This window comes from Calidris pugnax, unplaced genomic scaffold, assembly GCF_001431845.1.
Source record: "Calidris pugnax isolate Ruff unplaced genomic scaffold, ASM143184v1 scaffold144, whole genome shotgun sequence".
In the NCBI taxonomy this organism is placed as follows: domain Eukaryota; kingdom Metazoa; phylum Chordata; class Aves; order Charadriiformes; family Scolopacidae; genus Calidris; species Calidris pugnax.
Window position 1 is genome coordinate 3,406,744 of NW_015090911.1, and position 144,179 is coordinate 3,550,922.

Genomic DNA, 144,179 nt, shown 5'->3' on the forward strand with positions numbered 1-144,179 from the left:
AATTTACATTTGGCTGCAACCTGCCTCCTTAATGATGGGTCAGCCTTTTGTGCAGGTATGGGCTCTGATTGATGGGGCACGGGGACAGGAGAGGAGAATGGAGAAAACAAGTTTATAAATTTGACATAAGATTTGAATCGCAGCAGGAACTCTGCCAGTCTCCTTAGGCATAAAATTGGACTGGCTGGAGATATGTACTGCATGTGTGATGTTTCAGCACTTACTGCTTTCATTATATCTTTACTTACTCGGTTAACAGACTACTGAACTTGCAAAATCTGGCAGACAGGGGTTTTTTTTTAAACAAAGTCTATGATGGGGGGGAGGGGAAGGAGGAACTGGAAAAACCTGGAAATTACATACCAGATCTTCATCTGGTGTAACCCAACATCATTTAATTGATTTCACTGGAGTTACAGTGGTTCTCTCTAGCCGATGACCCAACTTGGTATTTTTGTTTTGCTTTAGCTTTTGTGTTGTTTTTTTTTTTTTCCTCCTGAATAGGCAGTGTTGACATTTCATGTTTCCTATTATTATTATTATTACTTCCCCTTCTTTGTTTTGGGAATTATATGGCTTATTGACTAAACAGCATTAGAAAACTGAAGTTAATGGGCCAAACTCTTCCCTAGCGCAACTTATATTGAGTTGAAGTTATATAGGGATGAATGAGTTCAGGGACTCCTCCGAAGAGGGTTATTACAGAGGCTGATTCTATAATAAAAGGGAAGTCCACAGCTTTGTTGTCATTTCAATGAAAATTAAATGTTGCAAGAAGCCCAGCGCTTCCATCTTCAGCTGATGTGATAAAACCTGAGGGTACTGAGCACAAAAAGGTAAAGTCATACCTCATTTTAGTGCATTAGAATGAATCATTTAATATTATCAAGGACACATTTAATAATACGCCTGCTTATGTTCACCTGTTCCCTGGAGCACTCTGAGTTGAATGGCCAATCGGAATGGCCATCTTCTCCACCATCTCTCTATTGATGGCAACTGAGGGAGGGGCTTAATGCCTGGTATGATACCTGTCCCAAGAGCAAGGTGGGACTGTGAGGATCTGGCTCCTTGAAATAGCAGAAATGCAACATCAACCTGGATCAGATTCAGAGAAAAAAGACTTTTACGGATGGAACAAGAAAAAGAAGGTGATTCCTAATAAGGAGTGTCTTAGGACAACCTTTCCATGGTCTTAGTGGAGCCAAATCCCTTTTTGCTAGTAAAGTGAAACTCAGTGAGACAGATTGCAACAGTTGGTATTGGTAATAGTAAGAGATGTGACTGAATGTGTGAAGAGATGCCGGCAAGTTCTGGGTTTCCTTGAGCAGAAAGAATGATGGTGTTGTTCTTGGGCAGGAGGCTGGGGAAACAAGAGCCTGGAAAGTTTGTTCGGTAGTTGTGTTACCTAATGAGACAAGGCCTGGCACACACGAGGCAGTTAGAAAATACTCTTACTTCTTACTTCAGTGTTTAGGAGCCAAGTCCTGAAATAGCCAAGCACAGTAGAAATGCAGAAGTGTAGATGGCTTTTTCCTCAGAGAACACTAATATAAATCCAATGGTCGTTAGTTATGAAAAAATACAAAATCAGCTGGAAAGTGAACCTTGTTAGGTAAAACATCATTCCATAAACCTAAGTTATTGGTACTCAGAGTCTTCAAATGGAGCTTTATGCACAGTTTTGTGTTATCTGGATAAGAATCCATGGGGCCACCCTTGTGAGAGCCTCAGCTCTCCACAGGGGTACATGTGGTGTCTGAATGCTCACTTACACTGTGCACGTTTGCTCCCTGCTCCGTATGGTCCAGACATGAAAGTTTTCTAGCACATTGCAGGGAGAGCTTTGTTCCAAGGCCAGAATTGTGAGAAGGATCAGTTTTTGGACTCAAATGATACTACCAGGTTTGAGTTCAACTCCTAATAAATATTTCTTTTTTTTTTTTTTTTTTTTTTTACAGCTAACTACGGTTCTGCAAGGATACTTAAAATTATTCAGTATCTACAGTATATGAATCAATGACCTTTTGATGCACCTATAAATAAATGTGAAACATACATTTGAGGAAAGGTGTCTTCTTTTCTTAAACCCCATTCTTGCCCATTTTTAAAGGAAATACGATAACGACTGTGTTAACCACCTTTCTATTGTGGCTCTGAAAACCTGCCCATCATTGTGTCATCTGAACAGCAGAAGCTCTCCTTGCTGCACATCCAGCACGTAAAGTCTTCCTTGGGATATTACTAGAGGGAATAAGGTGGTTGCCAATTCAGTTCTGTTCCAGTTCATTAGTGACCGAAAAGTCATTACCGCCTGACAGATGTACTAAGGGTTATGTATAGTTTTCAGTTGTCTCAGTCCGGTTTCCAGTGGACAGATGTCCACTAGCTTCAGAAAAGAATCGAAAAAAGCAAGTCTGACAACACAGCAATTTTCAGCAACTTTGTTGAAAGTTCCTTCCCAAGAATGTGGGACCTGACTGAACACCTGAACTCTTGGTTATCACGGTAGTCACACTAGCAGAAAATAGGTGGTGTATGAGGAAGCAATGCCATCCTCTGGAAGACGGTACATATTTCTTAGCAGGATTGAGAGGTTACATATTTCTCTGTGGCTATCAATCAAATATGGACCACAAGTGATACTTTTGCTTCAAAGCAAGAAAAATAGCTCCATTCCCTCCAAAGAGGATCACGTCAGCAGCAGAGCTCTCTGATGCTCCCACTGTTTTCTCCACACTTGACCTCATCAGGCTTCTGGGGCCTGACACACTATCCGGTTGAAAACCAGAAAAGGCTGGGGGAGATATTAATGCATGAGCAAAGCAATGATGAGTGTCAACCTCTTGCTTCTATAGGTTTTCCCGTGACAAGAATGACATAACATCAGTAAGTAACTAAACTGAGGTGTAGCTAGCCAGCCACTTACAGTCTTCATGAGAAAAAACAGATTTTTGTCTACCTTTCTTAAAAAATTTGTAAACTCTTACATGTGTTGGGTTAAATTGGTGTTTCAAGATTGAAACATTCAGGTAAATTCTAGGGCACTACAGGAAGGTGTGTTTGGGCTGTGCTGTGGCAGAAGGCCTGGCCATGTCCCACTGCCCCAGCCAGAGAACCTGGCAGGTTGGGGGAAAGCCAGGGCAGCTCCAGCCCTGGCCATCAGACACCTCCACCAGCATGGGACATCAGAAAAGTGTTGGCTCAGTGGAGCCCACAGATGGTCCAGGCAGGGCTGTAGTGGAGCAGGAGACCGGTATCTATGGAGTTGCTGGGACACAGAACTCCCTGAAATGGAGTCCTGGGCTATGAGCAGGAGAGACTGGTGACCATTAAGATCTATTAGTCCCTCAGATCCCTCTCAGTTTCACCTCAATGCGGGGCAGACACCCTTTTTCTGTTGGCATGATGAAGGTGCATCTCTTCATGTTATGTTCTTTATGTTTCCTTCACAATGTACTTGGAGCATCGGAAATCTTTGCACTCTGGTTTGCTTCCAGAACTTGTTCCTGCTGTCACATACATGTGGTTGCCTGTACAGTGTGTATGCAAATTCATTCCCAGACTGTCTTCTGGAATACACTTATTAGTCTCCTTAAAGAAGAAACCCAAATAGAGCTGTAAGGAGAGTTTCCTTATGGGTGAGCTGCAGATGGGTAACAGGAAAACAACAGATGTGCCTTGTTTGATGTCCATCACTCAGAATAACCCTGCTCTGCCTCAGCAGGGGTGCCAGAAATACTCAACCACCACAACCCGCCTTCCTGCCGTGCCCTGGATGTCCCACTATAAAACCTTCCTGCAGGCTGCAAAACAACCCTTATGTTATTCCAGGCGCTTCCAAGCTGGAAAACACACAGAGGAATAATCATGTCTTTTGGCCATGAGAGCGGTCACTGAAGCTTAGAGAAGAGATGGACCAAATATACCGTTGCAGTTGGGATACAGACAGACCAGTAAAGACAGGGTAGATGTGAGCCACATGCAATTCTCCATTCAGGGGCAAGAGCCTACAGTGGCTGGTTTTAGCAGTACAAACACTGCCATGAATGCCGAGGGCCCTGAAGGACCCATGGAAGCAGCAGCAGAGAGTCAACGGGATAATGCCCCTATGCAGCTCGTCATCTGCTCCGTACGGAATGTCCCTGCTCAGCTCCAGGCCTCTCCCTCAGCTGTGGCTGGGTGGCACGTCCTACAGACACTGCACCGGCCCCGACATCTGTCACCTCCAGCAGCGTGTGGTGGACACCTGTGGCACGTTCACCCTGGTGTTTTCAGAGAACTTCAGAATCCTTCAAGGAGAAAAGTACTCTTTCTCTCTGCTTCTCTGGCAGTACGTAAGAACATAAAAATGTAAGGTTATTAATATGAGAAAGTAGTATAAAGTGACACTTTTGATTGAAATCGCATCTTTCTACAATTTTGTTGTCAGAAATGTCTTTCCTAAACATTTTTCTCCTCTTTTTGCCTCCCACAGACCTAATTTAGTTATTTAGTTAGACACACATGAGTCTGAGGAAGTTGGGAAAAACACCACTTCAAAACCTTTTTTTAATGCCAACTTCAGAGGTCTTCTATATTTTTACTCTTAGTTTCTTTCATAACTAAACAAAACTTGAATAACAACCTAAAAATGCCTCTGCAATGGTGAAATCAATGGTGAGATTATTTAAATGGCACTGCTAATTCCATTAATCGAAAGAGGAACCAACTTTCCCTGAGACAAAATAACACCCAGGAATATACTTGTTGTTTCTGTACACTTTGCTTAGCTTTAAAATTGTGGGATTTATTTGTCTTTTAATTTTTTACAGTTTTACGTTTTACTTTTTCTCTGCAGCCAAGAAGAGCAATACGTTTGTTTATCTTTGTTATTGAAAGCAGAGATTTTATGTAAAAACTGGGCTGGAACCAAACTAACAAACAAACAGAAGCCATCAAAAATTACAAGGCAGGCAACAAATGAATGGCAGCTGCCAGAGCGTAAAAACTGTAAATGTGATCAAAAAGTGACAAATTAAGATAGAGAAAGCTGGATAAAAGATCATTTTTGCGCGTGTGTCTGTCATTTTAACATCATCTGTGCAAAGAAATTTGTGAATTTAATTATGTTTAGATTGTGTTTTGTACTCATGGCACATGACAGCTTGGCAGTGCTGGAAAGCAAAGGATTTATTTAGTGATACATGGGTTTGGGTCACGGCCTTCTCTAATTTGCTAGTTGTTTTGGAGAAACAGGAAAAAAAGACCTCTGGTTACAGCATCTGAGGGGGAAAAAATAGCGTTGAGGTGAAACAGTCCTTTTTTAGTTAAAGAAGGGCTCCTGTCCCACTTCAGCTTCTTCCCCCATTGCTGCTGAATTGCAAGAGGAAAGGAGCATCTGACGATGTGTCCTTCCACATCCACCAGTTAACGGTTCTTGCTGTGGACATGATGCAGAACGTGCTGGTTCCTAGTGACAATTATCTTTTTTTAACATGAGCAGTGCATGCTGGGAGAGAGCATCTCCATGACTTGGTGCTTCCTCAGAACTAGCGCTGCTGTACATGCAGCGACCTACACCAAAACTGCAATTTTTACACTTACTCTTACTTGCCTAGAAGACCAGTGGCTGTGGTGGACCATAAACCACAAACCTCCTCTTTAGTCAGCCCCAGCTGCTTTGCCTACATAGAATAAGCATAGGGTAGTAATGATATGTGTATTTTTGTTCCTCAAGAGTGCATGTAATCCTTATTAACCCTCAAAACACTCAGGTTTGTTGAAAATCATATGATTATGTACAATATATAAGTCGTGGGTGATTTGGGGTTGCCTGTGTCAGATGCAGAGACATTCTGTGCACGTATTTCATAATTTTGTTTTCTGCTTGGTGATGATCGCTGATCAGCTACTGCTGCTGACAGCTGAGGCTTCAGGAAAAACACAACAAATGAGCAAAAAAAACCACTCCCAAAGTAAGCGTGGTGAGACTTGGGATAAAATCAACATGATGAATTCAGCAATTGACCTGTAGTGTCTATGTCCTACACAGCGTTAGCTGCACAGTGGCAGAAGACCACTGCCATTTCTACGTGCCCTTCTTCAGAGCTGCCAGCAACATCAAGCAAAAATCATTGATTCTAAAATTTTGGAGAGAAGGGATTTGGCTGCAGTGTGAAGAATCCCTGTAGTCATCGAGTCCACTGTTAACCCAGCACTGCCAAGTCCACCATGAAACCACATCCCTCAGCACCGCATCTGCATGAAATACCTCCAGGGGTGGTGATTCCACCACTCCCCTGGGGAGCCTGTTCCAATGCTTGACAACCTTTTCAGTGAAGAAATTTTTCCTAATATCCAATCTGAACCTCCCCTGGCGCAACTTGAGGCTATTTCCTCGTGTCCTATCGCCTGTTCTTTGGAAGAAGACACCAACCCCCCCTCTCGCTCCACCTTCCTGTCAGGGAGTTCTATACAGACAGAAGGTCTCCCCTCAGTCTCCCCTCAACCTCCTTTTCTCCAGGCTGAACACTCCCAGCTCCCTCAGCCGCTTCTCACAAGACTTGGTCTCCAGACCCCTCACCAGCTCTGTTGCCCTTCTCTGGACACACTCCAGCACCTCAATGTCACTCCTGTCCAAAACTGGACACAGGACTCGAGGTGGGGCCTCACCAGTGCCCGGTACAGGGAGACAACAGTGTGAAATAGACCTTTCAGGTGTATCACCATGGGGGCTGCTGCCGCTATGGCACACCCTCCCTGCCTTCAGGTGGCACCGGCAGCCATCTCGCACCCGGCCGGGCTAACCTCCATCTTGCCATGTCTCTTATGGAAGCGGCCATCTTGCGTGCCGTACAGACGGGGGCAGCCATGACGGTGGGAGAGAGCGACACGGGCGCCACCATCTTGGGTCCGCCCACCTCGGCTGACTCAGGCTGGCGGCCATTTTGGTAAAGGGCCGCTACAGTGTGAGGCGGTGTCCTCCCCCCCACACTCCTCTCTCCCTTAAGCGAGATGGCGGCGGCGCATGCTCAGAGCGCAGCGGGGCCCAGGCGGCGGGCGGGCGGGCCGGCCGACCGACCGGCGCTTATGCCCGCGGGCTGTTGTGGTGGAGGGCTCAGGCGCCGCTGAGGCGGCGGACGGGGGCCGGCAGGAGTAGCAGCAACCATGGGGGAGACCGAGAAGCTTTATTATGTTTATAGCTGCGACCTGGACATCAACGTGCAGCTGAAGATGTGAGTGAGGGGGAAGGCGGTGTGGGGGGGGAGGATTGGGATTCGGGTTCGGGGCGTGCCCCTGCTTCCCACTGCTGTGTGGGAAGCGGCCCGGTCCCCTGCGGCTTGGGCCGGTCCGTTCCCCGGAGCTGGAGTGGGTCCCGAGGCCTGGTTTCCCCGGGGGAGCCCGGTTGTGCCGTGGCCAGCACCGGGAGCGGCTGGATGCCGGCGCCGCCGCTTCTCTCGGGGCTGCCGGGCGGGCGGGCGGAGGCGGCGCGGCTGCGTCCCTGTCAGCGCCGGGCGGGACGGGCCGGGAGCCGCGGCGGCGGCAGGGCCAGGGTGGCAGACTCGCTCTAAACCTCTTACAGACCTTCCTAGCTGTCGGTCCTGTAGCGCAGGGCGGTGCTTTGAGGCGAAAACTGGCTGTCAGTTCAGCGCTAATGTCTCTGGTAACCCCTCACCCGCTGGTGCCAACCCTCAGCCTTAGGGGAGGGCAGTGAACTGGCGGCACTCTCTTTCCTACTTGTTTGCATGTTCCCCAGAAGAAAGGCAGTTGCTCTGAGTCGGGTTCTTTATTGTAGGTGTTGAGACATGTAAGTATGTTCCTAACTGGGTGTATGCAAGCACTCCTGATGAAGCTGCTGTTACCATACGCTGATGTACTTCCTAGTTAATTTTTTTATTATTATTATTATTATTGAGGTTTTTCTGCATCACTGCACTAGTATGCTCACATTTATGTAAGAGGAACGTGGCTGGCTCTAAACTGTAGTATACCCCATCTTGCTAGTTCAAAGCATCTTGCACTTTTTGGGAAACTTAACTTGGGAAAGCATGTTTGGAGGTTGTTTAACTTCTGAATGGAAAATGAGACCTTAAGCCTGGTGCCTGTGTCCTCTTCAAGAATTCATTCTGCTTAACAAAAGTATAACTAAGATTTTTTTGTGCATCAGAGTGTATATGGGCCTGGAATGTGCTGTGCTACTTTCTTGCAAGAAACTTATTTATTCACTCTTTTTTGTGGTACTGACAGATTCTTTATTTGCTGGAAGTTTGATCTTACATCACCACCACAATTGCTTTTTTGTTTTCATATATGCATGCACGGTCAGATATTTAATGTGCTGATTGTTTTCATCCTGATGTAGCTGAGGCCTGAGAAATTTCATCAATCTACTAGCCTTCTGCAAATTGTTGCCGTGCTTTAATCAAGTTTGATTTGAACAGCCTGCAAGTTGATGACTGGCATCCAAATCCAGTCATATGTTTCGCGTTTCATACAGCTTAAAAATAAGGCTTTTATCGTTTCCCACCCACCCCACCCCCTGCCCCCAGTAGTATTTGTTTTTTAATAATAGCAGCATATATCATCTCACTGTTGTCCTGCTTAGGGTACCTCATTTGATGCTGCCTGAGAATCTACAGGTTGTACTCAAAGAAGTTATCTCCATTGAAAAGACAAGTAATTCTTCCCTTCTCTGCTCCTCCAGCCCCTCACCTCTAAATCAGTATAGTAGTAAATTCTGTGTTTCTTCATTACTTCATCAAATCACATATCCTGAGTTCCTCTACAACATTTGGATTTCACTACCAACCAATAATGCAGCGTGAGGATAGCCTCAGTACTGGGTAATCCACGTATGTGGTGTAGAAACAGAGGTTTTGCTGTGGATAAAGTAAATTTTGGTTTATTTATTTTTTTCTCCCCCCTTCCCTTTTTTGTGTTCTTTTTCCCTCCCCACAGAGGAAGTCTGGAAGGAAAGAGAGAACAGAAGAGTTACAAAGCTCTCTTAGAAGATCCAATGCTGAAGTTCTCAGGACTGTATCAGGAAACTTGCTCTGACTTGTATGTAACTTGTCAGGTGTTTGCAGAAGGGAAGCCTCTTGCTCTTCCTGTTAGAACTTCCTACAAAGCTTTTAGCACTAGGTGGAAGTAAGTGACTGCCTTTTATTTACTGGGGCATCAAGTTATGTAAATAAATCTGTATGTGTTTTTTTGGGGTGTAAGAAAGAGTTGTTTTCTGTTGTCTTTTTCAAATAACTTGTGTTTCTTCAAGCCTCTGTATGTTTATTAAGTGCTACTCTGACAGCACAAAACCAACATTTTTGTGTAATGGGTGAATAATAGAAAAGTTACTTGTAAATTTGGGCAAGGCTTACTGCTTAATTAAATTCTGGACTAGCACGTTTTCATACTGTTTACTGGACAGAGGTAAAGAGATCGTGAGTATTTTTCCTTAGGTCTCCAGCCTTTTAATCATGACCAGGACAAGTATTTGAATAGTTAAAGCCCACAGGAAAATGGTCTACCTGCCCTTAGAAATTCATATTCTAAGGAGAGAATGAGTTGTATAAACTAGTACAGAGTAACTTGAATTCTAAAGCTTTATGACTAATAAAAGGTGTCTCTCTGCAGCTGGAATGAATGGCTGAAGCTGCCTGTGAAGTATCCAGACTTGCCTCGCAATGCACAGGTGGCTCTGACCATCTGGGATGTGTATGGACCTGGTAAAGCGGTTCCTGTGGGAGGGACAACAGTCTCGCTCTTTGGGAAATATGGGTATACTGTTTTTTCTTCTGTGGTACAGATTTGAAGCTAACCTGTGAATAGTAAGGTAGCCGTGGTGAGGAGAGTTTTGGTTTTTTTTTTATTTAATCTTTTTTTGAACCAGGTTAACAGTTCCGTGCTTGAAAAATCAGATTCTTAGGTGACTTACTCTGTTTCTTCCTGAGTGTAACTTGATACATACTACAGTGTTGTAAAAAAAAAAAAAATATAAAAAAAATCTCATGTATAACACCAAAACATAGGTGCTTTTTTAATTAGATCTGTAAGTTTGGATTTTAAAGTAGCAAATGCTGAAATCACTTGATATTTATACTTTTGTAATGCATGGATGCCAGTACTGATTATTCAACGCAGTTAATTTAATTGGCTTGCAATTGGGCTGTTAATGCAGTATTATTTATAATGAATAAAGTGTAACTCAGTAAATCAGGAGTCTTAAAAATTAATAGTCTGTGATCCAGTAGAGGGTGGGTTTGATAAATTTGTGTGTGATAAATGGCTGGATACTTGTGTGCTTGGCTGGGTTAGGTTCAGTTCTATGTAACTGGCTTTAATCAAGTTGCTGACTACTGGGAGTTTAAGCGAGTCCGTATCATTGAACATCTAGCATTGGGTGTGATGGAGGAGTAAAGACAAGTGAGGATGAAGAAAAGACTATGGGAACAGTGTTCTAGTGTGTATGTAGCTTTGGAAAATGTGGAGCAATAGCCTTCCTGGTTTTTTGTCTTGGCTGTGGATGAGAAGTAATAAGGCTAATCTGAAGTTCAGGAAAAGTTTAGTTGAGGACTAGGAAAGCTGTCCTAGGGATGCTTGAATGGAGAAAATGACTGTAGAGACTCTGTCATCGAAGGTACTGCTTTGACATTGAAATTGTCTTAAGGCAGAAAATTGAACTGGGTCAAGGACTGTGCCCCAAAGACTGCTGGTAGTTTTTAAAGGATTAGAACATAGTTCCTGGAAAAAGACAATTTATAAATGGGATTTACTTATTTTTCCAGCATGTGGGGCCAGAGGAAGTAAATGGACAGAAAGCAAGAAATAATTCTGAAATTATTTGTAGATTACATTTGCTTGTAAATGGAAAGCCTTGTAGTAGTATTCCACAAAATGATGTGTAAATTCAAGGTCAGATGGTCCTTCTAGTCGGTGTTTTTCATTTTTAATGGCTGACTTTTTAAAGCGTTCCTTCCAGTTGTATATACCTGAAGTTTAATTGGAGTGAAGCGATCAGTTCTTGTTGGTAAAAGTGATGCAGTTATTTCTTGGAGCATCCTTTGTAAGTGGATTAGTACAAATATGCAAGAGAAGCAGGGTTTTAGAGAAATGCAAAGTTCTGTTCACTGCAGTGTCAATTACTAATTCAATTTCAAGCATAGATGGAGAAAATGGTGTGTTGAGGGTTGTGGGTCTAGTTTTTTTGTGGTTTTTTTTTCTTTGGCAGCTCAGAAGACTGTTTTTTTATCAGTTGACCTTCAAATTAAACAGGTAGTTTTTTAGTTGAATTCTTTTTGAGACTGGCAGTCCTAAAGCCAGTATTATAATTTGCATGTCAAGAGGAATACTTTCTGCTTCATTACAAATAATAAAACTATGAAGGTCAAGTTCTGTCCTCAGTTTGCGTTTGTTCCACCCCACTGACTTCGGGAATTACCCATTTTTCTTCCACTTGTGAGATAAGTTATCTCAGACTCACTCATTTTCTTCTAAACTCTGTGTGCCAAGAAAAATGAAGGCTGTGGCAGGCATGAGGTGCAAGGTACTTCTGCAGTTCAGTTAAAGTAGGCACGGCAGTGCAAGTTTGTAGGTTTGGCAAAGGAAGCTACATCATTTTCTTGTAGCTGCTGCTATACTTTGATTCCTGACAGCTGTATTACTTTGAATTTACTGAAGCGACTCTGCGTTTCTCCCTACAGTATGTTTCGTCAAGGAATGCACGATCTGAAAGTCTGGCCCAACGTAGAAGCTGACGGCTCGGAGCCCACCAGAACTCCGGGGAGAACCAGCAGTACCGTCTCCGAAGATCAAATGAGCCGCCTGGCAAAGGTAATGGAACAGCAAGTAACCTTTAAGATGTGTGTGGAAAGCTTGCACTTCCACTGGAGTGAAACAAAGACAGGCTTCAATGGAGACAGGCCTCTCACGGGGTTTTCTCATGAGACAGCTATCTTTTGTTTGTTTAGGTATTTCACAGGATTTGTACACAAGAGTGATACTCATTTGCTTCTGAAGTATTTTTTAAAAGGGGACATACGAGTACCTTTTAATACACATAACATTCTTTTGTAAAAACTTAACATCCTAATTCTTTGTGAAGAATGAAAACATGAACTTGCCTTGAAGCTGAAATTCTATCAGGTTCAGTTAACAGCAGTTCCTAACAGTAACTTGTGAGGACACTCTTTTGGTAAATTCTTTCTTTCAGTAAATCCTTTACATGTAACACTGTGTGGTGTAGTGTTCAGGTGTGTATGAGGTACCTCTGTGTTAGAACGGATTTTAGTAGAACTGCAAAAGTTAGCCATTTTCATTCATTTAAGTTCACAAATGTGTGTGTATATTAGTATTTTCTTCTCCCAGCTTGATGGCCCAGTATATTTTTGCCATCAAAACTACTTCTGGAATTGATCAGTAAATGTTAGTTCTTGAACTGTTTGACTAGCTGACTTCCCTCATTCTTCAGCAAAGCTTACCCCAAATGGCTCAACTCACTTACTTGGTGTACTTTCTTCTTAATCTTGGTCTCGTAGTTTTCATAGGTCCAGTGCTCTAAAAATGTCCGTTTTCTCATCTAGGGATTTATCACAGCAATAAACTTAACTTTCATTTAGAGTCTGCGTTTTATTAGCCTAGTTCACCTTGACTTTAAAATGAAAAACTCATTAAAGCTTTCTGCCAGTGGTGGTGCCCCTTTTCTTGATCATGGTAGAATAAATCCCTTCTAGAGTAAGGAAACTGTGTAGATGGGCACTAAATATCAAGGTTTGTTTAGTTGGTCAGATGGTTATGTGATGTAGGTCTCTGAGAAAGGGCTTTGGAGTCTAAGCCTTCCTTTTCGTGTTTGTTCCATTACACAAACGAGACCATACCCTAAAAGTGTCCAGCGTTTTTTTTCTTCCCTTCACTCCCTCTTCTCCCTATCTCAAGAATACAAATAATGTAGAACATCCTGGTGTCAAAATACGTGGGTCTGTTCTAGCCTATTTTTTTGGCATACGGGAAATGAGGCTCAAAGCCTCTGAGGAAGAGAAGGGAATTCTCCTTTCACATCCCAATTGAGAGTTCTAGTTAGTGGCTAGTAAAACCTGATAACATCACTGCCACCATCTTCTGTTACGAAAGCTTGTTTTGGGAGATAGTAGTTTCTGAAAGATGAGAATGTTTTCACTGATACTTTGTGTTAATTTATAAAAACATTTTACCATCAGATCTTAGCGAAGTGAATAGGGTTTCTGGGTAGTGTGTCTATGAGAGCTTTCATTTGCACAGCTGTTTACACAGCAGATGAGGTTCTTGTGATTTATCATTCCTAAATAGCCATTGTTTGAATACAAACAGCTTCAGTTTTTCTATGACTTACTCATCAGTTGCTGAATGCCTTCTGATGCTACTCTATATGAGGGTATACATATAGGTAAGAGGAGAAGGACTAGTTAAATACAAGATGAATTTGTGTGGGCTTAGTTATTCTTGGTTTTGTTTTTTTTCTGTTTGTTTATTGGACAGACTTGCCATTTATAAGTTTTGGGCTATTGATTGATGTCTGATACCACAGGCCAAATTAGAGTCCTCTAGGTAATTCTGAGAATAGCTTGCTGAAGGACCTTTTCTCTATCTGAAAGTTAGCTTTTTATGTTCTTGACATGCTTCTGAGTTTGTGTATATGGATGTAGGTGGTATTTATTATTGTAGGGAATTTGTATAAAAGCAGTGACTGGAGGAGTTGCCGCCTCCTACCTGAAATAATTGATAGTATGGCAAGCCTCTCATTTCAATGTTGAGGTGCCATGTGGTTATGCTCTTACAAAACACATGAATGTTGTTTATGAAATTGCTACTGATGAAAAAGCCATAGCTTTGCATCCTTTGGTCTTCTACTGAGTTTTTCATGAACTGTTTTGTGTCAAAGCATCTGAAAGTACAGGTAGTACGACTCCTGTCTTACTTCTCTTCTACTGTTAGGTAGACCTTTAAACAACTTGACTTCCTTGCTGTTTTTACAGCTGTATATAGATGTAGGTATGAAACTTGAACTGTTTTAGATGACTAAAAAGCAAGGGAGAGCAAGCTCTCTATGACTTGCTGTAAGTCTTCAGCTGACCTTTTGTGATGTATAAATCTTAATCTGAAAACCTTTTTAGGTAAGACTAACAAGGGCAGAAATACTCAATTTGGATAGTTTTTGAAATATCTTCTTTTTGTTTGGCTTGGTAAGTTTTACTGTATGACATGTAGTAGCACAAAAAATAAAGTATCTTTGTTCTGTGGCTTTCCTTAAAAAATAGGGTCTTGTTTTTAATGTGTTAAAGGTGCAAAGGTGATGTGCTTGGAACATGGTGCTATGATTGGTGTTTTAGTAGAATTGTTTTTATGGCATTGCTTAGCTGTTTACAAGAATCTACTGTGTGTGTACCGTACAAGTATTTATTCCAATTCTTTTATTTTTTTCCCCTGATTTCATGGTAGTATCTCTGTTAAATTATAACTTTGATATTTTTTTTCTTGCTCCGAGTAATTTAAATGTTATCATTGTTTTTTCATGCAGCTCACCAAGTCTCATCGGCAAGGTCACATGGTGAAAGTGGACTGGCTGGACAGACTGACCTTTAGAGAAATAGAAATGATCAATGAGGTAGGTCATCGTACATCGGATTTGTAAATTTTTTTTTTTTTTTTTTTATCTTACTAATATGGAACCTTTGCTTGCTTAGGAGACTAACTTTAAACACTTGTCCTATTGTTCTTCAACAACCAGTATATATGATAAAAGGAAAAGTAGTTTTTTAAGCTTCCAAAGTTGATTTTACTTTGGCAGTATTGAAAATCTTAGAATCATAGAATGGCTTGGGTTGGAAGGGACCTCTAAAGGTCATCTAGTCCAATGCCCCCTGCAATAAGCAGGGACATCTTCAACTGTATCTGGTGGCTGAGAGCCCCGTCCAATCTGATCTAGAATGTTTCCAGGAATGGGGCATCTACCACCTCTCTGGGCAACCTGTGCCAGTGTTTCCCCACGCTCATTGTAAGAAATTTCTTCCTTACATGTAGTCATAGTCTCCTCTCTTTTAGTTTAAGACCATTATCCCTGTCCTGTTACAACAGATCTACTGAAAAATCATTCTTATAAGGCTCTTTTAAGTACTGAACAGCTGCAGTAAGGTCTTGCTGGAACCTTCTCTTTTCCAGGCTGAGTAACTCCAGCTCTCTCAGCCTGTCTTCACAGAAGAGGTGCTCCAGCCCTTTGATATTTTTTTTTTTTTTTTTTAATGGCCCTCCTCTGGACCTGCTCCACCAGGTCCATGTTTTCTTATGTTGGGCACCCCAGAGCTGGAGGCAGTACTCCAGGTGGGGTTTCACCAGAGCAGAGGGGCAGAATCACCTCCCTTGACCTGCTGGCCACGCTGCTTTTGATGCACCCTAGGATGCGGTTGAGTTTCTGGAGTGTGAGTGCACATTACCACCTTGTGTCCAGCTTACCATTCGCCAGAATAGGCAGCTGTTTTACAAGTTTTCAGCTTCAAGTGAAACTGATCATGGAAATTAGAATTTATTAATAATTTGAAATAGCCTAGAACAAATACTGTTATGTATTGCTAACTTAACTTTAGGTTTGAGTTTGTGATGGGAAGCATTATGGACATACAGGCTGTTCCTTGGTTTTACAACTGTTCAGCTTTATTGGTTTTGATTTTGAGTGCTGAAGAAAAACACTTGGCAAGATTTGAATGAATATTTAAAAAAAAATAATCGGGTAGTTAAATACCTGAAGGACATGTTAACCCTCATTAAGCAAAATCGCCCCCAACCTGTTACCAGATTATACTCATCCGGCACAACAAAACTGTTTTTTTCCACTTTGTGGTTTGAGATTTTTTTTTCTTCTTTATAGTTATATCTCTGGGAATCAGATTCTTTTTGAACTTCTGTTTGAATTGTATTTTTATAAATCCTTACAAATATTTTTTTTTAATAGTCAGCCTATCCTTTTTTTTCTCTTCCCTTTATGTAAAAATACAGAAAACTACAAATTCCTGATTCTTAAAGCTGTGCCTTAAATTCAGAACTTTTCCTCTGCTGGATAGTTAATCCACTATTAATGCATGAAATAAACTTGAGGTGCTTGTTATTAGAGAGGTTGCTTATTTTTTGCATTAAATGAGTTCGTGGTGGTGGTTATGTATAACTTCTTTCTTGTTTCCCGCATGGATTTTGAAATTCTAAGCACTTTTTCTAGGGAAAGCATTTCAAAAATGCATACATGAGCAAATCTTCCTCTGAAAGTGAATGAGTTACAAATCTAATCTTGTAGTCCAAGTTTAATTTGTCTCTTCCATGGTTCTAGCTAAAATTGTGTTGTTTTTTTTTTTTTTTTTTTTTCACGTCTTCTGGCTTTTGACTTGACATGCATAATTGTGTTTAATAATTTAAAAAAAACACCAAACACAGAAAAGCTCATCTGTCAGCTGGTTATTCTTCATTGCCTTTTTGCAGATCTTTAGTCCGTGATTGCAAGTGACTGATGAGAACAATGTGACTCTTACCTGTTACATATGGATGTTTATTATTAATTGGGAATGTAAGGAAATAAGAATGTCAGCAAGAAGGTGTTATGGTCTCAAGTAGTCCTGTGAAATGATTAACTGAATAATTGCTACAACAACTGATAATCTAATTAATCAGTTACAGCAAAAGGAAGTAGGGTAATTGCTGTTCTGAGAAAGTTGGTGATTGATGCACTTCAATATATGATACACATCTGTGGTGCTTCTCTTCTCAGAGGGAAAAACGAAGTTCTAATTTTATGTACCTGATGATTGAATTCCGCTGTGTCAAGTGTGATGATAAAGAATATGGAATAGTTTACTACGAAAAGGTATGTGCCTTTAAAAAGCAACATGCACCTAAAATGGATAGGTTCTCCTGCTGAGATGAAATATTCTGCTGCAGGATAGCAGCAGACAGCTGTCAGTGGAAACTGTTTATGTACATACAAATCAAATAGTACAGAAGCAACAAGATTGCAGAAGTCAATCATTCATGTAATACAGTTCAAGATTACAGAATTTAATAAGTGTGTGATTAAAAACTTTTTGATTTATGGTTCCTTCAGTCATCTAGCAGTATTTTCAGAGTAGCTGTATGTAAAAATTATGTCTTATATCAGGAAGAACTGTACCTGTATTGATCGGTAACTTTATAAAAGATCAGTTATTAAAACTTTGCACAGGAGTTCTGCTGGTGAACATTTTCTCTAAAATAAGCAAATGCAAAAGTTTAGTCTTTAATGCTGCAAATACTTTGGAAGTCAGTTAAGTAAAAGACTCTGGTTTAGAATGTCTTGCATGTTTTCTTTCTGTTTACAAAACAGGTCTCTAAAGTAGTGCCCTTGGTGGTTTTTATGAGTTCACATTTAATAGAACGAGGGATTAACTGTGAGTTTAACAGACAGCAGTGTGGCTTTGGAAGGCATTATCAGTACTTTTATGGACCTCTGCATTGTGGAAAGACCCACTGGAATAGAAAAAGCAGTGTAGCTATAATCTGGTCTCAAGTTGTCAGTAATTGCCTCTTAAAATTTTCAGCGTGTGCAGATTCATAAGAAGTCAGAAAGTTACTAAATAACGCAGCTTTGTGAGAGACTAACAAAGCATAAGAGACTGGAGTCTTGCTCAGATCAGAGGTACTAACTTCATGCAGCATCTGTTCTGAGAATTTTTAAAAAATCTGTAATTCTGTAGGTATTTCCTTGTATGTGACACCATTACCAGTTGATCTGGGCAGAGGACCTGTGATCTACCTTAAGATTCTGGAAGGTAGTAAAAAATACAGTAATAAATTGCAAAAAGCAGGATTCCACAAAAAATTCTGTCAAGGCATGAATCAGAATCTGCCTCAGCTGTATGCTGTCTTGGAAGTTAAAGCTTGTGAATGTTTGAAAAAAGGATTTTAAATGCTGTTATCTAACCCCTTGAATTAGAGTGTTATTGAATATCTGAAGTTATTAACAACAGTAGTCATAGAACTTACTTTAACAGAGATGCCACTCTAGGAACCTCTTGTTTTTCAAATTGCTGTAGATGTAACAAAAGTGGCTTGTAGATGTAACAAAAGTGGCTCAGATTTCTAAGTGATTTTCTAAGCCTTTTGGAGGAGCTGTGTCTTGGTTTAACCCCAGCCAGCAACTAAGCACCACGCATCTGCTTACTCCCACCCAAAAGGATGGGGGAGAAACAAATCCAAAACATAGCCCTATACCAGCTCCTGTGAGGAAGATTGACTGTAGCCCAACCAAAATCAGCAGAACATGATACAAAAGTAATGTATGTCCATGCTCTATTCACATATAGTGGTGGCTACATATTGATAGCTGCTTTGGTAATGCTTCTGGAAGAAATAGTGCCAGTTAGAACTGCTGTCTCCTCCCACAGTCTGAGGCAAATATTTGGGGTGTGTTCTGTGGGTTTTTTATGTGTGTGTTTGGGGTTTGATTTTTTTCTTTTTTTTTTGCAGGAGGGGGAGAAAGGGGGAATCTCCCAGGGTGGCATATAGTGGTTTGGGGTTTGTGGAGTTTTTTGGGATGTGGGTTGCTTTGAGGTTTTTCTAGGTTTGGGGGCTTTTTTTTTTGTGAATTTTGGTAATTTTGTGAAACTGCCTAAGGCAGATGTCTAGGTTAGTTCTTAAGCATTTCTTTTTGTGAACTGTAGTTGACAATGGGACTGTTCCCCACTTTTCTAAGTCTTCTCCTGGAACTAGCGATTGTAGAGAGACTTCACTTAAAGTTAAAAAAACCTCCCTTTTGTTACAAATCAGAATGAAACCTACAACGTGTCAGATTCCTCCATGAAACAAAATAAAGTTATTTACTTCAGTAGAAATCAAGGAAAAAAATTTCTGGAGAGCATCGTGGAATATGATCAAAAACACTAAAACATTTTAATAATCATTAGCTTTTAACATTAGAAAGTGCTGTGCTTTTCACAGGTGCAAACTGATGAGCGTGGCTACCATGTGGCTTTGTGTTCTTTTGGCTCCTCTATTTTTATAGTTAAATGTGACATTCCTGAAAGCCATTTCTCTCCCTCACCTCCAGAAACCTACCATTATAGATGAATTATTGCTGCTTTACGGACACATTTTTCTGTCATCATTACGGTTTTACAGATGTACAAGATGAGGGGAAAAAAGACTCAGACTCCAAGCATGCATCTATCTCTTTTAGCAGTTGTTCCTGAAACACGTTAAAAGTGCATGGAACAAAATAACTATGCATTGGCTGCTCTTGCATAAATAAGTAATTGGATGTGTAATAGTACATATTAAAGCTCTAACTAACTGCAGTTTGAGGGCTTTGTTGTTATGAAGTAGCTTTTCAACAAGTTCTTGACCCTTTTCTGGCAGCAGTAGGAGACAGTACATAAATTAGTGCCTGTCTTCTCAGTTTTGTCATGCTTCCAATTACAGTGTACAGTATACATATCTGGCATCACCAGCCCGGTATATTGAGTCTAATGAAAGTAGGTTTTGTTGTCACCTGCCTGTGACCGATAGTCCAAGTGGAGATTACTTGTCACAGTTTTGTTGATAAATTTGTTTTCAAATGTTTACGAAAAACTAGCTGGTTAAACAGTGGCTGATAGAATTTGAGATTCTTTGACTCAACATTCAATTACAATGAAGTGAAGGTGCAGTGTCTCTCCCCATGTTCTCTGTTAACTTAATTTTAATACAGCTTTCAAGACATGAAGGATAACAGTCTGCTAGTAACGAGGGCATTGCTTCTGATTCTCCATGTAGGCAAAAATTCCATGTGCAAAAAAATTTCCAACCGCAAATAACACTAGCGTTTATCAGTAAAGTGTTTCTGTGCAGGTTTGAAGTGAAAGCTTTGTTTCAATAAGTAAATAGATTGCACTGCTGCATCCAGTTTTTATAAAAAAAACAGTGTCTCATTATCTGAATCTTTTTCATGGCTTGAGAGAGAAAAAATGTCTACAGCATTGTGTGTCCGTTTAAGTTGGAGGATATTGGGTGTTTCTAAAACCTCCATGACACGAACCAAAGCTTGCTACGTGGGGATGATCAGGAGGGATGCTTCAAAAGCACCCACTTGACCAAATTCAAATATTCATTTAGCGTTCACCCTCAGGCATTGGTATGGTTGAGTAAGTTTGTATGCTCAGGGTCACAGTGACCCATGGGATGCTCTCCAAATATGAGACAGTTATGGCTGTGTGTTAATCTAATTGGAAGGCATTTTAAACAACTGATGTCCTTCACAGGCAACCTAATGTGCATTGAGGATTTCACAAAATAGTGTGTTCTGAAAATGGTGTTAACTCCTGACACAGTTACTTGTCCACGAACGCTTGGCAGAACTTGGCTTCATAACACACTTTGGCTGAAGCTCAAGGCTTTATTGTAAAACACAGTGGAACACTGGGAACAGTTTTCCTATTGCTTGAGCCGAATAACTAGAGCTTTTCAACTTGGCTCTTCATAACAAAACTGCATTTAAGGAGAGGTTTTTAAGGAACAGTCATTAGAATATTTCTTTCGACAGGTTACAAAAAGAAACATCAGCTATGAGTTTAGAAATCATTCTTTTAATACTACCCCTGAAAAAAATATCCAATATTGGGTTTAAAGAATGTTATAAACATTTTGACACTGGTTATTGGAAGGTATTGTGCATTTTTTATTTTATTTTTGTAAGTAAGCGAATTTTGGGCTTTTGTCATTGTTGTCCTAGTAGGTTTTGCGTTGGTAATAGCTGTCATGGGCTTTTGATTGTGGGGCAGACACTCCACTTTTACCAACCTAAACGCTTTGTCAGACCCTTTCATTTTTAAAGCTGTTTTATCTGAATGTTTTTACTGAGAGAAAGATGCTAAGAGTATGGGAGTTATTACTACTTATCCCTAAAGAATCCACATGGGATATGGATGTTACAAATGCCTTGGTAGGAGTTTGAACATTTGTTAGTTGCTAGTGAATCCACTCCTATATCGAGTTTTTCCTACAGTGCTTTTATGTGAAGGGTCTAAAGGGAGTGGAAACTTGTTTGTCACTGGGGCATTGTAATCCTTTGCTGTCAAACAGGTCAAGTCGGATTGCAGCCTTGTTATGGTTTTGATTAGGGACATAACCAATTAGTAGATAGAAATTTGTCTGTCATCTCTTGTGGTGAGATATGTTTATTTTTGGAAGGATTTTCTGTCCAGAACAACTTCGTTGGGTTTAGGTTTTTTTTTTTTCTTTTTATGTAATTTGACTTTGTAAAACATGATATGAAAGTTCTGTCTGAAGATGGCAAAGGTTTTAGTCATTTGGGTGCTAATCTGCCAGTGTGGCTCCTACTCGGTTCAGTGTACAGTTATGTTGACACAGCAGTAGTTTGTTATAATATGAATACCATAGATTTAAAGTTATTTCCATACAAATAGGTTAAAGCTATGTTCATTATTTAGGCAGTATGGTTTTGAAACAGAGAAACTTTAACAAAATGTCCTCTTTCTCCTGCTGATGTTCTGGAACCATTGTCAGCCACAGCCAGACTGCATGTATATTTCGTTTTAACTAGGAAGGAGGCGTGTGTAGTTACTGTCATTATTTTGACTGTAAAAATTGCTACTTCAGAAAGGCATAGGACACTAATAAATGTAATAGAAGTGTCTTCCTGAACATGCATTTTAATAAGAGATCTTTTACTATAGTCAGCAACTCAAAACTTATGTAGCTGGAAAAAAATGTTTTTCCTGAAAGGTTAATGGCAATTTTAACTCCTGTGTCTTTGTGACAAATGATTCTTTCCTTCCCTTTGATACAAGCCCCTTCATTTCAAGTTACATCTGAAAAGCCTAAAAGCAAAGCCATTCCAAGAGACCTATGTGATTGGAAAACCAGGAAGGGAGGGGGAAGCAGGGGCAGAAGCAAACCTGAGCAAGTTATCTCAAAACTTACATTATTGAGTGAAATGTTGATATGTCAAAAAAACTTTATTCTGAGCTGAAATTATAAATATGATATAATAAAATAAACTCTGTAATAAATGAGAACAAACTACATATAGATCGCACATAATATTATAGCATACCACCTATTACGCTGGAGTTTTCTTGTTTTTTTTTTTCTAGTTTACTGGCTTTTAAATGAAATCTCTTCTTCCATAGATAGTGTCAGTTAATGCTGACACTACCTTACCTTAGAAGCATAACTTCTAAGGTAAAAAAAATAATCAAACCCAAACTGCTAGCTGTGACTGGAAAAGGGAAACAGTTGCTGTTTTTTGTCATGTAGTGGCAGGCCTTGTATTTTTTCTTTCTGCTTGGTTCAACAGGAGACTTTTAGCTTCTCCCTTCCCTTATTTATGCAGCAGGAGGTTGGACTCCACTAAGGAAAACTGACAGGCTCCTGTTGTACTGCTGCAGAGCAGCACAGGATGAACTTCTGGAAGAGACTGTCATGCACTATGTGGAACCCATGATAGATAATGACATGTGCATCTTCCTAAATCAGTCTGTGTTGAACTATTGGGAGAGTTATTTTCTGCAACATGGTTGTTATTTCTAGGAAATGGTCTGTTTTGGGTGAAAGTGTGGACTCTGATTTGTCCTTCCAGAGGACAAATGTTAACAATAATGGCAAATTACCTGTGTAAAACTACCTGTGTAGCAGTGCGGTAGTGAGATGCCAAGCTGCGTCTCCTCAGATGAACTTTCATTTGGCTTGCCACCATGTTTATCATCTGGCAAAAGCTAACAAGAAAAATATATAATTTCTTATTGTGTGTTTTCCCCTTTATAACTATCAGAAGTCAGCAAAATGTAGTTGCATCATTGTTGCACTGTAGTATGATTCATAATTCATTAATATGAAATGTTGGGGTTTTTTCCTAACTCTTGAGATACTTAACAAGCCTTTAATCTTTTGTCATTCAGGACGGTGATGAGTCATCTCCAATTTCAACAAGTTCTGAAATTGTTAAGATTCCAGATCCCCAGATGTCTATGGTAAGCATGCTCCATGCAATGCAATCTGTATTATCATATTTTTGCTGAAGTTTTAATAAATGGAGGTGAAAGCTTGTATATATTACTGCCTTCAGTATTTTGAAGTTCCAGTGGAAAGATGAATTTTACCAGTTGAGAAATATATCAGTGGGTTTGACTTTTTTGTAATTCTTTTTTCCCCCTACTGCTTCTAGAATAAAATACAAGAATTGATTTAATGCTTATGTTCATCTCCTCCTTTCCATACCTAACGTGCTTGCTTCTGAGGTGTAGGAAAGCAGAGAAGGGGGATTGTTGGCAAAAGAGATCAGAGGGTGGGAATATAAGGTAAGAGGGAGCTGAAAAGAATAAAGGAAGGTGCAGTAACTCTTGGTCACTTAATCTGTTAAAATATTTTCTCCCTACACTCTCTTGTATGTTGTCTTTCATGTAGACAGTGCCTAAGTACAGTTCTAGAAAAGATTTCCATTATGTTGGATGCCAATTCAGTGGGACTGGTATTGGCAGCTTTGGGAACCTTAATGTAAGTGGGCTTCTACTGGCAACACTGTTTGAGCACTGTGTAATCTAACACTGCAAGAGCAAGTCTGACAATGCTGAAAACTGCCTTGGCTGCTGAGATCTCATTGACACTGTGGCTCCTACTGTGGCTCCTACTGTTGCTAACATGGTATTAACAGTGGGAAAACTTTTTGAGAAGTTTTTCTTGCATTCAGAGCTTTATACTGCAAATGTCCTAAAAGTGTTTACAAAGCGGCTAGCACGTTTGAGTGCTGTCTAAATCACAGATGTGTTGACTCGCTTGCATTTTGCAACAATTCACCAAAAGGCAAGACAGGGTTTGTAAATTGTGTGCAGTAAAAAAAAACAAAACAAAACATAAAACAAACCTCAAAATCCCCAACAACCCTCCACATGTTATTGAAGGAGTTTCTTCTAAAACAACAACAAACAAATGTAAAATCCAGAAGACCTTGTAGTTCTAGATGTGAATTTTAGTTGTCATGCATTATTCAAGACACCGGTGAGTCTTTGCTAGGTGGTTTCATTTCTCTGGAGCTTAAATATTTATAAATACTGACTTACCCTCTGTGTTTAGGAGAACCTAGTAGAAAGCAAACATCACAAGCTTGCTCGAAGCTTAAGAAGTGGACCTTCTGATCATGATCTGAAGCCTAATGCAGCTACACGAGATCAGCTTAATGTAAGTCAGTCATGGGATGGCTAGATTCTTTTTTATTAGGTAAATTGATACTAATATATGGTGACAATTTAAGGAAAAAAACACTTTATTTAAACTGATATTAACTGTAAATGAAGAAATGTCATTGTTTCTTACAAATGCTTAGTTAGGTGGGTCCAACTCAGAAAGGAGGAGAAGGTACTCGCACTTTTTTTTGTAAAACAGTTTTGGGGCATTAAGAATATTGTGCACGCATCATGTAGATGCTAAAGATAGTCTTCAGGTAACTGTGTACATTTGCCTGCACTGCCAGGCAAATGACGTAACTGAGGAGCATCATCATGATAACATGAGAACTTTTGTGTTGTTGGAAAGTTTTGGGTTTTTTTGTTTGTTTATTTGTTTTTTTCCCCTAGCTATTTCTACTTGTTGTCTGTGTTGTGCTCTGTGTACTCTGTGAACTTCTGGATTATGCCTGTTCATGTTTTTAACCTCACTTTCTGACTACATATCTAATAGATCATAGTGAGTTATCCACCAACGAAGCAACTAACCTATGAGGAACAAGATCTAGTTTGGAAATTCAGATACTACCTTACTAATCAGGAGAAGGTAAGTTGAATGATTTGAGAGGACCCATTAATGCAAGAGATGCTTCATCTGGCGCTCATTCTGCAATGTTCTGTCCTTGAAGAGAGACAGAGCTTCAGTGTCTTAGAAGCTGGTCAAGATTATTTTCACTTTTTCTACAATGTTACTCCTTTAAAAATTGGTGACTGTAATTTTTCCTCTTAAATCACGTGAACTGACTCACTACAGCAGTCTTTCTAGAAACACTTACTGTTGGTTTACAATACCAATGTTGCCAATTTCATCTTCAGCAAAGAAAAATTATTAAAGAAGAGCTTCTTTATCCCCTTTAGACAGAGGTTAGCATTACCAGAATAAGCAATAGCACACTAAGAGCCCAAAATAAATTAAATAACGAAACAATTTCCCAGCAGTGGGTATTTTTTATGTAGTGGTAATTGTGGTAGAGCAGTAACCATTAACTTTACATTTTACTCAGGAGATAACCCAGCTATAGTTTTTTAGGACATATTAAAACAATCCAATATCATATTGTCAATTACATCAATAAGGTTCCTCAGGCGTGTGCTTATGTAAATATAGTCTGAATCTAGTTCTACCTTGATGTGAAACATTAATTTCTGAAGTAATCTGTTTAGCGTGGCTTTTCACTGATGAATTGTCCAATCTCTTTCTACTTAGGCCTTGACAAAATTCTTAAAATGTGTCAACTGGGACCTACCACAAGAGGCAAAGCAAGCACTGGAGCTGTTGGGCAAGTGGAAGCCCATGGATGTGGAAGACTCTCTAGAACTTCTGTCATCTCACTTCACCAACCCAACCGTCCGGCGCTACGCTGTCGCCAGGCTTCAGCAGGCTGATGATGAGGTATTCGCTGGTCTGTGGGTACATGTGGAAGTCAGCTGCTCTCAGGATTTTCTTTTAAATGTTTCCTACTTTCTACGGCATTTTAGTGAATAATAGCGGTGGAAAACTAAAAGTTTTTGCATTATTAAGTGGCGCTCTCTGATAATTGTGTTAGTGTGAAGCCAGTGATAGCTGGTTTTGTCAAACAAGGTGAAGTAACCATATGTTCTGCCCAGAAACCAGTGATAAATTTTGGATGTTAACTTGCATAGAAGGGCTCTGAACTTAAATAGTCTGCTAAAAGATTTCCAGCAAATTAGCCAGTAAATTGAAGCAGTATATCATCATACCCTTTTGCTAAAGAAAGTGAGTAGAAAAGCATCTGTGGAAATAAGGTGTATTCTAATTGTATACTGATTAGAATATGATAAGCTATGATTTCTGAGTAGACCCCACTTACTAGATGCTAATATATTAAATTTTAATTATTTATATATTTTATTTTCTTATGACACTTAAAAAAAACTTGGAATATATTATCATAAATCTTGAATCCTTGGCAATCAATAGAGTTTAAAATGGGGAGCATAAATAGATCAGATTTCTGCAAGCCCACTTAAATAGCCAAGGTCATACTGCTTTGACTTCAAAATCATACCTTTTATGAAACATTTGAAGGCAACTAAATAGAACAAGTTGAATAATAAAGAGAACAAATTCATTATAAACAGCAAGTAGTTAAAATTCTGTTCTGCAATCTAAAATAGATAGATATCCAGGTTTGCGGTCTGTTTTTTGGATCCCCAGGTACACAAAGGATTAAAAAAAAAACCTGCATGGGAGAGGAGACAACCTGAACTTCTGGTCCAAATTTTGTGCTTGAATTTTCTTCTTGGGAGCCACAAACTGAAAGGGGCTCTTTTTGTGGTTGCTGAAAGCAAGTAGGGCAGCTTAACTAAAGAGAACTTTAAAGTAGTAATTACACTTAAATGCTTACTTAATTAGCACTTGCTACCTTTTGAGTAAGGAAGAAATTAGTAGTGTGATAACTCAGTATCTTGTGGGAGTCAAGCTCCATGCTATGCGAGATTTTCTATTGCATTTTGCTTGCTTAGGGAGACCTCATTCCAGACAGAATTTTTTCTGTAAATCAGAATTTTAAAAACTTCTGGGGTCCTAGTGAGCTTTGACTGACCCCCTCAACTAATTTTCATCTTCTTCTTCTGTGAGGATTTGCTGATGTACCTACTGCAGTTAGTCCAGGCACTGAAATATGAAAACTTTGATGACATAAAGAATGGACTGGAACCCAGCAAGAGGGACAGTCAAGGTTCAATGTCAGAAAGCGTGACAACATCTGGAACTAATGGTGCAGAAATAGACAGGTAAGGTTAGATTTCCAGTAGAAAAGCAGATACATGTAACATTGTAGGCCCTTAAGTTATTTCTCCTGTTTGGGGACCATTGCATGTTAAAAATCCTGTTTTACAATCTGAAGTGCTGATGTAAAAATAAAATCTCTGTGCTCTCATGGACTTAATTTTCTGACTACAGATAGATTACAGAGCAAACATTCTTAATCTTGAAGTTGTGGCCTTGACTTTACTGTGTGAAAGGAAGACAACTTCTGGAAAAACTTCTTCACAATAAGGGTGACAGAGCCCTGGAAGAGGCTGCCCAGGGAGGTTGTGGAGTCCCCTTCTTTGGAGATTTTCAAGACCCGCCTGGATGCAGTCCTGAGTAACGTGCTCTGACAAGCTCTGGGCAATCCTGCTTCAGCAGGGGAGTTGGACTAGATGATCTCTATGGTCCCTGCCAACTCTAAAAATTCAGTGAAATTCAGTGAAAGCAGGAAAAACCATGGCATTGCTTCCTTCTGTCCTTGCACAATTTAGCATGTCTTCAATGAAGTTGAAGAAGGTGTAGGGAGAGTCCTGTGAATGTAAAGGAGCTGGGGAAGCACACTTTTTTTTTTTAATCTTGTAGGAATTCAAAAGGAAGGCTTAAAAATCTAATTAATACGGTATTAAGCAAGGCGCGAGCAAACTTGCTTAACCTAAGTCTCCTATGAATATTTAATACAAATTTTCATGATTTTCAGTCTTAAGCTTCAATGTCACTAGGGTATACTTTTCATATTACAAGTATACTGCTTTTCATTGATCTTTCTGCTAAGCTGTTGAGTGGGTGTCCTGGAATGTATGGTGTATTTTGAGGCAGCAATAACACTTAGGCATTAGTAGAGCTGTTTGATTACTTCCTTTCAGGTGAATTTACTGTCTGATAATTTTGCCTTGGAAGCACTGGGTTTGTCTACTCTGTTATGTGTAATTGCATTCCAGAGATGAGTGCTTGCAGGTGTTGTGTATTAGCAATTCCATTTTAAGAACATTTGAAAAAAGCTTATCCTGAAAATGCGGATTTGCTATTTCCTATCTATGACTGCTTATTTTTTATGGAAGATGAAACAAAATGCTAAGTTTGATATAAGTGAATGTCCTTCACAGCCACAAACTGTGTAGCTACCCAGGCACAGATTGGTGCTGTTTTCATGAACTGCAGCTGCCAAAGGTGCTGTTCATGCAATTTGTTTTGAATCAGGGATAAGATACTGTCTCCAAAGAAACTTCTCTTCCAGTTTTTTGAATGTATTATGTTGTGGGGTGAAATGAGTTGTTATTTCTGTGCATGCCGCCCGCCCCCCAAACAAGAAGTTTGAGTCATACCAATTATGTGCTTTCCTTTATGTAGTTCCCAGATCATGAGTCCTCTTCCACCTGTTTCCTCGCCACCTCTCACTTCTAAGACAAAGGAGCTTGCAGACAATGAAAACCTTGACGTAAGCCAAATGCTTTACCTTGCATTTTTGATACCTAAAGCTTTTTAGTGACTCAGTACTGTTTTTAATTTGTTTGTGAATATTTGAATCACTCCGCTGTATCTTGCTGAATACTTCAAGTGCTCAAAGAATATAAATGTAGACTAAATGCTAGAAAAATACCAACAGCTTAACTGATTTTTTTTTTTATTTACAGGCCATCTATTTATGTACGTGGTCACACTGTCCAAATTGGGGGAGCGGGCATTAAATTCTTCATAAAATTACTCTCCTTTAAAGGAGAAAATTTCTGCAAAGGCTATCACATGCTGATTAGATACTGACCACTGCATGTATTAGAAGTGTTTTAAAGCAGACTTTTAAAGTGGAAAACAGTTATCCATATACTATAATATCTTCAGTCTGTTCTTCCTGTAGCCATATTCTTTGGTGTGGGTGTCATCTTCTTGGGCCTAAGTAAGAGGTACTGTTGATTTACATCTGCCAAAAATTATACTCAATGTATACCACAAATACAAGACTAATAAAAGTGGGACTGAATGGAAGGAAAGATACAGTCAAAAAACAGTTTGACGGAATCTGGTTTTAATCTGATTTGCAGTTAATTGGTCTTTGAACCAAAGTTCCATTCCCTGTTGCAAATCTTCCTTCCTCGGTCTTAATAGTGTGTAGAAAATAAGCTTCAAATTGTAAAGATATACAGATTTCTTGTTAGTTGGAATATTAAACCTTGAAAAAGCAACTAAAATACTGGCTATCCCCTACAGATTTGTCCTTTACGTTAAAATGTAGAATGTCTTAATGAGTTTCAGATCGGGATGTAGAACAGGGTAGTAAATCCCTTTTGAGGTGGAAACTTACATCAAGGGATAATTGCATAGAACGAAAGTGTAAGGTATTGTAAGTAGTAACTTTACATTAAAGATTTGTTGCTGGACAACATCATGTACTTCTGACGTTGGTAAACACATTACCGTAGTAGCAAACCTGCTTTTACTTCTAGTGTTGTTGCTGGGTCTGCTTGGAGTAATGTTAAAATTAATTATTAAAATATTGGATTCAGATTTAGAAGGGAATGTATCTCTCAAAGCTCCCTGCAATTACTTGGGTCTTTTCCTTAACTTCATCTCTTTCCCAAGTACTAAGACTTCTTAATAACTTAATTTTTCTCTTCTTAAATCTCTTGCAGCAAGACCTTTGCACTTTCTTGATATCACGAGCATGCAAAAATTCCACGTTGGCAAATTACTTATACTGGTATGTTAAAAACTATTTATTCATACTGTATCAACACCTAATTGAAATCAAAGCTATAATGCCCAGAAGGCTGCACAGCAAAAGATGACCTGTCTTAAGAACTTGAGAATCTCAGTTTCTGTCAGAATGAAGTAATAGATTTAAAACAATATGCATTTGAGCAGAATAATTAGTAAAAGGAGGGTGCTGGTTTTTAAAATGCAAAAATGTGCTTTATTGTGAGACAAAGGTGATTTGTAGGGCATTAAGCACAGTGTTAAAAAGAAAAATGAAGAAGAAAAAAACCTAACTAGTTTATAAGTTGTCATTCAGTTTGTTTACAGTGGCGGGAAAGAGCTGAAGTTCATCTGCTCTGCTTTTCTCTTTGGTTTGTGTTTATAGTTTTTGACATTGTTGGCTAGAATATTAAGATTATGCACTGCATTATTATTCAAGAGTATACTCTATGAAGGTTCATAAAGCACTAATTTTCTTGTGCTACCAAATTATTTTTTGGATTCCATTTGTGGTTGTGTTACGAGTGCAGACAAAATGCCATTGCAGATCCATGCTTTCTCAAGGGGAACCTGAGTTGTTAAATAGTTCACCTACTTAGTGGAGAGGGAAGATTAACCTGCTAAGGATCTAGTCTCACTTCAGTGGTTTAATAAGTTAGACACCTAAAGTAGTCATCTGCTAGTCTTTGGAGTAGGCAGATAGAATGAATAAAGATATATTTGTATATAGAGATGAATAAAGTTGTACTCTTTGAAAGTGTGTGTATACATATGTAGATATGTATATGTGTATACACAACAGATACAGCTATTCACTTGTATATACACACACATATTTTAAAAAAGATAGCTTAGATTCCTTTTACCTTGCCGAACTTAAGTCAAATGATTCTCATTTTTATCTTTCGTAGATGTATCTAATAATTAAATATATTAATGCACATTATTGTATGTTAATGTGCTATGAATGTTAACCACAGATAAGCCGTGAATTAGGAAAAGTGTGATACGTGATGTAAACATACCAAACTTAGAAAATTCTTACAAGAACCCTAACCTAGCCTGGGAGTGACATTTGTAAATGTCTTTTAAAGTTTTATTGTTTCATTGCTTTTTCAGTAGCTTGAATTAAAATGTTTAAGTGCATGACTTAACTACAATTCTGTAGTGTACATACTTCTATTGCGGTGGCCAAAGGTAACGTTTGGCTTCAGTGCTATTAAATTTAAATGATTAAAACAATTGCAGGCCTGATTGATGTAGAAGCCAAATGCTTGACCTAATCAAATATTCATCATTTAAGGTAAGTGTTAGTAGATTAGCTTATTTTTATCACACTGATAGAAGCACATACATTTTAGCAACGTCTCAGATATTCAGTCTACAGAAAGTTCAAATGTCCAGAACTCTGAAGTTTTTTTCTTATTACTTTAAAAAAAAAACCAAGAAAAAAAATATGCAAAACCCCCACCAAACAAAAAACCCTAGTCAATTTATTCTTTGTTTTCTTTCCAGACATCTCAATTTCTCAGTGGTAGAATACAAATGTTGTAGCCACTGTTTGAGCTGACGTAGCCATAAATCCTCTTGGCTGCTGATCAATTGTTCGTTTCAACTATCCAGACACAGCATGCACCTAAAATAATCAATGGAAAAAGTACAATAACCCCTGAAAATAAAAGCTCCTGCTCAGTCACTTGTCACTGTAAAGCTGTCCTATCCTTATACTTTAACAGTGGCTACAGAAGTCAGTGCTACTACTTTTTTTCTGTCTACTCTTTGGATGTATGAGACACCTATCCAAGGATGAAGCATTACTCTTACTCCTTGTTTCAAAATAGCTTTGAGAAATTATGTAGGGCTTTTTAACAAATGCACACGAATATGGCATGGTTCAATTTGTTACATCCTATTTTCTGTGAAGTTTTGGAGCACAGACTTTGTAAATACAGGTTATTTTAATGCACGTATTACTGCAGTCTACTTTTGTCATATTAGTGAGGGAACGGTGTAGAACAATATACTAGCAAAGTCTTAGAAGCAATCTTCAGTTATAGACTTCATTGAGATAATATTAATGGAATAAATTACATATGCCTTATTTTAATGTATATAATATTGTCTATTTATAAATACGATTATTCAAATCTAATCAGTGGCAGACCTCTGCTCTTGTCCTGTAATCATTATGTTGCAAAGAGATTCTACGCAAGTGCATAAGGAAGGGCTAATTCTTGCTGTCAGCTTAAAGTCCAAGTGTGTGTTGAGTGTGTAAGGCACTTTTGAATTCAGGTGTAGTATTTGAAAATTGACTGACTTGATAATTGCTTCTTTTTCTTTAATAGTGGCAATATACATTTTTGCTGGGTAATACTGGGAGATACATTGGTCAACAGAAAGAAGGCCGTCTGTGCATACCGACTTTGTGCTTGTCAGTGCTGTGCGTAGAAACAAGCACAAAAGTTTTCCAAACAACTGCTTAACATAACAAATTAAATTTTCAGAATAACTGTTCCAAATTGTATTGTTTAAATTTTGTACTTGTACTCTAAAATTGTAATTTTAGAAATGAAAACTTCTTGTGGAATGTAGACTTGCTGTCTTTTCCACCATTGCTAATGGTACAACAGGGGACACGTAGGGTGAGATTCTTGTTGCTTTTGCAAGTGTACTTGAACAGCAGTTTTGCAGCCACTACATCACGTAGAGGGTAGTAGCACAGTGTAGCTAGTAGCCTGGTAACCCACTTATTCCACATGTACTTCGTGGTTGCAGTGTTCATATGATTTTGACTTCTGACTTGTTCTGTTTGAGTGGTGCCACTTCACTGTAAGTGAAAGACCTCAAACACTTTAAAAGACTCTTGTGATTCAAATGGGTATTTGACTATGCAATTTTGAAGAGCTTGCCTGTTACTGATACCTCGTTTGACTTTATTTTTAGTTCCAGGCCTATAATACGGGGCTGCCATATTTCCCTCAAATTGTATAGTAGCAGAGTACACATTACCTTGGGTTGTTTTTTATGCTGCAGGTATGTAATAGTGGAGTGTGAAGACCAAGACACTCAGCAGAGGGACCCAAAGACTCATGAAATGTACCTAAACGTGATGAGAAGATTTAGTCAGGCTTTGCTGAAGGTAATGTCTCTGTGTAAGGAAATACATAGTGGTTTGGGTTAGTTGTCCTTTAAATAGGCACAGGTGTCTAGAAGGAGGATGGTCTTTCATGTCATATATAATGAAATTTTAAAAAGCTTCCACTTTTGCTTGAATTTTGAGTTTGTGGCAAACCAAAGAAACTACTGAAAAAGAAAAGAACAGTTGTTGAGACATTTTTCCTCTGTTTTATTCCTTGTTCTTGTTAGTGCCATGTTGGTTCTAAAATCCTCTGCGTTGTGTAATAAGTCTGTTCACAATTTCTTTGTCAGAAATGCTTGTCCTTGCAGTGTGAATGGAGGCAAGAGACCTGTCTTTTGCATTCACAAAAAGTGTTGCTGTGTATATCAGCAGCAGAGGGTGCTGGTGTATCAGGGAAAAAAAAGTAAAACCAAAAAAACCCGTACCTTTTGTGAAGTGCAATCTAGAATTTATAGCAAATGTGCAGTCTTTGCTGATTTCAGTTTATCTCTCACTTCATATTCCCATCTTAGGGATGTTACTTAAATATGACTCTTATGCTACATAAGAATATTCCACGTGCTTATCCTTAGCGGCGTATTTTGGCTGCGTTAATAGGTTTGTCATGTATGACTATTCATCACTGAAATTGTTGATGCAAATTGAAGTGCACTGGTAGGTCAGATAATTGATTGCCAGCTACAGTGGTTCTGATTGTGTTTTACCAAAAATACCTTTTGAATTGACAGGAAATTGATCGTTATTCACTTGCCTCTTAAAAGCCCAAAGGTCCAAGAAGAAAAGATTAATTTCTAGATAAAATAATTACAGAACAAAGAACTAATTTTGTTTCTTTTAATTCGCTTAGGGTGATAAGTCTGTCCGAGTTATGCGTTCATTGTTGGCAGCCCAGCAGACGTTTGTAGACCGGCTGGTCCATGTAATGAAAGCAGTGCAGCGTGAAAGTGGGAATCGTAAGAAAAAGGTAACTGAGGGATTGGAAAACTTTATCTCCGGATAGAATTTGACAATAGGAATGTTAGCTCTTCACTAAAAATTCTGTCCTGTAATAATTTTAGCTAACTTTAAACAAACTTAGGAGAGGTTTAGATGGGTCAAGGTTTCAAAGTGTTCTGAAAGTTTGTAGATGAAAAATAGAAGAGGTCCTTGAGAAAAATCTTGGGGTATTTTGGAAAAAAGGAGATATAAGAATAATTGAATAGTTGCTGATATAAGAATGAACTAGTTGTGGGGGCAGGGGAAGGGAGCAGAGGTTACTGTGATGTGAGAATTATGCCAAGATAGCTATTAAAATTTGATTAGCAGCAGGATTTCATTTGTTCCAAGATCTTTTATAAGGTGTGTGTTTTGCAGAACTTTGCCTTCTGTTGCATCTTGAGGAACAGACTTTCTGTCTTAGGTGCATTTTAAGAAGTTTTGTCCTCCTTAGTTAAAAGATTTTAAGCGAACTTGACAGATGAGTATGGGGAGGAAGCAAGAACGCCAAAAGGATTTCTACCCATGTAATTTTCTTTTCTTTGGACATGCATCAGCATTTTTAAACATGGATTTTTCAGTGTAACCTTCTTTCTTTAAATCTGTGGGGTATATTTGTGCAGGAAAATGAATGAGTTAAGCATCATTTGCATCATTTTTATGAAATATGAATGTTCTATGCATCAGTAAAAAAGGTGTAGTCATTTAAAAGAGGAAGAGGGTTTTTCAGTTCCTAAGAATGTATTTCCTGGTTGTGCAATACATTGATAACGTTCTGTCAAATGTTCTTTTATAATTGCCAGGATATTTCTGTAAAACTAAGAAACACAGGGCTTTGATTTTTTGATTAAAATTTAGCTGGCAGCAATTAACCGATACAAATATTCCTAACAGTAGTGGGCTACCTTGCTGTATCTCTGTGTTTATGCCTGTTATATTCAGTAGAGGAAAAGACTAGAGACTTCTATGTATTTGACCTTTATGTAGGATACCAAGTGTAAAGTCGAAAACCAACTGGTATTGTATTTCTGGTAAATACAGATGTAGGAATGTCTAGCAAACCCCAGAATCCAATCTACACAGGCTATTGGCAGTGTGGTTCCTTTGTGGTAGGAGATCTCCTTGAGCTCAGGGATTTAAAGGATCAGAGCTAAGGACTTCAATCAAGTTTCTGAAACAGAGCTAACATTTGATGCTGGTATAGGAAACAAATCATCTCTCTAATTCTGCAGGCAACTTAGAAATAATTTTTTGTAAGACTTACATCTGGCACTTATAAAATTGCTTGGCTACACTCAGACTACATGTAATGTCTGCTTCTTATTGAGATTACTGCAATAGAGAATTTTTATTTCACTGGATTTTTGGAGTGGAACCTTGAATCTTTGGAATAGTAAAGAATTTAATAAATTGGATATTTTAATATATCCTTTGTTAAAGACTTTTTAACTGTTTATATATACACCTAGTATGTGTTTTATGGTTTGATTTCTTATTAAACAATTTTTTGCTTCTTTTATTCTTTTAGAATGAGAGGCTTCAGGCTTTGTTAGCAGATAATGAAAAGATGAATTTAGCAGATATGGAACTTATTCCACTTCCACTGGAACCTCAGGTGAAAATTAAAGGGATAATCCCTGAAAAAGCCACACTCTTCAAGGTAAATGAGATCTTCTGAATAGCTGAAATACAAATAACTTTTGTGAGCACTAAGCTTAAAAGCATCAGTTGGAAGATTTAAGGGGACTGACATAATGAAGGCAAAATGCAACTGTAACATGCCCATAAAGTTAAACAACTCTGTATTTTCTTTGTGAAACTCTGTTTTCAAGTTAATGTGCAGACTTCAAAGTAGCTATTATATGACTCATGTAGGTTTTAAAGTGTATGAAGTCCCCAGGCTGAAGACATGCTTCCTAATTCAGAATTTCTCTGAACCTTAGGCCGTGTTCAACAAGAGTACCACTATGATCAAAATCATACAAATCAAGTGAGATGCATCTATTCCATTGCAAAATAAAACTTAAATTGTTAGAGACTGGAAAATGACAAGTTGGTCTGTTTTATTCTGTTGCAGTGGACTGACAGGGAGATCCTGTATCCTTAAGACTTGTTACTCCTTAAACCAATCCATAGCAGTTGCTTGTGATCATATGGCCTTCCTTTAATCTAGTTACTAAACAGTCAATATGCTGTTGAAAGGGTTTGGGTTATTATGCTGCTTGGAATGTAAGCTACTGCCATTGTCCAATGATTTAGGACCTCTTTTTATATAAATTTCCTTTGAACTCATAGATGACCATGATTTAATTTTAAGATGACCGAAATGTGCTTCACTGGTCAGACCTATATCAAGGAGCCATAGTCTGCCAGTTAAAAAATGTTCAAGCTGCTGTGGCAACCAGTGTTAAACCATCATCTCTCCTAGGTCATAAATTCATTATACCTGGTAGTTTCAAACTTTGACAGGCTGCTTGTTGACTGTGATTTGTTTATAAAATCATTTTTCCATAGTTTTCTACCATATCATCCGTTGGTTCCCCAGTTTTGGCTTGCTTCTTTATATGCCATTTAGTGTTTTTGAAGAGTACACTATAATTCCATATTCTTGCACCACAGGTTGGAGGCAGAACTGGAAAGTTTTTTCAGGAAAACAAGGTTTTGCAAACCTTAGTTGACTTTTATGATAAATAAGGGTCAGGTGAAGTATATTGACAAGAAGACTGCTGAAACAGCAACTAAATATTTCATTTCTAATAGCTTAATTTCAACAGGACAAATTAAGTCAGATAGTCTTCTACCTTTTGGTCTTCTGTAGCAATGTAGAAAACTTAGGACCAAAAATATGAGATGTAACTTGTTTCAAAATCGGACATAGTCTTCATTTTCCTTATTCTGAAAGGTTACAGATTTCCATTTTGTCTCTCATAGTGTATTATGGGATAAAACCCAAAAAGTTCAAAGAGGAAAGAATGATTAATATTCGGTGCTCTTGGACGTGACTTGGCAGGTTTTATAGGACTATTCAAAGAATCGTTTTTTTGTTTATGGAACCTAATTGCAAAACATGAAAATCTAATGTAACTGCTCAAGTATTAAACTCCTGCATCCTTGGTTATTTTCTTGATTTGGTTTTGAGGGAAGTGGCTTGGTCAGTTGCAGTAGGTGAAATCATTCATGTAAGTAATTGATCCCCTTGTACTGTTTTTATGCAGAGTAAATGCAAACACTTAAATTGGCTTTCTCAAACAACAACGTAAAAAGGCATTTTTGCTTTTACTAAATAGATTAAGGAAGCAATTTATTGTTTAAGATGTCTTGCCCCTAGCATTTCTTTGATGTTTATTCTGTAATTGTCTCCTTTTGTTCTGGTCAGTTTAAATTTGTTTTGTTGTGACCTTTTGCGTAGCTGTTCTATGATGATTGGGTTTACATGCATACAAAGTTTGAACCCTTCTGTCCTTTCCCCCTCAGATGCTAGGGGAGAGGGGTGGGGGGAATGTATTCTTCACACTCTTTGCTAAAAAGAAACGGAGAGCCTCAAGGTATTTTTTTAAAAACATGGCTAGATTGCACTTTTGGTAACTGCAAATGGTATTTTCTGTTGAGTCCCGGGCAGTGAGTAACATGAAGAGAGTTCTGCTGCACTGTTGGCATTCAAATAGAACTACTCTAAAACATTTCGTAACTGAATTTGATACTTGAATCCTATGACCTGGTACTTGCTTAATTCACTTCTGATTTACAATTCAGTAAACAAGGGTTTTTGTTTTAGAACTGCACTGTAGCACCATGTTAATATGAACATTGCTGTGAAGCAGCTTAGTAGAATAAGTTTCTTTTTCCAGAGTGCCTTAATGCCTGCTCAGTTATTCTTCAAGACAGAAGATGGAGGCAAATATCCTGTAATTTTTAAGCATGGTGATGATTTACGTCAAGATCAACTTATTCTTCAGATTATTTCACTCATGGATAAGGTGAGAATTATTAATCTGCATCCTCGTCCTTCTGTGTTGAGGGCAAGACTCTCGAAAAACATTAATGTGACGTATGTTGCTAATACATTACAGGGCTCTCAGATCTTAGGTGGCTTTTTTCTTTTCTTTGTAGACAGGCAATGAGCCTGTTTATACTTAAAAATAACTGAATAAAAAGACAAACAGGACCTCACTCATTACTGATTTTAGTGAAGAACAGGAGAGGTCCATGTTCAATACATGTGCCTTTTAGAAATAGAAGCTGCCTTTCTATTGCATTCATCTTTGCTTTTTTGTGTGTTGTTTTTTTTTTCTAGCTGTTAAGAAAAGAGAATCTGGATTTGAAGCTGACACCCTATAAAGTGCTGGCAACTAGTACAAAACATGGTAAGAGTACATTTATTTCCTAAAAATACAGTGTTGGGAGGAGTCTCCTTCTGTTTGTTGAGTGGTGTGACACACTATTATCATTAGAGATGTTTCACTTTGTACAGTATTCTAAAAAGGTGCTCAAATGTGTAAGAAAATCTTATTGCACTGGAAGTCAGGGAAATTAACAACCTGAGTGACCACAGTATTCCATAGGTGACTCAAATATCTTCATAAAAGAAGGCCTGTCTGGATTTTGGAATATGTGGCAATCAGTAGCATTATCTTTGCTGCTCGTTTGCTGTGTGATCTGACAAAGAACTTCTAACACCTCTATTTATAGCTCTTTGCATGAAATGGAGGGGAAAAAAAGGTACAACAAAATCAAACTTGGCTCTACTTTTAGATACATTCTGGATAATATATTTAGAAAGCCATAGATTTGTTCTCTTCTCATGAAAACTTCTAACAAGCTAATTTGGTGTTAATGAAACGTTGGTTTAAAACTACCAAAGGCAGAAAATTGTGACAAAACATGTTTTTTTGCCAATGAAAAGCAGTTGAATGAAATTGCAGATTATTTTTACCCTTTAATAAACACCCATTGCAGAGTAGCTTGAAAGTTCTCTGCATTGGTGACTTTTATTGTTGTTTTCTGCTGCAGGCTTCATGCAGTTCATTCAGTCGGTACCAGTTGCAGAAGTTCTTGCTACTGAGGAAAGTATACAGGTATGTGATGGGGGATCCTTAAGGCATTTTCTGATCAAATAGTATAAATTGCAGGCTTAGATCTCATGCAGAACTCTTTAGTCTCCCGAATGATTTTTTTCTTTTTATCTGCTGTTAGAAGACAAATGTAATTTGTAAACCTGTAAAGTTGAAACATAAAGGTATTTATAGCCGAAATCTTGTTTTAAAAAGAATATAGTTAAATGACCATATGAGTATCTTATGTCCTAAAAGTAAGACCATTTAAATAATTGAAGCATAATTTAATCAATACTGACATTGTAGCTTTGCTGTAATGGTGGATGGTAATTGCATGACACTTTTCTGTGCTGCTTTGTTTTAAAGTGTTTCTGTTGTTCTCTCAGTACTTTTGTCTTGATACTTTGTCAAAGTATGTTCTAGTGATTTTTTTTATTTTTTATTTTTTTATGGAACAGCTAAATGGTTTGTACATATAATTTCTTAAGTTTGTTTCCCTACCATACTGGATGTACAGATACTGCGTGATTTTATTTATTTTTACCTTTTTTGTTTCTTAGCAAACTTTCTGTAACTGTCATGGCATTGAATAGTGGCACAAAAAATTCATGCTAGTTTCAAGCACAACACACAAACTAGGTAGCACAGCTCAGTTGGTTGAGATAAATATAGTTTGTATTTGTTCATAGCTTAGTAACTGGGAGCCAAAGCAAAGAGCTCCCAGGTACTATAAACTACATATATTAAAAATATGGAGATCAAAAAATGCTTATTACTTGCCATCATTTGCTTAACAAACAAGCATATCAAATGTTTACAATTTATTAAAAAATGCTTATCATTAATGAGACAATGAACAGCATCGAGTTGCATAAGTGTTTTTGAACTTTCTGTTCTGTAAATGTTCTGGTAAGCTACATCTACAAATACAACAGTCATCCAGTTTTCTTGGTAATCCTTTTGTAATCTTGGAAATTTAGTATTCATTTTCTAGTGCATGATATATTTCTTAAAAAATAATATATTTCAAAATGCTTTTGAATTGTTGTTTTTGCAATTACTTATAACATCATATTCCAATCGAAAATAGGTGTCCCACTGCTTTAGTTGCTGTGGAGACGTACAGAGCAATTCTTCCTGTGAAGAATTGCTAATCTAAATAGACAAGATGCCAGAAGAATGTGATCTAAGATTACTTCACAGATCAATGGCAAAATACATTATAAAGCCCAGATTTCCTGTGCCAAAGCATGATGAACTAGCTGGGCATGGTAGGTCAATAAAATAAAAACTAAATTACCCTTTTTTTATGTGTTGTGGAAGTTTGGCTTATTCTTTTCCTAGATGTTCATTTTGGGTGTAACAGCTGTTTTAATAAAGATTAGCACTGTATGTAAACACTAAAAAAAATGTTTCACTTCTGAAAAGATGTAAAAGCAAGTAATGTAATAACAGGCTGCTAATGCACATCTGCAGGAAAAAAAAGTGTTCTTTTGAGTGTTACTGGCCTTCCGTCGCCAGTCTTGAAATTACAATTCATGTTTTGGAGGTATGGTTTAGCATTTGGATGTTCTGAAGTCTGTTTGTGGTTCTTTGTTTGGTCTTTTTTGGGTTATTTTTACATACAACATATAAAATTTTGGAGTACAGAAAGTCAATATCTCTAGTACCCTGTTAACTATTAAAAAAATTCCATCCACATTTCACTTAAGGATTTCATTTAACAGAAACTTTCTACTCTGTCAGCTTTTTAAACATCTCATAAGGGCTTATTCCTCTGTAAGCAAAGATAATTAAAGGTGTCCCTAGGCCTTAAAACACTGATACGTGTTGCAACCAGACAGCTTTTCAAGCAAAACTTTTAAAATAGCCTGCAGGTACCTTCCTTCAGTGCCTCATTGTCTTTTTTAAGATTTTCTTCATTCTTTCATTATGATTTTAGTCACTTGTATGCCATGCAGATACCTACAAAGCCCCTCTTCAGTGTTTGCTAACTGGAAGAAACTTGTGCTTAGGCTTGGCTTTAATTTACTTAACTTTTGCTTCAATCAAGAAGAAAAAACGCTTTTCATCTGGGTGGGGTGAAGGACTCTTGTGGCCCTTGTTGACATTTCACAGGCAATGTGAAGCTTCCATTCAATAACTTAGATATTTTTCCTTATAAGCTCAGTAGCGGTTTGTTGTCTTGAGGAATATCGAGACATAATGATCATAAACCTTGTAAGAGTTTGTGTACCAAATGTAATTACTAATCTGGATTTAAGTCCTGTTTTAGTTTTGTTCATCTGGCCTAAACAGTTTAGTGTCAAAGTATTTTGCACTTAATAAGTAACTTCTTGATGCATTGTTAATTCTCTGAAGCTGTATAAAGAAAACTGCTTTTCAGTTTGAACTTCAGATCTGTTTCTGTTGAGTGTAAGACTGTGTAATTCAGACAGGAAATAAATAAAACAATATAAAATTAGATCTTACTCAGGCATTTGGGAGTGATTGTTAGTTTAACAGATTGTAATAAGAGCCATTTGTGGTCTTGATTTAAATCTCTTTTTCTACTAGTTCTAAAAATCCTATTTCACATCGTGTGCAATAACTAAATATGTGGATGACTTCCTCTGCAGAACTTCTTCAGAAAACATGCACCCAGTGAGACTGGACCTCATGGGATAAGTGCAGAGGTAATGGACACGTATGTTAAGAGCTGTGGTAAGTTACACTCCTGCAATTGATTGCTTCATACCTGACGCATAAAGGACAGGGTAGATGAGGTTTTGAGGCATACCAGTTTAGATGACTGCAGATGGGGAACCAGGCATATACTTGCTGTCAGAATCCCCGTGAAAAGAGTAGTTTTGAGCCTGGCATGTCATACCCACTTCCTCTCCTCAGCCCTCTTTTTGTTCTTCTTAAAGGAGACTAGAAATTAGTTACTCTTTGCTGTCTAGCAAGAATCTTACCTCTGCCCTATTCATATAATGCTTTGGGGTCTTTATAATTCAGGGACATGTAATATACTTATATAATAATAAATCATGTGTATTTGAAGTAGAAAAATTTAATTTGTCTTTAGAACATTCGTTTTTTTGGGGGTGAGTTTATGTTGAATTTCTTGTTCCATTGGGATGACAGAAAGAGCACAAGTGTAGTTCTTGTTCAGGAAACTGGCGGCAATGTTAAAGCAATCCATTTGCTGTCCATTAAATTAAAAGCACCTTCAGTCTACAAAAAAAACCAATAAAATAAACCAGAAAAGTAATTCAGTTGTAGCTCCACAGTGTCTTCTCCTTTCCCCTCCTCTTTCTTACATGGCGGTCTTTGGAACTGCTTCAAACTGTTCTGGTTAGTAAGTGAAAGTAATAATTAAACCAGTTTGCATCAGTTCTAATTTACTTATAACTGCCTGGTTTACTGCTTATCTTGTGAATACTGCTGATGTACATACTCAGATTTATATCAATATCTAATGCTGCTTTACAGATGTCTTCATCTTAAGTTCAGAATGTGTATATTCATTTTGCTCAAAATACCTCCTCTTCATATGAAGTATCTTAATGCCAGTATTGAATGAATTTAGGCTTTTAGTGTTAGAGAGATAATTGTGTAGTAAGAAATTAAAATCTAGGCGGTACTGAATAATGTCACCATCTTTATTTATTACGCCAAATGTTCTTCACGGTGTTGATAATCCTGATTATTCTCCATCAGCACCACCCCTGCCCCCGCTCTCTATAGTATATTTATTATTTTTGAACAATAACTAAGATAATGTCGTATGCTGCTGTTAATTGTGTGGAATTTGTTGCTCTCCAGGAAAGGTACTTACATTGTTATTTAAAACTTACTTGTTGCAGCTGGTTATTGTGTAATTACCTACATCCTTGGAGTTGGAGATAGACATCTGGATAATCTTTTGCTAACAAAAACAGGTAATTCTTTTTAGCAGTATAATTTTATAACAACAGTTGTTTAATTTCTTGTGTGTGTTAGTACATTTTTGCTCCATTTTCCTTTTGAGTATAACCCACTGAGTATGGTAGATTAGAATATATTCTTAAACGTAAAGTTTTATTGTCTCATCTAAGGTGATATTTGATCCAGTGAATCAAAGTTTAGGTTTAATCCCTTAGCAGTGTGAACTGGCAGTTGAAGAATAAGAAGGCAACTAGATTAATTGCTCTCTAAACACATTTAGGAGCAAGACATAATGGGTATATATGGTTTTGATGTCATTTTAAGAGCCATTTATACGTATGTAGGTAATGGAAATCTAATTTCACCTAAACACAGGCTTGTTTATAAACAATAGGGGTTTTGCATGGTTTTCAGTTGGCTTATTTTACAGTCCTGTGTTGTACTGTCACGCTTGCACTGAAAGCTGGACCTGTAAGTTGTTTTTTTGTTAAACACAGGCATTTTTTTTAGTAATTCTACCTTTTTTGAAAGTACTAGGGACAAAGCATATGGTGACATTTGACTGCTTTTACCTAAGACCAAGAAACATTTCACTGTAATATTAAACTTGGCTAAAATAATAATTGCAAGATCTTTTTCAGAACCAAAGCTGAAAAAAAGGCTGCATTAAAAAATGTGTAAAGTGACTGCAACCCCAAGTATCCTAATTGTTCTTTACCAATGATTTAATTTTTCATTAAATGGTTACATTCACGTTTAGTAGCTTTTTAGCATGCTATCAGACAGCAAATTCAAGATCTACTAATTGGATGCCGGTTGTATTTTAATAGTTGTCTAATAATTCTAATAATTCTGCTATTTTTATGTATGCTGTTCCAAGTGCAGTAGATGTTTAGACAAGTATTATCAGTAGTTATAGGGAATTAGGTATAATGTTAGTTTCACTGGGATGTCCATGTGAATTCTTGTCTCAGATTTGACTTTCTTTTAAACAACGTGATCCTCTGAGCCTTCCAGGTTTTCTGTATGTTTTTTGAAAAATTTAGTGACATGTCCCAGAAGTGGGAAAGTCACATGAGACCTGTCAGAGCAAGATTCACTTTGGCATTTTCTAGTGACTGTGAGTCTTGTCTTCCTGAGGAAACCAAACCACTGTACAGCAAAAATCCAAGTGTTTCATTATCAGCCAACCTGAGCTGGCTGGACCAGATGAGATGATATGTGTATATATATATTTTTTTTAAGCTTTCTCTAAAAACACAGAAGGATATAGGTTTTTCAGTGTTGCTCGTTACAAATTCACAAACTGAGGGAGAGAAAGTAGTAGAGTTCACTGTTCAATCGACCCTGTCCTTTAGTTTGCAGCAAAACCCGTGTATCTTGAAAAGTTCAAAATAGCAGCTACGCGTTTTGATTCTTCTTAACTTGTTTTAACTTTTTTTTAACATTATTTTTTATTGCCATCTGTATGGATTAATAACAGACCAGATAGAGTGAATAATTCTAGTGATTCTAAAGAAATAGATTTGTCTACTAGAAGAAATGAAAGATTGGAAAATTAAGCTACTCCAACTATTGCAATCAATGCCTTGCGTTGGAGGGAAATTCAGGTGGTTTACTTGAAAAATGAGTTTGTGTGTAGCTGTGTGAACTTCACGGAGTTTTAACAAGTAAAAACATTTCTTGTAAGGGAAAGTTTTTTCGAGGTTTTGTTGTTGTGGTGGTGGTGGTTTTTTTCTTGCTTGCTCATTTATGAGCTGCAGCTGCTCATAGGAGTTCTGATGCCATGAATACCTTCATTGCATTTGAAGAGTTAGGAATTGGAGTTAAGTGTTTATTAATAAAGCAAAAGGTTTATTGAACGAGAAACATATAAATAAAAAATGTCATCGGGGAAAAGATGACACGTCCACGTGGAAGGTTTGTTAGTTTACAAGTAAGGCTGAAGCATAGAGTAGTCGGAATCAGCATGCTGTCTTATGAAGGAGTTTGAAAATCAACCATTGGGCCTTGATTAGAGTGAAATGTCTTGCTCAAAGCACATGGGGGAACACTTAAAGCAAGGGTGTTTTTCATTATCTGTTTGGAAATGTACAGATAGGCATTTAAAAATCTGTCTTGAGAGGCCTGTCATTTTTGTAAGGTCACAGGTATAAATGCTTCCATAACAGCTGCTGCTTGCAGGGTTAGAGTAGTAATATTTTAGTGTTTTGATTTGGGGTAAAGTGCATCTTTCCTGTCTGTGTTAAAAAGTAGCAGCACAATGGCCGTTTGGCTGAGTGGAAGAATTTAGGCAGTACAGCAGAGGGCAGCACACACCCATGGAACATTCTCAGTCTGAGCTTGTTTTCATCTGCTGCCTATTCTCTGTCACATACCCGGAGCTTTTGAGCTTTTGAGCTATCAAGAGAAATTCTTATGCTCCAAATACAAAGGCTTGCCACATAGGCTTGTTTCTTGCTACTGAGAATCTCTTAGACATTAGCTGGAAAAAATCTATCTTTGTTCTTCTGTTAAGAATGGAAGCTTATAAGTGCCTTTCTTCAGAATTGTATGACCATACATGCATCCTTTCTTGATATTTATTCAATAAGTTGAAGCTTTCCAGTAGGATAAAGAATGTTGAGTACCAGCTGTGGGTTTGCATACTTTTCTTGGATTTGTATTTGTTTGTATGTATCGTTACCTTTTTCAGCTCTACCTTTTAATTCAGTGGATGTAGCCACATCTGTGCTGAACTCCTTCCAATAGAATCATTGCGTCATCTTCTAACATACAGATGCCTGTGCTTGTAATAGATGTAATAGATGTGTGATAATTTAAATATTAAGCAATAGATACTGAAGTTCATAAAAACAAGTTGTTCTCAGTGTTAGAAATGGGGCTTTTGGTGCCATAGGGTGAGAATGTCTTTTATCTGGGTGAAATATTTTCTGCTGTCTTTTATGACTGTTTTATGCCTCATTCTAGAAATAGAATTGTCTTAAATAGTGTCTTAAAACAAGAAATCTAGATTTTCACATTTTTAAATGTGAAACTTCAAGGACAGCTGTAGAACTTTGTTTAGAAAGAGATATAGGGAACCTTCAGTCAAAACACCCTCATCTATCAGTAACATTAAAAATTACAAAAATGCTTACCTCAGTTTCACAAATGTGCCTTAGCTTGTAACCTGAAGGTCACATTATATATTCAGTATTGTGTTACAGAAAAATTTATTTTTTCTGAGAACTCTCAACTTCCTACTTCTCCTGGAGATGAGATGTTATCAATTGCTGTATGTTTCAATTTCTTGTTTCCCAATCTATAAGAGCAGATATTACTGTGACTTGTAAATAGCAAAACATTGTTTTGTAGCTGAATACACAGCTTTAAGTAACATCAGTGTCTCATTGTAGGATTGCAGACTGGTTTATATAACGCCAGTATCTGACCTACCAGCTTATGTGCCTTTTGCCTTGAAAGGAAGATCTGGATGGTCATGAAGCTGGATTGTGATATAAGAGATATAGTGTGTTCAGTTAACTTCCACCTCACGTGCCTTATGCTGTTATGTTTCAATTATGATGTGCCATCCCTTGAAAATAGTTTCTTCTGCACTTGTCCCACTCTCCAGCTTTGATTACAGAGCTGGGACCTAGCTGCTGATTTAGGACCCCGATATGGATGTCTTCATGTTTCTAAGCCTTTTTTAAGATGGTCATCGTGAGAGCTTAGATAGTGTTTCAACTGTGATGGAAAAGTGAAGTCTTCTGTCCCATTTGAGATACCATAGTAACTTGCTTTATAGAGGGGCAAAGGTTTCACAAAGGCCCTGCCATATTTGCAGACTATGTGTAGATATTTTAGGATATCCTGAGACACTCAGGATATGACATTCTTGAGTAGCATTGCATATGCTTGTCTGACCAACCATCACCCTAGTGACTGGCCAGCTTAATCTTTCAGTAACCCTTAGGGACCTACATGTAAATTGAAGTTCCTATTATAGGTTTCCTAAATACAGGCACCTTGATCTGAATTCCACATCTGAAATTGCTCTGTAGCAGTAGAGTAAATTGGTATGTGGATAAAATTAGGTTGTTAATATCTGCGGGCAGGTCAAAGAAAGGCTTAGAACTTGAAAACCACGCTTGCTTTTAGTGTAGATAGGTGAAAGAACTGGACTGACTTCTCATTTAATGCTTCAGGGTAGGGCTGTGGTCTGTCTTGAGTGTGAAGTGCACCAGTTGATATTTATTTTATTCTTCTGTCTCAGAATGGGTTGCCATGTAAGACAGCCGAGATCTGAACAGTTCCATGGGTGAGATGACACCACGTGTTTGTACTTTCGGTGCTTTTCAGTTAAGACAATCTATCCCAAAGCAGGTTTGAAGATGATATAAATGGAAAAAGCATAGGATACAAACCCTCCTGTATCACTGCTTACATGAGTACATTGATAAATGCATTTATTTATGTTGCAAGCATAGTATAGTATGTAAAATGCAGTGGAATTTTTAAATTGTTTTTAAATGTACTGGCCTTGATAGAGGAACATCACTTTTTCTTAGAAACAAAACTAACACATACTGTTACCCTTTAGATTTCTCTCTGCAATTCCTGTTTCTGTGATCCCTACTAAAAAGAATATAAACTTTTAGTTGAAAGCTAAACACTTCTCTCTTTTAGCTATCTTCAACAGTATTTCTCATTTAACAAAAAGTATCTGACATCTTTTTTCTTTTTTTTTTTTTTTTTCCTGTTACGCTATGCCTTCATGGAGTGTATTTTGAGAGTGGACAGCTTGAGGTGTCAGGGGGAAGAATTGCAATGCTTAGCACATGCTGAGCCCTTATCCGTTATATGGATGATGATGATAAACTTTACCTCCAGCTGCTGCTGCATACTAAGTTTAAAATCTGTATCCTGGATAAGTCTTTAGCAATTCATACTACTTTCTTCCATTTTTGTGTAGTCGTAGAAAAGTTATAACATGTAGCTGATGAAAATGATGACAAGAAATTAGGAATTCTGATCTTTTTCACCGTGGCAGTGCTCTGTTAGCAAAGAAGAAATTCTGATGGTAGCATCAAAACTTGCTGGGGAAGCCAGGAAACCACCCCATCATCCATTGATTTTTCATCAGAGGAATTTTTATCCCATTGCTTCAAACTCAAAATAGGAATTCACTTAAAATACTCATTAAATTGTACTTTTTCTGTGTAAGCCAGATTAAAATAATAGTGGCAGTTGCAGTTTACAGAAAATATATTGAAATTCAGAGATTGGTTTTGTACTGGTTGGGTTTTTTTGTCCCCTTTTCCCAAAAGTGGGAACAGGTAATTGTGAATTAATTTGTAAAGCTTTCTTACCTGTTAAGAAAATTGCCACCAGACTTATTTTGTTTTAGTAATTGCATCTAGTTTGCTTTGCCTTCTACATTTTGTTTAAGGATTTGAGAGTTCTGTGCAGCTTTTCAGTAGTTTTTCCTAAGAGTCCCCTGGTGAAATAAAGCAATTTCTGTGCTGCTATATGGAACTTTCTCCTGTACTAAAATCTAGGCATTAGCAGTAAAAGTGATGGACAGATCAGCCTTTCCACCTGCAGTTGGATGTTATTAGCTATTGCAAGCACCAGATACCAATTTTTAGACTGCACAAGTCCATGCTTCACTTAATCAAAGATCATTTCACTCTCAAGGCTGAAAGGAATTCAGATGGACTTTCAAATCCCTCATGCCCCAAGTGGTGGTCAGGGAAACTTCCCATATTTGATGCCATTTCCTTGAACTCTCCAAGGGCCTCTGCTCCTTATTCCATGAAAGCCAAGCATTTGGTAGAAAAATGTAGTCAACCTCATAAAATTAAAAAAAAAAAAGCTTAAAAGTACATAACAGTATCAGCTTTTAGGTTTTCAACAAAATAATTTTGTATGTGCATGCTTCCTTATTTTATATTCCTGGAAACCTCTTATCCTCTTCCAGTCAGTAAATGCCTTGTGTCATCCTTTTTATTCAGTAAAATAGCTTAAATGAGGAGTGGAGTGTGATTATTAAGGCACCATTTGTTAAGGTGAGAGACTCTATTTGAAGTCTTCCCAGCTGAGATTTTTCCTGCTTCCTGAAAGACTGCGGGTGTCATCTTTTAACCTTTGGGGGGTGAGCCACTTCCAGCCTCAGAAATGTTTGTCCAAAGGTGTGTATCTTGAACTCTGTGTAGATGCCTACATAAAGTCTTGCATCTACCCTCAAAACAGGGCAGGAAGTTCATGCATACTTGTCTGTGGTCTCAGAGTGTTTCCTGAATTGCCATGTTTTGCTTTTTCAGATGTTTATAGAACATGGAAGTTAAAGGCCTCTAGGAAAAATAATGCTACACAAAGTTCACGGGCAGTCTTAATTTTCTGGGAGAATAGAAAATTGTGTGTAAATACTGTGCCATGAGTATGAATTTTTACTCGGTGAGAGTGACAGAACACTGGCACAGGTTGCCCTGGGGAGGTCATGGAGTCTCCATCCTTGGAGATGCTTGGAAGCCATCTAATTATGGTCCTGGGCAAGGCATCTGGCTGCTCTAGGTGGCCCTCCTTGACCAGGAGGTTGGACCAGATGACCTCCAGAGGTCCCTTCCAACCTCAGCCATTCTGGGATTTTGTGAAGTGAAAGTTTGAATGGGTTATCTTCTAAATTCAGTTGAGAAGGAGGCATGCTTCTTATCAGCCAAATTACATAACTGTCAGGAACTTCCAAATACAAACTGCGTGACATTCCAGAACTAAGCAACTCACTCAGGTCCCACCCAAGTATGAAGCTGATTCTCCTGTAGACTCTTTATAGCTGTGATTACCAGGCAAGGTTATTTTTTTAAGTATTGTCATAGCTGAGGCTGTCAAATTTCCAATTGAGATTTGAGGACGTGTGCTTTTGAAAAAAAAAAACATGTTTAAGTTGACAAAAAAAAAGTCTTAAGTTGTTACTGATTCCTTTTGCCTCCATCCTTACAGATGTGAGTCGAGTGATGGCTAAGTTAGGAGACAATATGCTATTCATGGTGAAAGTATATTCTTACAGAATAAAAATTCTGATTTAAATAGATTTTCTGTGCTCTTAGAATTACATCCTCAGTAATTTGTAGATCAAAGTGTTATTTTGTGTTTGAAGTTCATATATAACACATGCTTTATATAGAGCTGGAGTGTTAAAGTTCCTATTTTTGTCCTGCTCTTTCTGCTACAATTTAGTATTTTCTGGCATTGAATCTTGTCAGACAGGTATGAGACACTTTCTCCAGACTTGCTCTTGTAGTAGACGTTATACTGAGTAGCAGTCTGGTCACATTCATAAATACTGTAGAAGTGGGGTGTTCATTGTTTATATCCTCATAGAAATTTTATTTAGGATGATCACTTGAGATGCTTGCAACCTTTTATTTTAGGATTAAAAGACGTCAAATCATCAAGTTTATTAAGTTGATAAATTTATTATTTATTGACATAATAATATAAACGTCACCTAATTTTCAGTATTAAGTGTACAACCAATTTCATTTGTCCAAAGCAGGCTTGTTCTTCGTTTGTTCCAATTGTAGTTAGGTCCTCAAGGAGAACGTAAATCTGGCTTCTCTATAGAAATCTCTAAAACTGCAGTTGTCTCTCAGACTGGTTGGTGGGTCTTTACTGGTGTAGCGGCTTCAGGCGAGCACCAAGGGGAGCCTTCTGTCCCTATTCTGTAATATGGTATGCTGGCTTAAGATCTTGGAGGAGCTGCTGGAATGAGAATGAGTTCAGTCTGTGTTTAGTACATGGATTTGAAAATTACTAAATATATTCAATGTATTTAAATGAAAGCTTTTAACATACATTTTAAGTCCGCCTAAAAATCTGCTGAACTTTGAAGTACAGCTAGGGAAGCTACAATGCTAATGCAGGGTAGCCTCGTCTTATACTTCCTTTTATGCTTCATTCCTAAAAGCTACTTGGTATCTAATTAATTTATATAGACATGTATCAGTCAGCTCTCAAAAAGGCTTTTAGTGTTTTAGATGCATATTTGTGACCAATTTAAATTAATAATTATCACTTCTTATTTCCTGTTTCCAGAGCAAGGTAAAAAAGGAATTAATTACTGCCACAAGAGTTACTGTTTTATTCAAAATGTTGTCTCTTAACTCTTCAAGGTGATAGGTTTGAATGAGTGAACAGAAAACAGACCCCCTAAACTTTTTAATTAAATATTTTTTTGTAATTTAACGGTGCGTGTGTGTATATATATCAAAGGGCTTGCTTCAAAAACTTAGTGTGCAAAAACTCTAAAAGTAACTCCCGCAACAGCTTGGAAGAACTGTTGGGGGAGATGGGTAAGCACAATTAGATATGCAAAATGTAATGGTTGTGCCATTTGTCAACTGGCAAATATTTTGCCTTGCTTATTAAGCATCCTTGTGATCTCCCTTAGAAGATTGACTGTTCCAGAATTTGTTTCTTGCATATGACAGGTCTCAAGCAACCTTCTCTGATAATAGAGAGTTGTTATTCAATGAAATGGTCAAAGAGGGGTGACTAATTGGGTAATGCTGGCTGTTCCATATTTTTTTTTTTTTTCAGGAGTGCTGAGCACCTAAGCTTATGAAAATACTAAAATGAATACAGATGCTGCAGGTTAAAATACCCCTTGGCAAACAGATCTCTGTCCATAATGCTGTTCAGTTCCCTAATCCTGAAGTGAGACTCTGAGTGTGTATTATGTGCTTTCTGTGACTGTCAAGATAACAGTCATACTAATAATTTTCTACCTTCTTGTTTATAAGGTCTTCTGTCATATATATCTACATTTAATTCTTTTCTGTAGATTAGTGATATATCAGACTTAAATTTTTATGTCACAGGGTAGCTTTGCTTTGGATGCAAAACTTAATTGGCCTCACAGTTCAAACATACCACCTTTTTTTACTTCTTAATTTGCTTCATGATTCCTCATTACTGCAGAGTTCAGGAGGATGGTTCTCTCTCTGTCCTGAGGAAATCACTTAAGAGATTTCTTTTTTTTAATTACTATTTTTTTATATAAATGTTTTCTGACATACCTGAATTTTTGTCTTTTTGATCTGTCTTTTTTTAATGCAGCTCCGGTATAGCCCAAGTCATTGTTGAAATTAGGCATTTCAGACTAAAAATTTGTTTGGACAACACTTTCAGAAACTTTTCTTTGCTTTAAATGATTAATATTTTCCACTTAAGTGAGGCAAAAATGCTCCTAGAAACTGGCTTCATGATAATTGTACTATTTTGATTTTGTTGACAACATTTTTGTTTGTGTATTTATATAATATTTAATCTTCAAACTATCTAAATGTTTTAGTAGGAGTTGCTGGTGTTTCAGTTTTTCATTTTGTCACCTGTTGCATCTGATGTAAGGTTCAGTACTATTGAAAGGGAATATAGGGAGTGCTTCCCAGTAAATGTCTAAGCAATATTATTAACTGTAGTTGTACCCAAGCTCTTGATAGGAAACAAACTTGCCTTGTGTATTTGAAACAAGAGGTGTATATAAGTTTCTGCCAAGTTAATGCTATAGAAACATTTTAAATGTAAAAACATTTTAAATTGGAAGGGAAAGGTAGTGATCAAGTGATATAAGTATTGCATTTTTACTACTGAAAACGTGTAAGACAGACTTTGGCACATTTGAAATACAGTTTCAGGTATGGAACTGTGGTGATGTTTCTTCTGTGTATTTGAAAACTGTTGATAAATTTTAACCTTACTTAGCTATTAAAGAATTCTGAAACAGCTTTGAAATCTTCAATATTTAGTGGTTTGTCAAGGTCTCTCTTAGGATCATGAGTCTTCCTTTTTTGGTAAATTTAATGTACAACTAATATCACACAATTCATGCTGCAGCAACCAAATGGGATACTAAAAGCAATGCCACGTGTGTATTAATATTTTAACTTGCTAACAAATTCTAGAGAAGGCACAAAGAATTTGTAGTATCTTTTATATAATTCTGCATTTAATATCTGATGACCAGATTCAACATCAATTCAGTCTTTGTAAGTATACTAGATATGTTTTTAAAAAGGGGCAAACTCGTCTCATTTGTTAGTACTCCTAATGAATTTGAAGTCAGCTTTATTTTTTAAACCCACAATTTCAAATTGGCAGCTGAAGATATAAAATACACAGCCCTACAGAAAACAGTGAGTTGCATTTTTTTGAGCTGCTTAGCATCTTCTAGAGGTTGCATTTATAAGTGTTCTTTGTTCTACATTTTGCATCAAGAGTTAATGATGATTTGGTCAAGATTTCAGTACGAAGCATTGAAATAAGTAACTGTGTTTTCCTTTCCATCTTCTACAGGCAAACTATTTCACATTGACTTTGGCTATATTCTGGGTCGGGACCCGAAGCCTCTGCCCCCTCCCATGAAGCTGAATAAGGAGATGGTGGAGGGTATGGGGGGCACCCAGAGTGAGCAGTACCAGGAGTTCCGCAAGCAGTGCTACACAGCCTTTCTCCATCTCCGCAGGTAACAGGACTGTTTTCATGCTAAAATATGTTAGAGCCACTGTAATGCAGGGGAGAAGAGGGGTAAATGAATCAGAAAATATTCCTGTTGAAAATTCAAAACTTGTATCAAATCCAAATACACACACACAGTTTTGTACGAAACAAAGGAATCAAAACATCGCAGTATTGGTGTAATGCGGAGCTTCAGTGTAATTATCCTTCAAGTTAAAGGTCCCCAATTTTGCTTGTTTGGTAATCTAAATAGATTTTTTTCATAACTCCTGTAGGATATTATATCTTGCTTTTTGGATATATTTTTGCCCTTAAGCAACAATTTTTGCTCTGATTATTGCTGATCAAGTAACTGTCCTTTTAGCTCCAAGTCATTACTCATTTGCTGTTTTATTGTCCTCCAGTTTAGATTAGATATGATCAAATTCTTTGATTTGTAGGTGGTGGTGCATGCGTAAGGTTCAGGTCCTGCGGGACAAAAACTAGCTGCTTGTAGTGACAGTCAAGTGTGTTAGCAGTTTTTGTAGGTAACCAGAACTGTGACAGCTAAAACCTTTTCAGACCATATTTATTTATGGACTAACATATCTCTTGTTTAGACTTGGAATCAGCTTTGTTACTTTGCAGTGACCTTATCATTTACTGTCAACTTTCTGAGACAAGTAGCTCAGCTTTGTTGTGTTAGAACAGGATGCAGGGAAGCACGCTTGGTCTGTCCAGTGATTCATTTAGTACATCTTCCAGAGAGGTGGAAGAATTTCACTTTGATACCAAGATCACATTATGTAAGCCTCGAAGTATGTGGCAAGAAATTAGAAATATGAAAAGCATATGTAAAAAGTACATGTAGTATGAAAAGTACATGGTCAATTCAAAATAAAATGCTGTATGTTGGTCTCTCTGTTAAAAGGAGAAAGAGTTGGTTTATGACTGACATTATTAATGGGTTAAAAGCTATTCAGCAGCATGAAAAAACAGCAGTATGTTATCAGCAGACAATATTCATGACTTCAGAGAACAATCAGGAAAGCTAATGTATACTCCATGTTCTAAATTTTGCTTAAAGCTGTTTTGTAATATTGCGTTACTTATTTGTGAAATACTTGAGGAGTTTTTATTGTTTAAACTTAGCTGTTTCAATGGAAAGATCTGTGTCAGTGAAGGATTATCCATTACATTAATTTATGTAATGTTTTGCTACAAAGATGATCACTAAGTGTGGAGTATAGCAGTAATTTGGCTATAAAACTAAACTGTAAATGAAGAGGGTTTCATTTTTAATGTCTGGAACTGTAGTTATAATTATAGTCTCTCCAATATTTGTTCAGTTTAATAGGAAAGAATTTTTAAATGGTTCTGGATAAATACCTTTAAGGCTTTCAACAAAGATAGCATAGGATAATATTACTATTTCTGTAACTAGTCCTTTAAGCAGTTAGAACTAAAAATGATTAAGATTACTTGCTTATTGAAAAAAAGAATGATTAGAGGTGGAATGACGTAGTTCTAACACTTATGCGTGTTGACACAAACCCGTTCACAGATACTTCTGGCTAAGTAGTGTGAAATTATAACTTCTGATTGCTAAATCAAAATGCAAACTCTGTTTGTCATCTCCGTCAATTTGTATTTTATTCTATATTTCCTTGGGGTATAAACAGTTCTCTACATCTTTCAAGTGCTGTATCAGTGTTTCAGGATTCCTGGGGGAATGGGTGTTCCATAGTGAAAACAAGCATTTTAAAAACTTGTAAGTGGAAAAATAGTTGTGTTCATTGTTTTAGCTTGGGAGCAGTTTGGTATATAAACATTGATTTATTTATTTATTTATTTTTGTTGGTTTGGTTTGGTTTTTTTTCGGAGGTGGGACAGCCAATTGTGTGTGTTGGCCAGCAGCACTGTAATGAAGGAGTAGCCTCTGCATTCTGAATGTGCTGCAGGGCAGACCGCAGCTCACAGCAGGACTTGCATCCTCGCTCAGGCTGTAGTAGCCATTGTACCTTCATTATACACATTGAACCTATTTTAAAGATGTTCGAGTCCTGTTATGTGTCTGCATTTCCCTCCCTCCCTCCCTCCCTCATCTATTCCCAGTTTACAAATCCTCAGCAGGATCCCTGGAAAAGAATCCACCATCAATGTTTGAGAGTTTTTCCCAGGGTGAGGTTCTAGATTGTATAATTCCTTCCCAAATAAGGGTTTCCTCTGTGTTAGTCGTGAAAAGTTTGGTATTCAGTTTGTGTTAGTCAGCAATAGATAGGGACAATGGAGTAGGAAGTAACTAGAGAGAGAAGCTGTAGTTTGGGGTGAGACTTGCTCTGAAAGGACGGGGATATCCAGCTGACTGGACCAGAGTGTTTTTTTCCTGTCTGTTATCAATGGTCTAGTGGACAGAGGAGGCCATATAGATCTGAATGACCAAACAGTAGCAACAAGTGGGAGGTTGTGATGGCCTTGGGAAGTGCTGAATCTCTGGAAAGGTTGTAGCTGGGCAGTGCAGGATCTAGATATTATTCTAAACAAAGAGCAAAGCTGAAACAGCTTTGGAACAGGTCAGTTGTTGCTTGAGTCTGGACTGTGAGGAAATGCTTTTGGAAGAGTAGGTGCCATAGTTCATTATGGCTGTTTGGGATATGACAGTGATCAAGGAGTATCTCTGTTACAGGAGAAGCTGCTGCCCAAGCATCCACACACCATTCGTGGTGTCGTACACACATGCACTCTGTCGCTTAACATCTGTATGTCTTGAAGAGAAGAAATGAGTTTTGGGGAGACAGAAGCTGCATTGCAGAAAAGGCAATCCCATTTCAAACTTAAGAATTTTAAAATTAGACCAGGTAAACAAGGCTTTAGTTTGGGACTGCAGATACTTTCCTGTCTTTGCAAGGGAAGTTTGTGTCTTCAAATTTGATAACACTGTAATGTTGACAGCCTAAATGTTCAGTTGATTTAAGACGTCTATATGCAAAGGGTGCAGTAAATGTTAAAAAATTAAATAAAGACGTGCTTAGGATCAAACACATATTTGATGAGATATTAAGCACTCAAAAACAAAAGGAGATGGCAGTGAGAATTTGAACTCGTCTGATGAGGGATTCTTGGTATATCTGATGCCTCTTCTCTCTAGGGATAGAGTTGTTTTGTTGGATTTCTTAAACTTTTACATAAACTCCGTGTTTTTAGCACTTCATGTTCGAACTGTAAGTTTAATCAGCCTCCAGTGCAGCTGAGTGCTCCTCTGTTTCGTAAACTAATGCATTTACGTAAGAAGGATTCAAGGTCAAATTTATGTGCTTAATTGAAATTCCTTAAACCTAGAAAAACAGAGCTCCTGATTCATTCTGGTTGAGGATGGATGGAGGTCAGCCACTCCAGAGGCCTTTGTAACATAGATCCCAAAGACTTGTGATATGACTTGCCAAAGGTGTTTGGTTTTTTACAGGTCAGATTCCTAACTCAGGTGTTTCAGCAAAATGTCTAATCTTAGGATGAATTTGGACTGTCAGTTCACTGGTTGTGAACATCTTGGCATATTTGCCAGGGATGTTGCCTGTGGGAAGAATGACGGCCATTGTCTATAAAATAAGAAGCTTTTACCTTTCTTGTCAAGTCCTGGTTTTTGAGCAGATTTTCTAAAAATCTATGAAATACAAAAAGGGTCCTAGGGGCAGCTAACAACTTTTTGAATAAGCTGTTTTTCATCCTTAGTCCACAATCTAATTGATTACTGAGTTAAAGAAGTGCTAGAGGGGCTGGGCAAAGACCTACAGGTATTAAAGAAACAGGTCTTTCAAAATTTTTATCTTTTCCCACCCCATACTAGCACCCACATTACCTTTTCTTTATTTTTTTTTAAGAGAATCAGAAGACTTCATTGTCTGGGACAAAAGCAGCTCTTAACTGGTATCTAGCGCTTATGTCTAGCCTTTTTTACAAATCTCCATCACGTAAATAATCCCAGTAACCTGTAGTGCTTGTAAGCTCCTATCCTCTGTATGGTTCAGGAAGAAAAGGGGCTCTGAAACTCCAGACTTTTGGGTCAGTTCAAAGGGAGGGCTACGAATGGAAGCTAGCAATGACATAGGAAGAGACTTGACAGAAGGTAGCTCTAATATTTCAGTATGTTTGAAGGTGAGATTTGCTTGTTTTAGGCATGTAGAAAATAAATTCCCCAAAACCTGTGGTGACTGTTCCTGGCACCAAAGCAATTTGACTGCCAGATTTCTTAGCTGGATCTGAAACAAAATGGTGGCATAACTGTCTGTTATCTTTTTTTTAGTTTTTCTGATACCAACCACTGGGAAAGTGAGACAGAACAGCTGAAACAAATCAGACACAGAAGATTTCTGCCTAGACAGTTTATTTTAAATATTTGTGTTTATAGAGAGTTAAGATCTCTTTACAGAGGAAGGAAAGTTTCAGTTTGTTGAACAGCTTGAAAACATTACCCTTTCAAGAAGCAACTTACAGCTAATTTCCTGCAAGGGGAAAATGGTGTTCTTTAAGATTCGTGAGTGGAAGTACTCCCACTCCACGTTAAAACTGAGAACTCTTCTCTGTCTTCTCCTAATGGTTATAAGTGACATTCGTACTTCATAAGTGCAGCATGCCTACCGATGTTATTGCAGCTTAACCAAGCAACTGCAGACTTGGATCTGGTTAAATCACTTATTCAGCTTGTTGTGGCAAAGGCCTTGCAGCAACTTGAAAAATCATATTTTGTAATTGTGAAGACCTCAACTGTTTGAATGCTGGTTTATGTAGTACTGCTGTGTCACTGATAAACTTTTTAATAAGAATAACCTTTGAATCAATACCTTAGCATAAGTTTTTCTTAACAGTGGTAAAAAATGGCATGGAATCCTACAATATTTGAAATTATAGGTTATATTTGATATTTCCCCGCATAAATGTTCCAACAGTTTTTAGACAATTTGCACTTCTGAGGAAGAGGATCTGGGGATCCTGGTAGACAGTAAACTTTGCATGAGCCAACAGTGTGCCCTTGTCACCAAGAGGGCCAATGGAATCCTGGGCTGCGTAGGGAAGAGTGTGGCCAGTAGGTCAAGGGAGATCATTCTCTCCCTCTGCTCTGCACTGGTGAGGCCACAACTGACATGCTATGTCCAGTTCTGGGTCCCCAGTTCAAGAGAGGAAACTACTGGAAAGGGTCCAGCATTGGGCAACAAAGATGAAGGCATTGGAGCATCTCCCTTATGAGGAAAGGCTGAGAGAGCTGTGACTCTTTAGCCTGGAGAAGGGAAGGTTGAGGGGAGACCTTATTAATGCTTATAAATATCTAAAAGGAGGACGGAGCTGGACTCTTCTCAGTGGTTCCCAGTGACAGGACAAGGGGCAACGGGCACAAGCTGGAACATGGGAAGTTCCACTCAAATATGAGGAAGAACTTCTTTACAGTGGGGGTGATGGAGCACTGGAACAGGCTGCCCAGGGAGGTCGTGGAGTCCCCTTTCAAGACCCACCTGGATGCAGTCCTGAGTAACGTGGTCTAGGCAATCCTGCTTTGTTGGATGAGTTGGACTAGATGATCTCTAGAAGGTCCATTCCAACTCCAGCAATTCCGTGATTCCATGGTTATAACAAAACCGTAATAGTCTATTCAGTTTTTGCATTTTGAGATGGCTTGAGGGTTAAGTTTTCGCTGGTAATATCAGGTGTCTTATGTTTTTAATGTAAGCATGTTCAACAAAGTGTTACGAATGCATCTCCTCGGAACCATTATCAATTCATGTAAAAATTATGATGTGTTCTTAAAAGAAGTTGTTTACAAAATGTCTTTTGTGCAATTTACAAAGTGTTCTACCTCATTTGCTCTTCTGCTTAGGTATTCCAACTTGATCTTGAACTTATTTTCCCTCATGGTGGATGCCAACATTCCAGATATTGCTCTTGAACCTGACAAGACTGTAAAAAAGGTAACTGGAAACTTTTCCTTGTCTTTCAATAACCAAAGTCATCATGTCATGAAACTTACAGTCATTTTGGTCACACATTTGTAGCTGGTGACCCAAAAATACTTGGTTGTGTTTTATGAGCATGGACTGATTTCTAGAACCTTTGAAGTTAAAGATTGGAGAATATACTTTTGAGGTCACATGGCACATGTGCCTGTAAATACAGAATTGATCTTTGTCATCCATTCAGGAGCGCACAGTCTGCTCTAACTCTCTGTCCCAAGTGGTATTTTAGCATTCTGCTGAGAACAGTGATCCCACCTTATAAAACTCTTGATATGTGAAGCAATCAGGACTGACTGTATCATGAAAGATTGTTCCATCTGGTCTAGGATCCTGTAAGTCATGGATGATTTTACAAAAACAGTCTACTGGTGGATATAAAATCAGTCTACTGAAGATTTAAAACTAGTACACTGGTATATCTTCATCACCAAGAAATTTTTGTGTATTGTGGAAACAAACTCATGACCCATAATTCTAACTTTGTCCCTTTGTGCCAGCCTGAGTCATTTGTCTCCATTTGATGTTTCGACAACAGTTGACATTAAAAATACTGGATAAATCTTCATCTAGATTTCATTACACTCACATTTTAGGCAAATGTTGGCTTTTTTTATAATCTGATTGATCGTGAAGGGCTCTCTGTTTTAATTCCACAAAAGACTTTGTGGAGCCTGTGTATCCGGTGGAAATCAGCTTAATGTAATTTTTATTCAAGCAGTTGAATACTTTTTTTTTTCTCTAAAATAGGCTGTTCTTCAGTGTTTTCAATAAGCTTTGGAAGCAGAGATTCAGAATCTTTAATATTTTATATTCTAGTACAATTCCCTTAAAAAAAGTGATATTTCTGTAGAGAGAACTTTTGAAGGAAGAGACCTTCCCAACAGAGTGCTTCCAACACATGCCTATGAATTTCATCTTTATAAAGATGATATGTTTTGTTTCGGCTACCTATGGTGAAAAATGGAGAGAATACTTTTTTGTGGGTTTTTTGGGTTTTTTTTACTTCACTGATACAGTAGGGAGGGAAACCCTTTTAGATTGCAAAGTCTACAAAGAGATGCACAATAAATCCTGGAAGAAACTGAAGTCTGTATCTACTCATCCCTGTCGAGAGTTCACTGTTGCTTGACGTGGTAGTGTTCATTCTTGTCTTGAGTACTCTCATGAGCTCTGACATGTTTTATCAAACTGAGTCTCCTGATGTTTGCTGCCAATTAACATGCAATATTCCTGTTTCTTTGTAGTATCTTGACATCGTATTTTATGTTGGTAAACTCTCTAGAAGCGTGGTCCCAGGATGTATTGCTTTCTGTAATTAATGATAATAGGGTGGTAAGTTTTGTAAAGTATTTTAAAGGACTGTTCTCATTTGGCACCATTTGAGCATTTCAGACACTTCTAAAACTCTCTTACTCTGTACAAGCGTCCCATATAATTTCATTGAAATAACAAGATACAAAACTAAAAGCCTACAAGTCTTTTCTACAGCTGCTAAGAATGTTACAGTTCACTGATGTACAGTAGAGATTACATAAAGCATGATTGTACTGTATGCGACTTGAGATCATGGAACAAAGTGAAATCTAAAAGGAAGTTCTAAGAGCTTTGAATGTGGTTACTTCTAAATTCTCTTACAAAGTACAAATCAGTAGTGCCTTCTTTGCATGGAAAGAACATAAGTTTATTTGCTGTTTGACAGTTCACTCTTAGATCAAATAGTCACAGGGATACTGAGCTCTGACAGTGCTGCAGCTTGGGGAACTGTGACTTGTACTCTCATGGTAGGTTCAAACCTCTCTATTCACAGAGGCTTTAAAATGTGAAAAGAGCTAGAACTGAACCAGTAAGGCAAGTGTTTCTGATAAGGAATGCAAATCACTTTCACATTTTAAAATGTTTTCTGAGGAAGAGATTTTACTTTCCCAAGTTTTATAAGTTCATTTACAGTGTGCTTTTTCCTTTAAAAGACAAAATGCACAAGTAAGGTATTATCAGAAAGATACTGAAATTGTTTAACTTGTTCATAAATACTTTGTAATTCCTACACTTCTCAGGTCTCCTCCAATATTGTTATTTTATATAAACTCATTTTCTCCTTAACAGATCAACTGTTTTTAATTCACATTAACTGTTCAGGTTTGATCCTTTTGGTTCTGAAATTGTCCTTTGAATATACTGCTTGAATTTGTGCAAAAATAGTTCATCATAATGGGACCTCTAAAGAGTAGGTGAAGAGAGCCCTTCCATAAAGTAGCTGTTGACATTATGATCTACTGGATGCATACAGCTGTGTACAAAGCTCCTATGACAGTAATTGTTTTCTTCGGTTCTTGACTTCTGGTTTTACTTTTTTGCTTTAAAAAAACCAGCAAATCAGCTGTAAAAAGGGCTATGATGAGAATGCTCTTAACCCATTATAGAATGGTGAATAGGTCGTTGTTTTTTTGTTTTTTTTTTTAATATAAGGTGTTAGAAAACCTATTTTGGATATTAAATGTCGATTAGCCTGTGTCAGGTCAGTTATGAGCTCTGTTAGTACTAATGAAAAAAAAAGAACAAGGTGTCGTGCATCTCTTGGGCTGAGAGGCAAGTTTGTTCAGTCATTTAACAAGATAATACTGTACCTTGTTGTAGGAAAATTGAATAAATGCTTTCAGCATCTCGATTGACTTGTATTTTTTTTTCTTAAAGCTTTAAACAAAAAAAAATCCATATATATTTCAACAGACTCAAATTAGGTAAAAATCCATTTTGGACTGACCTGTAAAATTAAATTACCTTTTATGTGTACATCCAGTCAATCGCTATTTCAACTGCAATATCACTTTCATGGAAGACAAAGGTGGAGATTTACAAATGTTTCTGCATCTAAGAAGGTATCCTGTGTAGTAGTGTAGGTGAAAGTCCATAGCAGTCGTTTTCCTAGTTGGGGTTGTAGTAATACTCATTCTCTGTTTTGTAGAGCCCTCATTTGTGCTTTAGGGGTCTGGTGAGCCAGTGAGGCTCTGGTCTCACAGGCAGCTGAAGTCAAGACAGGTAAATGTAGCAAGATCTAAGATATTATCTAAATTTGGTGGTAAATTACAATACTACTTTATGATTAAACTACAAGGAAATTTGTATCATAGGGACAGGGGGGAACAATTTTTCTTCTTTTAAAGAAAGGAATGTTTGCTGAAGGTAGTATTATGCTTCAGTTATTTTGATTAACAATTTGTTTCACATAGAGATCCTTGATACTGGAATTTTTCAGTAGATGCAGCTATACTGATATTACCAAGTAGGCATGAATTATTCAAAAGATTACTTCTAAAGAAAGATTTTTCCTGAATGGTCATAGTTATAATTTCTCATTGTGACGTTATAGATGTTAGCTCAAGTTCCAGTTGAATGTTTAGCTTCACAAAATGGCATAATGCATCCTCCTCACTTCCGATAGGCAGGGAGGTACTTTATATTGCAGGAAGTACCAGCCCACTGGTGAAAAATACGGCAAGATGTAAAAACATCCTAGGGAGTAAAGCTGCCTTTGGAAATATTTTTGGTGCTTCCCTTTTCTAAACTTTCAGGAAGTAATTTGCCAAGTTTTTAGAGCTAGAATTGAGGGTTTAATTTCTGTAACATACACATATTCGAAGTTAAAAAAAAAAGCATATATCATATGATAACAATGGCAAGAATAAAATGAAATAGAATAAAGATGCCTACTGTCATTTTGTGTGACTTGATTTCTTGTGGTCTCCTTTGACACTTCCTGTGATATATATTTTTATTATGACAGGCTGCTCACTAGTTAGACTGAAAAGGTGGTTGGAAGTCAGTAATATTCTGACACTCATAATCAGACAAATCAGATAACAAAGTAAAATCATAAAAGAAGGTATTATGTGGAACATGTCCTCTTCAGTGAGGCATTGGATGATTTGAATTGTGATTTTTAAATATTTTTAAAAAATAATTTCAGGCTGGTATGTTGAATGAGACTTTTTAGAAAAATCTAAGTGCAGAAGGCACTCTTGAAGGAATATTATTACTAAGATAAGGATTAGAAAGGAAGGCAGGAGGACAGGATCTTTATAGTTGGTAACTGTTTTTTCCCAGGTATCATCTACTTTCCAGTAACGTGACATCCCCCATCCCAAGGAACTAACTGGCAGAATGTAATTGTATAATCAAGCTTAAAATCTAACTGAAAGGATAGTGTCTGGGTGTCGTTTCTGTCCAATAGTGTGAAATGTCTTGGGAGAAATATGTATTGAGTCAAGGCAAAAGTGAAACAGCAGCTTATGTCATGTACAACTTTCTGTAAAATAAGTATAGATTACACCTGTTTGACAGGGTTTATTGCACAGGATGGTGTAAACAGAGCTGGGTGTTCTGTTCCTGTCATCTCTGAAGGTACTATCACATTCTTCATGTTCAAAAGAGAACAAGCTCTACACAAACCGATTTTACTTATCGGAGAAAGATGACAATGTGGATATTTTCTTCCCATTAGCTTGAAAAGAACCGGACACTCCCAATGACTTTAACTGGAGATGCAGATTTAGAACATACCCAAAATTTGGCAGTACCTTCTTACTTGCTTTGCATAACAGTTGTTTTCAGAAATTAAATCAGTGCTGACCTTAATGACGCATTCTGACAGGTAAAATTGGACTGCATATGAGTTAATGTTGGCCTGAAAACAAAAAAAGCTTTTTGAAGTTTCAAAACTATCCTTTGAGAGTGTATGCAAAATGTTTTTCAGTCAGCTGTCCACCTTCAGCATGTATACCCAGTATCACTAGAAAAATTGCCTACTATCTTGTTTTAGTGACTCACTTCCCTTTCTCTGGTTTCAATCACTACTTTTGCCCATAGAAAAACCCAGAAAATGACGATTACCAAATAGGAAAATTGTCCCCATCCTTTAAACTATAGGAACCCTCTTCGTGTTCTTGGTGTTTTGTTTAACAGGAAAATGTTTGTCAGTATTTGGCCAAGAAAAAGCTGCAGAGCTTGAAATTAGTTCTTTTTGATCCTTTCATCTCCTTTTGTTCTCTCCATACTATTTATAAAGAAAACCGTCAGTCCAGTGCGCTTCACCTTATGATTCATGACACCTTCTTGTACTGCCAACCTCTGATCTAGGCTTTTCTGAAAACGTGCTTTGGCTCAAAATATGACACAAAATGAAGTTAAGTCTAAAACTAGCAGAAGATACTCTCTGGTTTGCCTCTCCCTTTCTGTGGCAGCTGAGGTAACTACCTTGAAATTTCCGATTCTTCACTTATTCTTTTCCACGTCACAGTTTTCAGGAAAAGAGCTGGGCTGAAATCTCTTTATGATGACTTGTCAAAGCAGAACTGATAATAAAATGAAGTTCTGCCTGCCCCCCCCCCCTTTTTTTGTTCCTGCCTTTGCTACTTGCTTTTTTATTTCCAGTACAGCTGCAGCACTAATTGCTAATTGTTGGGCTTTTTTAAATTAGCCAGTCCTATAAATTTAAGTAGTAATGACTAAAATCTGGAGTCAATTATATAGCCAGTTTTGCGTAAGGAAGAGGTAGGCCATCACTCTTCAGAAGTAGCTAATGTATTCAGCATTGTCACCTAACAAAAAAGCTTTTGATTTTTTCCACAGGAAAGCCAGATGGTTTCTATCTGTCCTTCATAGCAAATTTGACCTTTAAATTAGAAAACATCAGGGACCAGTGATTCATTGGCGCACAAAGAACTCGGCAGGCATTAAAGGACAGTGTCCTAATTGACTGAGCTGTGTGTTCAGATGCCCATTGATTAAAGAAGGTGCTGCAAAGACGCTACAACTGTTTCATTGAGAGGCGAGGGTATTGTGCACATGGACAGCACAAATACTTGGCCTCCAGCAAGCAGTAGGTAACTGCTGTCCGTGACAGTAGCCCCCTATAAGCAGGAAAGGCAAAATTCAAGCCGTTCAGGAGAGTGGAGAATTTTCCCCCCACAGAGTGTGGCACTGAGAGCACCCTCTGTGTTTCCAGCTCTATGCAAACGTCTCAGCCCCCTTGCTAACAGAAAATGAGGAGTATAATTGTTTGGAAGCTAGCAAGAAGAGAGAGCAGGTGTGTTTTGTTCCTTTTACATTAAACATACCAAAGTGAAATGATTTTTGTTCTGCAGGTTTAAAAGCTGAAGCAGAGATATGATGTGACTTGAGGTACAGAAAGAGTTTCTGAGCCAGCTTGTTTCTAAGCCTGAGCTGTTTTTGCCACTTTCTTCGTCTGGGTTGTAGCAAAACTCCCTTGTACTCTTTCTCCCTCCTCTGTCCTCCCCTGGAGTTAGTCAATGCCTAATTAGAGTTGAGTTCACAAGTCAGTGAAATGGAAAGGACTTCTAATTTGTTGCTTGACATGCCTTTTTAGGCAGTGGGTATCTGTCCCTTTTCACCTGACTGAAAATACAAGTCAAAAAGTAGAGCTAGGAAACATTTCTGAGATTTATTAATGCCAAGAGAAAATTTTCTTTTATAGGAGAAAAAAAAAACAACCTCAGTTTTGCTTGGTTAGAGTCTGTTTGTTTCAGTATTTATATTTGCTTGCTGCTCTGGGGAGGTTTATTCTTTGTAAAAGTGTCACATTGACATGCGGCTTATTTTGCCTAGGCAGACATTTATCTTCCTGTCCATTTGGGTAATGATGCTGCAGCTGCACACTCAGCTTTTCTGTTTCTAGACTGTTGATTTTGCATGTATATTAATTCACTTCAAACTAAAAAAAAAAAGAAAAGATGGAATAAACATCACAACATGAACCAAGTGTGAGAACGCTTCTGTGCTTGTGTTGCTTTATATCATGCTGCCTGTTTGATTATAAGGTTTTGGCTAATACGATGAAATTCCTAGCTGGAACAATATCATCTCTGCATACTGCAGCAGCTGAAACCCTGATTTTCATGCAAGTTCGATTTAGAGATGTTCACTAGTGTCTTTACTGGCTTATATGTAAAAAAAAGAAAAATAATAAAAAATTACAGAAGCCTACACAGGCTTGTTTAGAAACTGCAGTTTGTTCAAATCAAAGCCTTGAAAACAAAAGCTATTGTCGGAACAGTATTTCAGATGAAATTGTTCATGCAACTAGAGCATCTGAATAGTTTGTAGTGGGAGTTGTTTGGTCTGCAAGCAACAGGGAAAGCAAGAAAGTCTTTTGCTGAAAAAATGAAATGTGGTAAGTGTTAAGCCAAAAATTTAGTGCCAAATTCTGCTACATGAATATTGGATGCTGACTTAGTAACAATTACAAAGCAAAAAAAAATTACAAAACAAAAAAAATAGTGTTGAAAACCTCACTAAATATTGTTGTTTTATTTTTTTGGCTATCGCTGATTTTTATCTGAGGTTATAGTAGTAGTCAGGATGCTTATATCCAATGTGTATTATGACCCAAGATAAAAGGACACAGAAATTTCTTTTAAATTTAAGTAGCTGACTTTGCAATGAGGAATCTCATATTAGACTGGTAAAATTATTTAGCTAGTAATCATAGAAAACACTAGCAGTGCTGCTTAATGTTGCTGGAAGAATAAATCTTAGAGCAGCCTCCAGTCTTCAGAATGGCTGGTTTGCAGTTAGTCCAGCAGCTAAGCAGGGTTGAGAAGGGGTTCTCATGTTTGTGTGGTATGTTACCTCAAAATGTATTACTACCTACTTCAGTAATTATGAAAAACATAGCCACAAATTTTCATCAGGTATGGATTTGGATACTACCCTGAGGTTTAAAAAAGCTTTCTAAGAATTTCTAAAAGATTTGTCTTAACCTTGAGCCTAAGTACCTAATCTATTTTGGGTAATACAAGGATAACTATGATCTATACTGTACGGTATGTTGAACTTGTGGACAAAAAAAAAAAAACAAACAACAGCAATCCATACAAATGCACTCTTTGGTGAGAGGGAAAGAGCAATCTTGTCGTTAAGGAGTGAAAAGGGTAAGTGAAAGTCATGAAACTTTGCAAGGAGGTGCACTTACTGCACTAGCATTATTCCCAGCTGGGTTTGGGTACCATCACCCAACCCTAAGCCTGTCACACTTCTAAAAATACAAAATAAGAGAAAGGAGAAGGAAAAACTTGGAGATTCATTCAACTGAATGAAGGCATAGGTCTGCCATTACCTCAGACCTTTAACTGCAATTTTTTAGTATGATAATTAGGGTTATCTTGAGTATTTAATTTTGTCTTTATTGCTGTCCTGATTTTTATACTGTACACAGCTCTGTGGGCCTGACTGGGAGTTTTCTTTAGAATTGACTTCATACAACTTGTTTGATACCATTTTCAAAACAATAGGTTTTTTAGCTCTTCTCGAAGACACTTCAAGCAAAAATGAAGTGTGACTTTACCAGCAATTAACACTGCCTATTATTCTGCTAGAAGTTATGCTTTCACTCTCAGTTAACTTGATAACTTTCCTTTTTCTAGTGAAATGTCACATCAAATGTAAATATAATTAAATAAGTGCTGTATATTTTCTTTGCATTAAAAAAGGAGGATGCTTTAATCCACAATCTCTCCAGATACTGAGAAATTCATTGCATGCGGCAGCAGTAATGGAATGTGTGAAGACCTTTGATACATGAGAGTCACAGGACAAAAAAAAAAACAAAACAACAAAACCCAAAAAACCCCTGTTCCTCGTGGTTTATAGCCTCTTCCTCTTTTAATTTTTGTCTATTGCAAAAGAAAAGCTCTGTCATGATAACTGACGGTACCTCTCTTACAGCACACTTCAAATTTAAATGAGCTATAAAAAAATTTCTAGTAATGCAGATTCATATAACTGTGGAATCTGTTTTTTTTACACTTTGTTACTAAACTATCCACTGTGCGGGGATAGGATAGGAAGTGGTCAACTTGAAACCTTAAAATTGAATGTCAGTATCTTACATGGACTCTCTAGTCCTTTATCCAGCCTTTTCATCCTTAAACATTCAAATTCTGCTGTTGAGACCTGATGTTTAAAATCAATGTGTGCATACAGTGTGGTGTTTAAAACTTCCCTTTCTGGAAACAAAGCAAAAGTTTACCAGATTCATCAAGTATCTTTCATTTTTCTTTAAGAAATACTAATGACTAAACTAAAACAATTAGGTGAGAACTCTAAATAAATAATTCAGATGGGATGTTTTGGAAGCCTTTGTGTTGGCTATTAAGTGTGTAGAATGAGATAATTGTATAACTCATCAGAGCATGAACCCTGTTTACTCTTTTTTTTTTCACTCATCTCTTCCAAATTGTGCCTCCTCTGTGAGAAACTGTTGGCTTTCAGAACACATGGTTTACTTTGGAACTCAGAGATTTCAAGTAAGAATTACTATTGGTTTTGTTACAAGAGCCACACGTCAGTGTATGTTCTTGTGGTTGCTACCATTATAGTTCAAGAGGTAATTTGTCATCTTGCTGTCTCTCTTCTCGGCTAGACTGCAGCAGTCAGTTTTAATTGCAGGGCTGAAAAACTTTCATGCAAAGATCTAGTACTCGGCAGCATTTGATCCTGCTGTTAATTTCAAAATGATTTTAAGGTCTAACTGGGGGCAAAATGCTTTCTACGTGTATCAGTGTGCCAGTCTGTTCCTGGGGAAGGTGGGAAGTGGGTTTAAATAGTTGTTAATTCCGTAGAAGGAAGCTGCGTCTTAGCATCACTAACAGCAAGACTTTCTGAGAAGTTCTTAATTAAAAGATCGCTGAAGTGCTTGATTACTAGAGTTGTGTAAAAGAGCGTTACAGTAATTTATTATTTTTTTAAAACTGCAGTTACAATTTTGCTGAATTGTCATTACATCACCTTTTCTATAAGCCTGAAAATAGATCTGATAGAAGTCTGTTCTCTAACTTGGGGAGGTGTTTAAGCTTGTGCATAATTGCAAGTGTGAGAATAGTTCATTAAATTCAGGTGGATTCTACTGTGTGCTTCTTTGGCTGTCAAACTTCTAATCTGTCTGTGGGAGACAAACTTCCTTCTCATCATGTTTGTTATGAAGATAAAAGTTTTATAATATTAGCCCGAAATACCTTCTCAATCTCTACCTGGTACCTGCTCCCTTGAGAGTTTGAACTTTTTTGACTTAATCCATTCTTTCATATTTATCAAATTTATTTCTGAGGGGAAGTTGCAGAAAAACTCAACTTACGCTTACTTCAAGCATATCAGCATCAGAGTTCTAATGTATTCCGAGTGAACCAGTGTTATCTTTCCATACTTGGGAAGCTCACTTACGCTTTTTATTGTAGTGCTGAAGGGTACTGTTGCAGAATACGTTGCCTTTGAAAAGAATTCAGGGCAGTACTAAATGGAAATCTCAGAATATTTTGCTGCCATAAAAAGGGTGGTTGCATATATCACATTGTTGGTGCATAAAATGAATACAAAATGGGAAGAGAAGGTAGTGTCATCTCACAAATATGACCTTGTTAAGAACATTGTTGAAATAATTTGACTTGCATTTCTGCCAATGCTGAAAAAAAAAAGTGAATGCATGGAAAGTATTCAGGAAAGACTTGATTCTGTCTTACAATCAGTCTCCTTAGTTATATCCTGGCAAAGGTTAAGAAGCAGATTAAATCATTTGAGAGAGAGATTTCTGATGGACAGTGCTTTAATGTAAACATTTTTAATGAGCTCACCTATTTCAGATGGAAATTGGACAAATTCAGGTAGGAAATAAGTCACAATTGTTAAATAGGGAATTAATAATTGAAAAAACTTACCTAGGATGTGAACCATTCTGTGAATTTGCTGGGAAATTTTCATACTGTGGTCAGCACTACTTTGCAATGTGACCAGTAAAATTTTGGGAGCAGGATTGATTAGGGAACTCTGGCACCTTAGACTCCTTTATTCTGAGACAGATTGTGGACTTTTAGGAGGTCTTAAACAACACAAATCTTTTTTCCAAATTGAGTACCTAAAGTTAGCATTGTTATCCAAAAAATTTGATGATTTTTTGTTTTTTTCAGAAAGAACCTGAACACTTGCCATTCCTATATGCAGAACTTGTTGCACAGCCAGCACTTCAGAAAACTTAGAAAACAATGTTTTGGTATCTGCAGCACTTCCTCAGTACCATGTATCAGATTATTTGAACTCATCCAAAATGCTTGTTTATGCATCTGCCTCTCATAAATGCTGTGAGTGATAAGGCACGTCTGTAAAACTTGGCTCCTGTAAAGCAGAATCTTTTTTTTTTTTTTTTTTTTCCATGAAGATCTGTCTAAGCTCTTGCCAGGTCTATGTACAGAGGTTTTTGAGTATTACCAAAGGAATGTCTGTGGTAGCAAAGCTTGTGAGACGTTGCCATCTGGAGCAGTCCTGAACAATTGCCATGGAATTAGTTGGAATTCACAGAAAGGCATCCATAGTGCCTTTGTAAATATTCATGGGTCAAGGCTTTGCCAAGGCTGAAATAGGATAGTATAGAAGTTATTGCTGTATTCTTAATTATAGTGCTTTCAGCTTTTAATTCATACACAAATTGCAAGTACTAAGCAAATATTGGTACAATACTTAAAATACATTGCTGTTAAAAGAAAAATCAGTATCAGGGGGAGCAGTGTCTCCAACCAACTGCTCGTGAATGGTGGATATAATCAAAGTTCATTAAATTCTCACCTGTCACATAAAGGTCAGTTTTGACAGGGTTGGTTTGCTCACCTCTTCCTCTGATTCTGAATTCTTTACTTAATTGCCTTACAGCTTCTGAAAGGCAGTGGTATCTGAAAATAAGGAAGCGTGACATACTTTCAAAAATGGTTAGGACTATCCAGACTCTTCCAAAGTTGTATTTAATATGCAAAGATGTGTGTTTGGTTCTTTTTGTCAAGTGGCATTTCATTCTTATTTAGTGATTATTTTAATATTTTCTCATAGCATTTTATTTCTGTTCAAATTCATATGCCCAGGTACTTCTCTTGACTTTCTGGCTTCGAGCTTTGAAATTACTAGTTGAAGGGGTGAGGTGTAGTAGGCTGTTTCTAGCTTATTTAAATACTCATTTAAATTTATGAAACAGTTTAAAATAGTTATCTTATATGTCATTTAAATTTCCAATAATCTGCTGTAACTTAGAAGTAAAAGAGAGATTCTCTACTAAACTTCCATAACTGAAATCATTATGTCTCCTACTTCAGATGGAATAGTGTATATTTTAACTGTTGAATTGAATTAATTTGTCATCTCTGCTCCTGTTCCAGGTGCAGGACAAGTTTCGTTTGGACCTGTCTGATGAAGAAGCTGTACATTATATGCAGAGTCTAATTGATGAGAGTGTCCATGCCCTCTTTGCAGCTGTGGTGGAGCAGATACACAAATTTGCACAGGTGAGATATTTCCACAGTTGGTGGTGTCAGTGAAAACTGAGTGAGGTGAGAGGTTTCAAGTGGTAAGTTCAAGACTTAACTTCATCATTTATGATGTTTTCCAGTTTCCAACTCCAGCTCTTGTTGGAGGTACTGGAGAGCAAGCTCTTAGTGGTCCTAAAATATTCTTTGAAGCACCTCAGGAAACATGTTAAGTGCGTTGTAACTGGTTGTGTTACCAAGGGTAAGAACTGCAAATTGGAAAGCTGGAATTCTGGGGGAAAGATCCAGAAGTTCCTTAGCTTTCATTCCCAAAGTAAATGAGTGAAGATAAACTTCCTTTATTTCTTACCTTTGCTAGACTTCCTTAACTGCCATTCCAGCTAGTTATTTTGATCATTAACAGGCACAGCAGCTGGCACAGAAGGGGCCAGGAGCTTTTCTCATAGCAGTATTCACATCATCTGCAGTGTTGATGTGGTGCCGCAGAACATGGTCCCCCTCCAGCTGCGTGAGCAGCTGTCCCCTGTGTCAGAGGCCTCAGCACAGATGGAGATCCTGAGGGATAATGCAGTTTTTCAGGTTTGGGGCTGTAGGGTATAGCTAGGATCTCTCGCTGCAGTAGGAATTGGGATTCTTGCTTGCAGGAGGTGCGCAGTGGTGGAATGTCTACATCACCAGGTAAAGGAGATGTGGGAGGAGATCAACAAAATGTGCAGTATTAGGGCTGGCAAGAAGGGGATAGACCAGGGGCCAGGAGTCTGTACTGGGCCCAGTATTGTTCAGTGTCTTCATCAATGACATGGACAGTGGGATCGAGTGCACTCTCAGCAAGTTGGAGCATGACACCAAGCTGAGTGGTGTGGTTGAACATGCCTGAGGGATGGGATGCTGTCCAGAGGGACTGGGACAGGCTCAGACATTGGGCCTATTTGAAGCTCATGAGTGAGGTTCCACAAGGCCAAGCGCAGGGTCGTGCACTGTGGTGAGGGCAACAAGTAGAACTTCCCCAGTACAGGCTGGGGAATGAAGGGATTGAGAGCAGCCCTGCTGAGAAGGACTAGGGGGTGTTGGTGTATGAAAAGCTGGACATGAGCTGGCACTTTGCACTCACAGCCCAGAAAGCCAACCACATCTTGGACTGCATCAAAAGAAGTATGGCCAGCAGGGCAAGGGAGGTGATGCTGCCCCTCTGCTCTGGTGTCTAATCACACGTATGTGTCCTGTCCTACTACAAGCCACAGTAGGACAACAGAATGTTGAATGTTCACATTGAATAAAACTATTCACAAAAGCATTTTTTTAATTAACTATTTTTTTTTCCTTAAAGCCATCAGACACTTTTAGTTTGTGTTCATCAAGAATTTATGGCATGACGCTGTTTGCCTTAAGTATTAGACTCATGACAAGAAATAGAATTGAGAGGAAGAATTAATCTCATTTGAAAAACTAGTCATTGTCACAGGTTTTTTTTAATTGATTCTTTCTTCAAAAAACTGATCAACTTCTGATAGAAACTGAGAACTATTTTTATGGCTATCAGTTTTGCTAAAGGTCTTTCAACTAATCTGTTGTTTCCTGCAAATTTAATTTTTATGTTGAAGAACTGGAACTATAGTGCAGAGTAAGAAGCAAAAATGTCATTTCCATCTGCATATCTATTTAATAAACATGATCTTTTACGTGATGTGAAAAAAAAAAGGAGTGTGATTACATGAAAATGTTGCAAAATTTGTTGTCATTCATTATGGATTACTTAGATCATAGGATGGAGGACAGTAATTTCATAAGACAAAGTGAAAATTGCCTAGCATCTACCTTGAGGTTAAAAAAAAATTAAATCCATTAGAAAGATTCAAGATAAATTTTAAATGCATCCAATATGTGTGTAGACCTTTCTTTTAATCACATACTGACAGTCACTTCTTAAAAGACATGTCTTTTTACTTCATTGGTTTTAGGTGACTGCCAGACTCTCCCAGATAATTGTTATTGCATTTGTGAAGCTGTATTAGTAAGTCAGAATTTACGGGTTTGATTTAGGTGACCTTTTCTTTTTCCATTCAGACTTGTTCTTGCTTGACCTTTCTTCAGCGCTTACAACTGCTTTTAAAATCACAGGACAGATTTGTTCAGAATATTTAAAAGTACCCAAGAATTTGAACCCCAGGCTTCCATCTTTCGGGAATGGTGTTCTCAGCAAAGGCTGACGTACACGTACAGCAGCAGGCAACCACTGCATCTTACGTTTATACCTTGGGATTTAAAAAACAAGCCCACAGAGTATATGTATTGCACTTTGCGTACCAGATAAGCAGATGTGACACAGTCCTGATCCAGCTGTCTCATTTTGGGGGGTTTTTACCTTTCCAGCTGGCTGATGATGGGCTCCAGCACAGAGACTTTTGGGCTGTTTTTCCCAAGGCCTTGAACTCTCCTCATGTGCTGCTGTGGAGTTTGCTACCTTTGTGCTTTTAGCTTTCCTTTCTGCTCCAGATGTCTAAAATGAAGACAGTACTGGTTTGCTTTAAATGCTTAAGGCATCTTTGGGCTCCATGTGATGTTGGATACTTCTGCTAGTTTTGGAGTTCACATTATTGCCGCCATTCGTGTTCTGTAAGTAATTACACTTGCAGACTTCCCCCTGCAAGAATATTGGATGCTTGTAAATGTGAGGAGGACACAAAAAGAGTAGTCACAAATTAATAAGCAGTTGACAAGTCTTGAGAATCTATGGTCTATTTATATTTTTTTAAACCTAGAAAAAAAATCCATCAAAATTAAACGTAATTAATGTCTATTCTCTTTATGTTACAAGTGAGGTAGGACACTTTTTAATGATATTTAGTACTTCATTAGTCAAAATCATTATCTTTCCTTTTTGTCTGAGGCAGTCTTAAGAATGTGCTGCTGGAGTCTTCACAGAGTCTGTAAATCGTTGAACAAATGAACAATTAATGCATCATTGAATTTTCTGTAAAGGGGTTATCTTGCACAACAGCCAATTGAAGCTTTCAATTTGTTCATGTATAATGCTCATTGAATTGCCAGTGGCCTTGCTCTTAATAGTAACATAAGTTGTCTTAAAAAAAAAAAAAACAAACCACCCTCCAGTACACAGGTATAATGGCACATGCTTCCACAGCAGATTTTGGCCTAATGCCACACAATTTCTCATTTTCAATGCTCCTCAGCATGTTTTTTTGTTTATCGGTAGATATTTATTTTCTTACTGCCTCCAAAATAGGCATGCAAGGAATCTGTGCTGTCTACTGCGGCAGTTAAGAGCTTTTAATAAGGTTGGTTATTATAGTAACTTCTGTATCAGCATTCTGTATGTCACTGTAGTGAGTAAACCTCTTGGATAAAGCAATCTAGATATTTTGGCATCAGCTTGGTATTGTTCTTTTGTAACAATATTGTAAATTGAGTTCAGTTCAAAGCTGTATTATGAAGTCTTTAGTCTCTAATGCGTCTTTAATCTATTATCTTATCAGACATTTTACAGACATTTTTATGTAGTACTTGTCTCCTTAATGGTCATCAAAAAACTGTTGTCTCAAAAGTAAATAAATGTAGCATTTAGAATAAGGTAATGGTGTGGTACAATGGTGCTTAAGAGGAGAAAAAGTGCATACTAATTTTAGTTGATACTAATGAGGACCGGAGAGCCATTTCTCCCTGGAGAGCGATTTTCATTTTAGCAGCATTATTTATTTCTGCGGAGGAAGGAAACAATCTCCAGTTGAAGTGACTAATTTCACATTTTATTTCCCTTGTAAATTTATAAGTCAAGTCAGTTGTATTCTGAGCTCCTGTTAAGCTGTGATTAATAAAAGTGAAAGCTTGGGAGGACGAGGAGTGTGCCCCCTAAAATATAGGTTCCTTTGGTTCCTTTCCCTCAGGACAGGGCTTGTGTGTTCCTCCTATTGGGTGCCAAAATAAAATAGGGAACATTTACCAGCAGGATTGTGTAGATTGGATGAAACCATTTGTCAAAAGGCAGATGGAGTTGGCTTCCAAGCTGTTTGCTTTCCTGAAGGGTTGTGAAAATTGCCTGTCTTCAAGCATTTCTCCGTGCTTTTAACCATAGAGTTCAATTAATGCATAACTTCTGTACTTCAAGAGTAAATCAGTTTGAATAAATGCTGTGCTATGTTGTTTTTTATTTTTTTTTCTTTTAGTATTGGAGAAAATAAGCCTTTGGCCTACCTGTAGTGGAAACAATGCTCAAGAAAGAGACTTTCTCAAGCCCTGGTGGACTTCACCAAACAGTTTTGGAAGGCAAAAGCTGCAGGTTTGGTAGCATGGAGAACTGAGAACTCAGGAGGTGGAGAAGCTTTTTGAGTCTCCGTGCTCTGAAGGTTTGAAAACAACCTCTTTTTTTTTTTTTTTTTTTTAAAATCCAGGCTGTCCCCATTCCACCGCTTGGTTCACCACCGCGCTGTGGGGGCTGCTGCAAGGGGAGGATGGATTTTTTGCTTTTTTTTTTTTTTTTTTTTTTTTCTTCAAAGAAAAATGGTTGTTTATACTGTCCTTCAGGCTCAGATACTATGGCATTTATTTCTAGTGAAAACATTTGAGCCTCAAAGGTTGAACGAAGCAACTTCTTAAGCCAAAGATAACTGGAAGAGGCTGGATTTGGTGGTAAATTCTTGTACCTGTTAATATATTTTCGTATTTAAATGCAGAAATCATTGCTGTACTGAACGTGGGTATGTACAGAGGTACAGCAGTGAGGCTACAGTTCCTCTGTGGAGAAAAAAGCGACAAAACTACGGCAATCTCCTCTCTTCCCTTCCCAGCAGCTTTATTCCTTGAGTAACTTTTAAATGTAATTAGTACGATCCTTTATTTCCCACCTTTGGCAATGTAATCGTTTAGAAAGGACAATCATTTCTTCCCTGCTTACAAAAATGTTTTTAAGTGCTGATAAGTTTGCCAGCTGTAGGCAGCCAATTAAATCATCACTAACAGGCTCAGCAGCCGGAATGCACAGTGAGCGGTTCAGTATTTCACACTTTAACTCTGAATGTTTTCTGTACAGTGATTATATATTCTTGACTCTAATAAACTCTTTGTTGTTGCAGTCTTGAGGTGTTCTGTTTTGTCTTTTTAATCTTACCTGCTGAGACGTGGCATACTAGAGGATTATGTTCATACCTCTTGGCTTTTTGCGAGGATTTTCACTCCTCAGTTCGCTTGATGCAGGAATAAGGACACTCATAAAATGACTTTTGTGCCACATGTTGAGTTCATAACGAGTCTGTTTTGAATGATCAACAATGTAATTAGCTCTTCATAAATGTGTGGATCTCTTCAAAGGGTGCTCTTACACTCCTGTATTTTTTTAATAATAATTTAAGTCAGGAAGAAATCCCTCCCAATTACAAAGATAAGAAGGACTGATTTGAATCTGAATCTGACTGCTATTTGTGAGTCATTCTTTGTGCTGCTTTTGCCAGCAAACACCAGAAGAGCTTTGATGAAGGAAAATCCACTAGGGCTGTGATGGGCCTTTAGTTTTTCCAGCATGTTACCTAAATTGGCTAGTTAAGCACAACATTGGTTCAGCCCTCTCTTCCCTTATACATGTGCTTTAGAGGAACTATATTGCTTTAGTTCCTTTGTGGTCATGTAAGCTGGCAAAACAGAATGCCACAGAGGAGCCACAGCAGCACCGTGTATCTTTAGTTTACTCTGCTTTGGAGAAGCAGTTATTATCATCTTCTTGTGGCTTTTTTTGGGTCTTGTTGCATGTGGCAGAAGTACATATTTCTGTACTGCCTGCGTTTCCCATGAACTCATTATACATACAGTAATTTATCGTATTTTCCAAGGACAGTTTTAAGAGCATGGATTTTTCAGATATTCAGAGAAAATTCTACAAAAACATTGTCTTTTATAATTCGTTTTGAAGGAACATCCTATGTACTCGCACAAATTGTTCATTTGTATGGTGTAGCCACACTGCACTTGGCAGAGTTCTTGACTCCTGGTCCCCAGACCTTCCCACTGTATGTATTCTAGCATTTTTCCACCAGTTCTTTTGAAGAAGAATTATTTTCCCCCTTGCCCAAGACTAATTATGAAGAATACGGGTATGAGCCACTCTGAAACACAAAAGACACTGTCAGCCTCATCCTACAGCAAGTTCCACTTTGCAAAGAGGTTTATAAAGTGTTAAATGTAACTTTTATCGGCACATTATGAATGAATGCATGGTTGTTCACTGCGTGTTGTGGAATAAAATGAATGTAATAACCCGTTCATGTGCTGGACAAGGAAACAGCCTGTTAAAATTATACACCAAGTCAGTTGTAAGTGTCAGCCTGTGAACCCAAATGGAATCCAACTGTGATGCCTAAGGTTTGGGAAGACCCTGACTTTACTGTCCACTTTATAAATGGGAGAACCTCAGGCACAGAAACAGAAAAGCTTGTCTGAGTCAGTGGGACATAATCCAGCCTGTGTGTCCACCTGAGTTTCTCCTTAATGAGTGACCTTGCATATTTTTTCAGTGTTATTTTTCCAAAGAGTTTTGTAGTATGCGTACCACCTGAGTGCTGACAAACTGGGTATGTCTCTGATCCAGCTAGTGGCTTTATTGGGACAGATGGGCTTGTTGTGTTCCCAGCTCCTATGAACCCTTACAGCATGAAGAGCAGGACAGTGCTGGGACTCCTACAACATGCTAGACGTAAGTACATTGGTGACTTCAGGCCTTGTGTTCTGAATACCAAATATTGTTGAGAATTATTTTTAGAAGTCCATACGTCAATAGATTTTTTTTTTTATGCTTTTTTAATCCTCATCTACCAAGTAAGTTATACTTCTAATTTTGCAAAATCTTATGGCTCTTGCCACTTTGTGCAGCATCATCTATTTAAAGTAAAACAAAAAAAAAAACCTGACACTTAGGGGCAATAAGCTTTTTTGGATTTTTTTTTTCAATGAAGGCTTTTTTTTTTAGTATATTAGTCTAAAGCTTTGATTTATTGGAGTATTTATGTTTAATAGGTTATCTATTGTGGCTCGGTATCTCTATCTAATCCACTACTGTGAGTATATTACGTGTCTGTCTCTTGTAACTATTGAATCCCTTGAATAATTGCTACCAATTTTGTCTTGAGTAGAACAAGTCTTAAAGGTGAAATCCTTTGGCATTTCACAGGGTAGATCCCCAGTCAGAGGAAGGTCCCCAGGGAGTGTCAGGCAGCAGTGTCACCCTGCACACGTGTGTGTGTGTGTGTGTGTGCCTGTGAGGGGCTGTGTACACACACAATTCTGCAAGGAACAAGGCAGTGAGCTCCATCTCCTGTATCAGAAGGAGGATGCAGGAGCTGAAAGGGAACCAGGCTGTACCACTTGTGTCACAGAATGACTTGTCAAAAGCTATCCTGTTCAGTCTCTGCAGGAAGCATTGCAGAGAAAAAGGAACAGAACAGTCAAAAAAAACAATTTTGCCATGGGCTGGTTTTAACCTAGCAGCTGTATTTTGTATAACTAGTGATAAAAAGTACTACAAAGGCAGCTTGTGGGTGCTTTATTTGCCTTTCATCATCCATCTTGGATTCATCCTGATTTTGTTTTCTTCTGGAATCTCTGGTCTTTCAGTTGGGATTGGGGGTGATGAGGGAAGCAAAAGAAATTGTGTTTTTTCCCATTCTTGTTCTTTTCTTTTTTTTCCTCCCCTAGCCGTACACTGTCATCGACGGTTTTCAACTGCCCAGTGCAGAAAGTGGCACAGTCGCAGCAAGAAACGTCCCTGCTCTTACAGCCAGTTGCCTGCCTTTCGTTCTTCGTGTGTGCAATCTAAAATAACAAAAAAAAAAAAAAGCACTTTTGCGAGGCTTTGGGTGAGTAACGGCTTTGGAAAAGGGAAGTGGGAACAGGTAATGGGAATGGTGACACCTCCTCCTCGCAGAGAGAGGCAGCGTGGCTGAATGGCCTGCCTTCTGTAGGCAGCAAAGGTTTCACTCACAAGACCCCGGTATCATCAGTGGATGGTAAAATATCACGGTTATTATGAAGTATCCGGAGCGCGTACGTGTAAGGAGCCTTAAGGGAGTCGTTGAAAATAGATTGCAGGTGGATTGTGTTAAGATAGATTTTTGTGACCTCTTCGGCTGATGTGATGATTCTTTGTAATAGTGAAGACACTTAAAGTGCAATATCGGTGTCCTCATGTCCTTCCAAGCATCCGTGATTTGGAAGGGGCTCTGCTGGGGGTGGAGGACGTTTTACTTTGGAGGGGAAGGTACCCCTACCCCTGTTGCTTCTAGAGCAGTAACGGGGTTCACCTGCCGGTGATGAAGGTACCCTGTCCCTGTTGCTTCTAGAGCAGTAACGGGGTTCACCTGCCGGGGCTCAAACCTCAAAGGGCAGGAACCGTGCCTGGAGGGGAATTCATGGCTCATCTACACGCAGGCATTAATCAGTTAAGCTGCGTGTGGGATGATCCTTTCCAAAGTGGATTAAGCTCTGTACCGCAGGGAACCTGAATAAAGCCTCTCCGCAACTTGACGTTTTGCAAAATTTAACAGAGCCACTTTGAATCCCTTCCCTCGACGGAGCTGTGTTTGTCCTATTGTTTTTTCCCCCGTTCCCCTCATCGGTGGCGAGGGATCAGGAGATGGTGATTTTTACAGGCTTGATCTGAGGAGGGCGTTCAGCTCCTCGACGGCAGGTCCCACAAGAGGAGAGCAGTGTGAAGGGAGGGCTGAGCCCGTGTGGGGACACCAGGAGCTCTGGGATCAGTTCTTTCATGGGCAAAGCCCCTCAGTTAGCTCCAGCCTGACATCCTCACAGCGACAATGGGGTAATGGCTCTTTCCCCACCTCACTGGGTGCTTAGGCGTTAATTGGGTCATGTAATGGGTAAATCATACACATACACGTTCCGCAGTGACAAACAAACAGCTTCGTCTGTTCCTTGAACGCTAAAACAGGAAGAATTTTTGCACAGTCCTTTCTTTTGTGTGTTTTCTTTCACTGGGAATCAGATTGTGAAGTTAATTGTAACCAAAGGCTTCTCTCTGCCCTGTCTGTTTAATGTAACATCTCTTGCTGATTAGAGACTTGAAGAACCCATATTGCGAAACAAAAATGGCTGGGGTTTTTTTTAATAGCTTTCTTTTCTGGCACAGTCACACAGAAACAGCTTTCTAGCTGAAAAGATGGGAAGTAATTAGGGAAAATCTCTGCTTTTAACGAACTTTTCACAAACTACTTCCCTTGGAACTTTAGGTGGACTAACAAGCTCCGTGTCTGCACGCAGGCACGTGGCTATTCATAGGTGGCTATTCATCTCGCCTGGCTGGTGGTGCACCACCCTGTGACAGGGGCTCCGTGTCCCCACGACAGGGACAGAGCTGTTTTTTCCTCTTCCAGTAAATACTGGATTATTTTTTTTTTCCCTATGCACACACCTGGTGGTGTCAGCTGTACTCGTTCAGTCCAGTCAGCTGTCTGTCACCTTTCTAAAGTTGTACCATTGCCTGCTGACGTACTGGGGAGAGATTTCTGATGGAAGCACAGCAGGTCTAGAAGCTGTGTCTATTCCCTGAGGTAGGCAGCTTCCATGGCAGCCAAAAGTTGGGCTTTTTTCCCCCATTTGGCTGTCCCTGCTGAGAGCTGTTCTTGTGTGGATAACTCCTTCCCTGCTGACGCTCAGGTCTGATGATGCAGGGACTGAGAGTTAAGTTTTCTGACCCGGCAGAGGTGATGGGGAGGTGGTTGGATGCTGTAATGATTGTCTGATTCATCCACCAACCTCAGGGTTGAGGGGGACAGCAGCACACACGGCAGCAAGATCTTGCTTTAGAGGAGTGATTCAGCTGACATCTCGGATCAGGTCCTGCCAAGGCAGCATTGCGCCGGACATTAATTCAGTTTCCCTTCCAAGGGAAAGTACAGCAACCTTGGAATAAGGAATGAGGTCTTTTTAAAAATGAAATGCTGTAGAGAGCTGGCTGCTGCAAGAGCTGTCCCTGTTGAAATCCTGAATGGGGGAAAAAATGGTGGTTACATGGTTTGGAAGTGTTTTGTGTCCACACAGTTTACTAAAATCCGTAGGTGGTATCTTTTCAAGGATATTGGGCCATATTGCATTTATCTTTTCCAAGTTGCAAATAACATGCCAATAACAAGGTGCTGGGTGGCATCTTCCCTCTGCAAACGAGGAGATGACAGGTCTTAACTTCCATTCTGCTTCTCACTTGACAAACACTGCTTTTGAAATGAGAGCTGAGAGGCCCCATGATACAGTCCTGGCTCTGGCTTTTGTTGTCCATTGGCCTTGAAGATTTTTCGCTCTTTGAGCTTCCATTTCCCTCCCAGCTCTGTAAACTTGGTGGTGCAGGACCCGTGTTTAACTTGTCTCGCACAAAAAGTATTGTAGCTTGGGGCTTTAATTTCAGATGTGCCATTTAATCTGCCAAAACATGGTGTGTGTTGATTGCGTTTTGCATTCAGCCTTGGTTTGTTGGCTTGTGCTTGTTCCATACGTTGAAAGAGTTGAAAGATGCCTGAAGAAATGTACTTGCTGGAACTCCTGTTCCTGTCAAAAACTGTTCTGCTGGTTCTCTCCATCCTTCTGTTGTAGAAAGCTGCAGTAAAAATAGGGAGAAAATGACTCTTTGCTTTCATTAACCAATCCTAAACTTTGTACACTAAAAACAAAAAAAAAGGCAGCTTCTCTGAAATACAGCAAAATAAGATGATCAGGTTTTCAGCTTACGCAAGCAATAGCCACAAGACACTCTGACAGGTCTTTTTTATCAGGGTTCATGTTTTCTTGATCCACATCATCCAGCTTAATGGTTACCTGATCCTGGTTTAATGTGCTGCAACAGATTAATTCTTCTATTCAATTAAGATATATAGTCAGGAGGACATCTAAAGGCTGTATGTTTTTTTCTAGTTTAACACCATATGGGTTGTAAATGGGTGTGCACAAGAACAACGAGTTCCATGGATTATTTTCTCATTTACAGTTAGAGCTGTATAATAAGCGATTTACAAATTTAAGATTTGTAAATCAGGACACCTACAGTTCAGTCTTACATCGCCATTATGCGTGTATACAAAGGGCTTACTTAGCTATGTTTTTCCACTAATTCATTATTTTGTGGCCCATGTTAATATCCCTGGTCACGTACCTACTCACACTTCTCAATAGCAATTTCAGCATTGAGCCTTTTGTTCAGCCATAAAGCTTATTCTTTTTGTTACTCAGTTTTTTTTGCCTGCTGAGTTCTGGTGCGTTACTGTTGTAGATGGCCATTTTTCAGCCCTGGTGTTGGTAGTCATGCGAAGGCAAGCACAGGTGTGATGGTGGAGTCACCGTTTTATCCTAATTTTTGTTGTGTTGTCCTTGGATTCAGAATATCTCTGAAGATGCAATCACTGCTTAAGTACTTGACTACAGCTTACACAATGTACTTGGTAATAGCGGAGGATGAAAAAGGGGGCGTTGCAATGGGTGCCATACAGACACAGATTTGGAGCAATTAATCCTGTTCAGATTAAAGCTGCCAGGTGTATGCATGTTCTCATCCTGTAGATGACAATATCTACAGGATCCTGTTCAGTTCTTTGCTGCCCTTGGCTGGCTACTGGATAATCTCTTCGATCCCATTTGTCTTGCCAGGCAATGCAGGTAAGAAACAGGAACCTTGGCTTTATATTGTGGTACTTGGATCACAGATTAGGATTCCTAAAGGAAGCTTAAGGCAGATCCCAGATGTAACCAGTGTGCTCCCTGGACTCTTGCTATTGCCTTAGAAGAGCATGGGTTATATGTATTTCCCATGTTATATTTGCCAGCCAGACATCTTGGCCACCCCAGGCCATATCAAATGGCAGTGTGTGCTTAGTTTTGGCTAAACTGAATCAAGCCGTATGTGCTTGCTTTAGGATGAGCTGACTCTGAAATTACCACATTTCACTGACTGGTGAAATTTTGACAAGTTGCCCAGAGAAGCTGTGGAGGCCCCATCCCTGGAGGTGTCCAAGGCCAAGCTGGATGGGACTCTGAGCAACCTGGTCTGGTGGGAGGTGTCCCTGCCCATGGCAGGGGGCTGGAACTAGGTGATCTTCAAGGTCCCTTCCAACCTGAAGCATTCTACAATTCCACTGAGCAGATTTGCATGGACCCTGCTGGGAACTTAAATGCAGTTATTCATATGAAGTTAAAAACACATGTGGCAGTTTTTATTTCCAGTCCTGGGATGTTCCTTTCAAGGACAAAACAGAGGGCATCCTGAGCTGCATCTCCCACTCATGAGAAGCTTTAGGGAAGTCTGAGGCCCTGCTATTTGGAAGGGGATAGGTTCCAGGCCATCTACTTCTCTAGGAGAAGCTCACAATCATTGGCATGCAGACATTGTTTTTCCCTGAACACTAGAATTCACAGTGAGGTATGGATCCAGAGTGCATCCAAATCACATTTTGGCTTTGATCTGTTCGACTGTACAGCTACACGCTTGTTTTCTGAGAGGAGTCACAGGTACAGGAATGTTCACAGAATGGGCTAATCCCATCATGTTTCATCCAGATGGTTCCCTTGAACTTGAAAAGGTCATTGTTTCCCTGAAACCAACTTCTGCAGAAGTTCAGGGCTTCACATAAAGTATTAGGCCCTGTCACCGAACACAGAGATAACTGCTCCCACATTCAAATGACCATAAACTGGGCTGGAATGGTGTGAATGAGAGGTCTCCCCCTCCAGAACCACAGGAGATGGTGATGTCCCAAGAAGACAGACTGATTTTACCTCAATTTATTAGTGGATGGTGTCGCAGCAGGGAGTAACAGCTTTCTGGAAATGCCATCTTCTCAGAAACTGGAGCAGAGTCAAATGTATTTCACACAACTAGGCACATCAACCGAGCTTAAATCACGGAGTAGATAATTACATTGCCCCAGGAAATCAGATAGCTCTTCTGTTATGCCCAGCTTTGGGCTCTGAATCTTCATGTAGCATCCAGTTGCCGTGGTAGCCAGGCATCAGATGTGCTTGCTTTGATCTCTATTCTTTACCTACTTTCAGGTGTTTTGTGAAGCTTAAAACAACAAATTTGCTCAGGTGGAAAGGTGCCAGGTGGGGCATAAATTATCAACTTTTGTAAGATAGAGATTGTCATGAATTATCTGAAGTTAAACAAGAATTTGTAATGATACTGCAGTTTTGGGGTGTGTCTTGTGGATTTTTTTGATTGTTGTAGTCCTATTTTGTCTAATTCCGTAAAATCCAGCATGACTGAGGGTGGGAAGGATGCTACTTTTACTTTCTTCTCTTTAATTTGTTTTTCAATCTAAATAAGAAAGGAACTTTACTTGAATTTGAAGTCATTACAGTGAATTTCTGCTGGCACAGTAGAGGACAGACTTGATCCCAGTGCTCCATAGATACCATGCCAGCTGTTTGCCATTTCATATGTATGAAGAGTTTATCCAGTCTCCTTTAAATCCTATATATCTGGCATTGGGGATCCAAGTGGTTCTTATTTCATCTGCTGCATCCATCTGTTACGTCTTCTCTTGACATTTTAAATTTGTAAGCTCTTCTGAGCAAGGATCACATCATTACGATTGCATAGTGATTCTCACCATAGGTCTATAATCTCTGAGCATTCCTATCGTACAAATAATTATGGAAGAAACCAGCAATCCAAGCCCAAATTAAAAGACACATATAAATAACATTGGTGGATCTTGATAGTTAAATTAACTGTAAAATGAGAAGGGATGCTAGATGGCTGCGTAGAGGACAGGAGAAGCCCTCTGAAAAAAGTGTATACCTTATGCTAGAAATAATTCAACTCACACATTTTCATTTTGGTCAACCTGAAAACATCAGGGAAAAAAACCCGAGGGTTTTGTTTTCTAAATCAAAGTGAGAGGAGCTGTCAACTACTGTTGTTAAACCAAACTGTGAAATACTTCAAGTCAGCCTGCTAGACTGTGCCAAATAACTTTGGGTGGAGAACAAAACAGTTAATATATGCAAGTGGCTTATCATTATGTGGGATAGAGCTGGAAAGAAAGGTCTTGTCCAAAACTTCACTCAGAAAAATGCTGTTGTTAAGGTGGCAGTAATGCAAGCCTGTGAATTTTTGCCCACACCATGACAATTTTAGTGTTGGATTGCAAAAGCAGGTAGCCAAGCTCTGTCTGCAACAAAATTCTAGCTTCATAGAATGCTTTGGGTTGGAAGGGACCTTTAAAGGTCATTTAGTCCAGTGCCCCCTGCAATGACCAGGGACATCTTCAACTAAATCAGGTTGCTCAGAGCCCCGTTCAGCCTGACCTGGGATATTTCCAGGGACAGGGCACCTACCACCTCTCTGGGCAACCTGGGGCAGTGTCTCACCAACCCCATTGCGAAAAATTCTCCCTTATATCTAGACTGAACCTCCTCTCTTTTAGCTTAAAACCATTACCCCTTGTCCTGTCACAACAGAGCCTGGTAAAACGTCTGTCTCCATCTTTCCTGTAGGCCCCTGCAGATATTGGAAGGGACTTTAAGGTCTCCCTGGAGCCTTCTCTTCTCCAGGCTGAGCAACCCCAATGCCCTCAGCCTGTCCTCACAGCAGAGGTTCTCCGACCTGTTGGAACGGGTCCAGTGGAGGGCCACAAAGATGATCAGAGGGCTGGAGCACCTCTCCTATGAAGACAGGCTGAGAGAGTCGGGGTTGTTCAGCCTGGAGAAGAGAAGGCTCCAGAGAGACCTCATAGCAGCCTTCCAATATCTGAAGGGAGCTACAGGAGAGCTGGAGGGGGACTCTGTCAGGGAATGTAGTGACAGGACAAGGGGTAACGGTTTTAAATTGGAAGAGGGGAGATTCAGATTGGATACCAGAAAGAAATTCTTTCTTGTGAGGATGGTGAGAGCCTGGCCCAGGTTGCCCAGAGAAGCTGTGGCTGCCCCATCCCTGGAGGTGTTCAAGGCCAGGTTGGAGGGGGCTTTGAGCAACCTGGTGTGGTGGGAGGTGTCCCTGCCCATGGCAGGGGGTTGGAACTTGATGGTCTTTAAGGTCCCTTCCAACTCTAACCATTCTATGATTCCATGATCCTTTGGATCACAAAATCGTTGTGCTTTTGGCCCCAAGTGTGTTTTGAGTGCTTCTCTTCCTTTAGAATGAAATCCTAAAATACTCCCAAGTCTTACCTCATTCATAGCGTAACACACCTCTTCTGCCCCTGAACAAACAGCTGTTTCTGATCAAACCTCATGCGGTTTTGCATCCACTAATCTATGTGTCAGAAATTAAAGAAGACTTTATTGGAAATGTGAAAAGAAAGAAAACAATTAAAAGATAATAAAGCTACTTCAGACCCTTCCAAACATCTAGCCATAGGTCATGGTGGCCAATCTGGCCTTAAAAAACAAGTTACATAGCAGAAGTAGGAAGTGCAAGTATGGCTGTTCTGCTTCCTCACCCATTTCACAAGCCAGAATTTTTCAGCCCTTGGACTGCTTACTTTGCATGGGACTAAAATTTTGCCCACAATGTTGATAAAAGTGTCTGAATTCTTCAGTTGTTGCACAGACGAGCAAGTAAATGTAGAAGGTGTTCCCATAAGCTCTGCTACAACCATCTCAAAAAAAAAAAAAAATCACTGATCAATATATTACTTCAATATTCCATCTTTACCCATACATTTCTAACATCTTTTTCCTTCCATCCACTTTCTTTCACTTTTCTGCCTTATTATTGCAAAATAATTGAAAGGGGGCAAAAAAGCTAATGGGAAATAAATTCCTTTTTCAGTTTTTGTTTGAGAAAGCAAGGCAAAAACTGAAGGAAGAATAGGGTGAAGTATTTGAAAGTGATTCTAATAATAATACCATAAGGAAAAATTGGCATTATACAACCCCATCTGTTAAAAGGCTTATTGAGGAGAGAAATCTTTGAGTTCTAATACACAGTTCTAGGAAAACATCTTTTCGTGCTCTGTAGCAGTCAAAGAGCAATTGAGCATTAGGAGTTGTCAGAAACAGACTAGAGAAAATACAGAATACATCCTCATGCCCACTGTGTGTGTGAGTCCACACACTGTATTCAAGCAAAGCTACATTTGTCCCATCCCAAACTGCAGATATATTGGATCTAGAGAATATGAAGATGAGTAAAAAGGACGAGAAAAGGAAGAAAACTTCTCCCAACACAGCATCAATAACTGGACCAAGAAGCTTCAGCCTGGAAAAGAGGTGGCTGAAGAGGAACGTGCCAGAGGTCCATAAAATCTACAGTAGTGTGTCCACTCGTGGGTTCCCTGGTAGAAGAAAGAGAGAGAGTTACTGAGGGAAGTTCAGCAAAGGGCCACAAACCTGATTAAGGGACTGGTCCACCTTTCCTATGGGGAGAGGCTGAGCGAGCTGGGGCTGTTCAGCCTGGAGAAGAGAAGGCTCAGGGGGATCTTATCCCTGTGCATAAATCCTTGGGGATGAAGAAGAGGGTGTCAGACTCTTCTCAGTAGTGCCCAGTGACAGGACAAGAGGCAGTGGGCACAAGTTAAAACTCAGGAAATTCAATCTGAACACAACAAAAAATGTCTATTATTATTATTATTATTATTTCTTTTTTACCAGGGTGGTCAAACCTGGGGACAAGTTGCTCAGCTTTGAAGTCTTCATCAGTGGAGATGCGCAAAACCTACAGTTCTTGACAACACAGGCTTTGGATGACCCTGCTTGAGCTTGGACTAGGTGGTCTCAGGAGGCCCTGGCTGTTCTAAGGTATTCTGTGGAAAATCCTGAGTAGTATGGAAAAAAGTGAACAAGAAATGATTGTTTTTTCTCTTTCTTAATGAACAGATGGTATCAAAAGGAAATTAGCAAGAGAAAGGTTTGAAATAAATAAAAAGAAGTGGTTTTTACACAGTGCATAACTGAACTATGGAGCTCCTTATCATAGTGTTTTGTGGATGCTAAATAGCAATTAGATAAAAGCAGGGAAGAAACATTCATCAAGGTCAGTTAAACACAATGTTACCCACAGTTCTTGAATTTCCTGAACCTACAAGCTATTGGAAACTGAGAGACTACAACACAGGAATATTAGTATATTCTTGCCCTTCTCCTCACTCTTCCTTTGAGTTTTGTTACTGGTCACATGAAAACATAACACGATAAAACTGACCTTCTGTGGTTGGTCATATGTTTAAAAGTATTATGCGTTTGTACTCTGCTGCAAATCTATTTTGTTGTAAATGCTCCATAAAAAAAGCCTAAGAGAGAAATGGGTGTCTGTCTCAGAAAAGGAAAATATGCCCTGAACAGAGAAAGAAATTATTCGCATAGAGGGCAGATTTGTTGAGCAAGACAGTTCCATTCTCATGTCTGCTTTTGATGAATACTGTATTTTAAGATTTTTTTTAATTGATGTATAATATATAATACAGGAAATTCCATACTGAAAACTATTCAAGCACAACTGAAAATTTAATATGCTTTTCAGAGTCCTGGTGTAATTCTGAGGTATACAGGTATAAATAAAATTACTTGAATTACTTAGAGTCAAATGGGAATTAGGAAATCTGTTCCTTTTGCAAAACACAGGAGTATAGCTATATATTAGGAGGCTGAGGAGTTTCCCATTTTAAAAAGCAAATCATACAGTACTAGGAAAATCTGGAGCATATGCTGAAGAAACTGTTCATCCTAATTAATTCTTAGACAAAATGGTGAAGATCTTGATTTACACAAGACAGAATACTGACAATATCTGTCCTGCACTAAAATTGAGGAGACTGAGCCCTGGAGGTTATTTTTTGTTTTGAATATGAAAAACAAAGCAAATCAAAAAGCAGGTATGGTCTAACGTACAGTGCAGGGAAGGAAAAGTCTGGATAAGAGAGTCTTCTTATTTCTTTTTGGGCTGGAGACCTATATCTTCAAACTGAGAAGAATGAACAAGTGGAAGTGACAGGATTTTGTGCTAAGAATCCGCACAAGGTTGAAAATGTTGAAAAATTAGACAGCGTGGGGATTAATTGAAGTCTGGGCAAGAAAGTTCTCTCTTGAAGATGAGAGCAGCTGAAGCTGCCTTTGAACTGATGTCAGTGGGACACTGTGATTAAATACATCTTGTTTTTAAAGCACTGCGGGTCCCTGTGGAGCACTGATTAGGAACCCAGATCAATTATATGTCGGTATTGGTTTAAACCTGCTTTTTTCCTGCGGTTGCCTGCATTGCAAGCCTTTGGAATGAGATGGTAAAAAGGAGGAACTCCAGGTCACTAACCTGGAAAGGCTGTTAGTTTTGGGTAGGAAGAATCTCATGGAATATCACATCTATATATTCCTCTGAGTTCATTCAGGAGAGTCCAACTTTTTGTTTTGATTTCCCCCTCCCTTTCCTCCTCCCCCCATCTGCCCTGGGTGAGCATGACCTGCTGTGTCTGGTAACACATCCTGATGCTTGCTGTTCCTTCAAGCTGTCACGAACTTCATCTGGAGAGCTGAACTCAGCTGTAAATATTCTTAAGTCTCTTTATCTATAGTTTGATTGCTTTGATAATATTCTTCTGTCATGTGTGATGACAGTGAAAGAACACTTAAAACATCAGACACAAAAGAAACATGAAGGAGCAGTGCTGGATGAGGGGGGGGGAAAGCTTTTATTTAAACAGTGGGATCTTAAGGAAAGAAAGAGGAGGAACCTGAATGCTTAAAGCGACTTTTAAGCAGAATTTGAGTGTCCATGCTGACACCACCACCCACTGTGTCAGGCAGAACTTCTACAAATGCTCTCTTTGACCTTAAAATTTGTGCCTGAGGATAAGCACAATTTTATGCCTGTTGTGCTAGGTTTAGACAACACTAAAATGTAAATCGGGACTCTGAGAGCAGGCGACCCTCAGTTTGTAACTGGCTTAATCTGATGAGTTTTCTCTGAGGAGATACAGAATGTGCTCTTCAGGAAGCTTGGACCTCATGCAGTCACGCCAGCCACATCACAGCAGTTGTCTGCTACTGGTAAAACTTTCCCAAGGAGAAGAAAAGCCAAGGGCCGTGTCCTTTCTGGGTTGCAGGCTGCAAACCAGGGGCTGATGTCCTTTCCTTGAGCACTGCTTGTTTCCGTAGGGTGCCCTGTGGTTTCCCCCAGAGAACTCTCTTCTGGATGACCAAGTGAAAGTCCACCGTTACTCCAGGGGCTGGAGAAAGGAAGTGGCCAGAACCACCCCCCGATGTGGCGTGATCCGCCAAGCTGTTGAACTCCTTAGTAATTAGAGCTCACAAAAGCAGCTAGTTTTGATGACTGATTGATATTAATTACCTTTAGGATATAATCCCTCCTGTCTCTGACTATTCAAATAGTCGCCTGAAAAGTCAAGAGAGAAAAAGATGAAAAATCCCCTCTTGGAAACTGTTTCCATATCCATTATTCTTACCCATTGGCTGCTAATTATTCACTGTGTGTGAGCTCACATTATCGTACATTGCAGAAAAGGCACCATAAAAGATGTGATAGATAGCATTTATGAACACAAAGAGCTTTGAGAAACCACTTTTAGTCCATAACAGCCAAGTCAAGCCTACGTTCCAATCAGTCAATCGCCTCTTATACAGTTTGGACAGACTTTCCTAAAACTCAGCATATAGTGATTTTGTTCTCTTTAATCATTCTTCCGTGGAGGGTCTTGCTGTGAGAGCAAACCTTGGCCATGCTGACTAATGGAATTGAGGGTGTTGGGGTTTTCTCCCTCTCCTGAAAGAAGTGAAAACTATAGATATGTTTGTATGTGTATACTTAGTTCAGGTTTGTTTTCAGAATGGTATTTTCAACTGGTGGCAATGTCCTGGTCAGCAGATTAACTATGGTACACAGAAATAATATTTACTACAGGAAAAAACCCAGAGTGGCACGGTGGTACATGAGAGGCTGTTCTAGGAGGAATAGTTTTCCACTGAAGGTGGTAGAGCTCATTCTGGGGTTCCACTATAAGCATGTGCTGTGGTCTCTCAATATGTAAAATAGACCCCCGTCCAAGGGGAATTCCTGTCTGTAGATCACTTAGTCCAAGAGACATGAAAAATGCTGAGCACCTTCCAGGGGGAATGATTTACTGGCTCAGAGCAGCAGCCAAAGAAAAAAGGTATATTTATTTCTATTTCTTATGAAAGGAAGAGGAGAGGACACGTGCTGTGGCTTGGAATAGCTATTTCAAATCTTACTTACGGTGAATGTCCATGTGAGATTTTTCTTTAGCAGCAAAACCAGTTGAGGATAACCTTTTCTTTCCATTCTCCCAAGGGCATCTTCCTGCCTGTGTGTGACTGTGCTGCCCCTTCAGTTGGCCACTGTAAGACTGTGTGTGTGATGAAATCGTCTGAATTCACACAAAGCACAATAAAAATACAAGACTATTCCTACTGAAGAAATGGTGTGCGGAGAATGGATAAAGAAATGGGATGAGAGAAGAATCTAACTCGGAGGGGTGAGGAACACAGTTAAAGTACTTACAGTTGAAAGGAAGATACGCCTCACTAGCATTTAAATGCACATAAATCAATTCCTCTGCACTGCTTAGGGCCCAAAAAAGCTGTGATAGGAGTGCGGAAGGCTCCCTGCTGAGCAGTACCATGGGAGGAAGGGGAGACCCCAAAGGTCCTCCTTCTGCAGTCCTTGGGGAATGTCTTTCTGCTATTCCTGGTCATGCAGTGCTTCTTAGCACTAAGGGTATGTCTGCTCTGGCCATACAGCAGCCTGCTGGCACTTTTGCCCAATCCCTGAAGAGCACCCTTTCTGGACTCCTCTCTGCTGGTGCAAACCTAATTGAATGCAGCAATGTGGCACTTCCTTCCTCTTAAAGGCAGCTGAGCTTGCCCTTTCCAAAGAAGACCAGTCCTTTCTCCATTATCTTGCTGCCTTCTAAGGGCTTTCTGGCGCTGGCTGAAATGCTTTGCAGGAATTTCACTGTGGGCTGAAGGTGGTTTAGAAAATTGGCTCCCATTCAGCTTGACACTTAGCCATTTGATTTTAATAATCAAATAATCCAGTGGGACAACTCAAAGGCCTTTAATGAGATGGATTAAACTTCTTGGAAACAAGGGGTTTAATAGATGTTAAAAGCTATTGGGCTTCTCTGTTTGCCTCAGACATGCCAGCAAAGTTATAGGAGACTGCTCTGGAGGTTGAATTTGGTGAACTAAAGCTGTTTTCCAAGAGACATGCACAAGTGAAGAAAGGTTAAGCAAAATACTCTAGAATTAGTCACAAAAGGAGAAAAAAAGACAGAAAAAGAGTAACTTGAAGAACCCAAAGAGAACTCTTGGTTTAAATTTTGACCTCTATAGGTCTGGTTCGCATAAACTACTCAATATCTGTTTTGAAGATGAAGAGACTTTGTGGTTGTGTGTGTTGGTGGTGTTTTGTTTTGTGGTTTTTTTTTTCCTTTGTGAATTAGAGGCAATAAAACATCCATAGTAAAAGAAAACAGAAACAATAAGAAAAACTAATCAACAACAGTAAACCTGGAGTCTTATTGTAGCATCACCATCTTTTTCTATTAAGAATAGGAGAAAAATATTCCTAGGACTCTTCATATGGCATCAAAGTTTGTCGACATCTAAAAAAGGGTCACCATTTAGAAACTAGGCGACAGCCTGTACAATGCTGGGGAATCTGTTGCTGAGGTCTCACCTGCACTGAGCAAACTATTTTATTACACCTTTTATTATTGTTAAGTTTAAAACAATCAAAATTGTCTGCAGTTTCACCTTGTGAGGATGTCCTTTCCACTGTCCTTCAACGTCTTTTTGAAATGCATGGGGCAAACTTGGCCAGCAGTTCCATGCGTGCAAATGGAAAATATCTTTGATAAAGTCTGGACCTTTCCCTTGACCATCCCTGTCTGCAATTTATCACAAGCCACCTGAGCAGTCTGAGCCTAGTGAAGGTTTTAAAGCGCTGTTATGTAGTTTGAGGAGCCCCTCAACTTTAGAGCCAGCCCAACCAGGGCAAAGGGGTACACTTTGCTGGGATTACAGCAGAGATCAATCAAGGGGCGAGAGTTGTAATGGCTCTACCCAGCTTTGCAGCTCTGGCTCTAAGCATTCTAATAAACTACTATTTCCAAAACCCTGATGGTTTGTGATTTCAGGTCTCTCGCAGAGGACCCATTTTTTCACAAGCTTCAACATCTGCAGAGGGGCTGAGTGGCTGTACGTGAGACAAGCAGACAGAGAATGATCCCTCCGGCTAAGGCAGGGATATGTTTGAGGGCACAATAATCTCTTTCCCTCCGAGAAGTGGAAAAGCTCCATAATGGAGCAGACGTTCCCTGAACTGTACAGATGTCACGTTAATGCCGTACCCAGGTGTGCAATGGGAGCTAATTGAGGAAAACTGAGCAGAAGATTGGTGCACAGTGAACGATGTCAGTCCAGCACGCAGAGCCCAGGTGTTCTGTGGGAACTAATTAGATCAGGGAGTGAAGGCAAGATGAGGCTTTGACAGGGGAGGCAGGAGGCTTGGGAGGGAATAAAAAACAGAAGAAAGGAATAATTAAATTAAGGAGGTTGGTGCAGGAAGGAGGGGGGGATACTGCTGTGAAAAATGCGCAGTGTGTGGCTTTGGGACAGTCAGTAGGATTTGATGAAAACCCCACGATGACGGGCAGCAGAGCTGTTCCTCGCTGAGGCTCCCTGGTGCTGCTGGTGGGTGCTCATGGCAGCGTTTGCAATGAGCCCCTCCCAGCAGAGCCTGGGCACAAAAATTTGGAGAGGGGAGGGAAGGACTGGGGAGACCCAAGGATGTGTGCTCTACAGTCCCCATCACCCCCAGCTGAAACCTTTCATGAAAAGACAACAGAAAAAGCAGTCCTGCCTTTCTGATAGAGACAGGTTTCTAAAACATTCCTTGTGCCCTCCTTTTGAGGTTATTTTCCTCCATGTACAAGCCTATGTGAAGGCTGCTCTGAGGTCCCGCTGGAGTACAGGCCTGTTGTCACAGAATCATAGAATCGTTTTTGTTGGAAGAGACCTTTAAGGTCATCAAGTTCAACCATTAACCTAACACGGCCAAGTCCACCGCTAAACCATGTCCCTAAGGACCACATCTACCCATCTCTTAAATACCTCCAGGGATGGCGACTCAACTACTTCCCTGGGCAGCCTGTTCCAGTGTTTAACAACCATTTTGGTGAAGAAATTTTTCCTAATTCCAGTGTAAACCTCCCCTGCTGCAACTTGAGGCCATTTGCTCTAGTCCTATTGCCTGCTACGTGGGAAAAGATATAAACCCCACTTCACTACACCCTCCTTTCAGGGAGTTGCAGAGAGCAAGAAGGTCTCCCCTCAGCCTCATGTTCTCCAGGCTGAACACCCCCAGCTCCCTCAGCCTCTCCTCACAAGACTTGTGCTCCAGACCCCTCACCAGCTCCGTTGCCCTTCTCTGGACCCATTCCAGCACCTCAATGTCTTTCTTGTAGTGAGGGGGCCTAAACTGATCCATGGGGGATGTGGAGAGCTAGGCACACCAAGGGCTGGGCTCTTTCCACCTCCAGTGCCAACCTGAGGACACATGGAGTAGCAGTATGCAGTTCTCTTTCCCCCTTGACTGCAAAGGTTGAGTAAACCCCCTAACGTAGGTAAGGTGTCTCAATTTTAAACTTGCTAACTTAAGTTGAGGTGAGCTTAGCAACCTGAAAGCTTTGTGGCACCAGGGTACCATTGCTGTAGGATGTTTTGACATCTGACTGGAGAATTTGTTTGCACTCCATGGGGTAACCTAGGATAATTTTCATCTGTTTGCAGGCTGAGTGTTCGCTTTGTGCATATTAAACTATTTTACTGCTTGTTCTTACTGACGTAACATAACAATGATGTGAAAATGGTGTCAGTTCTGAGTTTCCCATGGAATTTGGCTTGTTTTGCCACCATCTGTCTGCATTACTGACTTTCAAAACTGCAAGCTGTGAGATAAAGACTGATAGTTTTGTCAAGCCACCTCTCTGGTGTTTGGCTTTTTCCAGACAAACTGATGAAAATACATGCACTGAATCCCAGTCATATCTTAGAGGCAGAGAGTAAGCCCTAAAGTAATCAAGTAATAACTATTCCATAATGCTCTACCAAAAGCTAATGAAGTGTTTTAGACCTCAATGTACTGGATCTTGTATGGCTCTTTATCTTCTTCCAAGAAGATTAAAAAGAAAACAACCAAAAAGCAGCAGCAGGAGTGCTTTATTTATCTGAACAGTGGTTTCTTTAAAAAAAGGAGTCTGTAGAGGGTATGATGACACTGTCTTTTGGGGTAGGACCTTTAAGCAATTTCTGACACTTAAATATCAGGAAGTACACTGGACCTCATTGATTGTAGACATCTGATAATGCTGGAATGACTGCAAACCTGTGAAGTGCTCTGGCCCTGGTACATTTAGTTTATAGAAGACCCTGACAAAGGTGAGTTTTGTGCTGTTTTATACATGAGTGGTCTTTAGAGGATAGGATTTCTAACCTGCTTTGTTTTTCAGGGAGACAAAAAACTGTTTCTGTGGTTTTCAGCACATAATAAATTGAGCGTTTATCTAATTCACTGTAATTTTGTTGACATAATGTCTCAGGTCTTTAGGTGACTCCTTGGATTTCCATTTTTCTTGTATAATTTCCTCTTACCCTCATTTAGGTTCTGTAAAGTCTAAATTAGGTTAGACACTCTGGTTTTAAAAGATCATTTATGTACATTAACTCAGGAAGAAAAAAACCCCACCACACAACACTTTGGCATTGAGCAAGGTCTTAACGGCCGTGCAATCACATTAAACTGAATCTGTCCTAAAATTTGTTCTCCCCAGGCAGAATGGGCAGAGCAAACCATTTGACTGAATTGCTCCGCCGGGAGTAGTTATATGCTACATTTTTTCCGCAGTATGCCAGGTTCACTGCCATCCCTTCAGCTGTGTTGATACAACTATGTGTGGGGTTGCAGCTTACACCAGGTCTCTGAAATTATCTGGGTTAGAACAAATAATACAACCTTGTATTTTATTTTATCATTTCTTTGTACATTTTTGCCTTGCCCGGCAGCACTGTGGACTCTTGTGCTGGTACAGCAGAGGAGCAGGGAGGGGTGTAGGCAGGATGCAATGGCTGGGGAGGGAAGGGAGTCATAGAATCATAAAATTGTAGAACCATAGAATGGTTTGGGTTGGAAGGGACCTTAAAGATCATCGAGTTGCAACCCCCCTGCCATGGGCAGGGACACCTCCCACCAGACCAGGTTGCTCAAAGCCCCATCCAGCCTGGCCTTGAACACCTCCAGGGATGGGGCAGCCACAGCTTCTCTGGGCAACCTGTTCCAGTGCCTCCCCACCCTCACAGGAAAGAATTTCTTTCTGGTATCCAATCTAAATCTCCCCTCTTCCAATTCAAAACCATTACCCCTTGTCCTATCACTACACTTCCTGACAAAGAGTCCCTCCCCAGCTCTCCTGTAGCTCCCTTCAGATATTGGAAGGCTGCTATGAGGTCTCTCTGGAGCCTTCTCTTCTCCAGGCTGAACAACCCCAGCTCTCTCAGCCTGTCTTCATAGGAGAGGTGCTCCAGCCCTCTGATCATCTTCATGCCCCTCTGCTGGACCTGCTCCAAGGAAGGATGGGGGTGACAGGAAAGACTTTAGAGAAGGAAACTGAAGAAGTGTGTGTAGTTTCATCCTTGCTTGCTATGCTGTTTGCTTTCTTGACAGACAAGCGTTTGAGCAGAGCACGTTGGCAATAGACAGTTCCCTTTGAAAGGGAAAAAAGATGGACTGTGACCACAAGTTAGAAGGGAAGGACCAGCACAGGAATGCTGTGTAGTGCATGCATTTTCCTGACAGATATGATGGATTCCTTTTTAATACCCCCAGCACTTTGTAATTTGAACTGCTGCCTGCTATTTATTTTACTTTAATCTGTGTCATTTCTCTGTGTTTTTTTATCTTCCTTCCCACTGCCCCTCAAGTTATGTACTTCTAGATAGGTCCCTATAATATTAGGGGGTCTTTTCAAGAAGAGGGGCCTGGGTTTGTGGGGAGGGAAAAGTTCAATAAATTATCCATGCAATTTGTAACTGTCAGATTAGAAAATATAAAATACTTAAAAAAAATAAAATAAAGCTAATGTTTGCATTTACATTCCATACTGGGAACTTTTATTTCAAACTAAAACTAAAGCCTTTATCTGAACTGTCAGTGTTATAGATGGTGCCTTTATATATATATAAAGATTTGCATAGTTTTTATCAAAGTGATGCACTTAACTGATTTACCATTCCAGCCTTTCTTTTAGGAAGGAGGAAAAGATAATATTTTAAAAGAATATGACAAATGGGTCGCCTTTACTCAGGCCAGTCCATCAATCTGCCTTGCATTAGTTTGCGTTGGACACAGAAGCCCTTTTTGTTGGTTGTTAAGAGTATACTGTCTGCGAGATGGATTCTGGGCCTGGTCTTCCATCTTGTTTTTCGGTCTCTATCCATAAAGCGTCACTCCTCCCATACTGTCCTGCACGTGGTGGTGAATATACTGGAGACAGATTTAGGACTTGCCAGTTGGAGCAATGAAGGTTGGGTTCGTTTTTCGAAGCCTTGCACTAAGTTCAGGATTTCATTTCCACATCTTCTTGAGATCATCTGTAACTTAGAGTTATGGTTTAGTGATGGTTTTTGTCAGTGTTTGGTTGATGGTTGGACTAGGTGATCTGAAAGGTCCCTTCCAACCTAGGCAATTCTATGATTCTGTGATTCTGCTGGTCATTGTGTGTTGTGTGCCCATGTTCCATGGGTGGTTCTGCAGTTCTCCCAAGGTGAAGTTCACCACAGCGTTAACTCAGTCTGTTAGAGCTCCCTTTCCCTCCCCTAGCACTGGGTAAGTCATATGACTACCCAGCTCAGGGAGCAAGCCAACAAAAACTTGATCTGTTGCTTTTATAGTGTTGGGTTTCATATGGCTCAACACCCTGAACTGATTTACTCAGTGAGCTCGGGAACATACGGGCTGGTGCAAGTGGGGCAGGGTGTCTGTTTGTGGCAGTTTGTGTCAATTTAGCTTATCCTGCCACGGAGCAGCACCTTTGAACTGTCATCTCAGACTGTTGACGTGGAATATTTTAGCACTGAAAGTGCCCATTTCAGTCTCTGGTGCCTGGCGTGTGGTGGGTTGTGTAACACTCTTAACCAGGGAAATGATATTAAGGGGTATTCAATCCGGCGCGCTAAAGCATAATAGAATTGGATAGCAGGAAGTTTAGGTCAAATAAATTCAAATGGAAAAGAATGAATACTGTCAAGGTGTTTAAGCACATTGTAAGCTTAGCAAAGAAGGTGGTAAATTCACAGTGGAGCGTTTATGCCAGGACTGGATGTCTTACTTAACGATAAGCTATAGTTCAGCCACCAGCAAGTTATTTGGCTTGATAGTGTTCAGTTAGGAAGAAAGAAAGAATAATTCCCTCCGCCACAGTGGGTGAAATCCTGTGGCCTGTGTTAAACAGAAGGTCATGCTTGCAGAGGGCTGTGATCAATTCTCTTTTGAGATCTATGAATCTCTGCTGGTAGGTGTTTTAAGGTTGCCATTTGCTATGTGTTTTACTGAAGATGTGAAGTCCCAGACCTCTGTATATGAAATTTGTTGCAGTTGTATTAGTTTCTCAAAAATTATCTAGTCTTTGAACACATATGTCTGAATACAAAGAGCAACAAACTGCAGTGTCATCTAGGCACTCCCAACTTGCTAGAGCCCTAGGATTTGTATTAAAGTGTCTGTGGGTTAAATACTATTTCCAAGAATCAAGTGGAAATTGGGCACAGGTTCATTCAAATTTAGGCTTTTATCCCTCATCTCCCAAATAGATTTCACAGCCTCAGCATTAGGGAGCCTGGATTCCCATCCAGGAGAAAATGGATGGGTCCAAATACTCTAAATAGAGCAGAGAAGAACCCACAGTAGGACAGATGTGTCTAAAAGCCATGGGTGTGTATGTCCATTGAAAGTCCAGCTCTGGGTGGAGTTCTCTTTCGAGAGCAATCACAAGATAATATCCATCCTTTCTGATGAAGGTCTAACTCTCTGCCACCAGGGAAAAAACAACAACAACAAAAAAAAAAACCAACAAACCAAACCAACCAAAAAACCCAAACCAAAAAAAAACCCCACCCTTATCCATGATCTTCTCCATTCTAGAAGTAACCTTGCCACTACCTTCAGTCTACATTGAAGTCTGTCTACAATCTTCCTGAAGCTCCTCTCCCCCTGGCACCCCATCTCCTGAGAAGTTCAATACAAAGCTAGAATCAGAGTTCAGAAGTTCTTCTATCTGCTAGGTTGGTCTGCTGCAATTGTCCCCAGGCTTCACTGGTCCATGGGAAAAAACACTAATGCAGTGGGTGCATTCCTCTTTTTCTGTGTCTAGACCATACTGACAGCTTCCTTCAAGCATTTGTAATATTGGAATGTCTTCTAGACAGTGTGTTGTCCATAGAAATGTGACAGAAGTGCTATGGGCTCCCATGCCCTTTGGTCCCTTTTTTATAAATCCCTGACAGCTTGATTCAGATTATTGACGTAAGAATTCCTGATTTATTTTTAAAGATGAAAATTTCTCTCTCTCAGTTGTAGAGAAGAGTTTATAATCTCCACCTGAGAGGAAGCTGAAAGCTGCAAATCACAACATAAGGATTTTTTTTTTTTCATTTTGAATATTGTGATTCTTCAATTTGATCTCAGAATTTTTGGGGTGGGGAAGGGCAGACCATTATATTTATCCTGCTTCTCTTAAATGCCTATACCTCCTGCTATTTACTACTGCTTTGGAGAAAAGTGAGTTTTACTACCTGTTGAGATTATGTGAATCCAATGCAATGGCAACTACAATGTGTTATGGCAGCTCTGGGCATAGGACTGCAGTTCTAATATGGGCAAGTCCCCCACTGCTGCCTCTTCCTAAGCAGCCAGCATCTCATCCATTTTCCTTGTTTCCTGTCTTTGATGTTCTTACTGAAATTAATCATTTGACAACAGCAAAGGCTTGCTACTGGCCTCCTGTGACTTAGCTATCTATCATGGATTTTATTTAAAATAATAGTACAAAACCTTCTTTCATTTAAATCTGGTTTGATGTTTGTTTAGGAAGTTCATGAGTTATTATCTCCCTCCCCACACCCGCTCAAGCCAAGAGCTTAGGAATTGCTGGTGGCCCGTTCACAGCCATGGTGGCCATCTGAAGTGCTTGTAGCCGTTGGGATCAAACTAATCTTGTCCTGCTCCTTAAGCCCAGCTTGCTGCCTTCTTATCTCCTGCTAGAGATAAAGGAGAGTCTCTTTGACAGTTTTGCACTAAGCCTGTGAGACACACCAAGGCGGTAGCAACTCTGTCACGCAATGCACATTTTGGTCTGGGAATAGTTGTCTGTTCCGCATGTTTGTTAGGCTGTGATCTCTCTGAAACAAAAACCCTGGCACAGACCCAAAGCAAGACTGGAGTGTAGCTTCCCGCTGAGAGGCAGGGCTGTTTGTCAGGGAGAGGGGCAGGCAACCGAGGTGCACGTTAACAGCCTGAAAATCTAGGAATGTAGTTAAAGTTAGTCATGCACTGGAGAAACAGGCATGTGGTCTTGAAAAGGATGTCAGACAGGTGCACAAGGAGCCCAGATGACTGGCTTGGACTAGATACTCAAGAACCAAACCTAAGTGAGATGAATTCCAACCTGCGTGATCTACCCAAGCTCATGTCTCGTTGGAGAAATCTGAATGTCCTTGCCAGTGCCTGACCAAGAAGGTCATCTCCTTTCCTGTCCTGCTGAAATCAGTGGGATCTTAAACTGCTCTGATAAATGATCTAGTAAATGGAGAACAGTAAATGGAGGCCATCTGGGTATTTGTCCCAAAGTCATGCTACAGCTCCAAAACAAATCACTGCAGCCACTATCAAACACAATTTGGCAATCTGGCTTTCTTTTCTTACAGGAATACAGCAAAGGGCCATGTTGCTGCAAGAGACAGGCCCAGAACGACACCAAACCAGTGCTCTATAACGTGGGACTGTCAGTGGTCCCATTTCAAGATCATAATCCATCTGCTCTGTCCAATAATTGTGTTGGCTGAAATATTGGCACCATACCTTTCTATCAAAGACCTTTCATTTTTTACTGGAGGACTATGTCTGCTGCAGCTGGTGTGGCAGACAGAAATGGATAAATTAGTTCTTGAGTTTTCTTCCATAACACAAAACCTTAAAAATCAACACATATTGACTGAAGTTCTGGACCATGTTGAATATTCAGAGTACATGAGCTCATGTACCTGTATACTCCAAAGGCAGAGCAAACAAAAATAACCCTTATGAAATCCAGTATTTTAAACAAAAAGCATGGTTCTCACATTCTCTCATATTTCCATGGCTGAAACCGGATTCCTTGTTTTTTCTTCATGTGAAGAAGGGCTCTACTCACACATATTTAAAATACCATTATGAGAGTGATATAGTCGTTCCCTCAATAATTCCCTAAAATAAACAGAAAACTTGTAGTGACTTAGAGAGTGCATTCTTCTGTGTTATAGAAAGACTGTTATTCCCAAAGCCACAGTCCATATGTCTAAATCATCAATTCTGATTTGAGTCCTTAGGGAGAGTCTATGTTGTGCTGCAAAAACAGAGGGTGGTAATTAAGAACAACCAGAGCAAAGTGTTAATAGCGGTGAGAGTTGAGGAGGGACTGTTAAAATCACACAACAGGAGCCGTGTCTTTTTAGTCTAAGCCAAGACTCCATTATTGCCTGTCAGATTTCCCCCAGGAAAAAAAAAAACAACAACCTACCAATATTCTAGCAGAGCCATATATGTGGGTATTTGCTTCCTTTACCTGCTGGATCAACAGCATGTTCGCACAACACCAGTAGGGTCTTCCTGGAAGGAAACCACCTCTGTTAAATTCAACCCAAGCCAAAGACTATCGTCTAGTAATTTAATCTGCTATCAGCCTTGTAATTTGATTTCATTATATATTGTATTAATGCAGTGATTTGATCATTCTGAGTCTATTGATTTACTGATTTAATTTTAATTGTGACCTCAATTTGACCATCGCATTGTTCGGTCTTTAATTGTCGTAGTAAAAACGTAGCATATTAGCTCACTAACAGGCACTCTTAAGTGAACATTTGCCTGCTCATCCTTTTAAATAAATCCATTAAAAGTATACAAAACTGTTTTATACCTTCTGCCTGCAATGTGGGTCACGCGTTCTGAAGATACAATTAACCTCAAGTGAGAAATTTGCAAGCCACTAAGTTATTGCATTGAAAAGTAAAACCAAGGTCTTTTCACCTTATTATGTAAGACACTATAAAGCCTTCAGTTTTTTGCTGGAGAGCGAATTCCAGAACAGAGATGAAAAGATAGGATGAAATGAACAGAAATGCTGAAGTCTGAGGTTTTCTTTTTCTTCTCTTTTCCATTAGGACATCACCCAGGGAAGACAGTACCACCAAGTACCACCATCTGGTGGCACTGTTAGCTGAAGTCTTCATTTCACAGACAGAAGGACAAATCTCACACAAGAAAAAGCAAAGGAAGAGGACAGTTCTCACTAATGGAGTTATTCCTGTTGCAGTGGTCAAGTGAAATGATCAAGCCTCATTTTATGTGCCTGTACCACCACATTCTCTTCAGCTCCCTTCTCAGTATTCCTGCAGGTGGGAGTATCTGACTTCTTTTATCTTTTTTTTTTTTTTTTTTTTTCAGTTGCAGGAAATACCAGAGAATAGAAGCATGTCCCTTGTTAAATAAATGCCTAAATATGCAATCATCTACAGATTTGTGTGTCTACTTTTATTCCTGTAGTGTCAGAAACTTGGTAACGCTGAGCCTGATAAACTTATTAACAATCCTGAACAGAAATTCAGAAATTTGAAATGCGGGTATGCTGAACGCATAGATGTATGGAGGAAATCTTTTCTGTATAAGTTTTCATTTTATACCTTAAAAAGTATTCAATATGCTCCTACTTTGAATTTCTTATAAAGATACAAGCAGTATCTCTTTCACATTTTCTGCGTCAATGAAGAGTTAATACAGCCTCTTTTCGTGGACTAAAGACATCCCTTTTAAGTCATTGAGATTACAGAATTTTTAGGGGCATTAATTGAGGTCACTGATGGAGAGATTCAGGTGCCTAAACCTAGATGTCCAGGGCCATTTTAGATGACACAGGATATCCAGGGCACTTCTGCTGTGCTGGAAGTGAGACACAGGAAATCAGGTCCCGTTGGAAAGTATATGGCCACCAAGTGGGAAACCACATGGGATTATATCTCCCCAAGTGTCACAAGACCTTCGTATACTCAGGATGCCTCAGTCCTCCATGGAACGAATACAAAGGCTGTTCATATCAGCGTCTACATGTGGCACTGGAGTAGGAGCTCCTTCAACCTTCCCCTCCTGTCACTTGTTTGGTGCTGCCTTTAGCATTCTTAGGCAGCTACATGAGGACCTTTACATGAGGTCCTCATGCAGCTGCCTTTACATGAGCTAGTTTACCTCACTGAAACAGAAGCAAATGTCTCAGAGGAGGCAAGAGTGGGTAGTTTTCTGCTATTTTATTTAATAAAATTGGTACTGCGTAGGTCCAGAATCAGCTGAAGGGAGGGTGGAACATCATGGCTGTGAAAGAAGGAAGAAGAATGGACACCTTCTCTTCTGGCAGCAGAAGTCTATTATGGCATTTTCCTGCATTTGAATCAGCACCTCTTGGTGCTTGAATCAGTCTCCCCTTGGAGGGCTTTGGCACTCTCTTCACCAGTCCAGCTGGCTGTTTTCAGGCCCCAAGCCAGCAGCTCTCCCACAGGTTTGATGTGGGAGGATATTTGCCATCTCTCTCAGCGTTGGCGTAGAACCACTGTGGAGCTACACACCTAACTTTGTGGTGATGAGTGAGTCATGTGGCTTTTGAAGATGGAATTGTAGCTGCTACAATTAGGAAAAGTATTCCATATCTAAAAATGCAAATAGCTACCTCGGGGCATTTCTGCAAGCATGGCAAACTGGACAACTAACTTCAGTTGAACACGTGGAAGTCTTGCTATGGTCTCCAACTTCTTGTTCAGAAAGAGATGCAACGGCTCAGCCCAGAACTACCTACTTACCCCTGTTAGGTAACTTGGGTACTTACATTCTAAAATACTCCTAGTTAAGTTGGTAGGGATACATTCATTTGTGGTTGCTATGAAAGTTTCATTGAGTGAAACTTCTTAATCAAGCCATTAACTTTTAAAGAAGCAGTAGAGAAGAGCACAATGTAGCAGCAATAAAAATAATTAGGGTTGGAAATGGGTCTTTGTTGCTATCTGGGAATTTGCAGAGGAAATCTCAATTTTGACATCCACTGTTATTGTCATGCTGCATTGATATTCAGACTGATGGTTGCTCAATGAATCTCTCCGTCTTTTTTTCTAGTATAATGTGAGACAAATGCACACAAGATGAGAATAACTACGTGTTCAAAATGCAGACTTTCAACCTGATACAGTAAGAAAGGAAGTTTGTAATTGAAAATTAATTCATACTGGAAAGTGTAGTCAATAGACAATTACTGAGATACAGCTTGTGTTTATTGCTTGAGGAATTTTACACAAGATTTATAACAACTAAAAGCAATTACCTTTACATGTAAAGAACAGTCTAAAAAGATGAAACTTAATTACTGTAGAAGCCTTCAAACATTCTTTATCTCATGTAAATAATCACCAACCAGACAGTAATTAAAAAAAAAATTAGATGTGAAAGTCAGCATGTTATCCATGTCAAAAAGGATTACAGAAAAATCTCCATATTGCCCACGATTCTTGTTCTATTAGTTTTACAGAAATACAGCACTCCTGTTTTACTCCAGATGTAAGAGGTGAAAGTCAGTTATGATGTTTATGGAACTGAAGTCAAGAAGGCATGAATTTTTGTAAAGTATTCAGGTGCACCACTGCATCTTCCATTCCCTATACTCTTTAGACCCCACTGATAACCTCAGAAACATGGAAGTTGCTATCTTCACACCGAGACTTTTGAAGGAACTTCCCTGGGTATATTAATTACCATCTGTGGGAATGGCAAAAACTGATCTGAATGTTGACCCAATCCAGAATCATAGAATCATAGAATTGTTCAGGCCGGAAGGGACCTCCAAAGGTCATCTAGTCCGACCTCCCCACAGCCAGCAGGGACACCCCCAACTAGACCAGGTTGCCCAGGGCCTCGTCGAGCCTCACCTTGAATATCTCCAGGGATGGGGCCTCAACCACGTCCCTGGGCAACCTGTTCCAGTGCTCCACCACTCTCACACTAAAGAACTTTTTCCTAAATCAATGGCCTGCTCAGATCGCTGCCTGGTAAGAAATTCCTAATAGCCCCTTTTGCCTGACCCAGCAGATATGTTCATGCTCACTGAAAATAATTCCTTGGGACAAGTTATGCTGAAGACAAGATGCCTGATATAGTGTAGACTATGTGCTACCTTGGAAAGTGAGATACTGAATGCATAGCAGCAATACATTTTAAAAATGTCAAAAATAAAGGATCTGTACAGATAGAAAAGCAAAGCAGCAGCAACTGAGAGTCCCAACACCAAATATAGAACATGGTTCAGAGCATGAAGACAACCTTAGCACAGAAGGAGACCAAGGGGCATTGACCAAATTGGAATACTATTGAAGAATGGAAAGGTGAATCCTCTTTCTCCTGAATCCTGGATTGACTGTTGTCCACACACAATGAACCAAACCCCTGCTGGACTCAAGAAAGCGTTTTTCCCTAGGTTCTGTTTCCAGGGGTCACTGTGATTTGGAATCAAATTTGAGGGGTGGGGAGAGTATAAGTTCTTTCAATTTTGATTTTTTTTTCATTATGGTATGGCTCACATCCTGAACAGGTGTTTGGGCCTCGGGCATTAGTACTGCCTTGTCTTTCTTTTTTTTTTTCTCAGTGATACACAATAGTTTAGACCATCAAGGACTGAAATGCCTAGCTCCAACTGACGCCTGGGATCAGGATAACATGGAAGACACATGTGATGTTCTGTAGAATACAAAAAGTCAGATAGGATAAAGTAATGAATCCTTATTTTCCTTTAAAATTGGTGAAATTCAACCTGTGTACTTTGGTCTTTTGGTGAGTTAACATCCTTATAATATTTTCCTCTGTCCCAAAAATCAGAATTGAACATCCAAAATCAGAAGTGTGAAGATTCTTTTCTCTTTCTAATTGCAATGACCATAATTAACTTTTAGACATGCACTGTTTGGTTTTTTTCTTTTTTTTTTTTTTTTTTTTTTTTTTATGAAAAAAAAAAAAAAAAAAAAAAAAAAAAAAAAAAAAAAAAAAAAAAAGTTCTAGGAAAAATATTAAACCCTAACATCCTTATAATATTTTCCTCTGTCCCAAAAATCAGAATTGAACATCCAAAATCAGAAGTGTGAAGATTCTTTTCTCTTTCTAATTGCAATGACCATAATTAACTTTTAGACATGCACTGTTTGGTTTTTTTTTTTTTTTTTTTTTTTTTTTTTTTTTAAGACCAATATACGAATAAGTACTTAATCTCTTATGCTTAAGATAATAAAGATCTCTAGTCTGAAACACTGTGAATATGTTGTGATGATTGCAGAGAACTTTTGACTCCATGCACAGGTGCAGAGAAGAGAAACGATGAGAATTGCAGTACGTTTTCACCCTGGAGTGAAAGGAAGCTGCAAATTGGTTATAGAGAGAGAAGTAAGTGTGTGTGAGTGGAAATTTTCCTCTGATCTTCCCTCTGCAAATTACTTCTGAGATTAAAAGAGTAATTAGAAAAAAAAAGCCAGAAGAAGATTTATTGGTTAGCGAGTCTAGAGCTCGGGGTCTGTGCTGCTTTTGTTGGAGCTGCAGCAATCTTTTTGCTTTATTTTAGTTGCTGGGAAAGCATCTTTAGCAACTGCACTGAAACAGAAGGTAGTGCTGAAGTGTCCCGGGAGAGGGAAAAATGCTCTCAGGGAAGGTGCAAGCTCCGGTGATTGCCCTCACAGCAGCATGTCACTGGGCTCAGTGGGATGAGTTTTCCATTTTGGGGACCCGGATGGTATTCCCCGGGCTCCTTCGCCGAACGTGGGAGGTGCCCTCTCTGTCCCTTCCACGCTTGGGCTTCCTGAGTGAGGGCAGAAGCAGCAATATTTACCATCACAAAGACAGGCAGCCAGACACCTTCCTGAGCTCCAGATCTGAATGCAAAATGTAGTGACGTGCAGTGAAAGGATATAGGTTAACGGGGGAAGGTTTTTCTATTTCTCCGACCTGCTGGAGGGGCAGCAGTAGGGCCAGACCCTTTGTGACAGTGTGGACCTGTCCTGTCCTGGTCGGTCTGCTCCTTTTTTCATGTGCAAGGGGAGGTGGAATCGGGACTTGGTGGCAGAACAGATTTAGTCCTTTGTGAGCTGCTCTGGCACAAAAGGCAAAATGTACGCGTGGGCTATTATGCACAGACCTCCTGGGTGACTTCTCAGCACTTGATTACATTTTAATTATTTTTGTAATGTGAAAGCGAGCCTACTCTCCTGAGAGGAAAGAACTGTTTCTATTAATCTAACAGGTTATAGCAGAGGATCAGCAATTAGCTGTCTGCTTTTTATTATGCTATAATTATTAATAACGAGGGGTCTCCAGGAGCCCCATTTTCGATAGCAATTCCCATTCGATCGAGCTGTCAGATGGTTCGTTTTGGTCTAGATTTGACAGATGGATCACAGACGAAGTGAGCTGAGCAGACCCTGGGCGGGTGTCTCTAACTGATGTGTCCCCTAAAATGTCGTGGCACAGAGAGCAACAGTTCTGGGTACTACACAAACAGGTTCAAAGAAAGTGCCCTGCAAAACACAGCCCACAACCTGGATAAGGTTCAACCTTCTTTCATTTCTGTTGTTATTATTAGCAGTACAAATAGAGTCTGCAGAGGTTAAAGCTACCTTTACTGCCATCCAGTTGAAGGCCAACAAGAGCATTTGGAGGGTGTATCATAAATACTGGTCCTGTTATTCTCCAGTCATCTGCAAATGGTCAGTCAAGGGTGTCATTCGTATTCCTCTATATATTACAAAACCATCTTTCAAGCTACCTATGACTTGGCCAAAGTTTATTCAACATCATGTTTTCCAGGCCAGACGTCTACAACCATGTCCCAGAACAAACACAGGAAGAAATATTTTTTTAAATATTTCCTCTTTACACACACAAACCCGATTTTTACCTTTACTTACTGAAAACCCATAGTTACTCAGCTTTTCTCCAAAAGAGGCTTAAGTGCCAATGGGCAGGTAACTCTGGTATCAGCAATTGTACATGTTGAGTCTGAAAAATATCGCATGTGCCAAAGAGATTTTGGGAAGCACATTTCTGAACCCCTTACCTGGTTAGAGGATACCCCATGGTTGGCTCTCTCATCTGCTGTCCTTCAGAGGGGTGGTGCCTGCTCCTTCCCAGGATGGCTGAGGTTGAGAAGTAATTTTCCCTGCCATGATGGTCGCTTGGTGTGAAAATTTAGTTTGCGGGAAAGAAAAAGCATATGTGACCTGATAACATAAACATACAGAAAGGACTGTGAACTAAACCCTCAGCTCGAGCTTATCTAATTTTTTCAGATCTTGATACTGCAGCCTGGCTATTCTTATAAGAGTGTTTTTGGGGATTGTTCTGGACTTAGTAAATTCACAGCAAAATGGAGAATTTAACAACTATAATTTTATAAAGGAGTCTGCTTCTATTTGATAGCTTCTGCTAGGAAAACAACTTTACAAGATTAGTGTCCCTCTGAGCAATTAAGTAGCAGGGTCCCCTAATCTCTGAAGTCATACACAAAACAAATACAGTAGTAGTTGTTGCTTCTCTGGGATCGTAACAATTATTTATTGCTTTTAATAAGTCTGAGTTTGCTTGGATCTGTCAGGATATCCTTCTGTACGAGTGTCATTGGGAGTAATTCTAACAGTCAGCGGAGCTGATAAGGTGAAATCAGACTTATGACCAATGTACTTTTTATTTTCTGTATGATGAAGGAAACGGAGAGCCTAGAAAAACTCCAGGGAACTTTAAACCCTGTGGTTTTCTAGCTATTTCATAAAACCCTGTTGTTTTAAAATTTCAGCTTTATAAAGCTTCTGTCACTTTTCCACATCTAGTAGAGCAGTTTTATAGTGAACTTGCACTTTTCAAAATATTACAAGACAGAAAACCACTCATGTTGATCTTATTTCATGGTTTTGTTTTAAATTTCATCACCTGTAACGTAGGTCAGCATACAGCTGTGATCAGGAGGGTGGAAAGGAGCTAGAAAGGCTGCTTCCCTTTTGCACGAGTTGGTGCCCCTAAGAAGATGCACTATAATGTCACTAGTTTTAGTTTATATGTTGCTGTATTTGGTCAGGAGGGTTGTTTGTAGCCTGAGAGTCCCAGTAGAGGCACAGTCACTCCAATAATTGCTGGAAGTATAAAGAGGAAGTGTAGTCTGAGTGATGAAGAAGGTCATCGATACATATTTTGGAAACTAATGATCTTCCCTCGGTGTTTTCTGGCCTGCAAGGGGACTCCAGCCCTGTGGGGTTTTGCCCTGGGCGGTTGCACCACCAGCTGTATCCAGTTTTACTTCATCAAGATACTGTTTGGGCAGAAAAAGTGCTTGCAGTGGTTTAGGCTCGATTGTGTTTGCCTCCAGGAGCCACTGGATGGCAGTCATTAGCGTAACAAAATTGTGTGTACACCTATATGTGTTTGCATATGTTTATAATATACGCAGATAGTAGAAATAGTTTCTAGGATCCACAACAGTCTATTCTCTGCTTCCTTGCGCTTATACACAATGATTTTCCATGTATTTTCCTAGGTTTCTGTGGGCTTTATGCAGCATTCACCAGCTTTTCAAAGCTCTTCACCAAATGCCAATTCATCACGCACTCTGGGTGGAGCCAGGCTGTTTTTGAAAAGTGGAAGTAAAGTTTGAAAACGTATTTTCACAGCTATCATGATAAATTCTATTCATGAAGCAGCCTTCAAAACTTGTAAGTTTTACTTGTATGACACTTGGATAATACTTGAATGCAATGTACATCCCCCCCATGCAAAATGTGTTCTCCTGGAAACAGTGTGTGCAGAAGGAGACGGCCATTATGCACCAGCACAGTCTTCTAAGGGTAATCAATAAGGGAGAGAAACATCAGCTTAGCAGAGAGAGGGGATTTCTCACTGAATAATCATTCTAGCTCTGGCTTCTCAGTCCTGAATCTCAAGGGAAAGCTACTCCACACCCCACTCCCTCCAAAAAACCCCGCCCAAAAATCCTTCAAAAAATGAGCCTGCAAACTGGAATTCAAAACTGCCCTGGACACTGAAAATCCTGGACTGAGGAGAGACACCGGTTTCAGGTTTGTTTCAGTTTCCTCCTCCCTCCCCTTGCTGCCCCCTGCCTTTCCCATAGGTGATAAATGACCTGCTCTCCCCACAGGAGATAATCGCCTCATCACCTTTTTCCCTGCATATACTGATTTTTGCTTTACAGATACCGCAGCATTTTCTCTCGGATGATTTTACTAATTACCGTATCAAGTTGAACTCATACCAATTGCTCTCAACCCGAGTTTGACACTGACAGTTGCTGCTTCTGTTTCAGACCAAAAGAAGAGCTTTTGTGTGAGAAAGCTTGACTATTTCTCCATCTACAGCAGATATTACTTTTCCCTAAGCCCTCACCAGCCCTTAGAAACACACAAAAGCTCTAGGACCATTCTTCTGAGGCCCATGTTTCATGCCCTGAGGAGTACGGCAAGCATTTTAAATGCAATTATTTGATGCTGCAATTTCGAATGAATAAATTACTTTTCCCTATTCAAGTCCAGAGCAAATTGTGATGAAGGGAACAAAGACCTTTGTCCCAAGGTAGCCCCGCTGACCCCATCTGGAGCCCTGACCATGGGGCTGTGAGGCTGAACAGTTAAATAAAGCCTGGGGCGCAGGCAGCGGGCAGTAGATGTGACTCACTCCTGCCTGAGAACCAGACTGGCCTTTCCTGTTTGCACAGAGAATGAACTCGCTGCCCACGCTGCAAATAACCCTCTTACCACAGACTTTCCATCTATTATTTGCAGGGGGAAAGAGATTTTTTTTTTTTTTTTTTAATTAAAGGCAGATGATGGTAAACAAGAGATCTGCAGAGAGTTAGGTGAAGGAACCCAAGAATTCTAGCAATCAGTGAAAACGGAGGACACTGAACTGGTTAATCCTGAGACCACCAAAGGTGAATGATTAGCCCATTTTCCCTCCTGTGAACTCCAACAAAAGGAGTTGGCCAAATAAATTCTCCCCAAAAACCTTTCAGGCTAAAGGGTACAGGACCCTGTGTTGCCCACAAGGGTATAGGACCTATCGTAAAGCATGCGGAGAAGAGAATTTGAGGACTGAGTAAAATTTACGGTGACGTTTTAAGGGGTCTATGGGCATAGCACACTAATGGGATGGTTGGGAGAAGGACCAAAGGTGGAGAAGCAGAGGTTCAAGGGAGATTGGGAGGAAAAAAACATGGGAAAATAAAAGGAAAAGGGGATAACTCCCATGGTAGAGGGGTTGGAACTAGATGATCTTCAAGGTCCCTTCCAACCTAAACCATTCTATGATTCTGTGGTTCTATAAAAGTGGCCATTCAAGTGCGGACAGGTGACTGACCAGCACCGTTACCCTGTGCTTGTCCTCTGAATGTATCAAATGCTATTTGTGACTGTGTTTTGTGTGGACAGGGTCTCAGAGCATGTCTGTGTGTGTGACACTAGCCAACTTCAGGCTGGACGAGCCAGCAGCAGGATAAGAGGTCTGAGTACAGAACCTGGTGCAGGATGTTGGGTGACAGGGACTTAAGGATCCAGGTGTCAGCAATTGGCTGGGGACAGGGATACTATGGTAGCCCAACTGTCTGGGGCTGGGGTGGCAGAAACCCTCCTGTGTCCCATAGCCCACTGAGTCAGCAACCTGTCAGCAACTGAGAGGCTTGATTTCTGAGCAGTAGTTTCCCTCCCTGCTTTTTTAAAGAAGAAAAAATATGGAGGATAGACACTTCTGGAAAAAACGACATCTTTCAGGCTGAATGGCTTAATTAACTGTGAGATGGCCTCTCTGAAACTACGCTGCGATGTCCTACCCATCCTGGAGAGAAATCTGCCTCTGCATTTGAAGTTTACTGAAAGGTTTATGTGAGGATGTATGCTGTGTTTTCTGTCAAGTTTAATGGTGTTTAAAATATAACTGTTCCAATAGCAAGATGCTGCTCAGTGAATTTTATGCTGAGGGTTTCTATTAAATCCGTATAAACAGAAGCATCTGCAATTGCTATAGCTGTCTTTCATGTCATCAGCTTAAATACCAGCAAGATTAAAAGTGCTGTAGAGCTGAAGAATAGAAAAAATGCATGTGAGCTCATTCAGTTGTTTGGGCAGAGGGCTGGTCCAAGCTCCATGAAGGAACTTGAAAAATTCAGCTCAAGTCCCTTCTGATGAGAAGCTGGGCAACCTCATACATGCCCATTGCACAGACGACTTGGCAGTGAAATGCCATGAATAGCAGACACTTCAATTTGGAGAAGATTCATCTCTATGGGAACTAAGTTTTTGCCCATTTCCCAATGCCTACAATTTTCCTTCTGGCCCTGCTCAGGATGTGTTTTGTCTGAGCTGTGTTGGGAGTCACCAGTGGTGTTCCTCCACAGGCACAGCCTGAGATGGTTGCTCTTTGCATCCTCTTTGTATATCTCAGGGTACCAGGCAGTAACCCTGGGCACATAAAGAACATTTGGAGAATGGACCTGATCTCATTGACATAACCTTACACAATGTGTCAGAAAAACTTCCCTAAATGAGTTTGGATAAAATATTTCTGTAATGACATTTTTTTTCTGAAATTCAGGAATATCTATGGGACTTCTAGATGAAAAAGATTTTTGTTTTATTTTTTTTTATTAATATTTCTAAGAAAAGTAACTCATAACTCTCTAGTAAGGGTGCAGGTTTACAACACACCTTGTCTATAGTCTCTTTTGACACCCTTTGGGAAATTAACTATTTCAGGGGATTCTGACCTGTTAACAAAAGGAACTAGACCTGAAGCCAGCAATTTTGATGTTTTTTGAGATTCTGATTGTACATGCAGAGTTCTTCAGAAAGAGCTGCCCAAAGTACCCAGCAACTCCCAGGTACCAATTTGTAGATGTACAGCCATGATTAATTTTAAATGGGAACCTAAGTCATAATTCTGATGTCTCTATTTAGACACAAATGCAAACATTTAAAAAATGCTGAACACAAACCAGCTTGTATACAAATCAGCAATCAGCAGCTCCAAAAATACATCACTTTTCTCTCTACAGTGCCACACTATTCTTCCCCCTGCTCTACTTGTTTTTCAGATAGGGAAAGTAAATTGCACTTATTAGGACACTGTCACATATATACCTCATGATAGCCTACAGCTATAGACTATAGAAACAGATAAAGGGAACAGGAAATTTCAAGCAATCGTGCAGTAGAAGGATAGTCCAGAGTAATCGACTGACCACCCCCCCCCACATACTTCACTTGAGAGCATCACATAATATACATCACACTCCAGCACAGCTGAGATTTATAATAAAGTCTCAGAAACCTTATTCCAGGTGTTAGATAAGGTGGCAGTAGAGGTGGGTATGTCAGGAGCCTGTAACACGATAGAGTCTGTCAGTTTAAATTCTGAGATTGGAACAGTGAGTGGGCCACATCCCCAGGAAGAAAGGAGGGAGTTTCTACCAGTTTTATTTAAGGAAAGTTTTCTGCTGTAAATCTGATGCCTGGTTCAGCTCTGAGGGCATCAGGAAGAGAAACGAACCACTCAGCACTAAGATCTGGACATCACATAACCCTGAAGCTCTGTAATACAGCACTGCCATTGCCAGAGACAGGCTGTGGGCTGAGCCTGCACAGCTGGAGGACAGAGGCTTGTTTCTTGACCTGCCTGCAGCTTTGCTTTACTAGGTTTAGCTGAAATTGTAATTTTTATAATTGATGTTTATGGCTAATATGTTTTACTTTTGTTTATCATTGTATGGGGCCACCATGCAATGAGAAAGGTGACTGTAACAGCAGGAAAAAGGCTAAAAAAACTAAGAAGTGTGCATTTAACAATTTTTACTTTATTATTAGTTATTATTAAAACCTCTTCTCTGTAGAACGTTATTTCTCTTTCTTTAATAGTTAGATCTGGACTAACAATGACTCTAAGGTTAGACCTTTAAGATTTCAGTTATACTAACAACCAGCTCTTGGCTTTATCTGTCAGGTGTGTTTCCTGTTTGCACGTAAGCAAGATTTTGACCTAACACATCCTGGTCAGCTCTTCCCGCTCCTCCATACATGTATCAAATTTCTGCTGTCACTGGAAATGTTGGGAAAAAAAAAAAGTAGTTAGTGTTTTGGGGTGATTGACAAAGGATGGAGGTAGACCTGCATGGCTATATCTTGCTGAGAAAACCCAAGCATCATCTTCTTGTTACCACTGAATGAATCCATGGTTGAGTTTGTGCTTCATATCTGTTTGTCTAGCTTTTGTTTTGTATTACGGTTTGTCTTGCCATCATTCTCTTTACTAATTTTTCCAGTTGGCAATCAAATGACAGGCATTGAGGATCATTAGACCAAACAAGTATCATCTGTTTTTAGCTAAATTGCAGATAAACAACTTAAAGCTTAGAATTCAGGACTTCTCAGTTCTCAAAATGCAGTTTTATTCCCCTTTTAGTGTTGTCAGTTTTAGTGTTTAGCAGACAAAATGGAAGCTGACTTGTAGGCATGTCTTTCATCTCTCCAACCAAGGCAAAAGTTTCCTTCATCAGTGGCATCTAAGCTATGGTGTGCAAACCAAAAATGACCCTGAAGTAGTCTGTAACTGATCTTCAAAATCGTAATAACCCATACAATTCCTTGTCTATAATTCCAGATAAAAATTCTGACACTAAGAAGGTGTGATGTTGCAGGAAAATTTGCAGGAAAATTTTTGAGCATTAACAGTAACCCCCTTATTCGGAATCTTTGGTAAAACTGCCACTGCCTTGTCACATCCTGTGTGCTGTTACACAAATGAGAGATGCTCCTTTGCAATCCCTTCTTTGTGGTAAATTCAGAAAACATTTAAGATGCATCATAAGTGCTATTTGGAATTATTTCAAAAAGCTGTTTAATGAAAAAAAGATGTATTTAATCATTTTCCACAAGAAGCACTAGGTATCTCAAAGTTGTAATTTTTTTTTTTCTTCACAAATATCCGGGTTGTGTGTGTTTGTGTGTGTGTGTACATCATGTGCCTGTGTATATTTTTTAAAATCTTTTATTCATTATCTAATTTTTCAGGAGGAGAGGAGAGGAGAGGAGAGGAGAGGAAAAAATATCCTACTGTAAACATCATTTATTTGAGAGAAGGTGTAAAATAAACAAATGTAATACAAAAGGTAGAATCTTTCAAAAATTACTGAAATAGTTTGTAAAAATATTTGTTTTTCTTTTTCTTCTCTTTATTTTAAAATAATTCATGAGTAAATGTATTCTCTTTATCCCAAGTGGTAAACATGGGGGCATACCTGTTGACAAAAACCCACACCCCAGGGATCTAATCTGATGGCTAATCCGATTAGGTTGGCCAAGCTTTATCTAAAAACTCTATGCCTTCAGAACATGCAGTGATTTCACCATTACTCAGAGTCTGGATTAATTTCACCTATTTCTGTTTCTTCTGGGAATTTAACAATGCCCTTTGTAGCAAAGCTGTTTTCATCTCAGTGGTGTTGCTATATACATATTGGCCTTTGATAATACAATCTTGTTTACTGGATGGTCTGCATCCATGTGAGGGGGGCCGTTCTGATTTAATTACAGACTGTGACTGTTCATACCCTGGGTGGTTATGTCCAAAACTGCAGAGCTCTCAGCTTCCCTCACGTCTCCCAAACTGAAACAGATTGTTTTTCAAGTTTACAGGTTGAGGTGGAGTTCCCAGATGTACAGCCTCATTTCTCATTTGCAGTTATCTTTTTGTCAAGAAATAGCTGGTGGCTAACTCTGAGCAGGGGTAAGGAGAGGCATTGCCTCTGCTGTACTTCCCCTGAAGGTTGGTGTCTGGGAGCCACGCAAAATGTGGCATTTCCCTCTTGGGGGGAGGAAAAAAAAAAAAAAAGGGAAAAATCAATATATAGAAATTAATGTGCCTTTGTGAAGATTCAAAACAGATGGGGAAAAGGTCAAGGATTCTTTGTTGCTAAGTGCGTTTCTATGACAACTGCAATGTGTATGTTATGAGTGAGCAATCATTTGTTCCAGCTGCTGGATCATTAAAGGGGCAGCATTTCCCGCAGCACTGGGAATGTTGTTCATGGCTTATTTACTTTTTCCTTACCCCTCTTTAAACCAAGGTTCAACAGGTGAGGCTTGGTGAGTACAGGAAAGCTTCAGTGAATCGCAGCACGCTACACCATGAGTCTGGATGAGTTTCGATTGCATAGTGTGTGCCTTAGAGGGTGCTGGGGGAGCTTAGGAAGGAGATTAAGGAGACTGATTTACATCAAATCATGCCATTAAATCTGTACACTCATGATGAGATACTCTACGATTCCATGACGGTGGGCTGTGTTGGATGTGTTTCTGTAGAATTTATGGCATAATTTCAGAGACTCATGTGACTTGGCTTTCCACTCATCTGTAACATGGGAATAATAGTATGTACAAAGGCTTATAAAATATTTGAATATCACCTTAGAAAAAGGTAATCAACTGGAATGATGGTAGAAAACTAGTCCTGTCTTCGCACATTGAAATAGGAGCTGTCATCATGTCCTTGTCCATTGCTTCAACAGCATGGGGATCTGGTTCAAGAAGCAGAGATTTTATTGTTTATAGAAGTCAAATTTGTGAAACCTTTCCATTCACCTCATTTTACTACTCCATTTTTTTTTTCCCCTAATGCTTTCATCACAAAAAAACCCCACCACCAACAAGCTAAACAACTCTTGAACAGAGTTGATATATGGCCAGTATCCACTGCCAGGGACACTGAAGAACATGTTGGGTAATTGTTCTGTGCGTTGAGTATCTGGAAAAGGTGACTCCTTCAGAGTCTCTGAGCCTAGCAGTCACTTCTCAGGGTACATACAGCCCTCCATCTTCTCTACACTGGAATGCAGTACTTCAGATAACACCCAGAAAATGTCTCTCTAACTGTCTATATGACATCTCGTTGGCTTCTGGCTGTTTGTGCAGTTTGCCTTTCATCAATAAGGATCTTTTTTTTTATTTTTTTTATTAAATCTATGAGTGCAATAGAAAACATCAATTTCTACTAATTGTTAGGAAAAAGAAAAGGGAAAAAAGAAAAGGGAAAACCAAACAGTCTCAAAGAAAATTCTGTGTCATCTGGGACTGATTGCTTCTCTAGACTGATACCTTCTTTTTGATCTTGTCTGGGAATTAAAATGTTTATGGCCACTGTTTATGGCTTTATAAAATTTTCTTTGGAAAACTACTATGCAAACGCATAAATACTACAAGATTAAACTTAAGAGTGATGAATGTGAGGGAAAAGATTTATGCAAGAAGCATTAGGAAACTCTGAACTTGCATGTTGGTAGACATGGCAGTCCACTTACCATCAGAAGACTCGTCACAGCAGGAGAAGTCCTTCTATTGCCATGGCTTGCTTTTGGCCAAGCAGCAGAGTTGGTGTTTTTAGGTGGGAAGTGGAAGTTGCAATAAAACCAGGCCTTCAGTATCAGAAAGCCAGACCATAATACAGGCTTAGCTAGCAAGTCTTTTGTCTGTCTTCTGACAAACAGTCTTTCTCTTTTGCACAGATTTTTTTCCTCACACTTTCTTTGTTGCAGCTGGTGGAAGAACAAAGGCGTGTGGCTGCTCTGTGTTTTGGATCCTGTCCATCTTGCCTCGCTGCACCATATGGAGTGATAATGGTCTCCCCTATTCAGATCTTGTTTTGTTCTTTGAGAAATATGGAGAGGGAGGTATTTACTAAATTCAGTCAAGAGTGGCAGAAATGAGGCTAAGTGTCTTGGAAACTGAGCATCCCCCAGTGATTTAGCATCTCTGTGGTTGACTGTCTTTCTGGAAGCCTGGGCTCAGCTGCCCTCTGCATCACAGCTCTTTATACCTCAGTTCTGGCTTTTCACAGCGAGCCAGAGTGCAAATTTCTCCATGCCATCTCAAATAATTTCGCTTGTTGAAAGAAGAGTTTATTCCCCACTTTGCAGCCACAGCTTGGTGAAATAACTAATTACATTAGTGGTTTCAGCTTGGTGTCTGTGCTCGTAGATACAGGTATCTGGACTCGCATCTGCTCCAAACTGACTACAGACAGGACAGTTTATCAGCACAACATTGGACTGAAATATTGCAAGGATCTTCCCTGTTCTGGGTCATTTGCATTTGTAGAATGGGTACTTGGAGATGTGGGAAAAGAAATTTCACGGGGGACATGTCTTCTAAGAGGGAGGAACTGGAACAAGTTGTAAAAAGGTACAGATTCGGAGTGAAAACTGATGCACTGCTATCAATGCAGCTCAGATTATCTCAGGTTAGCTACCCAAGAGGAACGGCAGAGAGAAGACGGCTGGAGGAAATGAGACTAAAACATCAGCTTTGGGAGAAAAAAAAAAAAAAAAAAAAAGCAGGGTTGGGAGAGTCCTCCAGAGGATGCTGATTTCCAGAGCCTTGAAGGTGAAGGGAAGTCTCCGAGTCTTTCCAGCTGCTGTCAGAAAAAATGAGTCTCATTTTCATGGGGATATACCTGAAAAGATGACGATTTATTACTTCTGCCTTTTGTTCCTCTATTTAAAATATCTTATGTGGTGCAGACCTGTGAAAGAAGCCAATCATGTCCCATTTTGGAGTTACTGGATTTGATGTCTGACTTCCTTTAAAAATCTTGGAAGCACTTTTAACTTTCTATTCTTCCTTATACAAACCCTAATCACACAAAACCCTGATTAGGGTAGGTAAATGGTTTACCCATGTTATAATACCCAAATGCTAAACAAGTGGTGACCTCCTTCACCACTTTATGCTTTAGGGTGGAGAAGAGCAAAGCAAAAAATCACATTTATGCTGTTTCCAGTAGACTAGATAGACTTCAGCTAGCTGGTATGAGTTGCTTGAGCCATACGTGATCTACCCGCACTGTACCACAGTTCCCAAAGTCGCTAAGCGTTAAGCTGTGCACAAGTGGAGGACAGGACAATGGGGATATCCTTTTCTGGAACCTTATTCTTAATAGTAAAAAGTTAAGGCTTATAAAATGTCTGTTTTCAGAACAGACAGTCAGAACTCTTACTGAGTTCCTCATTACAGCCAGTTCTGAAAATGCAGCTGTTGACCACCACTGAGGACTGCTGATATTCACACCCACTCTCTCCCCCCATCACATTTTGGGCCTTGTTGTCAGTCTGACCTGACCAAACAAAGGCTGTAAAACTATTTCCCGACCTGCTGTACTCACCCCCCCAGACTTTTACAAGCCTGGATTTGCCAAGGGATAGAAAAGACTCTCCTGAGCCCTGTATTGTTCTCGTTGCTGCCTGGCTTCCTCCTCCCTTCCCAGCCGGTCAGGGATTTAGGCTCTGATCTTCCCATGCATCAGTGCTTCTCAGTGTCTTTTGTGTGAATATATGCGCACATGCACCATATTGCAGATGTAGTGTTGCTTGTATATTAACACATTTGTGAGTCCTTTAGGAGAAAGTTTTCTTAGCGAAACTTATCTTCATCTAAAAGACTATTAGCTATGAAGAGCGCAGAAAAATGAAACACTAGTTAGAGCAATAATCAACGTGTCTGAGGATGGAGCTAAGTACTTTGTTCACAGATGTGAATATTAATAAGTATTTGCAAGAAAACATCAGTAATTTTGCAAGGCATAGGCTGTAAAATGAAAATTTATTCTGTTAGAAAAGAAAAAAAAACATAAAAAAACCCCTCTAAATCAAAACCTCAAGAAATATTAATCAAAACACAATAGAACACAAAATTATTTATTAATTTTTTTTTTTTTTTTGCTTTATTTACCCGCTGCAAAACCTTAGGGGCTCAGATAGAAAGATCCGGTAAGAGTCAAAGCCAAAAGAGCTGAATCTACCAACCCATGGAGAAGGCACACTCGCGTCTCTCCTGCCAGTTCCCTGGATGGCTCCAGTAGCTGCCAAAACAGTTACAAGAATTAATTAGGGTAGAGGAGTTACAAGAGCTAGCTGTAGTAACAGCTAATTAATCCTCAAATGAGAGTGAACCGGATCACAATTCTTAGGGCTTTCAAGAGTGAGGCGGTGGCTGAAGCTCCTGGTGGTGCCAGCAGGAACAAAACTCTTCACCAAACTGATGCCAGGGCATCTGCCACTCTGTCAGGCTGGAAAGCTGCATCTGTAACACTGGAAGACAGCCCTGACACTGGAAAAAGTGCTAAACAGTGGGTCCAGGGGTACCGGGCACAGTGCCAAACTCCCAAAATGTTAGGCAGCTCCTTTAGAAGCCCCCAAAGCAACTTCCCTAAGGATTGCACTGGCAGGTGGGGAAATTGCAAGCCACCAGCACGACTGGAAGGTAACCTGAGGCAATATAGTTTAAGTATCATAAACACCAGTCATGTTAGTTGCCCCTAATCCGTTTTTGGGTTTTTTTATTTTGTTTTTTTTGGAAAGGGAGAAATATGAGAGCTAAAAAGATTTACAATATTTCCTTTGTTAATTGCTTAAAAATTTTATTGATACTCAGCTCCAGGGTGTTCCTTTCCTGATTTACTATGTATCATAGTTGAGAAATACTTTTCTTAAATTCAATAACTTCAAAATAGCTCTCTAATGGCAGTGTGTTTTCATTGCAATCAGTAATAAAATTCTCTTTAATTTAGGGGAATGCTCTGTGTGTTTCCAATACTTTCCTTGAAGATTTTTCTATTTCTAGTTGCAAGCTTGTCCTTTTTTAAGCAAATAATAATATTGCTGTAGGAAACTCAAGCAAAGTTTCTCTGTTTTAGGACTTCTGGCAGAGAATCGAAGTAGGCATATGCTCAGAACAGCAGGTAGGAAAGAATCCATCTTAAATTAAGGATGATATCTCACTCTTCAAAATTAAAACCGGAAGCTGTTTAGAGAAGTTAATAATTTCTTGATTAATCCAAACACTTATTTTTTCAAGACATTCTGAAGGTTAATTGTGCATTTCTGAGCTAGAAAGTACTAGAGAAGTGCAGACTGTCATTGATACTTGTTAACCATTTAGCCTGAGTCTTTCAGTTGAGAGAGTAATTACTCATAAAAGCACTGTAATCGTAATCCTTGCCTACCTCTGCTGATGTCAGTACAATATTCAGCCCTCCAGGAGAGTTTTTATTCTGCATTTTATTTCCTTTGTCTCGCAATTATCAGGTGGTGTTTTTTACATTAATACAAGTTCAATGCAACTGCAAGTCACTAGGAAAAAAACCCAGCGCGGTGATGGGTCCTGCAGATATTTTCCTCTTAACAGTAGAACTTTAAGAGTGAAAAATAAAATAAGCTAATGCCATGGTGGGTGTCTGGTTTATTTTGCAGGCTGAACCTCTAAGGGCTATAAATACAGAAAGAAGCAGTTTGTGCTGATAGCACTGCTGATTTCAGTAATAGGCTTTCAAGAGTGTCAGTGAGCATTTGCAGAGAAGGAGGCAATACGTTTGCTACGAATTCAATAACAAAGAAGAAGAGGGAAAATGTTTGACATAGAAGGACTAAGTATTGTTCATACTGAAGGAGTTTAGAGTTAAAGTACTCTGGGGTAAGAATGTGTCTGTGAAGATCTGAGAAAGTAAATAATGAATAACAAAACACTATGATTGAACTGGGATACAGCTGACCCGAAAGGAAGACAGTATATGCCCTTAAGAAAAGAACCTAAAAAAGCTCAGCTACTATCTTTGTTTCAACAAATGTACATGATAGCTCATGATTTCAACTGAAATGTGCTAAAGAGAGTCTTTCTTTTAGACAAATGAAAGAATGGCAAAAATACCTATTCATGTTATTACAATAATGGACACCCCAGCTGCTGATTGAAAAAAATAATATAAGGAATATAAAAATTGATCTTAACAAGTCTCGACAGTAAAACAGATTGTATCAGTAAATAGGAAGATTTTGAGTTGTTATTTTTCTGAATTCTATATCAGAATAGTGCAATAGATTTGAAATTGCTAAGACTACATTCCCATGGTAAGAGCAGGCATGCAAACCAATATCAATGGGAGTAATGATTTTCAGTGTTTAAAAAGTCAATATAATATAACTTTCACTGACAAAGTTAAAACACATTTCAGAGACACCGGTGATATTAAGCCACAAAGCTCACCATTTGACTGTCAGGAGAGCTAGCTCTCCATTAACTGCTGTTTAAATATCTGTAACACGTTTAAAGTGCTAGCTGATTAACCATCCAGCATCCTTTGACTTTCTGCGTAGAACAGGAGCTAATGATTTCTCAAGTGTCAGTGGCTGAAGTCTTACAAGTTTAATGGGATGCATGCTCTGCAACTTTTTGCAGGTTTGATAAATTCAGGGGAAATGGCTGTCGCCAGAGATTTGTTGCTACAACCACTGGGAGGATGCAGGTGGTTGCCCAGTAGGCCCAAAGGGGGTGGTCTACCATCATGAGTATGACCCGGAATTTTGGCAAGGTGGGGGTAGAGTTAAACTCAGAGAGTCAAAGGATATTTCACTGAGAAACCTTCTTGAAAAGATGTTGACATTCAGACTTGCTGAACTGTGTGCTGGTGTGGCAGACCAGGAGTAAGAGCAGTAGTGGCAGACCCTCAAATGTGAAGGAAACTCTTGGAGACTGTGGGACAGAAGGCTAAGGGCTTTTAGCAGGTTAAGTGGCAAATAGATCCTTGGGAGTTTTGTAAAAATGGCATGCTCTTAAATTGATGGGCACTTTGATCCCTCAAAAAGTCCACATTATACCTCATTGCATCTTTGTGTGTATAAAGGTGTGTGTGTCCCACACGATACACTCAGTTTTTGAGCAGTAGCAACCTTGTCATCTTCTGAAGCATTCTCAGCCTTTGACTGCAGCTGAGAGCAGCTCTAAAATAAATCAAGTATCTTAAGTGAGCAGAGATTTCACTACATGAAGGAGAACAAAAGTTACCTGTGAGGCTTTCCCCTGTCTCATAAGTCACGGCATGTTTTCCATCTCTCCTCTCTCACTGTCTTGTAACGCTCCAGGGTGAAACCTTGCGCTTTCTGAAGCAAATGGGAGGTTTCATTTTCATTCTGCTCAGCCAGAACTTAACCTTTATGCTCTGTGTTGTCTTTTGTCAGGTTGCTGTCCTTCCTTCCTTCCTTCGAGTCCTATCACAGCAAAACCTTTGTTAACTTAATATCAAATAAAATGGTTAACCTCAGTTAATTGCAAAAAAAAGGATAGTTTAGGGTTTGCAGTTTCACATTATTGTTTTGAGGCAAGGAAGTCCCAGCTGAGATTTGTACTCCTTACCAGACTATAAAATGATAATGTAAATAAGATGGTTGTGATTTTGTGAGTTGAATGTTCAGAACCAGATTCTCATTTATGGCAGGTGCTTTGCTGGTGGGTCGGCAAGACAAGAGCTATTAGTGTGAAGGAACACGACCATTTCTTGGCATAGCTTAGATCCCCATTTGGTGCAAGCTGGCCTTTCACTGTGCTCAGTAAAACTATATATGTTTTAAATGAAGTTGGGCTTTGTCCCTGTTTACATTACCTTTGAACAATACTATAAGGAGTATAAAAATTTAATTGGACTTCTGTTATTTTCTGCATGAACTCGCACCACTTCATTTGTAGCTAGGGAAAAAAAAAATAAAATTTGGAACAGATATTTCTGTTTCTACTATCCAAATGAATATCTTTTCACAAATAATTCAGTAACCCTTATACAAGGTGATCCATTATATTGACATCTCTAAGGGTACTTCCAGGAGTAAAGCCTCCCTATAGCAGACTGAAGCTCTGAACTGTGATCTATGTAAATAGCTTGTTGCCAGCATTCAGAGTTTTATCTTGGATATTAGTGCTGGATTATTTTTAAATGCCCCAAGTTCATGGATAATGCAGTGACTTGAGAATTCTATTTTTCTTTGAAAAACAAGTACAAAAATCGGACAGTCAAAAAGCAAAAGCCTGACCCTTACCTTGGACCTCAGAGGAGACAGAGCTGCAGATGCAGGTTTAACTCAAACCAAGGCACTGGTGAGTTAAGAAGGCTGTTACATGCCTTAGTAGATTAAAGGTGCCTATCAGAGTTGTTTTCTGAAGGATCAGAGCTTTACAATACAACCAGTTTCCAATATACTTGGCATCATTGTGATAACCCGTCAAAAACTCCCATTGTACCACTAATACAAAGGATTAAGCTTATGGTCTTTATGCCTTAGGCTTTTTCAGCTCCTGTAACCGGTCATGTTGTTTGTTTTGTTACGATCTTGCAATTTCATTTTATTCCTTGGGTTTTGATTTTTTTTATTCCTGGTGTTTTATTTGGGAATATTGTACTACTTTTAGAGTTTATTCAGCTGAAACAAACGCGAGCACAGCTTTGGCTTATTTTTTCCAGACAGGATATCATTACTGTGTGTTAAGAAGTGTGCAGGCAAATTGAAGTCCCCAGCTATTTCATTTCTGCTGTGTGCATAAGCTACTAGGAGCAAAAATGCTACTCTTGTTATTGCTTACTTTAGTAGGAAATACAGTCAGCTTCCATTAGCCTATTAAAGTGGCTGATAGCTAATTCTGATGTCTGCAGAACTCTTCAAAGAACAACTAGCAGTTCATTGATGCGCTAATACAAGCAAATAGATAACACCTTCTGTGATTTTAGATACAGCTGGAAGGCACAATTAACCAACTGTGTCCTCTTTAAGTGTCTGGTGCCCCAACCCTGACTTGGAGAAATAGCTTAGAACCTGATTATGCACTGAGTGGAATTCAATAACTGAGGCTTTGCTAACAAAATGGGATACTAGGTAAGTGTGACAATATGTCATCTTACTGCCCTTTCCTTATTTTAAGAAATATGACTTAGAAGTATTTTCCTATAATAAGACCACAATTTGAATAAGTATTTTGCTTCTCTTCCTGTCTCTCAATTCTGTTATTTATTTGTTGTATTACAGCAATGCAGAGTCATGGTTATCTTTCTATAGACATGCATAAAAATACAAAGCAGTTTGAAATATGGATGTGCTTCATTCTTTTGCATGCGGTAGAAACACAGACCTTTGAATAAGCTGCCACACAGAGACGTCTGCCCTTTGAAATGGAATGTTACCATCAGCTTCATGTGGTCAGCTGGCAAAAGCATATCAGAAAAGAGACAATGAGCAAAAACATGTGTTAAAAGGGACAGTCACCAGTGCAGAAAGAAGAAGGGAGTTCCGGTTGTTTGGACACACCTGATGGGTAAAAGATGACTGCCTGTTGAAGACTGCTTTTTGGCCTAAGAGGCGGCAGCGGTCACCACGGAGGAACCAGCTAAGTCATAAACCAGAAAAAAAAACCCTGGAATTTAAAGATACTGTATGTCAAATCACAAAGAACAACTCCCTATACAGCTAGGAGAATTTGTGATTCACCTACAGGATGGAGGAGGAAGGCTTATAACAGTGCTTGGGGCTTTTCTCACTTGATGTTGCACAAACATGTAGTGGGAAGCTGAGACAGCCTCACAAAGATTACAGTGTTGAAATTCAAAAGTCAAACCCTCAGAGTCTCTACTTTTTGCATGAGGACCTGAAAAACAGTAGTGACACCTAAATCCTTGTGTTTTCTTGGGCTTGGTCCTGAATTCAACATGAATACTCAGATGGTCTGAGCTACCTAAATTTTACTCACATTCTGCTTTGGATGTGGAGCAAGTAGAAGGAACCTCAGAAAAAGGTGAAGGTAGACTCCTGCTCTTGCTCTGCCTCTGCACACAATATAGATACAATGAGCTTGAGTCAGCTTGCTCTGGGGTATTTGATCCAACCCCAATGTATGTGAGCTGTGCACTCCCAAAAGAGCACAGACAAAGAAACTAATTCACTGTTGTCTATATTTCAGAAGACACCCTGTTGACTGGGAAAGAGTATTTTCTTGCTTGCTTAACTTTAATGAGCCAACTAGCATGATAGTAAGCTCCAGATTAAAAAGCCAATGTAAATGTACATGTCCATATGTAGCTCCCGTTATGGTCCATAGAGATTTAGAGCTCAGTTCACGTATAGGTACTCAGAGCTATCTGAGGTATCTTCAGGTTTTGTCTATCTGACTTTCAAGTGCTGCTGAAAAATGGTGGAGCCTCCCACAGGCTCCATATGACAGCCGCCGTCCTCCACAGATGTTTCAAGTCACCAGAGACCTCTGTGTAGGTAACTAAAGCCTGACCCCAGTGATTAGTTTCCTAAGTAGCTCAAGCACCACTGACTGTACTAAGCAGCTCTCCATTGACCTGTGAACATCCACATTTGAATGTCTTAATCTTGAAATGAATCTCATGCAGATCAGAATCAGTCTTTGAAAACATCGGGTAGTTTGTGAATTCATTAGCATCTTAGTGTTCAATACAAAGGATTTTGAAAAATGGAATGTGCTTTTTATTGTTTCATAAACCAAGCTGTATTTAATTACTCATGTGGATTTCAGCCTCAGGAATCATTGCCAGAGATACCCTGACAATAATTCTCCTCTATAGAGAGCTGCTTTTGTCTTCTTAATCATTTTATGGCATGAGGTTATACCCACACTGTTTCAAAAGCAGCCCTAAGGCCTAATTCGCCAGCTGTCCTCAATGTCTACTGTTACTTGGATGCTAGTGGTTAGCTTTCAGATGACCACCTGGTGCAAGTGTAGGGAAACCCTTAAATTTGCCTGCTGAGCTGGACTGCTCTCTAGTGTACAGTTATCTGCAACATAAATGGAGGTTCAGAAACTAGGATCTAGGTTTTCAAAAATGGTTAGTTCCTGAAATCCCCACAGCTGAGGATCTATTCCCATACTGGCTGACTAGTTGATGGAGGGAAAGGACATAATTTTTGATCTCGAGCCCCTTCTTACTCCTTTTTTCTTGACCCAGAGCAGACCCATAAGTGAACTGTAAGGTAGATGTTCATTTTCTTTTTGTAGGCTATTCACCATGACTACTAGCCACAAATGAGTGGTTTGTGTCTATAAGAGATGACACAAAGTATAAAAGATTCTCTGTTTAACAATAATTCTGATCAAAATGTTAAAAGCTTATTCACTGCTGTGTGTCAAACCTTGAAAATAATTGGCATTTATGAAGAGAAGGCCATGCAACAGTGGTTGCCTAGGTGATTTCAGTGTCAAGTATGACCACCTCCATGGAGTTTAAATACGTTTTCTTTAAACAACAGGTGAATATTTTACATGTTAGTCCATTGCTCCAATAAACTTAATCTTTGTTCTTGTCGACTCAGTGCCAAGTCACTCTGAAAGCAAGAGGCATTTCTGCTTTGCAGTGCTGTATGGATGGCACATGAACTGCCGTGTCCCAGGGGAAGTGTCATAGATATCACAAAGAGAGGAGGAACATGCAGTGCATCCCAAAGTCCTGGATACCAGGGATAAGAGAGAACAGTGAGATTACCTAGCTTCATCTCTCTATTAATGCAAGATTTTTTCCAGACTGTATTCCAGGCTATTCCAGACTGTATCAGCCTCCAATCTCAGACCCCCTTCTCAGGGGGTCACCTTTGCACCAAGTAAGCACTGAGTGAAGATACAATTTTAATTTGGAATGAAAGGAAACAAAAAAGAAAGGAAAATATTCCACTGTGTTTTACTTTCTGAGTGTATTGAACCATCTTGGGAATATTTATAACTGGTTTAAAGAAAGTAGGATTTGCAGCTGTCCTCCATGCATCCTAAACATCCTAAAATTGTGTAAACAGACAAATCCACAAAGTAACATTGGCCTCTTCAACAATTAACTTACAGTGAATTCATTTTGATCGGACTCTCTAAGCACCAAGATGCAGATGGATGTAAAAACATGAAGGATGTTAAGGTGATGTTAAGAACTGATGTTGAAAAGGAACACAGAAAGAGCAAGTTTAGAGTCCTGTTGGACCACCGGGAGAGAGGAAAGGATGAAAAAGAACTTCACAGGGACTGATTAGAAAAAAAACTAACAGAAAATGCCCAAAAAACAAAACACACAGACACACACGAAAAAAACCAAAACCCAAATAATCCAACAACACAACAAAAACCTAAATAAATACCAAGCTGCAGAAATGAAAAAAGAGATTAAGGAGGGAGGATAGCTACTAATATTTGTTCAGGAAGGGATCATTAAAGCAACAGTAAAGAAAGATTCAGCGCAGAGGAAGAACTGCAACAATAACATCAGAAGAGCTCCCTGATGCAGAGAAGCTTCAATGATCATAGACAGTATTTTTGATGAATTTAAAGGGGAGGGAAGTAGGCAGAAAGCTAGAGAAGGAGAATGATTCCTTATTTTTCCCATGAGGCTGGGAATAATAACTGATTACACTTGTATTTACTATGAAGGAAAAGCAGTTTAAACAGAAAATTAGAGGAGAAAGGTTGCAAATACAGTCCACTGACTTCAGAAGACTTGAATAATTGGGCTCAGCGCTGCCAATGAAAGTCAAGTAACAATGTGATGGGTAAAAGAGAAGGAAAGGAAGGTCCTGTGTGCCTGTAATCACAGGTACACCCACAAAAACCTTTCCAAGTGCCCTTTTGAATACCAAAATGCTATAGAAAAGTGTATCAGCTTAATTTTCAGAAAAAAATAATAAATATCCTGACATTTCAAAACTTCCAGATGAAAAACCTGCTGCTTGGGCTTGAAATTATATGTTGGGCAAAGCTGGGAATTAATTCTTAGGAGAAATACTTAAGGACACCTTATTGCAACATTATGTGACATGAGCAATAACCAAGCCTTGTCTTCACGAAGAAAATTACTGATGAAGGGATCAGCCCTAATGAAGTACTTGACACAACTGCAAAATTGAAGAAAAACAACCTGTTGATCCTGATCCCACTTTCATACACCAGGCAGCAAAAAGTCAAGTTGCAGAGTGCTGTATTAGCTGGCAAAGAGGCTGATTTGCCTTCATATCCATTTTGGAATAATTATTCCTATTGGAATTCTGCCTGACTATGCAAGGTGAGACAGTTCAATTATTTAATCATGCCATCACTCTCAATTTGAAAGGCCAGTGCTAGAGCAAATGTGCTTTCTGTTTAATTTATACCAATACTTAACCTAGTTGGTCTGTTCCCTGTTTGCGCGTCTCCAGTAATGTATCAGAATGTAATGGATATTTCCTCCATTTTTATATCTGTCAAATTTTATGAGTCTCACATTCAGAGGGTGGCTCTGAATATGTAAGCTTTGTTCATCTGTGTATGTATTTCCACAGAGGAAACAGAGATAGCTTTAGTCTGTTCTCTTTTCATATTTAGAGACAAAGTTTGAAAATTCAGTGTATATCTACAAGTAAATTATAAATACTTATACCTGATTATTACTTCTATAGTCATCTATTTCATTGTCTTTAGACATCTTTTGCAGGTATGTGGATTTTCTGTCAGGGTTTGAGTCATTATAAGCCTTTTGAATATATGTGTTCTCAGCCCGTGTTACACAGTCTAATAACATTTTCCGTTTCTGCTATATTCTTTCTTAGAATTTTTCTGAAGGTCACTTAAAGTTTGCCTCTTCTCATAGATGGTAAAATATTAAGAGCAGAAAAGAAGCAAGAGCAAGAGCAAGGAAAAGTATCTGGTTTTTTTTTTGCTAAAGAATATCCTTTACTTAAAGCTTACTTAACCAAATGCCATCCAGGAAACTGAACAAACACGGTAAAATTAGGAGATGTTCGGAGAGACCTCATACATGAGATTAAAGAAGAAATTTTAGGGTTACTACATATAGCTGTGAGGATCCAGGCATAAATATAAAGTAATATGAATTTTAGGTAGATTGTGGGGTACTGCTTAATTACTCTTGGGAACACACACTGACTTGGGGCTGGTTGGAAAATTATTCTTTTTAATAAATTCCTATGCAAACTTTTGATACAGAGTATATTCTACAAAAATGAAATTCAGCGATCTTTTTTTCTTTTTCACTGAATTTTACTGAATTTTTTAGAGTTGGAAGGGACCATAGAGACCATCTAGTCCAACTCCCCTGCTGAAGCAGGATTGCCTAGAGCACATTACTCAGGACTGCATCCAGGCAGGTCTTGAAAATCTCCAAAGAAGGGGACTCCACGACCTCCCTGGGCAGCCTCTTCCAGGGCTCTGTCACCCTCACTGTGAAGAAGTTTTTTCTCATATTTGAGTGGAACCTCCAATGTTCCGGCTTATGCCTGTTACCCCTTGTCCTCTCACTGGCAACCAATGAAAAGAATCTGGCTCCCTCTTCCTTCAAACCACTCTTTAGATATTTATAGGTAGTGATAAGGTCTCCCCTCAGATTTCTCTTCTCCAGACTAAACTTCAGTTCTCCAGACTTTTTTTTTTTTTTTTTTTTTTTTTTTAAACCCAAAAAGAATGTTTCATGCTACTGTTGATTTGTGCAAGCTGCAGAGCAGGACAGTGCCATCAGACCATTTCTCTTTTAGCTGCTGATTGTGAGTACTCACAAAAGTGATAAGTGTGCTCTTGACATGACGCTGAGTGCCAGCGAGGGAAAGGAGGAAAAAAAAAATAAAATCTTTCCAAGATGTTCTGGATACTAGATTACAACATATTATTCTAATTCCAGAATAACTCTCCTATATTTTCTAAAAAAACTCCTTCATATAAAACCAAGATATATTAATTAAATAATATTAAAAAAGGACTAGATGATAAAAATTATGCTTTACCTTTTCATGTTTCTGAAATAATCTTGATATTTCACAGAACTAGCTTTGCACAGGGTCTGGAATAACTGATTGACCAAACTCAAAAGATTATTCATTCAGCCGGGACATTAAAGTTTCCAGAAATATAGTTGCCAGACATCATGGTTAAAAAATTAGGAGAACACTTTCTGCAACAAAATGCAGTTCCACTGAAATCAAAGTATATCTTTATGATACAGGAACACTGTTTCAGAGAAACTGTGTGGAAGGAGTTTCATGAAGGGATGAAGCTCTGACAATATTTTGGCATCCTTTTTAAACATTTTGGAGTGAAATATTTTGAGCATGTTTTCGAAGGAAAAGCTATGCTTTTTCTCTATATTATAATTTTAAAACAAAAGTTGACATCTGAACATTTCAAAACATTAAAAATATGCATCTGAAGAGATGTTTCTAATGCATCAGATTTGTTATAATTGTAAGAAAACAGACCGAAATCCTGAAACCAGTGTGAAGTGGTGATACTTCTGTGTAGTATCACTTCCCAGATGCTTCGTGACCATGGTCGATCTCCAAATCCCAAAGTGCTCAAACAACCACGCTCCAAATGGTAGCAATCTTTCTTCCCACACTCTTCTTTATGTAAATGGAAGTGACTCGAGTTACATGCCTTCAGTTCTGTGACTTTTTTTTACCTACAACTGTGCCTTTTCTGACTTCATGGCCTTTTTGTTCTATATCTGCTCTCTGATTCTTCAAACAAAATTAACAAAAAACGACTGGAAAAAAACTTGGAGATTATTAACTAAAGGAAGTCAAGTGAAGTGATGCTTAAAATGTCTGTATTCATACATCATTTATTTCTGAGATAAGTCATAATTAAGAAAAATAAAGCAGATTAAGGTTGTGATTGAGGAATGATCAACTCCAATATTCCCCAGTAAGGTGACAGGCAACACTTAGCCCTGGAGTTTTAACAGTTGCAGTGTTTTGGTTTGGGGTATACCCCATACTTTGATTCTTAGCTATGAAAATAATATTCAGGCAGTATGTTTTCTTATCCAGTGACAAGAACTTAGCTGACTGCCATGATGGACCACTGGTGTTTTGCAGCCCATGGTGGGAGAACCACTGAGTTATTCACTGACATGGTAAGAAAGACACAGGAAAGGCACATTTCAGTAAAATAAATAGGTCAGCTTATGTTCAGACCGGTTACATGTTCCTGGACCAATACCACACGATTGAAAAGCTGTTGTGAGTGAGGTAGAGTCACACTTGCACAACGTGAGTTCAAAAGAAGTTTGAAATAATATTTGCTAAGGGACAGGGAACGGAGACTGCAGCTGTTTGCCCAATAAAATAAATTCAATATCTGAATGAAATTGGAACATATAATCAATATTGATCTAGAGAGAAAAGCAGCAATAATCTTATAGCTCATTGGAAAAGGCCTGGCTTTGTTAACCTTTTGGTCATGCTGCCAAGCCATCTGTTTTTCTTCCCTTCGCTCTGTTAAGGATTATGAGGAGGACATAGATTGAGTTTGCTATCCTGTCGTGCTGACCTGTTATTGTTTGTCTCTGTTTTGATACTATTATTTCGTAGTAAAGAAATTGTTTTGCAGGATTAAGTGTAGAGAAAGGACTATAGAGGAACAAGGCATACAGAACACTGGCTTTACAGAAATAAAACAGCATGCAGAAAAGATTCACCTAATTAAACGTGCAGACTAGTGGAAGACTAGGTAGTGGAAACAAAAACTTCGAATGTTGAGGGAAAGTGGCCACAGATTTTGAGTGTTTGGCAACATTCAGAGAAAAGAGGGAGACTTTTCGCCAGCAAAGGACTTGTAATTCTTCTCAACTGCATGGTAATGCAAATGCCCTAGGAACCCATATCAGACGGGCAATTGGAGTGTGAGACTTTCTGTGGTTAAAGAGGCAAAGTTAAGAGATCCTAGGTAACCTTGATAATCTAGATGTTTTTCTTTCCTCTGTCCATATGCTCAATATGATTTTAACTTCTCAGTTTTTTTTCTGAAATTTGGCATAATGCATGATATTTATGAATGTTTTTTTTCTATTTCTGGTCCTTCCCTCTATCTTGAAATGAATTCACTTGAGGTATTTTGAGACCTAAAGACCCAGTTAAACAGTACATTTCATCCTTAAATTCAAAGTAAAACATGGATTAAAAGCTCCTGTTGGAAGCTTTTAACCTCCTGGGAGCTCTTCTTTGAAGATCACAACATCTATAGAAGGCATGAATGAGACAGTGCAGGTAGACCAGAAGGTGGAGATTTGAGAAGAGAAATGTCATTTGCTTCTTCAAGAACAAGAAGGAAAGCTGTCTGTGAAGTGGTTGACTGGAGAGGGGGGACAAGAAGAGTGGGAGAAGAGACTGCTGAGGATGTGAAAGGCCACTGAGAGCATGGGAAGGAGATAGAAAGAGAAATACGAGGCTGGAGTAAGGAGAATGAGGAAAAGAAGGGGGTTTTACACAGTTATACACTGGTTAGTTTTGACTAAAAACTTGAAATGATTAGAAAATAAATGTTCATGTGTTAATTTAGGAAGACACATTCCAGTTCTTTATCAGTCCTGTTAGCAACAGAGATGCCAAAGAGGTGCCAAATACTTACTCAGTTCAAGAAAGAGAAGAAAATGAGAATAAACAGCTGTTTGAATTGAATCTCTCTTCAGTCTCAAGCAAGAGTGCCACTAAATTAGCTGAGAAAGTAGAGGTTTTTTTGTTTTAGGTACAGGAGTGGAACTTATTGTCCACTGGTTTTGGAACAAAAGGACGAAGTATCACATATGTAACCTTATCTCTGATAAACTTAGGTTATGAACTTTTATTGGGTATATAAGGCATTTCTTGTGTTCTGTGACTGAGAAGTATATTGCCTGTCTATTTATGTCCTTCTGCGCATTATCTGTCACTAACTTTACATTTTACCACTGTGGCTTTTCAAAAATGGCAAAGTCTAAATGGCAATATGCAAAATTGCCACTAGGATAGTGTATTTTGCATGCTAATAGTGGAACAGACATGATGCCTTCCAGTTTTATAGACAGACTGCATAAAAGATCAAAAGCACAAAAAAAAAAAATACAAAATAAACAGACTGAAATCATATTTTCTGAGTGATGGCTGCAAACAACAGGTAAAAGCATGGGAAAGATTCATTGGCAATGTATCTTTTCCAGTGCCACGTGAATACAGCAAGTACAGATATGTAATAAAGTTATATACTGATTATTTTTTTTAAAAATAGTTTTTAAATCAGGCCCATTACTTTGCTCATGTACATAGAAAATACCTGATTTTAAAAGTTCATCTAAGCCAGAAGGTTTGCATTCAGACAATCTTTCCATTCTCTCAGCACAAAATTTAGATGCAATAGACATTGTAAGTGGCGTTGAAGCCATCAATAATCATAAATAACCTCTCTGTGTTTTCTGCCCTGCTTGGATTCCAAGCAGTAAAAACCTCTCTGAAAATATACCATGCTTCCAAATGAAAGTTTCCAAACTGAGTCTCGAAGAAATCCAAATGTGTCATTTAACATAATTCCTCATCTGATGCTGAGCTATCCGCGGCGGGTACGGTAACAGCCTTCCAGTCACCGAATGCTAATGTAATGTGCATGGTGCCATTTGGAAATTTAACTTGGAGTCAACTTTCAATAAGCCATTTCTCCTTTCTGATATGAAGGTTTTCTTTCAAAATGGACCTATTTGTGCAAATTGCAGGCAGGCCTGTTTGGAGTCTGACTATTTTACACAGTTGAGGGAAAGCAGGCTACTGCTTTTTATGGAGTGAGCTATCAGGTAGATACACATTTGACACAGAGTGCGCTGAGTTATCAACTTTCTCCAAGGGCAATCATATATCTTGTGTATCCAGAGCCAAATTATATTTGACATTTCATTTAAAGCCTGAGACATCCTGATGCTAAAGCAGAGTGTGAGTGGTGAGAGTAGGAGGGTGTTCAGTTCCACTGGATTGATGTTTCTCTTCCTGCCCTATTCATTTGCGTTGTAGACGAGGTCTAATTGCCCACCATCACCCTATACTTTAGCCAGATGGAAATCTCTCAGATATAACTCCTTTCTGATGACATTCCTTCCTATGTTAACTTTTGCCTGTCAATGTTAAAGGGGACTAATCTGAGCTAGCTTCAGACAGCATCGTAACCAGCATTATTTATGTAGCAGGTTGTGAAGATTCCTTTGGTTATACCCACAACTTTCACATCAAGCCTGGTATTTTGCAGATGGAAATGCAGTCCCTGCATTTCCCAATCTCAACCCATTCAAAATCTTTATATCTTATTATGCGTACTCATTGCAGCCAATCTTTTCATGCCCTCAACCTCATATTAAAAACCAGACTATTTTGCTTGGGGTGGTGGATGGGTCAAGGGCAACGGGATGGCTATGGCAAAGGCAGCATTAACCACGTTTCTCCTTCATCACAACCATAGAAATATTCAGTTGTTGGACCAGTTTGTGACATTTATTGAAATAGACTCAAAGCTTACACAGTATCACCCTGGAGTCATGGAATATAATCTACACCTATGGAACTAGGTTGAAATTCTGTGTTTATTCCACACTTATTAAATTTTTTTCCTGTGAAAACTGGATCAACAGCAATGACCCAGTCCTGACAGAAACATCCATAGCAGGAAGAGGTTCAGGATGTAATTTCCTAGGTATTTCATAGCAAAATTACTTCTGTATTTTGATAACTCCTCATTCATGCCATCCTGGATCTGTTGTGGATATCATTGTATGCAGCATGATTATTATGAAGGACTATTTTTTCTGATTAAGAATATTGTTCATGGCAGTAAATGCTATTGCTGAGGGTGAGGAGGCCCTTTATACATGCTTGCATTGTTTCCTTCATTATTTTTTTATTTCACGTGTCACAGTCAGGTACATCTCATACATCTTAATTATATGATTATCTTCCAAGATGGAGACATCTCTCCTGCCTCTAAGGTGGGATGTTGCAGGGGGAGGGGGATCTTGTGTATAAGTATAAACAGAAATAGAGGAAGTCACACTTTATATCAAATTGCTTTCACATTTCCTTCTCTATTGATTTTTCAAAAGATAATTATTGTGGGTGTAGTGTGAGCTGCTCTCATTAAGAACCCATTGATTGTTATCCACTGTTATTCCTTCAAATTTTGGAACTGGAAGGGAATATATAAAGGGAAAAATTAGGGTCAATATTTTATTGCTTTAATGTTTGTTAATTACACACTTCGGGCACTTCCTTTACCATTTTTTTTTCCTAATAAAAGCCCTGGAAAATTCATTATCATTTTTACACAATGACCTCCTAGCTTTTATTAAGGTCACAGAGGGAATGTATATTCCGTCATAAAAAGCAACCTTGGATTGATTGAAAAGACGAAAACCCATTCAACTCTTTTATTGCAAAATGGCCAGTCTTTCAATTGCATCCACACTAACCTGTGCTGGAAAGAACAGAAGTGCTCTCGTTCACTTAGCGACACCACTCACCACTGTAGGATCTGTCAGAGAGTGCCTGTTAGTTGTGAAGTTACCCCTTCAGATAGTTTCCTAGAAAGATCAGGGAAACCTGTGAAATGCTGCTAAAGTTATAGGTTCTCACTTTTCCTGTGTAAACAAATTTTGCCTGAAGCCTGTCTTTTGGTCTAAGGAATTTGGTATCGACTCACTCCGCAAATATTCTGCCTATTCTGAAGGACTCTTCAGAATTTAGAGGTTTCCCTTGGTGTTTTGCTGCTGTTGCAAAGGGCTTGTAGTTGTTAATGTACCAGTATTACAACAGGCCCTGGAGGTAAAATAATTTTCCCCAAAATCCGCATGGGAAGCCTAGAGAAGCTACTGGGCAAATCCCACAAAGATACCTAGATTTTCTGTGCCCGGCTCCATGGCAGAGCTCATAACAAGAGTTCATTGTTTCCCATGGAGGTCGTGGGTAGGGTGAGGGACCTACAACTGGGCTTCCTAGCAGCAAGTGCAGAGGCTGAAGGCATAAAGGGCACCTCAGACATGCTTAAAATATATTAGTGATCTCCTCCCACTGCTTTGGGGAACAAAGCCCGGAGATCTGAATGAGATCAAGACAAGCTTTCCTAAAATATCCAAACTCCCCTATTCCATCCCTGACCAGGAGCTCCTCATGGGGTTTTCTGCACCAAAGCATCTCTACATAAAATTGTTTCTTTGCTCACTAACAGATGAAATCTTGGCTTTTTTGTTACAAATGTGTGCAAAAAAAGCAGAGGCTCCTCCCCAACATCAACTACTTGCTTTTCTTGGACCTGCCAAAAGCCTGGAATCCCACAGGAAAAAGGAGTTAGGGGTTCAAAGTCCTTCCACAAAAAATGTCACAGAAGCTCATTTCTCTCTGTCTGAGTGTGCAGAGCACAGAGCTGTGGCTCAGTCCAGGAGATGGTGTTCCCATCAGCCACATTAATGACGAAAATTACTGAGGCTGCTCAGCTCAGTGCTTGCTGCAGGTAGGATTTTTGTTCTGAGTTCATCTGCAGGACAAGTTTTTTCAGAGGATTTAAGCACGAAAAGATGAAGAAATTCTATTTTGAGTCCCCTGCTGACCTTTTTCATACCTTGGTTGGTCACAACAGGGAGAAATGAAATTACCTGCATGCTTGTATACTCAGGCAATTAAATTCTGCATAAAGCTGAACCCCAGACACCTATGTACTTCTGCGGATCAGGCGCTGATACGTATTTTTCCAAAGCCACAGAGAGCGTCTGCAACAGATCAAGAGATTTCATCCAGAATTACTCACTCGGACCTTGTCCTTTGCACGTCAAAAGCTGCCACTGCCTCTCCGTGGCTCCCCGTCTCACTTGCTGCTTGAAGGATGGCCTGGCTTTTAAGGGCATGTCTACATTGTCAGCTGCAGACAGACCCATGCTGTGCTCTGAACTGGAGCTACCTTTCCCGAGGAGCTGCGCAGGGATGTAAACGCAGAACTGCTGCCATGCTAATGAGTCCAGCTGAGTGACACTGTGTCCTGCCAGGCTTTAGGCACAGGCATTTCTCCCAGGGAGAGCAGTGGTGGGGTGATCAACATCCATCTTAAAACAACATTATTGTGTTTGGTGTCAGGGAGAAGAAGTATTAGAGAGACAAATAGGATTTTAAAATAACAAACAGCAGGAATATATATTTAGTCTTAGGTTTCCAATTTGACATGTCACTCTGAGTCAAGGTAGATCGGCTATGATCCCAGGAATGGGACTTTTTAATGTTCTAACAAAGCACCAATTTTCTTACAGAGCAGAGCTCATGTTGGTGCTATTGTTCCTTCTATTTTTGGTAGTGTGCATGAGCTAATACTGAAATCTTTAGGTTAATAACAGTAGCATGAAACCTGATCTCATATCAAAACCAGACCAAGCAATATTGAGTAAATATTTGGAGTGGAGTTGCCATAAACATGATTCCCCCTGTTACTGCAGCCACAATCTTAGTGCTTAATTTGAGAATTAAGTGTTTTAAAACAATTATGGGGTACCTACTGCCCCCGCACATGCTACCATGTGGATCCAAAATGATTTGATGGTCTGGATGAGAATGGATTAAGCCTATTGAGGCTCCTTACTTTTAGCACTACCCCTTGAGTGACTAACAGAAAAAGCCGTTTTCAATTTTCACTAGGTAATTCATCTGACGCTTGCCTAAACTGCTGTCTGGAGAGAAACAGTTTTGGGAGAAAACTATTTGGGAAATACACAGCAATATACTGACAGCTACCGAAAAAAAGGATTCAATTAATGTGACCCTTGTCACATCAGGAGCACCAATTAATATTAAGTTTAACATTCCTGAATTTACATATTTGATTGGTCTTTTCTCTTTATTATTATTATTTTCCCTGAACTAATCTTAGTGTACAGAGTCCGTTGATAATGATGAGGCATCTGTTGACAAATGTCTCAGTGTCACTTCTTGGATGAGTGTGTGGAATCACCATGTACAAAGCAAAGCTCAGGTCAGTTTAGCAGGAGGATTAAGCCATTAAACAGTCTGTGAACATAAAGATCTCTGCACCGGCTCTCTCATTTGTGCTTCTGCTTAACTAGCAGCAAATATGTGTCGTAAATGCCACATCATATGCCTACGCACTCCTGCCCTGGGTTAGCATAATAAACACCCTAAATTGTATTACGCTGTGTATCACTTGCTCAGTATTCAAGGTCTGTTTCTCCCTAACCTAATATTATGATTTAACCCTGCCTTTGATTTTCTCTATTGACTGCTGGCTGTTTCTGTAAGGTTACTGTGGAAACAGGAAGAGGATCCAAAGATAGCAGTTTGTCTGTAGCATGTCTGTGCATCCATATGTCACATCTATATGGCCTAGGGGTGCTGACGTGTAAGAACAAACAGGGAGGGGTTGAAACTTAGGACAATAGTATAAATGTCTTAAATGACATTTTTTTCCTGAAGGAAAATGGTCCATGACTCCTTATTTTGGATTAAGAGAGAATATTTACTTCTGCAAAATACTGCAAAATAAAGCAGTCTTGTCTTGATTTCCTCCACCTCCATTCCCTGGGTTAGAAAACCTCCTTCTTCTCTTATAGCAATATTTTCCTTTGTGTCTGTCTTCCATGTGTAAATCTCAAACACTCTGTGTAGCCTCGTCTCCGCCTTACAAATCAGGCGAAAGAGGCTCAGAATGCAGAGTGCCCAGCCCTCCTCCTGCCTTGGCAGCACAATCCAGATCCTTGAACCGACCTCAGTGGGAGAGCTAGCCCCACACATGGCCTTGGCCCCATGCAGGCTCCAGTGCCAGTTCCTCAATTTTCTGTCAGTCAAGGGAAATAAGGATACAACCTTAGCCATCTTGTCTGTTAAATCTGGTGGGATTAACGCCATCTATTTTTATTTGTTGACATACTAGCTCCTGAGAACAAGCTAGTAAATGAGACCATGAATGAGGAGCATAGTAGACACCTAATAGTTTGGGATAATTTAGCCCAATTAGAAATAAGGATACAACCTTAGCCATCATGTCTGTTAAATCTGGTGGGATTAATACCATCTATTTTTATTTGTTGATGTACTAGCTCCTGAGGACAAGCTAGTAAATGTGACCATGAATGAGGAGCATAGTAGACCTAATAGTTTGGGATAATTTAGCCCAATTAGCATTACATATCCTGGTATGAGAAGTTCTGTAAGTTAAGACGAGTTGGACTAGATGGATAGGTAAAAATTACTTGGTATGAGAAGTGTTCTGTAAGTTAAGATGAGTTGGACTAGATGGATAGGTAAAAATTACCTTACCCTCTGACTAGGCTTGCCTACGTCTGTGCTCTGGGGACAGTTTTTTAGTACTGTTAGCTTCTTTCAACCACCAATATTACCTATATGACTTTTCTGGGAAGGCAACTGCAAATCCTGAAAGCAGGAGTCGGAATTGAGAGCACAATATTCCTGTAAGTCTGAAAACACAGACATCATTTCCCTGCTGATGTTGTATAATGAAGAGATTTACCTGCTAATGCCTTAAGAGAGAACATTTTCCTGTGTAGGGCAAAGAATATAAAAACCTGTTAATGTTCCATGGTTAGAAAGAGATTAGGACATTCTGTGATTCAGTTCTTGCTCATCTGTTACGCTAGAAGCTGAAGTCCCTTCCAAAGCAGATTTGCCAGTGTTGCTCTATCTGCTTTGTTGTCTTTCTTGCTTTCCTGCCCTGCAGAGATGTGCAGGGATGCACAATGCACCTGGTAGAAAAACCGGATTAATTGAACTGGATTCAATTCCCTTGTGCAGTACATAAATTACATGCTCTTTTACCTCACCCAGGAGTGGCAGGCTTGGCCAACTTTTTGCTCAGTCACCTCATCATTTCAATATCATAGGAGATCCAGCTCATGCTGCAGGGTTCTGCCTGCCCCAGGAGAAGAGCTGTGGCACTCAGGGCTGGTTTATGTAGCAGGTAAGGGCTCAGAGAGGCCAGCGGAGACTGGCATTTCTTTGCACAAAACACTGTCAAAAAGGAAGATCTTGCCCCAAGGAGACAAAAGATGGAAAACAGCAACGAGGGTGGGAATTTGCTGCAGAGCTCCCTGTAGCAGGTAGCCTAAATAACTTGCTGAAGATCACACACAGGATTGGTGACAAGAGCCCAGGTACCATTTTTGCCCCTTAATTGCCAGTTAGAAGTTAAAATTAGTCTCCTCTTAAAAGATGTATTCCAGTTACATACATGGGGAAACTAAGACAAAGTGCTGTAGTAGCCCAGCCAACATCTTGCCGTGAAAACGGTGGCAGTGAGAGATCTCCTGGTGCTTGGTTCCTCTTCCTTAATAATCCCGCCTTTGGTCAGGTTTTAAAGTGTAGGTAACTGAAACCACCTCTCAGTTGTGACAACACTCCCTGAGAGCTGTGCCTTGTAAGAGCAAGAAGAGATTCAGAAAATAGAAAGCATTGTCTGAGTGTTAGGGAGATCCATCAGCATCTGCTCACACGGCTGCAGAGTTGTCGTGTTGCTTGAGTTATTTATAAGGTCAAAGTAAGACAGAGGAAAAACGACCCTTTTGACATGCTCGCAGAGGCTCCGCAGCCTAGTGTGTGTGCTCATGGCAGTGGCCATTTCACTTGAACCAGTGTTAGAGCAATTTTTCTTTCCCACATGTGTAATGAGCTGGAAGGTCTCAGTGAAGTTCTCACCTGAGATAAAAGTAAAGAGGCAAAACAATAAATGGATATAAAAAATTAAGTGTCTCCTTTGGAAACCCCTTCAGGTTAGGGGTAAAGACCATTAAAAGTTGCATAGTAGTCAATGTAATTATCATTTTCATTTACAGCTTTGGGCACTATGGTAATATAGATGATTTACAATGACAAATTCTAATAAAAAGTAATGAAAGAGCTTTCTTTAGAGGAAGGATTCATAGATTAATATTTGAATGAACCAGATTATTATAACCAGACTGTTGGTAAACTTCTAAAAAATTTAATTACTTTAATTAAAAAGTATTTTGTGATCAAAAAGCAAGCTTAAAAAATTCCCAGCTTGAGGTAAATCACTCTGTATTTTGATAAACCAGGATCCACATGTTTTCTGGGGATTTGTCAAATATTCACTGTCTGTAAAAACCACTCCCTTTATGTGTTTGTACTTATCAACTGCTGTATAGAAGTACACTGTGCTTCCAAAGTCTCCCAATGGATGCTCTTTCTACAGCTTTCCCAGAAGTAGGATCAGGGCTTTGCTGAACAGCTCGAGCCGAGGAAGATATGAATTTACTGGAGTGCTGTTTGGTTAAATAGGCAAACACAGTAAGGAACAGTGTCTGCAAAATAAGCTGCATTCCTGAAGTTTCTGCCTCTTGCCCATGCAGTGAGCTACAGGGGCTCTGCACGTTCCATTGGCCACCACCAGCACCGAGGGAGGCTGAGCATGTGGGGCTTGATCCCCTTACCTCAGAAGTTGTCTCTTGTTTCTTGGTGGCAATAAGAGCTGGAAAGACACTTTCCACTGAGGCCCTAGGGAAATATTACGTCTTCACTTCTGCTGCAGCAGGACTTGATACTCTGTCTGTGTGTCTGCACCTGCATCTGAAATTCCTCCCCAAGCACCCTGAACAAAAGGGCTCTCTGAGATGGACTGCATTGGTCTAAGTTGGTGTAAGTGCACTGAGGAAGTCTCATTAGGGCAAAAGTATAGAGAAGCGAAGGCTGAGGGGGGATCTGATCAATGCTTATAAATATTTAAAGGGAGGGTGTCAAGAGGATGAGGCCAGTCTTTTTTCAGTGGTGCCTAGGGACAGGACAAGAGGAGATGGGCACAAACTTGAATATAAGAAGTTCCACCTAAACATGAGGAGGAACTTCTTTACTTTGAGGGTGGCAGAGCACTGGCTTCCCAGAAAGGTGGTGGAGTCTCCTTCTCTGGAGAAATTCAAACCCCGCCTGGACATGTTCCTATGCAACCTGCTTCAGGTGGACCTGCTTTGACAGGGGGGTTGGACTAGATGATCTCCAGAGGTCCCTTTCAACCCCATATCATTCTGTGATTCTGTGATTCTGTGAAATGTGATACTGGAAATAAGCAAAAAAAAAGCCAACAAAAAATCAAGCAACCTTTCATGTCTACAGCCCTTTAATCCAGCCTGAAATAGCAGCAGACGTCAAAGGCACCCACGGGTTAAGAGCAATTGCTCTAAGCTTAACTTTGTTATGTCAATCAGTTGGTCGGAGAAAAAAGGTAGCAGGTCCGTTTACAACAGAGACAGGAGTTAATAAGCAGAGAGGTGGTAAGGATGCCTGCCTCTACGGGGTGGTGAGAGACAGGTAATACTTTACTTGTATAACACACAAGGAGAGCTTCATCTAATTTATAAATTGCAAAAGCTTCTCTCTATTGATTGACCAAAAAAAGTTCTTACAGCTTTGGGAGAATGTACTCCAGACTGTTCGTGTTTCTCAAATTCTTTTTCATTTTTTTTTTTTTTTTTCTAGCAAAGTCCTGCTATAAATTCAAGACTTGCTTGCAATAAGATGAATCATTGGTCCAAAAGAGGTGAGCTTCACATCTGGGGAACAACTGCAAGGTAAATGCACAGTAGAGCCATACTAACACAACATCA

The 144,179-nt window shown here is 39.3% G+C and overlaps 1 protein-coding gene across 2 annotated transcripts; it reads left to right on the top strand.

Moving 5' to 3' along the window:
* The first annotated feature begins 7,013 nt into the window (after positions 1-7,013).
* On the top strand, positions 7,014-75,951 carry PIK3C3 (phosphatidylinositol 3-kinase catalytic subunit type 3). Of its 2 annotated transcripts, XM_014949404.1 has the most exons (26): positions 7,014-7,217; positions 8,941-9,129; positions 9,613-9,756; positions 11,679-11,808; positions 14,528-14,614; positions 16,760-16,855; positions 22,920-22,991; positions 23,425-23,514; positions 24,091-24,195; positions 24,694-24,786; positions 25,447-25,632; positions 26,842-26,996; positions 28,363-28,450; positions 29,640-29,707; positions 32,737-32,842; positions 33,690-33,806; positions 35,346-35,477; positions 37,666-37,794; positions 38,112-38,181; positions 38,828-38,892; positions 41,490-41,574; positions 42,720-42,794; positions 53,119-53,287; positions 59,126-59,216; positions 71,468-71,593; positions 75,757-75,951. In XM_014949404.1, the coding sequence occupies exons 1-26, from the start codon at positions 7,150-7,152 to the stop codon at positions 75,769-75,771; spliced, it is 2,751 nt and encodes a 916-aa protein (XP_014804890.1). In that variant the 5' UTR covers positions 7,014-7,149; the 3' UTR covers positions 75,772-75,951. The 2 variants fall into 2 exon arrangements, with proteins under 2 accessions (XP_014804890.1, XP_014804891.1); XM_014949405.1 differs by lacking the exon at positions 23,425-23,514.
* Positions 75,952-144,179: the final 68,228 nt, after the last annotated feature.

Excerpts from the sequence above, each read along its gene's own strand:
- PIK3C3 (XM_014949404.1), top strand. The coding sequence starts at position 7,150 with ATGGGGGAGACCGAGAAGCTTTATTATGTTTATAGCTGCGACCTGGAC. Across the intron at positions 22,992-23,424 it reads CAGATCCCCAGATGTCTATG|ACAGTGCCTAAGTACAGTTC; the intron begins GTAAGCATGCTC and ends TCTTTCATGTAG. Across the intron at positions 28,451-29,639 it reads CAGACAATGAAAACCTTGAC|CAAGACCTTTGCACTTTCTT; the intron begins GTAAGCCAAATG and ends AATCTCTTGCAG.